This window comes from Pelophylax lessonae (genome assembly GCF_965119305.1).
Source record: "Pelophylax lessonae genome assembly, chromosome: 13".
Lineage (NCBI taxonomy): Eukaryota > Metazoa > Chordata > Amphibia > Anura > Ranidae > Pelophylax > Pelophylax lessonae.
This window is the reverse complement of record NC_138780.1, coordinates 39,137,191-39,281,369: the sequence shown is the minus strand read 5'-3', so window position 1 is coordinate 39,281,369 and position 144,179 is coordinate 39,137,191.

Sequence of the window (144,179 nt, the reverse complement as noted above, 5' to 3'; positions counted from 1 at the left end):
GAATATAAGAGTCCCTGTTATATGAGGCAAATGCAAGCAGCCATGACACAGGAAATACAGCAAGAGCAGGGGGTGGAGTTTACATACAAGGAAATGATGTATCATGCTCACAGGAGGAACAAGAGCATTACCAAAAAAGGCCAGAAGGTGGCAGCAAATACCTACCCATAGAAAAATACATGGTAAATAAATCACAGAATATACTATGTAAATTGCATCTACAATAATGAGAATATTAACTGTGTAACAGCACACTCCCCGTCTGACATTGTAAATGTCACTATTTTATACCATAACGGTAGTTATACAAGTGCAAATAAACAACAGTGCAATTTGCTTGATGTCTTGAGAACCTGAAAGACATAAAGAAAAAACATGCAAAAAATGCAACAACTTCAAGTTAACATTAACGTCCAAGACTCTTCCTTCTTGAAGTCAAAGGTAAGAACAAGCAACATACGCAAGTAAGTTCATTCTCCAAAGGGCAAGAGCAGAATAAGTTCAGTGATAGGTCTGATGAAGGTCTTTACAGTCCCTTGTCTTGCAACCTTCACCTCCACCTTGCGTACCTTGCCATCATCACTAGGAACACTCTTTATAATAAGTCCCATAGGCCACTCGAGTCTCCCAGCTTGTTGATCCTTGAGCAGAACAAGATCTCCAACTTTAATGTTAGGATTTGGGTGTTGCCATTTCCTGCGTCCTTGCAGAGTAGAAAGATACTCCATCTTCCAACGATTCCAGAAGCAGTTGGCGAGGTGTTGCACTCGCTTCCACTGGTCATAGCGCAGGTTTCCTGAGTTAAAGTTTCCGGGTGGGACAGGAATGGACCCAAGCTTTTGGGTAAGCAGAGTAGTTGGGGTTAGGATAGTTGGATTCTCTGGATCTGTTGACACTGGAACCAGTGGTCTGGAATTAATTATAGCAGATGCCTCTGCCATAAAGGTGGTTAGAACCTCGTGGGTAAGTCTTGTGCAATTTGAGTCCATAAGCATAGAGTCCAGTATTCTACGTGTAATGCCAATCATTCTCTCCCATGAGCCACCCATGTGCGAAGAATGAGGAGGATTGAATATCCATGTACAGCCCTTTTGAGCTAAGAAGTCTTGGATCGGTCTAGAGTTGAGCTCTAACTCTCGACAGGCTCCAACGAAATTAGTACCGCAATCAGACCTAAGTGTCTTGACTGGTCCTCTGATGGCGAGAAATCGTCTCAAAGCATTGATGAAGCTTGAAGCATCCATAGTTTCTATTACTTCAATGTGTACTGCACGCACACTCATGCAAGTAAACAACACTGCCCATCGTTTGCTGTTTGCTTGACTACCTCGAGTTCTGCGGGCTGTTACCATCCATGGTCCAAAAACATCCAGACCAACATGAGTAAATGGTGGGTCAGTACTTAACCTGTCAGTTGGCAGATCTGACATTTGCTGTTGCGGATGTTTACCTCTTAGTTTGCGGCAGTGAACACAGCTGTGCAGTATAGCTGTAATTTGTCTTTTTGCTCCTATGATCCAGAGGCCTGCAGCTCTTATGGCGCCTTCAGTGAAGTGTCTACCTTGGTGCTTAACCCCTTCGTGGTAGTGCCGTATGAGCAGGGTGGTAATGTGATGGCGAGCGGGCATAATGAGAGGATTCTGTTCTTTCTCTCCCAACTCGGCCTTGTTTAAACGTCCACCAACTCTTAACATACCATCATTGTCAATGAATGGGTTTAGATTAGCAATTGCACTGGTTTTTGGAATATCCCTCTTGTCACAGATACATTTAATGTCTGAGCCAAAGACTTCCTGCTGTACAATGCGTATTATGACCATTTCACCTTCAGCAATGTCCTTTGCAGAAAGAAACCGTTGACATATGTGCCAACCTTGACATTGAGGATCAGTGGGCTTTGTGTGAAAGCAGCGTGCAATGTGGACTAACCTTGCTATGGTGCGTACAAGCTTTATCCACTTGGAAAATCGTTCAAATCGCTGACCATCCAAGATGAGTCTTTGTTTAGTTTGAGTGACGAGGGTTTTCACTTCTGGACGAATCTCTGGATCTTTGTCAGGTTCTAGGATACTGAAGACATCAGCTGTGGTTTCTTCTGGCTGATCCAGCAGGAATTCAGGACCTGTTATCCAAGAAGAATTAGCAAAAGCACTTGCAGACACTGGCCTCGTGGCATGATCTGCAGGATTAATTTCAGATGGGACATAATGCCATTGTTCAGATTTAGATGATTTCCTGATTCTTTCAACACGGTTGCTGACATACACATAGAAACGTTTAGTTTGGTTGTATATGTGAACCCAGAACAACTTTACTGTCTGTGTAGAATTTGATGTCGTCTATCACAATGTCCAGCTCACGTAGTATGAAATCTGCAATTTCTACAGCTAGAACAGTCCCACAAAGTTCAAGCCTAGGGATTGTGTGCTCTGGCTTAGGTGCTAACTTAGCTTTCCCAAACAGAAACCCTATGTGGACTTGATTAGAAGAGTCTCTTACCTTGAGGTAGGCAACAGCTGCTATAGCCTGAGTTGATGCATCTGAGAAGATGTGAAGTTCTTTTCTCTGACTTGCAGTAAGGGAAGCTGAATTGTAGCAGCGTGGTATACGGATTCCATCTAAGGCACGTAGAGATTGTTTCCAGGACTCCCACTTAGGAAGCTTGTCTGATGGCAGTGGAGCATCCCAATCTTTAATAGTCTCTGAGAATTGCCTAAGCAAGGATTTGCCTTGTATGGTAATGGGGGCAACAAATCCCATTGGATCATATAGGCTATTTACTACTGACAGAACACCACGCTTGTTAAACGGCTTGTCTGTAGAGCTGACTTGAAAGCCGAAGGTATCCTTTGACAAGTCCCACCGTAGGCCCAGACTTCTCTGTTCAGGCGGCATGTCCATTCCAAGATTAAGGTCTTTAAACCCTGTGGCATGATCATCAGGTTGAAAGGCTTTCATGACGGCAACACTATTTGAGGCAATCTTGTGTAGTCTGAGGTTAGCCTCAGAGAGCATATCTTGTGTCCTTTTGAGAAGATCTATGGCTTCTTCATCTGTAGGTAAAGACTTAAGCCCATCGTCAACATAAAAGTCTCTCTCAACAAAGTGTCGAGCGTCACTGCCATACTCCTTTTCTCCTTGAAGGGCAGTCCTTCGTAAACCATATGTTGCAACAGCGGGTGAGGGACTATTCCCGAAGACATGAACTTTCATGCGGTATTCTATGATCTCATTGTCCATGTAGTTGTTACGATGCCACAGAAACCAACTGGCTCTCTTCTAAACCTCATGAGTACACCTACAAGGTTGTTGGTTAGATTCGGGCCTGTGAGTAGAACATCGTTCAGGGATACGCCTTGATGCTTGGCACTGGAGTCAAATACTACCCTGATACACTCCGAAGAAAGGCAGGTACCAGCACTCATCATGGCTTTGAAGTGGTGGCACTGGTTCGGCATGATCATTGTCGAAGATCCTTTTCATGAAAGCGATGAAATTATCCTTCATTTCAGGTCTGTTCTTTAGCGTTCGTTGAAGTGAATTCAATCTGGATACAGCCTGTTCACGATTGGTAGGGAGTTTGGCTCTTGCTGCTCGAAGAGGTAATGGCGCAACCCAGCTGTTAGACCCATCCTGGAAGAATTCTTTGTCCATTATTTTGATGAATTCTTTGTCTTCAATCGACAAGGCTAATTTGTTGTCATCATTTGTAGTACTAAACACTGCAGCACCTAGGTTGTCATAAGAAAGAATAGAAGCAGTGTGCCGTACTAAACACTGCAGCACCTAGGTTGTCATAAGAAAGAATAGAAGCAGTGTGCCGTACTTGGATGACCTCAAGAGGTTTTTCCTTTACTTCATAATGGCGAGGGCATCGTTTGAAGTGGGAGGCACGTCCATTCCCCAATATGTAAGTTTTGAAAGTATGCAAAAGAAATGGTCTCACATGGTTCCATGTAAATACCTCCATCCCGATTCATACAAGAAAAAAGAGAGGGGTGCCCTTGGGGTGGGACTTTGAATGAGGTATATACATTTAGTGACCATAGTACAAAGATGGTAGAAAAATATGACAAATTTTATTGATGTAGTTGCATATGAATAATGACAACAATAAAACAACAATACAATGGGCATGCGGCATAATAGCATCAACAATGCACATGAATAACAATATCGATAAAAATATGGGTTGCACTCATATATTGTAGTAACTCGACGCGTTTCGTGAGTCTTCAATAAGCTCACTCATCAGGAGTATATATGAGATAAATTGTCTAAAAATGAATGAGACAGTAAACAACATGTTACTATATATGGTTGAGGAGTGTGATATTGTAACATCTGTACATGAACAGAAATCAAAAAGATCACACTCACACATGACCCAAAGATGGATGGTGGATGCGTGCTCTCACGATGCGGGGGCTGCCATGGTCTAACCCGGGAGCTGACAGGACTTGAACCATTGGCGAACACGTTGGGGAGACAGGAGAGGAAACAAGATTGTGGAAAGTGAAGCTTCTGCTTGATAGCGAAGTATGGGCTGAAAATAAATGAATATGCATCTCAATGGAGTATATAATTAAATTGTTTGTATCACTAAGTGATATCCAAAGGATCAAGATAAGTATAATTGTATAATGAACTGCATAAAGAGTCAGTCCAAGCAAATATTGTATGAAGCAGGGACCAGTTGCCTCTAGAAATATAGAAGGATCAAGATAAGTATAATTGTATAATAAACTGCATAATGAGTCAGTCCAAACAAATATTGTATGAAGCAGGTACCAGTTGCCTCTAGAAATATAGATTATATTGTATGTAGTTCAAAATTAGATTTAAAAGGTTAGGTACTATATCCACTTAGTGATACATAAAAAGTGAATAGGGTGTGGTAAAAAAAGTGAAAAGAATTGAATGATATATGAGAAGCAGAATGGAACACAAAATAAATGGTGATGAGTGATAATAAAAAACATGTGGTGATTAGTGAATCCACTTGGGAATGGGTGAGAAAGACAAGGAAGGATGAGCCTCAGAAAGGGTGAAAAAACTAAAGGGATGCAGGGGAGGTGAAAGATCATGAAAGAACCCAAAGAAGGAAGGAAAAGAAATGGCAGCAAAAGAGATTGTGAAAGGAGACCTCACCTGAAAACACAACGCATAGGCACCTGGCTCTAGTCCTAGAACGCCATGTGGAGGATGGTGGAGGCAGGGGTGCAACCAGTGCATCCATGCTGTCCAGCGGTAGAAGTCAGCTTATGCTGGCAACCGCAGCCTCAGATTGATTTCACCCACCAAACCATACGTGCACCTGAGATGGTGCTCGTACGTTGGGGGGGGAAGGACATGGTGCTGATATACAGGTGGCCCCGCCCCCGAAGGGGAGGGGGCAGCCAGGGAGACTAAACTTCCTGTTCGTATATCACAGCTCCCGGGAGAGATACACAGCCACCACCAGAGGGCGCACAACCAACCCATGGGTTGTATAAATAAAATAGGGTAAAAATTGTAAATTATATGCAGCCATAGGCCTGTGTGTGTCACAATGGGACTGTGTGGGACCAAAAGCGGGCATGGGTGTCTTCCACCCGGGTACTATTAAAAGTAAGCAAAAGAAATGGTCTCACATGGTTCCATGTAAATACCTCCATCCCGATTCATACTAGAAAAAAGAGAGGGGTGCCCTTGGGGTGGGACTTTGAATGAGGTATATACATTTAGTATATACCTCATGTGTATTGTTGATGCTATTATGCCGCATGTCCATTGTATTGTTGTTTTATTGTTGTCATTATTCATATGCAACTACATCAATAAAATTTGTCATATTTTTCTACCATCTTTGTACTATGGTCACTAAATGTATATACCTCATTCAAAGTCCCACCCCAAGGGCACCCCTCTCTTTTTTCTAGTATGTAAGTTTTGAAGGAGCGGATCTCAGATGACGTACGATTCCTGTCTAAGTATACATCGCCCACTATTACCCAGCCTAGGTAAAGTCTTTGTGCATTAGGGGCGTCGTCAGGTCCATCACACTGGTCGCGCACTTTATGTACTCTGAGGATGTCTCTTCCTAGGAGAACCAAAATTTCAGCATTCATGTCCATTGCAGGAATCTCATCAACAAGGTGCCTTAAGTGAGGATGGTGATATGCGGCTTCTGGAGTGGGAATCTCTTGCCTTTCATCTGGTATCTGGTCACACTCAACTAATGTTGGTAGGGGTATACCCTGTCCCCCTTTGATGTGAGAAACCATGAACCCATCCACTCTTCTGCCAAAGGCCTCTACACGACCAGAACAGGTTCTAAGAGTATACGGTGTGGGATGACCCTCTATGCCAAAGATCTCAAAGAATTTAGGCTTAACCAGGGATCTATTGCTCTGTTCATCTATTATGGCATACATCTTAGTAGCTTTCTCAGGATGGTCCTTTGGGTATATCTTGACTAGGCACACCTTGGCGCAGCACTTGCGATCCAAGCCTTCTCCACAGACTTCTGTGCATTAAGAGAGAACATTGTCCTTGGCTGGAGCATGACTTTGTTGCTCCCCGCCATAACTTGAGGCAGGTGAGGAGGTAGGTGGCTGCTGTAACTTGTCTGGAAGTGGAGTAGGATGCATAGCTGTAACATGTTTGTCGCTGCTGCATTCTGTGCACTTGATGAGGGCTTCACAGTCTTTAGCAAGATGGCTATAAGAAGCACAGCACTTGAAGCATATTCCAAGTTTCTGGAGAATCTCCCTGCGCTCTTGTAGAGTCTTTGCCCTAAGTCCACGGCATTTCTTGAGAGGGTGAGGATTCTTGTGAATAGGACACTGGCGATTAGGGTCTTTATCTTTGTCAACCACGCACTCATCACTAGGTGAGGTGACGGAGGGTGAGATGTCTGTCCTCTTGACAGATATTGCTTTATTGAAGTCTCTACGTTTAGGTGCTGTGTTATCGTACCTTGATGATGATGAGGATGAAGCAGGCATGTTGGGTTCACTGAAGCTGAAGCTGGGGTCATTTCTCATCCAAGCTTGATCACTAATGAACCTGCAAAAGTATGAGAATGGAGGAAAAGATACATTATAGTCCCTTTTATACTTTGATCCTTGTTGTGCCCATTTCTCTTGTAGGCTGTATGGCAGTTTAGACACCACTGGGTTGACACCATGAGCAGTGTCCAGGAAACTTAGTCCAGGTAGACGTGGATCTCTCTTTGCCAACTCCAACTCCATGAGGAGGTCACTTAGATCTTGCAGCTTGCAATGGTCTTTGTTTGATATTTTTGGAAAGTTTTGCAGTCTCTTGAATAGAGCACTTTCTATAGCTTCAGAACTACCATAAGTTTACTCAAGTCTTGCCCATGCAGCAGAAAGACCTGCATCTGGGTGGTCAACATGTACTGTTCTCAGTCTTTTAACACGATCGGAAGATTCTGGTCCCAACCATTTTATGATCAAATCAAGTTCTTCCTTAGCAGTAAAGTTGAGATCAGCAATAGCAGCCTTGAATGTTGCTCTCCAGGCCCTGTAGCTCTCTGCACTATCGTCAAACCTTGAGAGGCTTGTGTTAATGAGCTCACGTCGCACCATATATCTGACAAAGTCATTCAAATCTGATTTCTCACTCTTTGGTACCAAAGTAACTTGTGGAACCCCTTGGTTGTGAAAGTTCTCTGGTGATGTAGGGTGAGGTTCACCAGGGTAGAATGATGTAGCATGAGCGTTTAACTTTGGCTTAGTCTCTAAGGCTTGTGCTGGCGGTGGCTTCAGATGCAGCTTGTCACCGAAAGTCACATTCTTGTTTGCAGGAGAAGATGTGGTTGGCTGCATAGATGTACCTGTATTATAGACTTGAAGAGGCTCAGGCATATTGTGTTGAGAGGTCTCCGTGTTGAGAGTCAGAACAGTGTTGCTTGTAGGAAGTACAGGAGATGACTTTGTATCCTTGCAAATGTTATGCTTTAGTATATATTCACTGGTGCGTTCAACTGGATCTTCCAGTTCTGCTGGGATAAGACAGTCCAGATTAGTGCTTTGTCCCATTGCTTGTTCGATGACTTTTAGCCTTGCCATGGAAGCTGCTTTCTCACCTTCCATTTGCAGAATCTTTATTTGTGCTTCTTCCTCTGCTTGGTTTCTGATAAAAGAGCTTTGCGCCTTTTTTGCTTCAGCATCAGCGCGGGCCTCAATAAGCTTATCACTTAATGTTGAATTTCTGGAGCGAGAGGATCGAGAAGAAGGTGCAGTGCGCTTGGTTGAGGTGGATCTGTGAGATCTGGTCTCCAGTAGATGAGCTATGCGGAGTTCTGCCTTAAGCTTAGCATTTTGCACTTCAAGATCCCTTTGTTGGTTTAGTGCATTGGTCCTGGTCAGTTCTGCTGAAAAATCCTCTATATTAGAGTCCTGCAAGAAGGCTGAGTATTTTACAGACAACCGCTTATAGCATTCATATGCGGCACATAGGCGATTTACAGAGTCTCTTAATTCAGCCGGTTGATCAGTAAAATTTGCCAAAACTGACATGCAGTGTGAGGTTCTGTCCCAGAGGTCTGACAGATTACTGGAGAACTCTCTCTAGTTGCTTCATAGTTTTCTCTGAGTTTCTGTGTCGGTTTTATTATACGTTTGGCTTTTACACTTTGTTCTGCAATATCTGCTGGATCTGTTCCCTGTGCACCTTCTGGTTCAGAGGCATGATGTATCTGTATTGTTTCTGCCTTAAAAGAGTGTTCAGAGCCTTGGCTAGACATTTTATATTGTTTTGCAAAAAATGGTACTGTCTCTTTAAGAAACCACACAGCAGCTTAGACGATAGCTTAGACAGGTAACACAGTTCAGTGTAGAGAAGCAGCTTCAATGTTCACATGAAGTGCAGTTAGAATGCAGTAAGAACAGATCATATGCAGTGCAGTGAGCTTCAGCCACCATGTGCTTCACAAGATGGGGGATGGGACTGAGCTAGATTGTAAATTATGCTCTCACATATACACAGCAGCTGCAGGAATTCTATGCATCTTTTGACTATTCTGACTCGGATTGTTGTGATAGTGATCTAACCCTTGTGAGACCTCTGTGCCTGGCCTGTATAAGCAGATACGGTCACTGCGGACAATCCTCCTCAGATAGCTGAACTCACCAATACTGGTTTCATCCAAAAGCTGGTTTATTCCGAACATCACACAACAGGAATACAGCAGAATGAATGGATTTCAGTATTATGTGGTCAAAAGATGATGCTTTCCTTAGCTTAGCATGTGGAATACAAGAGTCCCTGTTACATGAGGCAAATGCAAGCAGCCATGACACAGGAAATACAGCAAGAGCAGGGGTGGAGTTTACATACAAGGAAATGATGTATCATGCTCACAGGAGGAACAAGAGCATTACCAAAAAAGGCCAGAAGGTGGCAGCAAATACCTACCCATATAAAAATACATGGTAAATAAATCACAGAATATACTATGTAAATTGCATCTACAATAATGAGAATATTAACTGTGTAACAGCACAACACCGATCAATGTGTCCTCACTAAGACTACCTGAAAAAATGAATTAGATTGGGTTGCTGCTGATCTATGTAAGCCAAGATAATTGTAAAAAAAACTCAATCATCTTCACATCCAAATATGCATTGTCAAAGTACTGTTCCGTAACACCACTTGCAACTTTCAGGTTTCCTATGTCACCCTTGAAGATGCATGAAAAAAGGCCCTCGTCTGGCTGTATGGTATTTTTAAAAGTTTTGTTGGGCTTTTATACATGTACCCCCCAAAGCAGAATTTTGAAAAAGAAACGACGCTATCAACTATATTTGTGCAATAACCGAGTCGAATTAGAGGAGTAACTCCACCGTAAGATGCTATACAAAGCCAAACGTCTATTAGATATTCCTAAACATGTGATAAACCTCCATCACGGTGTCATGGCAACCCAACAGGTGATAGATATAGTCAGGTGTGCAGCATCATCACTATGCACCGCCCAGGCAGCAGGTAGTGATGATGCAATCAGAGTCTATAAGAGGCAGCAGTCTGCAGGTGTCCAAGATGGCTGCCAGCAGGAGAGCAAGGTAAGACCTTGGCAGGAATATTTTAACACAGAAGAGGAGGAATTTTCTTTCACACATTGGACTTCATTCGTATATATTTTTCACATGAAATGTTTTATTTTTTTTTCCCTTTGGTTCTCATATATATCTTTTATCACTTGTAAGCGCAACTCTTTTTGATATAATAGATATTTTTGACAATAGTTTGCCTAATGGACAGAATTTACCAACAGGATTCATTCTTTACAGACTTCCATGGGACTTTGAATGCTATTCTGTTTGGAATGATTGACTCTCAAGCAGGATTCGATAAACCCTTTTCGAACCAAACCAAGGCAGATTTGTTCATCCATACTCAACATTGTTATCTCTAAACAACATAACAGGCACCAGTAACCTCTGCATAAATTATTTATTGTGAGTACAGTTTTTTTATAGTAACAGTAGGATTAGGGCATTTTCAAAGATCTTGGTTTATTTAATAGTGTTGACAAAAAGGGGAATTTGTTAAAGCTAATCTTCTTATATACTTACCGAATCCCATGACTTTTAGCCCATAGCATTTTCCTGCCCGTGCCTTCATGTTTGCTCGAGAAAAAAATTTCCATCCTGCTCCTTTTAAAGAGGAAGTAAACCCTCCCCAAAAAAGAAAAAAAAACCCCTGTAAGGCAAAGGCATAATGAGCTAGTAAGCATCGCATACTAGCTCATTATGAAATACTTACCTTAGAACGAAGCCCCCGCAGTGCCGCCCGCTCTGTCCTGCTTCTTGGTTCGTGTCCTCCAGGCCATCTGATTGGCCAGAGGCGCAATTACATCACTCCCGCGCATGCGCACGGGAGCCACCGTTCACGGCGCAGGGCTCTAAAGGAACGGCGCGGGTGACCGTTCCTTCAGAGCGCATGCACCAATGACGTCATCAGCTGCATTAAAAGTAAATATCTCCTAAAAGTTTAGGAGATATTTACAGTACCTATAGGTAAGCCTTGTTAAAGACTTACCTATAGGTACAAGTTCCAAGAGAGGGTTTACAACCACTTAAAATTTTCTCACCACTGTGGTCAAGAAAGTGAACATTTTTGAACAAGAGTCAGTTGTTGTATGGGAAGCTTTAGATTACAGGCTGTTATCAATAATCAATGTTGGTGCCGGAGATCTCAGATGCGACCCAGACCTATCCAGAGGGCCATACAATAGCTATGTTTTTTTTATGTTATATTATTTATTAGGATTCCATTATTATTAAATTGCTGAAGTTTTACCTTTCTTGTGAAAGTTCTCCCCAGCTCTTTCCTTGAGTGGCTATGTGACATCTTTAAACTTTTAATTTAGGAAGGCTTTTTCCCCCTTATGATAATTGTGATGCACACAAGAAAATGCAATCAGTTTGTGTAATATAATGTATTATATAGTATGAGTATTAAGCCATGATCAAGTCAGGTTTACACATAGAGGGATTAGTACTATGGGAAAATGCAGATTGACATTTCTTTTGCTTTCGTGAGTGTTTGGCACTCATGCAGTAAAAGAAAATGTCACCCAAATCATCTGACATACTTGGAACTGAGAAATAAATTTGAGAGTGGATTTGTAATTTTTTTTTTTTTCCAAAAAGCTTTATTGAACAAAGTACACATTAGAGAAGAGTACAACAGTTGGATCATTCCGATCAACATTCTCGGTGATCCAATACTAACTAATTGGTAACAAACCAAGAATACATAATATCATAGAGGAAATAACAGGAGAGGGGTTCAGAAGATTTGTAAATTTTAATAATTTTATTCAGTTATTATACATTTTTTTAAGCGTGGTTTAATTATTTATTTATTTATTTATTTTTTACATTTGTCAGCTTCAGCCTTTCCATGAACCTCTGAAACAACATATTGTAGTTGTCTACAAGCAGTAGATCACTGTTAAATGTGACCGAATCTGCGATGTGATAGGAAATTTTAAATTGTAAAGATAAGGCTGCTAACTCCCAAATCAAAAATATAAAATAATAGTGCAGCGCCAATATATAACATGAAAACATAAAATGCAATCTTATGAAATCATAAAACGGAACACATATGAGATAAAATAGTGCAAAGTTTATAAATGTGAAAGAAAAAAGTGTATAATAAAAGAATTTGTTCCATTAATGCTGATAATCTTGAAAATCTTGTACAAATTGTGCTCAAAGTATCCAGTTACTGACATCCAGTGAATTAAAGGCTTACCAGAGCGAATGGCTACCATTACAGTAGCATAAACGCCTAAGTGAGAAAGCAATCAGGATGGCGCTCAAGTGACCAAACATCAATGACAAGTGGATTCAAAACTCACCAGGACAGGCTGCCCGTACAGCAGCAAATACGCCTGGGTATGTATGGAGTCCATCGGGGATTAATGTAGTAGCTCGCCTACAATAGTACCTCCTAGTATATTCCAGCTAGGAATAAATAAAGCTCACCAGGAGCCCAAAAAGCTCCTCCTAGTGTAGTAGGTCTATTTATCTAAGCAAATAAAATCACATAAAAAAACAGAGCAGAAAAAATCCAGCCAGAATCTCCATCCCAACACATTTCGTCCAATAGGATATTATCAGGAGGTCATCTGGTCTTGACGCATATTAATATTTATAAGGTGTACTGTACCCATTTGCAGGTGCATGCAATTTCGACTGGAAACATCTTCAGGCCTAATATTTATATGGCCGTAGACTGACTCTTTGATTTAACCAGAGCCATCGAGTCATTTCCGGACCTTCAGCAAGATAGCCACCACATGACTTCTGGCGATGGCGTTTTCAGTGGAGATTGCACCTGGAACTGAAGTGCCCTGGACTGATAAAGCCATGCTGCCCCACCGGTGCAGGTGGCACCAGCGCTGGATCTAGCCTGTCTGAACTAAGGGGAGCAGTAAAAAAAAGTCAGGGGGCATAATGTGAACACGCTATCCTCTCCTCTCTTAGTTCCCTACATCTCTAAGTGGCTGCAATTAAAAGCACATCTATTAGGCCAGTGTTTCTCAATCTTTTGTTTTAGTAATGGCACTCTTTAATAGGGTTGAGCGGACACCTAGATGTCCGTGTTCGACGGGTTCGGCCAAACTTTAAAAAAAAGTCCGGGTCCGTGTCCCGGACTTTTACTGAACTTTTCCCGGACACCGAACCCCATTGAAGTCAATGGGGACCCGAACTTTAAGGCACTAAAATGGCTCTAAAACACCAATGGAAAGGGCTAGAGTGCTGCAAATGGCAGCAAAACGTAGTTAAGAGCATGGCAAGTGCTCTGCAAACAAATGTGGATAGGGAAATAACTTAAAACAACAAAAAAAAACAGAAAAATAAAACAATGTTCTTCATCTCTGAAGGACGAGGCCCATAAGGAGTAGGAGGGAGGTTGAGGTGGTGGTGGATGTGGCGGTGTCATAGGCGTGCGCACAGGGTGTGCCTGGTGTACCTGGGCACACCCTAATCACCTAGGGCACATAGCATTATCGCTCTGTTTGCCAGTGAGGAGATGGGAAAGATCTCCCTCGCACCTGCTCTGCTCTATTTCTCTTTGCCAGCAGGGAGAGTAATGTATCGGGGCCATGTACATGTAGGCAAACACATGCATGTGTATTTCAACTTTGGGGTGCACACCCTAATGCAATAGGCTGCGCACACCTATGGGCGGTGTAGGTGGAAGCGGCGGTGGAGGAGGACCAGGGCCGGATTAAGAGCATCATGGTCTTGGTGCTGAGGATTTTGAAGGGCCTTAAGGGCCGTGCCTTGGCATGCACCCAGAGGAGGAAGGGTGCAGCCATGCATGCCTAATTCAACATGGGATGCTGTCTCTGAAGCCCATAAACACATCCATGCATCGGCAACTGTCCCTCCTTGTCCGGCCTTCGTGCTGTGTGGGGAGGTTCTGAGGGTGCTGCCTGGGGAAGCGAGCATAGAAGCCAGACTTCTGTGTTTACAAGTGACAGAAGAGCGGTCACAGTGAATATGGCCAACCCGGGGCCTATATAAAAGGTAGGGGCCTGGAGCTGCAGCTCCAATAGCCCCTACGTTAATCTGGCCCTGAGGAGGAGGACGAGGTAGCCAACACTGCTTTTCACAAATTTTAAATGAGGGTACACCCCAAAAGAGTGAGAAAGAGCAAAAATGGAACAATGGCTGGGTAAGGTCGGTATCCATTGCTATTCTGCACAAGGTACGGAAAAGTCCCGTGGGATCCATGCCTGGTTCATTTTAATGAACGTGAGCTTGTCCACATTGTCTCTGGACAGGCGGCTGCGCTTGTCTGTTATAACACCCCCAGCCGTGCTAAATACCCGTTCAGATAATACACTGGCTGCAGGGCACGCCAGCACCTCCAAGGCGTAAAGGGCAAGCTCAGGCCATGTGCCCAATTTGGAGACCCAGAAGTTGAAGGGGGCAGACCCCTCATTCACTACATGTAGGCGTGTGCACACATACTGATCCACCATGTTGGTAAAATGCTGCCTCCTGCTAAGACGTTCCATCTGAGCTGCTGGTGCTGCTGTTTGTTGTGGCGTGCTGACAAAGCTTTTCCACATTTCGGCCATGCTAACCCTGCCTTCTGAGGTGCTGGCGGTGCCCTGGTTGAGTTGGCGACCTCCTCCTCCTCCTCCTCCTCTGCCTTGTGCTTCCACTGTGGCCCCGCTGTCAGATGGGAATGCCAGCAGCATCGCGTCTACCAGCGTGCGCTTGTACTCGCGCATCTTGCGAACGCGCTCCAGTGAGTGAATTAAGGACGGTACGTTGTCCTTGTAACGGGGATCCAGCAGCGTGGCCACCTAGTAATCAGCACAAGTTAGAATGTGGGCAACTCGGCGGTCGTTGTGGAGACACTGCAGCATGTAATCGCTCATGTGTGCCAGGCTGCCCAGAGGCAACGAAAGGCTGTCCTCTGTGGGAGGTGTATCGTCCGTGTCCTCTGTATCCCCCCAGCCACGCACCAGTGATGGCCATGAGCTGGCCTGGGTGCCACCCTGCTGTGAACATGGTTCCATCTCCTCCTCCAGCTCCTCCTCCTCCTCATCCTCCTCATCCTCCAGAACTGTGCCCCTGCTGGACAATTGTGTCCCTGGCGTTTGTGTGTGCAGGAACCCACCCTCGGAGCCCCTTGCGAATGACTGCCCTGAAAGCCTTTGAAATGTTACCTCTTCATCCTCCTCCTCCTCCTCCTCATCCTGTGCCACATCCTCTTCCATCATCGCCCGAATTGTTTTTTCAAGGAGGCATAGAAGTGGGATAGTTAAGCTGAGAACGGCGTCATTGCCACTGGCCATGTTGGTGGAGTACTCAAAACAGCGCAACAAGGCACACAGGTCTCGCATGGAGGCCCAGTTATTGGTGGTGAAGTGGTGCTGTTCCGCAGAGCGACTCACGCGTGCGTGCTGCAGCTGAAACTCCACTATGGCCTGCTGCTGCTCGCACAGTCTTTCCAGCATGTGCAAGGTGGAGTTCCACCTTGTGGGCACGTCACATATGAGGCGGTGAGCGGGAAGGCCGAAGTTACGCTGCAGCGCTGCCAGGCGAGCAGCAGCAGGGTGAGAACGCCGAAAGTGCGCACAAACGGCCCGCACTTTCTGCAGCAGCTCTGACATATCGGGGTAGTTTTTAAGGAACCTCTGCACCACCAAATTCAGCACATGCGCCAGGCAAGGGATGTGCGTCAAACCGGCTAGGCCCAGAGCTGCTATGAGATTTCTCCCGTTATCGCACACCACCAGGCCGGGCTTGAGGCTCGCTGGCAGCAACCACTCATTTGTTTGCTGTTCCATGCTCCTCCACAACTCCTGCGCGGTGTGTGGTTTGTCCCCCAAACAGGCAAGTTGTAAAACTGCCCGCTGTCGTTTACCCCTGGCCGTGCTGAAGTTGGTGGTGAAGGTGTTACGCTGTCCGGATGAGGAGGCGGTAGAGGATGAGGAAGCGGAGTAGGAGGAGTTAGGAACAGGAGGCAAACTGAAGCGCCCTGCAATCCTCGGTGGTGGAAGGACATGCGCCAAATTGCTATCCGCCTCAGGCCCATCCGCCACTGCATTTACCCAGTGTGCCGTTAGGGAGATATAACGCCCCTGACCGTGCTTACTGGTCCACGTATCGGTAGTTAGGTGGACCTTGGCACAGATGGCGTTGCGCAGTGCACACCTGATTTTTTCCCCCACTTGGTTGTGTAGGGAAGGGATGGCTTGCCTGGAAAAGTAGTGGCGGCTGGGCACGACGTACTGTGGGACAGCCACCGACATAAGGTTTTTAAAACTGTGCGTCTCCACCAGACGGAATGACAGCATTTCAAAGGCCAATAATTTTGAAATGCTGGCATTCAGGGCCAGGGATCGCGGGTGGGTAGGGGGGTACTTCCTCTTCCTCTCAAGTGTTTGGGAGATGGAAATCTGAACGCTTCCACGGGACATTGTGGAGATGGTTGTTGGTGACCCAGGTGGTGGTGTTGCTGACAGATCGTCTGTTTGCGGGGTGGCAGGTGCCGGTATCACTACAGATGTGGCTGGAGCGGCCGAGACTGCAGCAGAAGAGGAAGCAGGATGAGCCAGAGACGTTTCTTGGTTTTGAAGGTGTGTACTCCACTGCAGCTCGTGCTTTGCACTTAGATGCCTGATCATGCAGGTTGTGCTCAGGTTGAGAAGGTTTATGCCTCGCTTCAAGCTCTGATTGCACAGGGTGCAAACCACTCGTGTCCTGTCATCAGCACATTTTCTAAAGAACTTCCACGCTAGAGAACTCCTTTGAGCTGACTTTGGTGCGCTCGTTCCCTTGCTGCGTTGGGCAGTAGCGGGCGTAGTGTCTAGGGCACGGCCGCTCCGCTTCTGCACCCTGCTCCCTCTTCTGCTGTGCTGGTGGCTCTGTGCGACCACCGCCTCTTCCTCCAAACTACTCAGGTCACCTGCATGACGTTCATTCCATGTGGGGTCGAGGACCTCATCGTCCTCCACATCATCTTCCACCCAGTCTTCACCCCTGCCCTCCTTGTCGGTCTCCACAATGCTGAACGCCGCAGCAGTTGGCACCTGCGTTTCGTCATCATCGGAGACGTGCTGCGATGATCCTTGCATGTACTCATCTTGAGAAATAAGTGGTTGGGCATCGCTGCACTCAATCTCTTCCACTTCTGGGGCAGGGCTAGGTGGATGGCCCTGGGAAACCCTGCTGACAGAGTCATCAAAAAGAAGAAGAGACTGCTGTATGGCTTGGGGCTCAGACTGCTTGCCTGATTTGCAAGGGGGTGAGGTGAAAGATGGTTGGACATCGGCTGCAGGTGCCAACTGTGACCTTTCTGCAGTAGACTGGGTGGGAGACAATGTGAGGGAACTGGAGGCACTGTCAGCAGCAAACCAATCTACTATCGCCTCCACTTGTTCTGGCCTCATCACTTCTAGGGGCGTATGATGCCCTACCAAATACTGATGCAGGTTATGTCGCCTACTCACACTTGAGGAAGGTGTTTCACTTGTGCGTGTAGCTGGCACAGATCGACCACGTCCTCTCCTTGCAACAGGAGCTCTAGCAGCAGCACCACCACGACCCAGGCCACGGCCCCTATTTGACGCTCTCCTCATATTTCTGAAATTTAAGATCTTGCCCTAGAAAGGTCTTTATTGAATAGCGGAACAAAAGAACAACAGTATCGCACGGGTGTATCTCACAGTCAAATATGCAAACTATGCCGCAATTTAATGTTTTTTACACCAAAAGGGTGTGTATTGAATAGCGGAATAGGATAAAAAACTGTGTATCTCACACGTACAAACACAGACTAGGCCCGATTAAATTTTTTCCTACCCTAAAGGGAGGATGAGGAAGAGGAGTATGGAACAGGCAGCACCCTCAAATCTTCAGAAGTATGAGATGAACCCCAAAAACTTGGAAAGGTGGATCTCACACGTACCGACACAGACTATTCCGCAATTTAATTGAGCCCCAAAGGTTTTTATTGAATAGCGGAATAGGAAATATGATCAAAAAAAAGTGTATGTTTTTCACACGTACAGAAGCACACTAGGCCCCAATTACTATTGTTTGTACACCTAAAAGGATGGATGAGGAAGAGGAGGAGGAGGAGTATAGAACAGGCAGCACCCTCAAAGCTTCAGAAGTATGAGATGAACCCCAAAAACTTGGAAAGGTGGATCTCACACGTACCGACACAGACTATTCCGCAATTTAATTGAGCCCCAAAGGTTTTTATTGAATAGCGGAATAGGAAATATGATCAAAAAAAAGTGTATGTTTTTCACACGTACAGAAGCACACTAGGCCCCAATTACTATTGTTTGTACACCTAAAAGGATGGATGAGGAGGAGGAGGAGGAGGAGTATAGAACAGGCAGCACCCTCAAAGCTTCAGAAGTATGAGATGAACCCCAAAAACTTGGAAAGGTGGATCTCACACGTACAGACACAGACTATTCCGCAATTTAATTGAGCCCCAAAGGTTTTTATTGAATAGCGGAATAGGAAATATGATCAAAAAAAAGTGTATGTTTTTCACACGTACAGAAGCACACTAGGCCCCAATTACTATTGTTTGTACACCTAAAAGGATGGATGAGGAGGAGGAGGAGGAGGAGTATAGAACAGGCAGCACCCTCAAAGCTTCAGAAGTATGAGATGAACCCCAAAAACTTGGAAAGGTGGATCTCACACGTACCGACACAGACTATTCCGCAATTTAATTGAGCCCCAAAGGTTTTTATTGAATAGCGGAATAGGAAATATGATCAAAAAAAAGTGTATGTGTTTCACACGTACAGAAGCACACTAGGCCCCAATTACTATTGTTTGTACACCTAAAAGGATGGATGAGGAGGAGGAGGAGGAGGAGTATAGAACAGGCAGCACCCTCAAAGCTTCAGAAGTATGAGATGAACCCCAAAAACTTGGAAAGGTGGATCTCACACGTACCGACACAGACTATTCCGCAATTTAATTGAGCCCCAAAGGTTTTTATTGAATAGCGGAATAGGAAATATGATCAAAAAAAAGTGTATGTTTTTCACACGTACAGAAGCACACTAGGCCCCAATTACTATTGTTTGTACACCTAAAAGGATGGATGAGGAGGAGGAGGAGTATAGAACAGGCAGCACCCTCAAAGCTTCAGAAGTATGAGATGAACCCCAAAAACTTGGAAAGGTGGATCTCACACGTACCGACACAGACTATTCCGCAATTTAATTGAGCCCCAAAGGTTTTTATTGAATAGCGGAATAGGAAATATGATCAAAAAAAAGTGTATGTTTTTCACACGTACAGAAGCACACTAGGCCCCAATTACTATTGTTTGTACACCTAAAAGGATGGATGAGGAGGAGGAGGAGGAGGAGTATAGAACAGGCAGCACCCTCAAAGCTTCAGAAGTATGAGATTGTGTTCACTGTACCCCACAAAGATTGTGTTCACTGTACCCCACAAAGGTTTTGTTCACTGCACCCCACAAAGATTGTGTTCACTGCACTCCAAAAGGATTGTCTTCACTGCACCCCACAAAGATTGTGTTCACTGTACCCCACAAAGGTTTTGTTCACTGCACCCCACAAAGATTACGTTCACTGTACCCCACAAAGGTTTTGTTCACTGCACCCCACAAAGATTGTGTTCACTGTACCCCCCAAAGATTTTGTTCATTGCACCCCACAAGGATTGTCTTCACTGCACCCCACAAGGATTGTCTTCACTGCACCCCACAAAGATTGTGTTCACTGTACCCCACAAAGATTTTGTTCACTGCACTCCAAAAGGATTGTCTTCACTGCACCCCACAAAGATTGTGTTCACTGTACCCCACAAAGGTTTTGTTCACTGCACCCCACAAAGATTGTGTTCACTGTACCCCACAAAGGTTTTGTTCACTGCACCCCACAAAAATTGTGTTCACTGTACCCCCCAAAGATTTTGTTTACTGCACCCCACAAGGACTGTCTTCACTGCACCCCACAAGGATTGTCTTCACTGCACCCCACAAGGATTGTCTTCACTGCACCCCACAAGGATTGTGTTCACTGTACCCCACAAAGGTTTTGTTCACTGCACCCCACAAAGATTGTGTTCACTGCACCCCACAAAGGTTTTGTTCACTGCACCCCACAAAGATTGTGTTCACTGTACCCCCCAAAGATTTTGTTCACTGCACCCCACAAGGATTGTCTTCACTGCACCCCACAAGGATTGTCTTCACTGCACCCCACAAGGATTGTCTTCACTGCACCCCACAAAGATTGTGTTCACTGTACCCCACAAAGATTTTGTTCACTGCACTCCAAAAGGATTGTCTTCACTGCACCCCACAAAGATTGTGTTCACTGTACCCCACAAAGGTTTTGTTCACTGCACCCCACAAAGATTGTGTTCACTGTACCCCACAAAGGTTTTGTTCACTGCACCCCACAAAAATTGTGTTCACTGTACCCCCCAAAGATTTTGTTCACTGCACCCCACAAGGATTGTCTTCACTGCACCCCACAAGGATTGTCTTCACTGCACCCCACAAGGATTGTCTTCACTGCACCTCACAAAGATTGTGTTCACTGTACCCCACAAAGGTTTTGTTCACTGCACCCCACAAAGATTGTGTTCACTGTACCCCACAAAGGTTTTGTTCACTGCACCCCACAAAGATTGTGTTCACTGTACCCCCCAAAGATTTTGTTCACTGCACCCCACAAGGATTGTCTTCACTGCACCCCACAAGGATTGTCTTCACTGCACCCCACAAGGATTGTCTTCACTGCACCCCACAAAGATTGTGTTCACTGTACCCCACAAAGATTTTGTTCACTGCACTCCAAAAGGATTGTCTTCACTGCACCCCACAAAGATTGTGTTCACTGTACCCCACAAAGGTTTTGTTCACTGCACCCCACAAAGATTGTGTTCACTGTACCCCACAAAGGTTTTGTTCACTGCACCCCACAAAAATTGTGTTCACTGTACCCCCCAAAGATTTTGTTCACTGCACCCCACAATGATTGTCTTCACTGCACCCCACAAGGATTGTCTTCACTGCACCCCACAAGGATTGTCTTCACTGCACCTCACAAAGATTGTGTTCACTGTACCCCACAAAGGTTGTGTTCACTGCACCCCACAAAGGTTTTGTTCACTGCACCCCACAAAGGTTTTGTTCCCTGTACCCCACAAAGGTTTTGTTCACTGCACCCCACAAAGATTGTGTTCACTGTACCCCACAAAGGTTTTGTTCACTGCACCCCACAAAGATTGTGTTCACTGTACCCCCCAAAGATTTTGTTCACTGCACCCCACAAGGATTGTCTTCACTGCACCCCACAAGAATTGTCTTCACTGCACCCCACAAAGATTGTGTTCACTGTACCCCACAAAGATTTTGTTCACTGCACCCCACAAAGATTGTGTTCACTGTACCCCACAAAGATTTTGTTCACTGCACTCCAAAAGGATTGTCTTCACTGCACCCCACAAAGATTGTCTTCACTGTACCCCATAAAGGTTTTGTTCACTGCACCCCACAAAGATTGTGTTCACTGTACCCCACAAAGGTTTTGTTCACTGCACCCCACAAAGATTGTGTTCACTGCACCCCACAAAGATTGTGTTCACTGTACCCCACAAAGATTGTGTTCACTGTACCCCACAAAGATTTTGTTCACTGCACCCCACAAAGATTGTGTTCACTGTACCCCACAAAGATTTTGTTCACTGCACTCCAAAAGGATTGTCTTCACTGCACCCCACAAAGATTGTGTTCACTGTACCCCACAAAGGTTTTGTTCACTGCACCCCACAAAGATTGTGTTCACTGTACCCCACAAAGGTTTTGTTCACTGCACCCCACAAAGATTGTGTTCACTGTACCCCACAAAGGTTTTGTTCACTGCACCCCACAAAGATTGTGTTCACTGTACCCCACAAAGGTTGTGTTCACTGCACCCCACAAAGGTTTTGTTCACTGCACCCCACAAAGATTGTGTTCACTGCACCCCACAAAGATTGTGTTCACTGTACCCCACAAAGGTTTTGTTCACTGCACCCCACAAAGATTGTGTTCACTGTACCCCACAAAGATTGTGTTCACTGCACTCCAAAAGGATTGTCTTCACTGCACCCCACAAAGATTGTGTTCACTGTACCCCACAAAGGTTTTGTTCACTGCACCCCACAAAGATTGTGTTCACTGTACCCCACAAAGGTTTTGTTCACTGCACCCCACAAAGATTGTGTTCACTGTACCCCCCAAAGATTTTGTTCACTGCACCCCACAAGGATTGTCTTCACTGCACCCCACAAGGATTGTCTTCACTGCACCCCACAAAGATTGTGTTCACTGCACCCCACAAAGGTTTTGTTCACTGCACCCCACAAAGATTGTGTTCACTGTACCCCCCCAAAGATTTTGTTCATTGCACCCCACAAGGATTGTCTTCTCTGCACCCCACAAAGATTGTGTTCACTGTACCCCCCAAAGATTTTGTTCACTGCACCCCACAAGGATTGTCTTCACTGCACCCCACAAGGATTGTCTTCACTGCACCCCACAAAGATTGTGTTCACTGTACCCCCACAAAGGTTTTGTTCACTGCACCCCACAAAGATTGTGTTCACTGTACCCCACAAAGATTTTGTTCACTGCACTCCAAAAGGATTGTCTTCACTGCACCCCACAAAGATTGTGTTCACTGTACCCCACAAAGGTTTTGTTCACTGCACCCCACAAAGATTGTGTTCACTGTACCCCACAAAGGTTTTGTTCACTGCACCCCACAAAGATTGTGTTCACTGTACCCCACAAAGGTTTTGTTCACTGCACCCCACAAAGATTGTGTTCACTGTACCCCACAAAGGTTGTGTTCACTGCACCCCACAAAGGTTTTGTTCACTGCACCCCACAAAGATTGTGTTCACTGCACCCCACAAAGATTGTGTTCACTGTACCCCACAAAGGTTTTGTTCACTGCACCCCACAAAGATTGTGTTCACTGTACCCCACAAAGATTGTGTTCACTGCACTCCAAAAGGATTGTCTTCACTGCACCCCACAAAGATTGTGTTCACTGTACCCCACAAAGGTTTTGTTCACTGCACCCCACAAAGATTGTGTTCACTGTACCCCACAAAGGTTTTGTTCACTGCACCCCACAAAGATTGTGTTCACTGTACCCCCCAAAGATTTTGTTCACTGCACCCCACAAGGATTGTCTTCACTGCACCCCACAAGGATTGTCTTCACTGCACCCCACAAAGATTGTGTTCACTGCACCCCACAAAGGTTTTGTTCACTGCACCCCACAAAGATTGTGTTCACTGTACCCCCCCAAAGATTTTGTTCACTGCACCCCACAAGGATTGTCTTCTCTGCACCCCACAAAGATTGTGTTCACTGTACCCCCCAAAGATTTTGTTCACTGCACCCCACAAGGATTGTCTTCACTGCACCCCACAAGGATTGTCTTCACTGCACCCCACAAAGATTGTGTTCACTGTACCCCCACAAAGGTTTTGTTCACTGCACCCCACAAAGATTTTGTTCACTGCACTCCAAAAGGATTGTGTTCACTGCACCCCAAAAAGATTGTGTTCACTGCAGCCCACACACAGAAAATGGATGTGGATCACTGACACCTGCCTATCTCCTATCCCACACCACACAGCAATATCGATTGTAGTTTGTAGAACACAGTTTCCCTAAAATTCAGCAGACTCTGTCCCTAACAGGATTGAGAAGAGATCGTAGATCAGGAGAACTAAGTGCAGACCCCACCCCACACAGCAATATCGATTGTAGTTTGTAGAACACTCTGACCCTAAAATTCAGCAGCAGCCTCTCCCTAACAGGATTGAGAAGAGATCGTAGATCAGGATTGAGTGCAGACCCCACCCCCCACACAGCAATATCGATTGTAGTTTGCAGAAGACACTGACCCTATAATTCAGCAGACTCTATCCCTAAAATGCCTACAACTCGCCCTGCCTAAACACTCCGACCTGTCCCTCAATTCTATCCGGACACAAATGGTTTTTTCCTGCCTATCTTTCCCTAATCAGCAGCCAGCACGTTGATGTGTGCTCTGTCCCTGATCTAAGCAGCATAATGACGCCGCTGCGGCTGCCTCGAACTTATAAAGACTTGGTCACATGCTTCAGATGGCCAATCACAGCTACTGAGACATTTGTAGGCATGGCTGGGATGGCTTAAGGCACACCAGTTAAACGATTGTTGATTGGCTGTTGAAAGCCCGCCATGAAAAGAGCGCCAAAGCATGCAAAACCCAGAAATAAAACGACCGAACACGGATTTTTACCCGAATATACAGTAAAGTGTCCGTGTTCGTGTTCGGGTAACAAAAATCCAATTATTCGGTACGAACACGAATAATACAGTCCGTGTTCGCTCAACACTACTCTTTAAAAGTATGCAAAATACCGAAAAACACCCTAGTCCTGATTGTATTTATTGGGCTGAAGGACATCTGCACATGATGTCACCCACTCCTTGGCACCACATCGGGGTACTCCCACTTCATATAAGATTCTACCGATCACTTCAGAGGCAGCCCCATTGCATCATAGACACCCCATTACAACGCCTCCTTCAACTTAGAGTTGCCCCATCTTTTCAGACTCCCACCCGTCCCACTGGAGTCCTCCATTACAAAAGAATCCTGCCCCACCATACCAGAGTCTCCTTTTCACAGCAGAGTATCTACCCAATCAAAATAGAGTCCCATTATCATAACAGAGGATGAGGATGCTAGAGGATTATCGCTCACTGACTGGTTGCTAGAGGTTACAGCACACATTACAACTCACTGATTAGTTGCTATAGGGAACGGCACATCTTGGTGGGGATGGGGAAATCAAGCAAATTTCTTTCCTGCGACCACAGTTGCAGGAAAGGAAAAAAAAAAAATAGTCTATGGCTAATTTATGCCTTTCACAACAGCGCACCTGTTTGCCCCACGATCACCTCCAAGGCCACACCCCTCACCAAATCCCACCCAATTACTGTGAGTCTTACAGCAGGGGAAGCCACCTGATTGCTGCTAGGGGAGGGATCTGTCCTTGGCTTGTTCTGCAGCGGGCCTCTTTCCTATTATCTGGGGTCCCCCACAGTGGCGGAATGCCAGGGTCCGGTTGCAAGTCTGACCGTGAAAGTTCAACCACTGGTACTATAGCTATAAGGTAGCTGGTTAGGTAGTTCCCAATGGCTCCTTCTCTAGTGGTGGTAGCAAGTAGTAATTGCAAGGCTCCCTCACCAGATCCAGCGACACAGCAGCAGTGCTCCCTTCAACCAAGAGTCTGTATCCTGGCAGTGCCTCCTTAACACAGTCCTCTCACTCTTGCAGTCCCCCCCACACGGTAATTGCTTGGTGGTTTTTCAGCAGCTCAGTCTCTCTCTGGAAAATGTACCACCTGTTCCTCTCACTAACTCCCCCTAGAACATTACACTGTCCTGGGGAATTTATGCCTGGGAAAATCTTGCTCCCTTCTCCTTTAAAAGCAAGGTGTAGTTCAGTGAACAGTTCATGCCTTGAAACTACATGTCCCATCATGCCCCTAAAGTCTCTTCTGATTGACTACTTGCCCTGCTTAGCTGGAGGGAGGGGGATTAGACCGAGTCTGCTGCTGACAGGTGGAGGAGGCGAGTGGGTTGTGAGCACACAGACAACCTGCAGTTTGGCCTCTCCCCTGTCATAGAATAAATTAACAGAAACCTGTAGTGGCCTTTGCAGCGGTGGGAGGGGAGAGAGCTCAGCTACACTCATATGACAGGGAGGCCACACAGGCCCCTGTAGCTAGGAGCGACCCATGATATTACCTCTATGAGCAGGCTCAAGGGGCAGCTACTTTGGGCCCCACAAAAATTACTGGGCCCCGGGCAGCTTCCCCTTTTGACCCACCTTAAAGACGGCCCTGGTCTTTGGACACCTCCAGTTGCATGTTTGCAGCTTTATATTTACTAAATATTATTTGAGGTCCTTTTGGTGATATCAAGGGTGCGACTAAGGCTCCCAATTTCAAGTATGCTAACTACGGCAGTATTAAAGTGCCCCCCCCCACCCCCTTCCCAGGATTTCTGCAAGAGGAAAGGGGGGGGGGGGAGACATTAAGAGCAGATCACTGCATACAAGGTCCACTTTAAAAATAGATTTTGGCTTTACACACTTTAACTGAACAAGTAAAATTCAGTTGAACAAGCAAAATAATCTCGAATCTTCACAGTACTGAACAAAGGCATATCATTTAGAAGTGTAAGTTGGTGACAGGGTCTCTTTATAGACTATGTAAAGCATTGTGTTGCACTGAGCTCTTTATCAGTTCTACTCCAGAGCTTAGCACCAAGACCTAAATGAAAGTCTAGAGCACAGCGGGGCAGCACACAGAGCACTGGCAGGTTGCAATAATTTATGTACTATGAAATTTGTTAGCTCTAAATAAATTAATATAATAAATAGGTCTCAGTAAATGTAAAATAATTTGCACATTTTTGCATCTTTCCTGTTCTCAAGCTTTCAGCATACCAGTGTATGAATACATTTAAAGTTAGAAGTTTGCAGTTGTATTTCTTTCCTGCTGCTTAAGCTACATGGCCAACTTCCAGGAACCAAGAAACTTAGGAGGATGCTAATTCTTTGATCTTCATCCATGATGAGTTAGTGTATTTCAATAAATCAATGATCTGTCTTTGACAATCTGACAATGGGAGCCCACAGGAGATGGATTATAATTGGCAGTCTGGTCAGTAGCCTGGGGCTGAAGGCTCCACAAGGTTCAGACCCATCCTAAAACCTGTTCATATGCTCCTTTATGGACTTAAAGTGGTAGTAAACCGTGACATGGGAAAAAAAAAAAAGATCTGATGCAAGGTGCTAGTATGCATTGCATAGTAGAACATTATGAAATACTTCCCTAAGAACTAAGCCCTCCAGCGGTGTGCTGTCACCGCTGACAGGGCTTCCATCTTCACTGGGTCTTCCTTCCAACTTGAATGACCGAGCCACGATGACATTCCCCCCACGCATGTGTGCAAAAGTCATGGCCGTGGCACAGCGATCTGACGGAATGGCAGGGGTATGCCGCTCCTTCAGAGCGTGTGCGCCAGTGATGTCACCTACTGTTTCTTGCTAAAATATCTCCTAAACAGTGCAATTTTAGGAGATATTCATTATACCTACAGGTAAGCTTATAATAAATCAAAATTAGGGTTTACTACCACTCTGAAGCTTAACTCCAGACAAACAACTAAATCCATTACATACAGTGCCTTGCGAAAGTATTCGGCCCCCTTGAACTTTTCGACCTTTTGCCACATTTCAGGCTTCAAACATAAAGATATAAAACTGTAATTTTTTTGTGAAGAATCAACAACAAGTAGGACACAATCATGAAGTGGAACAAAATTTATTGGATATTTCAAACTTTTTTAACAAATAAAAAACTGAAAAATTGGGCATGCAAAATTATTCATCCCCCTTAAGTTAATACTTTGTAGCGCCATCTTTTGCTGCGATTACAGCTGTAAGTCGCTTGGGGTATGTCTCTATCAGTTTTGCACATCGAGAGACTGAAATTTTTGCCCATTCCTCCTTGCAAAACAGCTCGAGCTCAGTGAGGTTGGATGGAGAGCGTTTGTGAACAGCAGTTTTCAGTTCTTTCCACAGATTCTCGATTGGATTCAGGTCTGGACTTTGACTTGGCCATTCTAACACCTGGTTATGTTTATTTGTGGACCATTCCATTGTAGATTTTGCTTTATGTTTTGGATCATTGTCTTGTTAGAAGACAAATCTCCGTCCCAGTATCAGGTCTTTTGCAGGCTCCATCAGGTTTTCTTCCAGAATGGTCCTGTATTTGGCTCCATCCATCTTCCCATCAATTTTAACCATCTTCCCTGTCCCAGCTGAAGAAAAGCAGGCCCAAACCATGATGCTGCCACCACCATGTTTGACAGTGGGGATGGTGTGTTCAGGGTGATGAGCTGTGTTGCTTTTACGCCAAACATAACTTTTTGCATTGTTGCCAAAAAGTTAGATTTTGGTTTCATCTGACCCGAGCACCTTCTTCCACATGTTTGGTGTGTCTCCCAGGTGGCTTGTGGCAAACTTTAAACAACACTTTTTATGGATATCTTTAAGAAATGGCTTTCTTCTTGCCACTCTTCCATAAAGGCCAGATTTGTGCAGTATACGACTGATTGTTGTCCTATGGACAGAGTCTCCCACCTCAGCTGTAGATCTCTGCAGTTCATCCAGAGTGATCATGGGCCTCTTGGCTGCATCTCTGATCAGTCTTCTCCTTGTATGAGCTGAAAGTTTAGAGGGATGGCCAGGTCTTTGTAGATTTGCAGTGGTCTGATACTCCTTCCATTTCATTATTATCGCTTGCACAGTGCTCCTTGGGATGTTTAAAGCTTGGGAAATCTTTTTGTATCCAAATCCGGCTTTAAACTTCTCCACAACAGTATCTTGGACCTGCCTGGTGTGTTCCTTGTTCTTCATGATGCTCTCTGCGCTTTAAACGGACCTCTGAGACTATCACAGTGCAGGTGCATTTATACGGAGACTTGATTACACACAGATGGATTCTATTTATCATCATTAGTCATTTAGGTCAACATTGGATCATTCAGAGATCCTCACTGAACTTCTGGAGAGAGTTTGCTGCACTGAAAGTAAAGGGGCTGAATAATTTTGCACGCCCAATTTTTCAGTTTTTTATGTGTTAAGAAAGTTTGAAATATCCAATAAATTTCATTCCACTTCATGATTGTGTCCCACTTGTTGTTGATTCTTCACAAAAAGATTACAGTTTTATATCTTTATGTTTGAAGCCTGAAATGTGGCAAAAGGTCGAAAAGTTCAAGGGGGGCGAATACTTTCGCAAGGCACTGTACATGCAAGATGTTTTACGTGTAAAATGATTTGCATTTCTCATCTACTTCTCTGATTTACCTAGCTGTGCCAGAAAGCAGAGCCAGGCTGGTGATCTGTACTATATGGAAATTCAACAATACAACTTGGTCACCTCCCTGTATCCAGCCTGTGAATGGACAGTGTGTTGTATAATTACTTTCACCAAGTGTTAGCATGATGGAAATGCTCTCTTTTGTGAGTTAGCGCCTCCTACGGCTGGAGGCCGAAATACTGTACTGGGCCCCACGCTAGAAGGATAATGACTTTTTCACCTGGCAGTGACACGTGTTTCGGCAGTGACCACAAAGCTTTTTTTGAAAGAAGTAATGCGAAACACTGATTTGTCAGCACCAGGTTTTTTTTTTTTTTTTTAACCACTTCCGCACTGCTCACTAGAGCTCTACTGCGGCAAAGTGGCTCGATAACGTCTGGCGACGTAGACCTACGTCACCAGACATTCCCCTCTCTCGGCAGTGCAGCGCGAGTCAGGCAAGGGGAAGAGCGGCGGCGATCGCCGCTGCTCTTCCCCGATCGTCGGGGAATTGAGTGTGGAGATCCACCTGCTTGTGTAAACAGAGCGGGCGGATCTCCTAAGTGACAGGCAGGGTCAGATTGCAGGGTTCAGCATAGCTGAACCTGCGATCTGTCCCTGTGTCACATAGTCCCCTCCCCCCACACATGTCAGTAAGCACCAGGCATACATTAACCCCTTGATCTCCAATAAAAATTAACCCCTTCCCTGCCAGTGTCATTTTTACAGTAACAGTGCATATTTATAGCACTGATTACTGTAGTAATGTCACTGGTACCCCCAAAAGTGTCAAAATGTCAGTCAAGGGTCCGATCTGTTCGCCACAATGTCGCAGTCCCGCAAAAAAAAACGCAGATCGCCGCCATTACTCGTTAAAAAAAAAAACCACCAAAAATGACAGAAATCTTTCCCTTAGTTAGTAAACGCAATAACTTTTGCGCAAACCAATCAAAATACGCTTATTGCGATTTTTTTTTTTTTTTACCAAAAATATGTAGCAGAAAACAAATTGGCCAAAAATTAAAAAAATATTTGATTTTTACATTTTTTGGGGGGGGGGGGGGGAATTTCATATAAAAAAAATGTGAAAAATATTGTTATTTTTTCAAAATTTATGCTCTTTTTTTGTTTATAATGCAAAAAGTAAAAATCGCACAGGTGATCAAATACCACCAAAAGAAAGCTCTGTTTGTGGGGAAAAAAGGACGTAAATTTTGTTTGGATACAGCGTCGCACGACCGCGCAATTGTCACTTCAAAGTGCCGAATCGCAAAAAGTGGCCCAGACGTAAGACAGCAAAATCCTCTGGTGGTAAAGTGGTTAATATATATTTATTGAAGCCAAGAAAGACATGTACAATGGAAACAATCCGTGACATAACCAGCAAACATAGTGCGTGACATCTCAGGAAAACTGGAATATGTATACAACAAGCCAATGTCATCTACCCAGGTGGGGAACAGTGAATCACGACCACCAATATACAGAAATAACAACTATGAGGTCAGTGAATGGGTAGACCACAAAAGTAGAAAGAACAAGTCAGACTTGGCACTTTTTTTGTTTAGTGTGAGAAAAGATTAAGAGAGAAAAGTATAGAAAGACACAAAATAGAGAGAAAGAGATAAAAGAAGGAAAGGAGAAGAAAGGAAAGCTCAGGAGGAAAAAAAAGGGGGGGGGGGGAAAGGGAAAGAGGGAGGGGGGAGCAGGCCAGGGGGTATATGGTAACACCAAGCTGAAAGGTGTATAACCCCTCGTAGTGGAGAGGCAGAGACACAGCACCAGGTTTTTACACTTGACTTGCTTCAACCCGAAGGCATGGAGGAAAGCTGCCTTACACTTCGTGAGCTCTCACCCACTTATGGCTCAGGGTAGTCCATTGGAGATATCTGCTACGCAGTGGGCCATAACCTGTGGTCTTCACTGCCTCTTAGGCAGGTAGACCATACAGCCACCAATCCACCTATCCAACAGAACCTCCATCACTAGCTACCACTGTCTCCTCTCCTGAACTGGCTGATTCACCTTCCTTTTACTTGCTACTCCCCAATACCTATGAGGTCAACATAGAGGTCCCTTGCCCATACATTGTAGTATTTCACTCTCACAATTCTTTACTGAATAAGGGTAGCAACTCGTCTTCAGCAACAACTCCTCTTCATCATCAACTTCTCTTCATCAACAACTCCTCTTCAGCAACAACTCCTCTTCATCAACAACTCCTCTTCATCAACAACTCCTCTTCATCAACAACTCCTCTTCAGCAACAACTCGTCTTCAGCAACAACCCCTCTTCAGCAACAACTCCTCTTCATCAACAACTCCTCTTCATCAACAACTCCTCTTCATCAACAACTCCTCTTCAGCAACAACTCGTCTTCAGCAACAACCCCTCTTCAGCAACAACTCGTCTTCAGCAACAACTCGTCTTCAGCAACAACTCGTCTTCAGCAACAACTCGTCTTCAGCAACAACTCGTCTTCAGCAACAACTCGTCTTCATCAACAACTCGTCTTCAGCAACAACTCGTCTTCAGCAACAACTCGTCTTCAGCAACAACTCCTCTTCAACAACAACTCGTCTTCAACAATGTTCCATTACTTATGTAGCGCATCCCCTAAGGAGCCGCAAGTTAACTGGTAAACCCCACCTTGCACAGCCAGGCACACAGAATTTTCACAGGCACTCAGAGTCAGAGAATAGCCTGTGACTTTGCTTTTGTTTTTTATTGAGAGATAATAACTTGGATAGGGATTTGAGATTATGGAATACACACTTGACTCCCGAACAACTTCACGGACAACTCTTCCTATATACAGTCTCTATATACACTCCACTTCTTCCTTCAGCTCTCACCTGCTTGCAGAAACCCAGTTGGCACAGTGTAAAGATCTGACAAATCACTCAGTCATATTAGAGCAATAGCCTGTTATAGGCAGGAACCGAAGGTCCTTTGGATTTGTAGCAACAGTTCAGTGTCTAGCCTACATTCCTCCTATGGCTACTGATCCCAGCACCACCTCTTCAGGCACTGCCAACCTGCCTGGCCGCAGCTGCCCCTTTTACTAGACCTCCAGGCTAACTTCTCCCCACAGTTCTTCAGACACTCACCAGCCCACACTGACTGATCTCCCAGACATGCTGACCTGCTCCTGCTGCCTCCAGGAATGGTTTCCTCTCCGTGTTTTAGGGGGGAATCTCCAAGCACCCAAGTCCCAGGTCTAAAGTCCCCCCCCTAGACTAGGAGGCACCCTCAAGGGCCACCAACAGTCTCCTCAGCACTCCATCTTCACTCAAATGCCCTTGCTGGCATGACTCATGTCTATTAATGAGGTGGCCTGCCCCCTTCCAACACATTTTTGCTGGGGATTGGTTGAGGACCTCATAAATATGTATAACAGCCCCTGTTTACTCCCACCCTCCAGCTCTAGAAGTTTCTACCAGGTTCCAGACCAGAGGGAAGTGCAGGGAGAGCTGCCTGATGAGCCATTCGGACGGTGAGTCACTGAACCCTGACCCAGATTCACAGCCCAGGCCTGGCTCTCAGCTCTCTTTGGTACTATCACTTGGCTCACTCTCCTTTCTGACTGAACACCACAAATATCAGCTCTTTGACATGCTTTGACCATTGTGTAGCATTTCTGAGCCAATGCTGCTTCGCTGGCGTTGGTCTCTGCCAACCCAGCACCTGTCACCCATCCCCATAACCCTATTATCTATATTCATCTCTTTGCTCCACTCTCTTCCCTCTCCTAGACCAAAGCTGCCCGTAAATAAGTCAAAATTCTGCTAAGTTGGCCGTTGAGGTTGCTGGCAATCAGAATACAATAACTGGCACTACAGATTCATCCATACAAGCTGCATAGTTTGCATCTAGGGGAGTATGTCTGTACCTGTATGCAGTGCTGGGACAAGTTCATCTAGAGCCCAGGGCGAACATGCCAAATTCTGCCCCCCCCCCCAATATGTATGAGCATTACGTGTCACCAAAAATCCCCTCTCCCCTCAAAAATCAAGCACTAATCTGCATGCTTACCCTCTAAGCATTAATTCCCCATCCACCAAATACAAATCTGCCTCCTACTGAAATTCCCCCTCCCAGCTTAAATCTTTGCCCCCCCCCCCAAATCCTCTCATTCTCAATATGCCCCCAGCACAAATCCACCCCCCCCCCAAAAAAAAAAAAACATTCCCCCATCCTAGTACTAATCCTCTACCCCTCAAATTTTGTTCCTGAGCACATATACTCCCTCCCCACCCCAGCACAGATACCCCCCAATCCCCCATCCTAACAATTCCCCCAAATATCCCCGCCTAGCACAGATACCAATCATCCCTGCTAGCACAACCCCCCCCCCCCCCCAAAGAGCCCCCTCCTAGCACAAACCCCCCACCATATTACCTTTAATAGTACAAACCTCCAAAATTCCCCCTCCTAGCACAAATCATAATCCCACATTGCCCCCTTCCAACACAAATCCCCCCAAATCACCACTCATACCTCATGCCGCCCCCTAAACAAATTCCCCCTCCCAACACAAATCCCCTCCCCCCAAACCTCCTTGTGGTGCCCCCCACCTCACATGATACCACAGTGCCCAGGTCAGACAGCCCTCCTGCCCACCCCTTGTCCCAGCCCTGCCTGCCCACATGGAAGAAAAATATATTTAAAATATATTTTAAAAAAACATTTTTTATTTGTCCCAAATATATTGGAAATATATTTGAAATGCTACAATTTTGGCCATATTCAATATATTTCTAAAAAAAAATTCCCAAATATATTAGAAATATATTTGGAATGCTACAATTTTGGCCATATTCAATATATATCTAAAATTTTTTTCCCTAAATATATTGGAAATATATTTTTCTTCCATATGGGTGTATGCATGCATACACTTATTCGCATCCGGTCATTGATTTTTACAGGCGGCTGTAAGCAAACACCTATCATTCCCAGGTGCAGAGATGCAGTTGTTTTTTATGTTATACGGCTTTTTGTGCCTGTGTAAATGAGACCTTAGACACATGGAATGGTAATTGGCTAGACTGTTTTTTTAGCCGAATGTTTTTTTTCACTGAAAAGTAGCTATAAGTGGGCTCTTCTGAGGCTTCCCTTTGTTGCTGAATCGACCGGGTTCCTCCCTCAAGTAATTATGAGCGTCACACAATTCTACATGTTTCTTTTCATTCTTAAAGTGATGCTAAATGATACTCTGATTCTCCCAAAATATTCCATATACATCCACTACTGATGGCCCTGTAATCTATTTTTTATTAAATTGTTTCTTCCAGTCTTAGCCAGGTGCTGTGATACAGCAATATGGAGATGGAGACATTGCCTTTTATTCTTCTCTCCCTCTACTGAGATACTGAAAGTTATACTGCACCATCTTTCATTTGGCAGCAAGAGGAGAACTAAGGCCAAGCAAGCCCATAGACTTCTATGGAGAGCACTGAGAATGCTGGGAGTAGTAGTTTGAGAAGGTAGCCATCTAATGGCTACATTATATTGGTTACAATACAAAACCCAATATGCAGTGTGCAGTAGGAGGAGTGGAGAGATTATTTTTATTCAAATGCCCCCTCCCCGGTAAGGTTCTTTCTCTTCACAACAGGAGTTAGAGAGTGCACCTAAGTCTGGATATTCGCCTGCCAGCTAGACACCATACCAGCAGAGTTTCCAGCCTGAGACTGGAAGTGAGGACACCCCAGGACAGCATAGCACTCCCCACATTACAGCACCTGTGCCTCTGCCCCCAGACTGGAGTGTCCACTCACCCTCTGCATCCCACTGCTGATCACCAGAGACTTCCTACTACAGTCAGAGGTCACCGTAGCATCCCAGGGACAAGTGAGAGGGCTATTCGCACACTGTTGTTTCTACTAGCAGGGACTGAGTCACTCAGAGCAGGACACCAAGGGTCCCTAATCCATACTGCACCCATACTGCATCCTATACCGCATTTATTCCAAGCCTAGACTGCACCTATACCAACCCTATACTGCATTATACTGAACTTTTACTGCTTCTGAGCCACATCTACTTTGCAACTGTGCCTAGACTATACCATATCTCTACTGCATTCAGGTGAAGGGCCCTTTCCCACCGATGTGCTTTTGCAGCGCTGGAACACATTTTTCCAGCGGGACAAATGCACATCAAAAATGATTTGTCTTTATAGCCTATGAGACTGTTTACATCACTGCGATGTGTTTGCACTGCAGTTTGAAAAGTCCTTCATGCTGCATCTTTGGTGTGCTTTTAAAAAGCGCACCAAAGATGCATCTTCCATTAAAGTCAATAGGAACCTCAACAAAATGCAACAAAAATGCACTCCGGGGTTGTTTAAGGTGCATTGTTGCTGGTTGTTAAGAAGCAATGTCCTTAACATCCATTGAATAGCTGATTGTTCCTTAACAACCAGCTATTTATCGCTTATGCGCTACATGCAAAGCATTTAAAATGCAAAGTGTGTTTTAAAAGTGCTGCAATGTGAAAATACATGCACTGCAGTGTGAAAGGGCCCTAAGTGGAACTGTTTTTAGGTGCACCGATGCTCTTAAAGGGTCTCAACAACAGCCGGCAGAAGAACATCTTAAAGGGCTGCCCCTCCCGTAATAATTATTCTGTAAGGCTGGCCACACATTACACAATTTTCTTATTCAACTTCCTTTAGATTTAACTTCAATTATGTAGTTCAAGGGCCTGCCTGACTACATACAAATTGAAAGTGTTTAATTAAGACCACAAATTATACGGTTTTGGTAAATCTAAAGAAGAGTTGTACAAGAAAATGATATAATGTGTGGCCAGCCTAAGCCCATTTGTTTCCATCCTTCTTTTCCTTTGGGCAGTGCATACCCAGTCAATCTTTGACTAGCAGTGCCATCATAAATGTGCTCTAGCCATAAAGTTCCAGAACTCAGAAGCTTAAAGTTTACTACTGCTCACTGCTACACTTGAGGTGGCATCCCTACTGTTTATGCTGATCTGGATGCCTAATGTCATCCTTTGCCTAGTCCTTACTGTTAACTACTTTGTATGCTACATTGAGTTATTACCATTGTTAATCCATTTTATGGTTGTTTAGTTACCAACAAAATTGGGTGACAATATATTACGTTTTCCTTTACTACTGGGTTTGGTGCCTGTTTTCTTTGATATAGCGCTACAATTGGGTAATAAGTGTTACCTTCAGTGACTTCCTGTGATATTGTATTCTTTGTACACTCAACCTGGTGTGTAAGAGGGGCTGAAGTTTTTTTGGAAAAGGACGAAGCAAAAAACATCAGTGGCTCCTACTGGGGTTACACTTTTTTTCTACCTCCTTGTTACATCCTCCATGAGCTGAAACCGCTTATTTTCCCTCTCATTTACATTTGTTTGGAGCAAACAATTAACCTTTTGTTTTGGTCATGTGCAGTGCTTTAAGTGGCCCAAAAGAGGTGCCGGTATTCTATTATAGCCTATAATTTTTTTTTTTTTTTTATGACTCCTACCTATGACCAAATACATATGGCTACCTCTATGATCAAATACATATGGCTATCTTAGACTCACCTAGAAGGGAGGAGGTGGAGGGAGTGGGGGATGGAGCACTGGAGCCAGCCCCAACACTGTTTAGGTGCGGAGGAATAAGTTCCTCCTCTGCTGTGAATGCTGGGGCGGCGGGCTGGGCTTATGATGTCACTGGTTGCTAGACGCCAAGCGGTAGGCGATCTAGCAACCAGTGATACAGGAAGGAAGCACAGGCACAGCGGAGGCAGAACGGTCAGCGGTGCGGCCGGCATTGATGTGGGAATTGGGATTTACTTCTGTCTGCAGAGCGGCGCCCCCCCCCCCCTTTTCAACAGTGGATCGGCCCTGCGCTGCGTAAAGGTACGCTAAAATCATGTTCTGGGCCCAGGGAGAGGTGGCGGTACTCTCAAGAGCTTTTTCGGAAGTGGCGGTACTGAGTACCGGTGTGTACCGGCCCACTTAAAGCACTGGTCATGTGAATTGCTCTATGCACATTACAAATCCCATAGTCCCTAGTCCAGTGATGGCGAACCTTGGCACCCCAGATGTTTTGGAACTACATTTCCCATGATACTCAACTACACTGCAGAGTGAATGAGCTAACAGAGGATAGACTTAGAGCTAAACTAGAGAAACTTAACATAAATAAATCCCCGGGACCGGATGGCTTGCACCCGAGGGTTCTTAATGAGCTCAGCCAGGTGATTGCCAGACCATTATTCTTGATCTTTAAGGATAGTTTACAGACGGGTATGGTGCCAGCTGATTGGAAAAAAGCCAACGTGGTACCAATATTTAAAAAGGGGCCGAGATATATCCCGGGTAACTATAGGCCGGTCAGCCTAACATCAGTAGTCTGCAAAATTTTGGAGGGGATGATAAGGGACCACATACAAGACTTTAGTAATGAAAATGGTATTATAAGTAGAAATCAGCATGGATTCATGAAAAATCGTTCGTGCCAAACCAATCTGTTAACCTTCTACGATGAAGTGAGCTGCCACCTAGATAAAGGTAAGCCTGTGGATGTGGTGTATCTGGACTTCGCAAAGGCCTTTGACACCGTTCCTCACAAACGCTTACTGTACAAACTAAGGAAGGTAGGTATGGATCATAAGGTGAGTACCTGGATAGAGACCTGGCTCCAGGGGAGAGTCCAGAGGGTGGTGATTAATGGGGAGTACTCGGATTGGGCGGGTGTGGAAAGTGGGGTCCCCCAGGGTTCTGTCCTGGGACCAATCCTGTTTAATTTATTCATAAATGATCTAGAGGAGGGGATATCTAGTACAATCTCAGTATTTGCAGATGATACTAAATTAGGCATGCCAATATCTTCTATGCAGGATGTGGAAATCTTGCAAGCAGACCTGAACAAAATAACGGGGTGGGCAACCACATGGCAGATGAGGTTTAATGTAGAAAAATGTAAAGTAATGCACTTGGGTGCCAGAAACCAGAAAGCAAGCTATTCACTAGGGGGTGAACCTCTGGGTGAGTCTAGGATGGAAAAGGACTTGGGGGTACTGGTAGACAACAGGCTTGGCAGTGGCATGCAATGCCAAGCCGCCGCAAGCAAAGCCAACAGAATACTGGGATGTATAAAAAGGGGGATTCACTCCAGAAATAAAGAGATTATTCTCCCGCTCTACAAGACTCTGGTCCGGCCACATCTGGAGTATGCTGTCCAGTTCTGGGCACCGGTCCGCAGGAAGGATGTGCTGGAACTGGAGAAAGTCCAGAGGAGGGCAACAAAAATAATTAGGGGAATGGAGGACATCGGCTATGAGGAAAGACTACAAGCACTGAACCTATTCTCTCTGGAGAAGAGACGATTGAGGGGGGATATGATATCAATGTACAAATACTGTACTGGCGACCCTAGCATAAGGAACAAACTATTCAGAGAAAGGGAATACAATAAGACACGTGGCCACTCACTAAAACTTGAGGAAAGGCGGTTTAACCTTAAAGTGCGTAAGGGGTTCTTCACTGTAAGAGCGGTAAGGATGTGGAATTCTCTTCCACAAGCAGTCGTATCAGCGGGGAGCATAGATAGTTTCAAAAAACTATTAGATGTACACCTTAAAGACCACAACATACAGGGGTACACAATGTACGGTTAAAAGCAAACACACACGCATCATGGGTTGAACTGGATGGACTTGTGTCTTTTTTCAACCTCACTAACTATGTAACTATGTAACTATGTAATCTGGGGTGCCAAGGTCTGCCATCACTGCCCTAATCTATCTCAGAGGTGAACAAGATTGGTGGCTATGTTCCTACATCATACAGTGGGACCATGGAATATAAAAGTAGCCACCCTCTCAGAGAAGGTCAGATCAAGGCAGAAAAAACATTGAAATTTGGAGACTCGGGGGAGGGGGAGAGCAATAGAAGGTACTATTTTTAGTTAAAGGAACTTAAGCCCTCTTTTTAGCAGCTCTACTCACCCCTATCTGGCGTTGCTAGTATGGCACATGCGCTGAAGTGTTCTGCCTCGCCTTTGAGTTTTGGCAGAGCCCTTCCCGCCTGCGCAAAAACTGCAACGTTTTTGAGCCTTCCATAATAGCCGTCTTTGCGCATGTGTGTCTGGGGGGATGTGCGATGTGCTGGGAAAATTCACACATGCTCAGATGTGCCGCAGGGCTCAGCGGGAATCAAGGCCCTGCAGCACATCTGTGCACATGCAGAGTCTTGAGGGGGTCTGAGCAACACAAAAAAAAACTCTTACAGGAAAAAATTATATGATATCCAATTTTGGGGGGTCTGGGCGGTGGGGGCTGGGCAGTATGAGACATATGGTGCCCATACACTAAAACGGTTTTGAGGCAAAAAAAAAATCAAGAAAAAGTTAAAAGGAAAGGAAATTTTCAACCGAACGGACGATAAATTGAAAAATGAATGTGTTTCTCGTCTGAACAGTTTGTACCAGGCATATGTGACAAAACTAAGGAAAATTTTATTATTTATGTCCATTGAATCATTGATTTATCGATCAAAATTCGGTCATTACATGATGAGAAAATCTTTCTCAGTTTTTCGAAAACGTGCTAGAACGATCTTTCGACAGGTGTATGGCTAGCATTAGTTTAGAGTGAAGGTTCACTTTAGGAATACATACTTTTTTTTTGGTGTCACTCTAAACATTACCTGCACTGATGGCATAACTGAAAAAAACGTAATTTATTTATTTTTTTTTAATTTTTTATTTGGAGGGCAAATGTCATTCTTCCTGTTACATCCACCCATACATAGAAAGATTTTATCGAACAATCTCTTATAATCCTCTTCCTCACACAGGTGCAATGCAGCCTCAGGTAAGACATTGATCCAATGAATAATCCAATAAGTGTACTCGGATCTTATCTTATTGCATATTTACAGTTAAGCAGTCATCCAAAAACTACCATAAATGACTAATCCTTGGTGTCTTCAAATCATTTATTTACAAAGAAAAGATGACAAAAAAAATGGAGCTTCAGCCTAAGTTTTTTTTTTTTTCTCCTAGTTTTAATAGGATGGGTAAAGTTTAGAACCTCTATCAGGATTTCATAACTGTTTGTTGGCTTACTAAGGGAATTTCCCCTCGCTATCTGGCCTGGAGACACAACAGGAAATGAAAGCAAATCTCTACCAAAGAAACAGGAAATCCCACGTTGGACCATGGGTGTGCGCAGAACTTTTTTCAGGGGGGGGGGGGGGGGGGGCATCATTTTAAGGTCACCCATGCTACGCCCCTTTTCAACAATGGCATGAAGGGGAGGGGCTTAGTCATTATGCTTATTATGAGTATTTATTTTTGAAGAGCAAACAGCAGCATTTATTTTTAAAGCATTTGTTAACCTAAAAAAAAAAAAATATATATTGATCATGTTCCCTTAAAGCATGTGATACAGCACAGTGTTTTGCTGTGTAATTTGGCCCCTTCTATCACCTAAAATACCTGGCTGACCCTGCCTGGCTATGTCCTCCCTTCTGTAAACTGACCACGGTATACCATGGCTGCTGAGCCCTGACACTGTGGTCAGTTTACGTGCCTCCGTCATCCGCAGCCCTCCTGTCCTCCTCTGTCCTATCTCATAATTTTAGGGCAATTTGTATTCTGCTACATATTTTTGGTAAAAAAAATCCCAATAAGCGTATTTTGATTGGTTTGCTCAAAAGTTATTACGTCTACAAACTAGGGGAAAGATTTCTGTCATTTTTATTCATTTATATTTTTTTTTACTAGTAATGGCAGTGATCAGCGATTTTTAGCAGGACTTCGACATTGCGGTGGACAGATCGGACCTCTAACTGACATTTTTGACACTTTTGGGAGGACCAGTGACATTACTACAGTAATCAGTGCAAAAAATATGCACTGTTACTGTAATAATGACACTGGCAGGGAGGGGGTTAACCCAGGGGCGTTCAAAGAGTTAAATATGAGCCTAGGGGGTGTTTCCTAACAGTGGCGGAGGGGAGTGGGCTTGTGAAATCAACACAGAGACCTGTGTTTCTAAATAGGAGGCACACAGGAGCTCTGCATTGATTACAGAGAGAACAACGGTCTGCTGTGTTTTGAACAGCAGACCAACGTTCTCTCTTCATGGGGAGCGGCAATCGTGGCCACTGGCCCTGTGGATCAGCTTCTCCACTGGAAAGTGGGCGTGCACTCCCAGGATCGCTCCTGCAAACTGCCGTACAGGTACGGCGATTCGCGGGAACCTGCTGACCTGCCGCCGTATAAATGCGGCGGCTGGTCGCCAAGTGGTTAAATAAACCACGCTTAAAGAAGAACTTCACAAGTCTTCACAAAAGAAGCACTGTAGCTGCTGACTTTCAAGAAAGACATGCTTACCAGACCTTGAGGTCCAGCACTGTCCTCCTAACAGGGCTTTATTTTCAGTGGGGGGATGCATGTCTCAGCACCCCCAGCCTGGAATGTACAGATATGTATCGGCAAAAGGGTGCTGGGGTGTATTGGAAGGTCTATTGTTGCTGGGGGATATATTATCACTGGGGGAAGATCTTTTGCTGCAGGAATCTATTGTGGCTGCAGGGGTCTGTTGTTGCTGTGGAGGTCTATTGTTGCTGGTGTGGGATTTATTGTTACTCGGGAGGTCTTAGGTTGGCGTGGGGGGTCATTTGTTGATGGAAGGGGTCTGCTGGAGTGTCTATTGATGCTGGCTGCTGAGAGATCTATTGTTTCTGGTGGGGACTTATGTTGATGTTGCTGTGGTGGATATACTATTCCTGAGGGGGAGGGATTTTCCTGCAAGGGGATCAATTCTTGCTGGGAGATCTATTTTTGCTGATTGCAGGGGATTTATTTTACTGCTTTTCTTGTTATCATTCACATTTTCCAATTTCCACCACAAAATGATACTTAGTTCTGTATTCTTTAAAATGGCCTGTACTTGGAGGTGGGTAGGGAGTGGAACCAGGGGATGGTGCTCAGAGGTGGGTAGGGAGTGGAACCAGGGGATGGTGCTCAGAGGTGGGTAGGGAGTGGAACCAGGGGATGGTGCTCAGAGGTGGGTAGGGAATGGAACCAGGGGATGGTGATCAGAGGTGGGTAGAGAGTGGAACCAGGGGATAGTGATCAGAGGTGGATAGGGAGTGGAGCCAGGGGATGGTGCTCAGAGGTGGGTAGGGAGTGGAACCAGAGGATGGTGCTCAGAGGTGGGTAAGGAGTGGAACCAGGGGATGGTGCTCAGAGGTGGGTAGGGAGTGGAACCAGGGGATGGTGCTCAGAGGTGGGTAGGGAGTGGAACCAGGGAATAGTGATCAGAGGTGGGTAGGGAGTGGAACCAGGTGATAGTGATCAGAGGTGGGTAGGGAGTGGAACCAGGGGATGGTGATCAGAGGTGGGTAGAGAGTGGAACCAGGGGATAGTGATCAGAGGTGGGTAGGGAGTGGAGCCAGGGGATGGTGATCAGAGGTGGGTAGGGAATGGAACCAGGGGATGGTGATCAGAGGTGGGTAGAGAGTGGAACCAGGGGATGGTGCTCAGAGGTGTGTAGGGAGTGGAACCAGGTGATAGTGATCAGAGGTTGGTAGGGAGTGGAACCAGAGGATGGTGCTCAGAGGTGGGTAAGGAGTGGAACCAGGGGATGGTGCTCAGAGGTGGGTAGGGAGTGGAACCAGGGGATGGTGCTCAGAGGTGGGTAGGGAGTGAAACCAGTGGATGGTGCTCAGAGGTGGGTAGGGAGTGGAACCAGGGGATGGTGCTCAAAGGTGGGTAGGGAGTGGAACCAGGGGATGGTGATCAGAGGTGGGTAGGGAGTGGAACCAGGGGATGGTGCTTAGAGGTGGGTAGGGAGTGGAACCAGGGGATGGTGCTCAGAGGTGGGTAGGGGCAGGGACAAGGGGTGACTTTAAAGTGGGGAATATCTGCATCTATCCCTTGAAAAAAATCCCTGCTTCCTAACACCCAAAGTCCTCAGAGACCAGGTTCCTGCAGCACCATCTTGGATTCGGAAGTTGGAAGTTGTTGATGACTAACATCTGGCTCCCCAGTGCGCACGCGCAAGATCAGCTATCCAGTAGCCTAGGATACACAGGAGGATGCATGTAACAGGGAGGTGTAGCATTAGAAGAAGGCTATGGAGAAATTGTGAATCCAGGAATGCTTTAAGACCTTGGTCTCCTTGGTTTACTTAAAGGTCTGCTTTAAGTAAACCTGTCAAGCAGGGCCAGGACAAGGGGTGGGTAGGAGGAGCGCCTGCCCTGGGCACTGTGTTATCGTGTGAGATTCGGGGGCACCACAAGGAGAATGGGGGAGGGGATCTGTGTTTGGATGGATAATATGGGAGGGGGGGAGCTAGGAGTGTGTAACGCTCCTGCGTTTTTGTAGTAGGCTGGATTTGCAGCTGCAGAATCTCCACTCAGTAGTCATGTAGAGATGTGTTGAATAACCAGATCCAACTCTCCAGACTCATCACTGTGGGCTTGTCAGCTTCAGCATACAGATATACACACTCAATAAGATATTCCTGGAGTGATAGGATGTATATAACAGTATGAAGATGATGTGCTGAAGGGACAGGTGTGAACAGTGACAGAGATGGCAAGCACTTGATAGAAATGTTCAGGAGAGTATTAGATGGTATTAGGTAGAATGCAGATAGGTTAGTAATCAAGTATGGTAACAGGTGGTAAGGACAGCAGATGACAAATACAGGATAGACTAACCCAGTGCAAGGATAGATGGTAGTAGACTCAAGAGCTAGCAATCTATGTAACAGTGCAGATGATAGAATTAGTATGCATAGATAGTAACAGTCCTTATGTGCAGAGGCAGATAGTGTAAGTAAGGTTATGGAGGATTCCCCTGTGGGGTACTTATCACTAGTAAAGTTAGTAGTAGCAGGGTCCAGTAGTAAGGGAGTGATCCAGTAGCGAGATACAGGGATCGGTAGCGAGGTTCCGGTCTGTTTCCAAGTAAAAGGGAATAGCTGGAGGTTCCGGTAGCAAGGTAAGCTTGTGGACACACGGCAGGTTGAACGAACGATGTGAGAGAGAACGCTGGCAGTTGAAATAGCCGCTCTGCGGCGCTCGGCGATGACGTCATCCGTCTTAAAGGTGTATGCGTACCACCTAATTAGAAAGGTGGGACGCATATTTGAAAGAAAAGTGGAAAATAAGGGTACCAGAGGTACCAGAATCTTACAGAGTGGTGTGTGCTAGGAGTGGTGATACAAATATGCTCTTGGCAGGGTTTCTAAAAAATGTGCCACATCCCGGAGTCATAGGACAAACTGTGTGGGGGTTCCCCTGGGGTAGGATTTTTAAGGCACGGAAAAAAGGTTCAAAAAGTTGAAAAAGCAATACATTTTATTAATAAACGTAGTAAACATTAAAAACAGAAGCAAGCAGAGAACATTTCATCATATCAGAAACCAACCACACAATGCAAAGTTGATGCCCGACGCGTTTCGAAGTGACTGGGCAGCTTCTTCATCAGGGGTGACTTTGGGTGGTTTTTTGTTAATATTAGATATAATGATAAGAGCACTCATATAAATATTTAACAAATCATCAAAAAACAATACAATGGAATATAATTGTATGTTATAGTCCAGAAAAAACATAAAGATAAACTTACATGGTTTACTGCACATGAATATTGAGTGCTTGCTGAGATTAAAATCAAAAACAGGATTAGTTGGAGCCTGACTGGTGTTGTATGGCCTGGGAGAAACTGGATGTATGTAGATGTTCATCAGATGGTTGCCCCGATGTGTGTCCCCTAATTGTGGGCAGCTGGAGTCCAAGGTGGCTGAAGAACTCACTGAAAAAGGGCCATAAAAGACTAAGGTGAATAGAAGAGAAAAGGACATGGTTTTCACTTACTGAGGACTGGATGTGGTGGAAGCTAAGGTGTGGTGATTTGGGGGGGGGGGGGGGTGATTTGTTTTGAGAAGGGAGATGGGAAGAGGATTTGTGCTAAGATGAGGATTTGCGGGTGTTTGGGCTAGAAAAGGTAATATGATGGTGGGAAGGGGGGATTTGTGCTAGGAGGGGAAGTTTTGTTTGGGAAGAGGGGGCTGAGGATTATGCTGGGAGCATATGTGGAATGAGAGGATTTGAGCTAAGTATGCAGATTAGCACTCAATTTCTTTTTTTTGAGGAGGGGGGATTTTTGCTGACACATAATGCTCCTACATCTTGGGGGGGGGGGGTCTAGATGGAGCTGATGATCACAGGAAATAAACATTTACTTACTATGGTTGCCAGCCCCATCTAGGGGTGATATTGAGGTGTTTTCCCATTTCATGCTATTCATATGAAGAACATCTGTCCTGGAGAGAAATTAAACCTATTCATTTTTGCCAGCATTGGCACAGATTGGACATACATACAGTTACGTAGGATGAAAATCACTGCAAATGTTTTATTAATGCACTGATTTGTATCTCCAGCAGTACAGTGGTTCCTACTTCAAACTAGTGGTGGGATTCAGCCGGTTCGCACTGGTTCTATGGAACCGGTTGCAAACTTTCTGCAAGTTCACAGAACCGGCTGATCCCTCTAAGCTGGCTTGGGGAGCAGCAGAGCAGTGCGCCCCGAGGCCGAGCCCGCCCATTCTGTGACAATAGCGAATTAAAATTTGCTATTGTCACAAGGATCCTCCTCCTGGCCAATCAGAGAGCGGCTGAGGAGACGTGGGGAGCCGGGACTGAAGAGAAGCTGCCGTGATGACCGTCCGTGAGGTAAGTAAACGTGTCTCACGGGGGGAACGCTAGCACTCTGCAATGATTCCGGGCAATGCTGTGGGTGCTCTGCAATGATCATTGGGGGCAATGCTGTGGCGCTCTGCAATGATCATTGGGGGCATTGTTGTGGCACTCTGCAATGATTGGGAGCAATGCTGTGGCACTCTGCAATGATTGGGGCAATGCTGTGGCGCTCTGCAATGATCATTGAGGGCAATGCTGTGGCGCTCTGCAATGATCATTGGGGGCATTGTTGTGGCGCTCTGCAATGATTGGGGGCAATGCTGTGGTGCTCTGCAATGATCATTGGGGGCAATGCTGTGGCGCTCTGCAATGATCATTGGGGGCATTGCTGTTGCACTCTGCAATGATTGGGGCCAATGCTGTGGAGCTCTGCAATGATTGGGGGCAATGCTGTGGCGCTCTGCAATGATCATTGAGGGCAATGCTGTGGTGCTCTGCAATGATCATTGGGGGCATTGTTGTGGCACTCTGCAATGATTGGGGGCAATGATGTGGCGCTCTGCAATGATTGGGGGCAATGCTGTGGCGCTCTGCAATGATCATTGGGGGCATTGCTGTTGCACTCTGCAATGATCATTGGGGGCATTGCTGTTGCACTCTGCAATGATTGGGGGCAATGCTGTGGCACTCTGCAATGATTGGGGGCAATGCTGTGGTCACTGTGCATTGAAAGGGGGGCAGGCTGGTCTCTCTGCATTGAAAGGGGGGGGCACGCTGGTCACTGTGCATTGAAAGGGGGGCACGCAGCGCTGGTCACTGTGCATTGAAAAGGGGCACGCTGGTCTCTCTGCATTGAAAGGGGGGCACGCTGGTCTCTCTGCATTGAAAGGGGGGCACGCTGGTCACTGTGCATTGAAAGGGGGGCACGCTGGTCACTGTACATTGAAAGGGGGCACGCTGGTCTCTCTGCATTGAAAGGGGGGCACGCTGGTCACTGTGCATTGAAAGGGGGCACACTGGTCACTGTACATTGAAAGTGGGGCACGCTGGTCACTGTACATTGAAAGGGGGCACGCTGGTCTCTCTGCATTGAAAGGGGGGCACGCTGGTCACTGTGCATTGAAAGGGGGCACGCTGGTCATTCTGCATTAAAAGGGGGCACGCTGGTCATTCTGCATTAAAAGGGGGCACACTGGTCACTGTGCAATGAAAGGGGGCACGCTGGTCACTGTGCATTGAAAGAGGGCACGCTGATCATTCTGCTGGGAAAGTTGGAACTGGTTACTAAAATTTTTGAATCACACCACTGCTTCAAACCCCTATATCACTAAAGGATTCTGCAATGCTATAGGGGCCTAAGGAAGAGCAACAGCTCCCAGTGGGGGCCACAAGCACCGGGGACACTTCCTGAAGCGTTGAAAGAGACTTCTTGAGGCTGTAGTGCAACAGCAGAGGAGAGGTAGGAGTATAATCTATCTTCTATTGCAGGGAAGTGCTGGTTTTGTAATCTTTAGAGATCTGGAAGGGTCTCTTTAACTAGCAATATCCAGACATTTTACTGCATCTGTAATTTAGATAGAAATTCCCATATGTACTGTGATTGCTTTGTGAGGTCTCCAAGCCCTTTTTTGGGGTGTTTCCAAGGTTTATGGCACATTAAAGTTGCCATAAGCCCCTTCTTCACAGATTCCAAAAAGTGAATGAAGAAATGTCTCCAAAGAGTTAATCAGTTCGGATCCAAGGCTCGCTGGTCTCTCCATCAGACAAGGGGATTAACATTGAATATTCCAGCCGAGGCCACTTATGAATGTAACCTGCTCTTAAAATCCTTCAAACGGAGAGGTGAATTTCAGATAATTGGGCCAGATAAAAGTAGCAGGATGGTTCACAGGGCAGGCGGAAAGATTTATGTGTTGAGAGTGGAAAATGTAGCCACGTAGAAGAAGGTGAAGAAAAAGAGGAATGATCCCAGGGAAATGTATATGGGGTAGGAAATGCGGAATACATTATAATGGCATGAAGGGCAGGTAAGGAGGCCGAAGGAGCCTGATGAGTTGTAAGAGAGAGGAAAATGAAACAGATATGCAAAACAAGGCTGAGGGAGGAAGAGAAGTGTAGGACCACTTAGAGGTCAACTAAGTAGAGGGTGTTCTTTGCAACACTTATCTGAGACTTGAGAATTTGATATGTGAAAAACCCCGCTATGCCGGATTCTCTAAAACAGATTTGATTACCGGGATATAGGCTTCATGTGCTCCTCCTAATATTAAAACATTCACGGGGCTTTTTTTTTTTTTGTTATAAGTGGGAAGTTATGTTGTAAAAAATGTGTGTATGTATATATATATATATATATATATATATATATATATATATATAGTGGGTACGGAAAGTATTCAGACCCCCTTAAATTTTTCACTCTGTTATATTGCAGCCATTTGCTAAAATCATTTAGGTTCATTCTTCTTCCTCATGAATGTACACATAGCACCCCATACTGACAGAAAAACACAGAATTGTTGCAGATTTATTAAAAAAGAAAAACTGAAATATCACATGGTCCTAAGTATTCAGACCCTTTGCTCAGTATTTAGTAGCAGCCCTCTTTGTATCTAATACAGCCAGGAGTCTTTTTGGGAAAGATGCTACAAGTCTTTCACACCTGGATTTGGGGATCCTCTGCCATTCCTCCTTGCAGATCCTCTCCAGTTCTGTCAGGTTGGATGGTAAACGTTGGTGGACAGCCATTTTTAGGTCTCTCCAGAGATGCTCAATTGGGTTTAAGTCAGGGCTCTGGCTGGGCCATTCAAGAACAGTCACGGAGTTGTTGTGAAGCCACTCCTTCGTTATTTTAGCTGTGTGCTTAGGGTCATTGTCTTGTTGGAAGGTAAACCTTCGGCCCAGTCTGAGGTCCAGAGCACTCTGGAGAAGGTTTTTGTCCAGGATATCCCTGTACTTGGCCGCATTCATCTTTCCCTCGATTGCAACCAGTCGTCCTGTCCCTGCAGCTGAAAAACACCCCCACAGCATGATGCTGCCACCACCATGCTTCACTGTTGGGACTGTATTGGACAGGTGATGAGCAGTGCCTGGTTTTCTCCACACATACCGCTTAGAATTAAGGCCAAAAAGTTCTATTTTGGTCTCAACAGACCCGACTGGTGGAGGGCTGCAGTGATGGTTGACTTTCTACAACTTTCTCCCATCTCCTGACTGCATCTCTGGAGCTCAGCCACAGTGATCTTTGGGTTCTTCTTTACCTCTCTCACCAAGGCTCTTCTCCCCCGATAGCTCAGTTTGGCCGGACGGCCAGCTCTAGGAAGGGTTCTGGTCGTCCCAAACGTCTTCCATTTAAGGATTATGGAGGCCACTGTGCTCTTAGGAACCTTAAGTGCAGCAGAAATCTTTTTGTAACCTTGGCCAGATCTGTGCCTTGCCACAATTCTGTCCCTGAGCTCTTCAGGCAGTTCCTTTTGACCTCATGATTCTCATTTGCTCTGACATGCATTGTGATCTGGAAGGTCTTATATAGACAGGTGTGTGGCTTTCCTAATCAAGTCCAATCAGTATAATCAAACACAGCTGGACTCAAATGAAGGTGTAGAACCATCTCAAGGATGATCAGAAGAAATGGAAAGCACCTGAGTTAAATATATGAGTGTCACAGCAAAGGGTCTGAATACTTGGGACCATGTGATATTTCAGTTTTTCTTTTTTAATAAATCTGCAACAATGTCAACAATTCTGTGTTTTTCTGTCAGTATGGGGTGCTATGTGTACATTCATGAGGAAGAAGAATGAACTTAAATGATTTTAACAAATGGCTGCAATATAACAAAGAGTGAAAAATTTAAGGGGGTCTGAATACTTTCCGTACCCACTGTATATACACACAGTACTGTGCAATTTTTTTTTTTTAAATACATTTTATTGAAAGGATTGCACTGTACAGAATATATAACTTCGACAACAGTCGAGATGTACAATTTTTTTAACAAGAAAAAACAACATTGATAAGAACAAAGTATCAAGCATCTCGATAAGCTGAATGAAAGAATCGGCATGGTGGGATACAAAGTTATAGTAATGGCAGCTATACCGATAACAAACGTTAATGCCATAGATTTATGGGAAAGAGAAGAGAGAAAGGAGGGAGAGAGATGAAAACAAAGTGGAGGAGAAGCAATAGGGAGTGTAACTGAATATAGAAGCCCCGTCTAAGGGACAGTGATACATAAACATCGACCTTGTATAGATGGATCAGCTGGATGTTTCTAAAAACTTAGTATTAAAGCATTTGGCAAAAACTGAAGGACTTTTCAGAGAAGAAAGGAGAAGAAGGGATACATGTGAGCTCGGTCAACAATTTCAAAGCACGGGAGGGGGGGAACCAGAACCAGTGTGAGACAGGCGTGGACTGTCAGGAGGGTAGTGGGTCCTCTGCTGAGAATTGTAGCAGGTATCCATCATGGTAAGCCGGACATTTGTGGAGGTCAGCTTGCTCCTTAAGGAAAAGCGTTGAAGGTATGAAGGCATCCCATCGAGCCTAAAAACATTTAGAGGAGTTTATTTGTGCATTATCCACGTTGAGTTTGTCATATAAAAGCAGTAGAAATTGACTGTTTGACATGAGATGTCCTAGGGTGCAGGGAAAAAGTCCATTTGTTGAGAATTATTTTTCTTGCCGTGAGGACTCTGAGACAAAGAAAGATCTATTCCTTATGTTGAGTTGCAGTATTGGGGGATCTAATGTGGAGTTGTGGGTCCCAATGGCTGAAAATTAAGAGAAAGGGATCTTTGGCAAGGTGTACTAATGTGACTCAGAATATGAAAGAGATGACCTGGTCCCAGAAGGCAGAGATGAACTTGCAGTGCTAAAAACGGTGAGCCAGGGGTGGACGTGTGGTCAGGCAGTATGGGCAGATTGCGGCTTGAGGGTTGTGTTTATCCATAGAGAAAGGTAAATTATGCACGGCGGAGAATGCGCATTTGTGTTTCCCTCCAGGACTCGTTTGGGATCAAACGAAGAGTTGAGTTATACCCCGCCAATAACTTGTCCAATAGGTTAGGGTTCGGGATGTCCTTTACCCAGTTAAGAGCAGAAAATTTCGAAAATGGGGGGGGGGGGGGGTGTTAGCTTCAAAATGAGTGGTTTATATATTTTGGAAATAGTATTTGAGTCTTGGGTGAGGAAAGTAGTGTCTAGCACTGATGGACGAAACCGGTGAGAGCTTTCTCTGCAGGATGTACGTATGAAGCTTATGCATTGCCAGTAAAAGAAGACATGAGATCGGGGTAGAGAATATGTGCTAGCTATAGTTGGAAGTCCAGAGGCAGTCCAGAGTCTACATTACAAAGATCAGAGAACTTTGTGAGGCCTTGTTGTTTCCATAATGTATAGATCATATGCTCCATACCTGGTGGGAACATAGGATTCCCTTGTATAGGAAGGTGACTTGATATAGGAATGGGGAGATACAAAAGTTTCCTTAGCTCCCTCCAGGCAATTGCCATATCTCTCAGTAAGATGGTGTGTTGTAGGTCTTGACGCAGAGCTTTCCATTTGTAGTGAAGTAGCACAGTTAGTGAAACAGGATATACTGTACCTCCAGAAAACATTGTCGGTGAACACAATCCTCAGTGCCATTTGCCGTTGCCGGCTAAAACTCTATAGACCAAAAAATAAGCCATATCTAAACATGATCCAGAAGCGCAGGTGTTTTCTCTGTACCAAGGCTAATTTATAATGGACTGTGGCAAAGTGGAAAACTGTTCTATGGTCAGACGAATCAAAATTTGCAAAAAACTTGGAAAACTAGGACGCCATGTCATCCGGACTAAAGAGGACAAGGACAACCCAAGTTGTTATCAACGCTCAGTTCAGAAGCCTGCATCTCTGATGGTATGGGGTTGCATGAGTGCGTGTGGCATGGGCAACTTACACATCTGGAAAGGCGGCATCAATGCTGAAAGGTATATCCAAGTTCTAGAACAACATATGCTCCCATCCAGACGTCGTCTCTTTCAGGGAAGACCTTGCATTTTCCATCATAACAATGCCAGACCACATACTGCATCAGTTACAACATCATGGCTGTGTAGAAGAAGGATCCGGGTACTGAAATGGCCAGCCTGCAGTCCAGATCTTTCACCCATAGAAAACATTTGACGCATCATAAAGAGGAAGATGAGTCAAAGAAGACCTAAGACAGTTGAGCAACTGGAAGCCTGTATTAGACAAGAATGGGACAACATTCCTATTCCTAAACTTGAGCAACTTGTCTCCTCAGTCCCCAGACGTTTGCAGACTGTTATAAAAATAAGAGGGGATGCTACACAGCGATAAACATGGCCTTGTCCCAACTTTTTTGAGATGTGTTGATGCCATGAAATTTAAAATCAACTTATTTTTCCCTTAAAATGATACATTTTCTCAGTTTAAACATTTGATATGTCATCTATGTTGTATTCTGAATAAAATATTGAAATTTGAAACCTCCACATCATTGCATTCTGTTTTTATTCACAATTTGTACAGTGTCCCAACTTTTTTGGAATCGGGTTTGTGTATATATATATATATATATATATACACAAACAGATAGACAGATGGTTGTTGTACAGAAGAAGGTGAGAATAGAAATAGAAACAGTGTTCATTAGTGATGGACGAACATCGGCCGGGGCGGTTCGCGAACGTCAGCTGCAAATTTTCTCAAAAAACCGCAAACCGCGAGTTCGCGGCGGGCCCCATTGACTTTAATGGGAGGCGAACTTTAAAAACCTTTAGGTCATATTTGCAGCCACAAAAGACGTACTAGCTGTACACAAATAGTCCCAGCACATGGACAATGTCATAACAGAAGTATTATATACATATAAAACCCGCGCCCTTATAGCAGCGAACTCATACAGCTGGATGTATATAAAAATTGATGAGAAAGGAGTCGCGCTTAGTAGAACAGTCAATAAATCCCATGGAAGAAAAGCAGCAATGGCTGGGAATCACATCACGGCCACATTCAGCCTTGATGGGTATACAGTTCATGAGAATGCAAGGTAATATCACCCAGGTGTATGTTGCAGACAGACGCTTGTGAAAACCTTCACCACATATAGCCTCTTACCAGAGAGAGACGGGGCATACACGGTAAGTAGTTAGAGGACTACTTCGCCTGTATCCAGCAAGTCAGCTCCGGTACGAATCCAATCATCCGGTGTTCACCAATGTAAAGGATGTGCTGACACTTTATGGACCCGCTCTCAGAGTGTAATGTGGAAAAAGACAAAAGCAGCCCATAGCGTGATACTGTCTAGATATTTTATTTGGTAGAAAAAGGTATTGCACTCACCCAAATACAATAGCATCAAGCCTCTAGCCACATCATGGGCAGTAGAACGGTGCAGGGTACTTCCGGGTTCCGGGTATGACGGAGTGACGCTCGTTCCGCTCCTCCCCGAAGCTTTTCGTCGGATGGACGTTCTCAAGGGGGCGTGAGCGAGCGTCGGTGTCATACTACATATAAAGACACCTAATGAGGCCAATAGCATACAGCTGTCAAAACGGGTGGGACAGGAAGCACCGGAAGTGACCTCAGCGCTTCAAACCTGGAGCGCAAACAACTAAAGATACCCGGAAGTGATAAGTGCAGGGGCGCAAATGAACACACCAACTGCAAAATATAAAGTTCATATGGCTGCAAAACGTAGCCAGGGAAGCAAAATTGAATAAAATCACCCCTTTAACCCGAAACACCGGAAAGACCCCCTCAATCCAAGCAACATAATGGGCTGAGGCATAATGGTTAAAAAAGAATAAAATTGATAAAAGATAGAAATTACATAACTTTTAAACAACCATATAACATGTAATAATAAAAATACAATCATCAAAACATTTAACTCAATTATTACAAAGATATAATAAGAAAGTATAAAAATAAAAATAAAATTGAAAATAAAAAATCCAGCCATGAAACACACCCTTAAGAGGAAAAGGTAATGGATGTAAACAAAATTGGATACTCAAGGACACTAGCTATTATTCAAAAACGCATTGACGTCCCATTCGATATTCAGGCCAAAGGGCCTGTATACCTTGAGACGGTATATCCATTTTGTTTCAAGTCGTGACACCTCTCTCCTGATATGACACCCTCTCCAATGGGGCTGTAATACGTCAATGATCATGAAGGAGGTGCCTTTGGGATCCTTGGCATGTTTTAGAGCAAAATGTTTAGAAAGGGAATGTTTAGGGAATCCCTTTCTAATATTGGCCACGTGTTCATTCATCCGCACCTGAAAAGGTCGAATGGTGCGGCCAACATAGTGGAGTCCACATGAGCACGTAATTAGATACACCACATTTTTGGTGGTGCAAGTGGCAAAATGTTCCATCTGATAGGTGTTCCCAGTGACATTAGATGAAAAGTTGGTATATTTTCTAGATTTCAACTCATTTATTTTACAGGTGGAACAACGCCTGCAAGGGTAAAAACCCTTCATCTGAAAGAAAGGGACTGGTCTTTTAGGGGGATCCACAATGTTGGGAGCAATAGATAGTCGCAACGGGGGTAAACCTCTGTATGTGATAGCTGGAACCTCAGGTAGTAACGGTCCCAAGACTCTGTCGCTCCTCAGAACACTCCAGTGTTTCCTTAGGAGTTTCTTTACCAGATAATGCTGGGACGAATAGCTTGTAAAGAAAGTAAATTTAGGGGGGGCCCTAAAAGGTACAGAGGAGTCCACCGGAACCAATGGTCTGGATGCCGGATCCAGAATATGCTCACGTTGCATGGACCCAATTTCCTTAGCAATGGAATCGAGTTCATCAGGGTTATACCCCTTAGAGACAAAACGTTCCTTCAAGACACCGACCTCGTCCCAATAGTCACATAGCCTGGAACAGTTCCGCCTGATGCGTCGAAACTGACTTTTCGGCACCCCTTTAAGCCATGGGCGGTGATGACAGCTGTCCAAGCTAATGTAGCCATTGCGGTCGGTGTCTTTGAAGTGTGTCGAGGTAATCAAATGCCTCCCCTCAACTCTGATACGAAGATCCAAAAAATTGATCTCACACTCACTGGCCTCATATTTGAGCTCTATGCCCCTGGTATTGGTATTCAGAGTACACATGAACCGATCCAAAGAGGGGTGATCACCCCTCCAAAGGAGGATGATGTCGTCTATGTAGCGCCTCCATAGGAGGAGCTCCGGGAACACCCCCGAATAGACGACATCATCCTCCCACTTGGCCATGAATAAGTTAGTCATAGAAGGAGCGAATTTGGCTCCCATGGCAACTCCTCTTTGTTGGAGGTAGTACTGTCCCCCGTACCAAAAGTAATTGTGCTTCATAGCAAAATTAAGTAAACAAAGGATAAAATCCTGCTGTCTTTTAGGTATTGGTGAATCTCTAGACAAGAAAAATTCAACCGCTTCCATACCATCAGAGTGGGAGATGATTGTGTAAAGGGAGGTGACGTCCGCTGTCACCAGCAGACATCCCTCCTCCCACACAATTTCCTTCAAGGTATTAATCACCTGTGTCGTATCCTTCAAATATGAAGGCATGCACGACACAAGTGGCTAAAGAAAATGGTCCACATACCTCCCTACTCTGGAAGTTACGGAGTCCAGGCCACTGATGATAGGCCTACCCGGAGGCCGGACTGGATCCTTATGGATCTTCGGTAGGATGTACATAATTGGAACCCTGGGGGCCACAGGGACCAAAAACAGAAGTATTGCAATTGAAAAAGTTGCCCTCATTTTTTTTTTTTTTACAGCAAAAAATATATATTTTTCTTTTTTCGTAAATCAGCCAGAACTGACAGCTGCCGGTAAATACATGTCTAATGCATATATACGGTCCATTCACACATCTGTAAAATGGGTTTGCATCCATTCCACAATTTGGCGGAACCATTACAGACCCATTGCTTTTAATTTCCAGTCTGAAAAATTAGACATTCACAGGATAAAGAAGTAAGTGTCGGCCATTCCAGGCCCCAAAAATTAGCCCACATGCGTTTACCTGACAGCTAAGAATGTAGTATTCTGTGGCTGAAGGTACATTAGGCATTCACAGGTAACAGAAGTAAGTGTCGGCCAGTATTGGCCCCAAAAATTAGCCCACATGGGTTTAACCGCTTCCATACAGAGCAGTTAGACACCCTTCCTGCCCAGACCAATTTTCAGCTTTCAGCACTCTCACACTTTGAATGACAATTGCTCAGTCATGCTACACTATAACCAAACAAAATTTTTATCATTTTTTTCACACAAATAGAGCTTTCTTTTGGTGGTATTTGATCACAACTGGGGTTTTTTTTTTTCGTGATATATGCAAAAAAAGAGCAAAAATTTTGAAAAAAAAACACTTTTTTTTAGTTTCAATTATGAAATTTTGCAAAAAATAAATTTTTCTTCATACATTTGGGCCAAAATGTATACTGCTACATGTCTCTGGTAAAATTAACCCAAATTAGTGTATATTATTTAGTCTGTGTGAAAGTTATTGAGTCTAGAAGCTATGGTACCAATTACTGAAAATTGATCACACCAGATGTACTGACTGCCTATCTCCTTTCTTGAGGCCCTGAAATGTCAGGACAGTACAAATACCGACCAAATGACCCCTTTTTGTAAAGTAGACAGTCCAAGGTATTTAGTAAGAGGCATGGTGAGTTTTTTGAAGTTGTAATTTTTTCCCACAATTCTTGGGAAAATGAAGAAAAAAATTTTTTTTTCTTTTTTTTCCCACAAAGTTGTCAATTTATAAGCTATTTCTAACACATAGCATGTACACAGCAAAAAATACACCCAAAAATACATTCTGCTACTCCTTCCGAGTATGGCGATACCACATGTGTGAGACTTTTACACAGCCTGGCCACAAAAAGAGACTCCACGTCCAAGAAGCACATTCAGGCGTTCTAGGAGCATAAATACACATAAAACTTTCTTACTACCTATCACACTTTTCAAGGCCCTAGAGCACCAATACAATGGAAAAGTCCACAAAATGACCCCATTTTGGAAAGCAAACACTCCAACGTATATTCTATGAGGCATTATGGGTCGTTTGAACATATCATTTTTTTCCACAGGTTTTTGGAAAATGTGGGAAAAAAATGAAAACTTTTTTTTTTTACACAAAGTTGTCAATTTATAGGATATTCCTAACACATAGCATGTACACAGCAAAAATGACACCCCAAAATACATTCTGCCACTCCTCCTGAGTATGGCAATACCACATGTGTGAGACTTTTTCACAGCCTAGCCATATAGAGGGGCCGAACATCCAAGGAGCATCATCATGCATCCTAGCCACTTGCCTAGGCCTATTTTTGACATTTGGTGTTTACAAGCTAAAATCAGTTGTTTTGCTAGAAAACTGCTTAGAACCCCCAAACATTATATATTTTTTTTTAGCAGAGACCCTAGAGAATAAAATGGAGATTATTGCAATATTTTTTATCACACCGTATTTGCGTAGCGGTCTTCCAAACGCAATTTTTTTGGAAAAAATTCACTTTTTTTAATTAAAAAATAAGAAACCAGTAAAGTTAGCCCAATTTTTTTGCATAATGTGAAAGATAATAATACGCCGAGTAAATAGATACCCAACATGTCATGTTTCAAAATTGCGCACGCTCACGGAATGGTGACAAACTTTGGTACTTAAAAATCCCCATAGGCGACAATTTAAAAATTTCTACAGGTTGCCATCTTTGAGTTACAGAGGAGGTCTAGGGCTCAAATTATTCCCCTTGCTCTAACGATCGCGGCGATACCTCACATGTGTGGTTTGAACACCGTTTACATATGTGGGCGGGGTTTCTGTATGCATTCGCTTCTGCGCGCGAGCTAACGGGGACAGGGCGCTTTAATTTTTTTTTTTTTTTTACTATTTATTTTATTTATTATTTTTTATTTTTACACCGTTTAAAAAAAAAAAAAAATTGATCATTTTTATTTCTATTAAAAGAAATGTAAATATTCCTCGTAATAGAAATAGGCACGACAGGACCTCTTTTTTGTGAGATCTGGGGTCAAAAAGTCCTCAGATCTCACAAGTACACTAAAAGATAGAAAAAAAAAAAAAAAAATAATTATAATATAAAATGAAAAAAAAAAAAAAAGGACCTTTAAACCGGTTGCTAGGCAACAACATTTTCCGTAGCTCCGGTCCTCCAAGACCATAGAGTCAAGTGAGGGCAAGCTTGCCCTCACTCGACATCCTGTCTGTGAGGATTCGGGACCGGATCGTTTTCCCCGCTGCCGGCGGGTCCGGTAAGCGGGGAAAAGGACCGGAACGCGTCGGGAGGGGGGCGCCTCTTCCGCCATCCCGGAAGGGTGATCCCACGGCGAATCCGCCGCTGGGACCACCCTTATCGGAAGCCAACCGTCCACCGTTTAAAAAAATACCAGGGTTATGGCAGCTATCTGCTGCCATAACACCGGTATTTAGGTTTAAACGGACGACGTATATAAACCTTTTTGGACTTGGACATGGTGGCTGTATGAAGGGTGACAGGTACTCGGGTACTTTGTTGGGCAGGTGACAGGTACTCTGGTACTGATGAGCAGGTGGCAGGTACTCGGGTACTCCGATAGGCAGGTGACAGGTACTCGGGTACTCTGATGGGCAGGTGACAGGCAGGTGATAGGTACTGATGAGTAGTACTCACTGACTGATAGGTGATAGGTGATACTGTACTGATGGGTACTGATGATCAGTACTGATACGTGATAGGTACTGATGAGTACTGATGAGTAGTGATGGGTACTGATGAGCAGGCGGCAAGTACTTGGGTACTTCAGGCATCAGGTACTCTGATGAGCAGGTGGAAGGTACTCGGGTACTCTGATGGGTAGGTGACAGGTACTCAGGTACTCTGATGACGGGTACTCCGTTGACAGGTACTCAAAGTACCCGAGTACCTGTCATCAGAGTACCCGAGTACCTGTCATCAGAGTACCCGAGTACCCGTCATCAGAGTACCCGAGTACCCGTCATCAGAGTACCCGAGTACCCGTCAGAGTACCCGAGTACCCGTCATCAGAGTACCCGAGTACCCGTCATCAGAGTACTCGAGTACCCGTCATCAGAGTACTCGAGTACCCGTCATCAGAGTACCCGAGTACCCGTCATCAGAGTACCCGAGTACCCGTCATCAGAGTACCCGAGTACCTGTCATCAGAGTACCCGAGTACCCATCATCAGAGTACCCGAGTACCTGTCATCAGAGTATCCGTCATCAGAGTACCTGAGATCAGAGTACCCGAATACCTGTCACCAGCCCATCAGAGTACCCGAGTACCTGTCATCTGAGTACCTGATGACAGGTACTCGGGTACTTTGATGGGCTAGTGACAGGTGCTCTTTATTGGGGGGGGGGCAATCAGTGTGTTTAGGGTGCACTGTATTTGGTAACTAGCTGTTACCACAATCTCCTCCTCACACAGGATCAGTGTGTGAGGAGGAGAACACGGTGACAGCTAGTTACCGTGTTCTCTGTTGACATTTGTGACCGGCTGTGATTGGACACAGCCGGTCACGTGGTAAAGAGCCAATTTCATTGGCTCTTTACCTAGATCGGGGATCGACTCTGTCCGAGGGACGAGCCTCGTCCCCGATCGCTGCTCTGCGCGCCCCCGGGGGCGCGCATTGCAGAGAGAACGAGCGGCTCGTGCTGGAGCCGCTCATGTGATCGGCTGTGATTGACACAGCCGATCACTTGGTAAACAGCCAATTTCTATTGGCTGTTTACCTTGATCAGTGATGGGCTATGTCCGAGGGACGAGCCTCATCCCTGATCGCGCCGCTGCGCGCCGCCGGGGGCGCGCAGTAGCAGCTAGAACGGGCCGACGTCATATGACGGCGGCCCGGATCTAGACAACCACTTTGCCGACGTCATTTTACATGACTCGGTATGGAAGTGGTTAACTGACAGCTACGAACGTAGTATTCTGTGGGTGAAAGTACATTAGGCATTCACATGAAACAGAAGTAAGTGTCGGCCATAAAAGACCCCAAAAATTAGCCCACATGGGTTTAACTGACAGCAAAGAACTTAGTATTTGATAGCTAGAGGTACATTAGGCATTCACACAGTATACAGAAGTAAGTGTCGGACTGTATAGGCTGCAAAAATTAGCTCACATGGGTTGAACTGACAGCAAAGAACTTAGTATTTGATGGCTAGAGGTACAGCAGGCATTCACAGTATACAGAAGTAAGTGTCGGCCTGTATAGGCCCCAAAAATTAGCTCACATGGGTTTAACTGACAGCAAAGAACATAGTATATGATGGCTAGAGGTACAGTAGGCATTCACAGTATACAGAAGTAAGTGTCGGCCTGAATAGGCTCCAAAAATGATCTTGCATGGTTTGAACTGACAGCAAAGAACTTCGTTTTTGATGGCTAGAGGTACAGTAGGCGTTCACAGTATACAGAAGTAGAGATGTCGCAAACATAAAATTTTATGTTGGCGAACGCGAACTTCCACAAATGTTCGCGAACGGGCGAATCGCCATAGACTTCAATAAGCAGGCAAATTTTAAAACCCACAGGGACTCTTTCTGGCCACAATAGTGATGGAAAAGTTGTTTCAAGGGGACTAACACCTGGACTGTGGCATGCCGGAGTAGGGTTCCATGGCAAAACTCCCATGGAAAATTACGTAGTTGACGCACAGTCGGGTTTTAATCCATAAAGGGCATAAATCACCTAACATTCCTAAATTGTTTGGAATAATGTGCTTTAAAACATCCAGTGTGTGAATACGATCAGGTATGATGTTGTATCGATCAGGTAGTGTAAGGGTTACGCCTGCTTCACAGTGACAGACCAAACTCTGACAGACCAAACTCTCCGTTTAACGCACCGAAAACAACCGCAAACAGTCCATTTGCAGTGGGCACAGTACAGTCTGTGGACCTGACACTCACTGGCAGGCAACTGCAATTATATTACAGAGGAAAAATTTAATTTCTTTATTATCTGCAAGGTGCTGTGCCACCCTATATGCGTGGTGGGCAGTGGGCACAGTACAGTCTGTGGACCTGACACTCACTGGCAGGCAACTGCAATTATAATACAGAGGAAAAATTAAATGAATTTTTTATCTGCAAGGTGCTGTGCCACCCTATATGAGTGGTGGGCACTGGCAGTGGGCACAGTTCAGTCAGTAGGCCTGACACACACTGGCAGGCAACTGCAATTATATTAAGGGTAAAAATTAAATGACTTTATTATCTGCAAGGTACTATGCCACCCGATATGAGTGGTGTGCACACAGTACAGTCTGTATATATATATATATATATATATATATATATATATATATATATATATATATAAAAAAATAAATAAAAGCAGACTGATATACCAGCCCTAAAAAGGGCTTTTTGGGGTGCTGTCAGGACGCTGTCCTTACAGCAGGAGTGGACACAGAACACTGGCTAATGATTTCCCTATTAATTTAGCAGCAGCAGCAGCAGCCCTCTCCCTGCTCTAACTAACACTGCAGCTTCAGAATGAATCTAAGATGGATGCTGTCCTTGCTTTTTTATAGGAGGTGGGAGGGAGGGTATGCTGATTGGCTGGAATGTGTCTGCTGACTGTGAGGTACAGGGTCAAAGTTTGTTCAATGATGATGTATAAGGGGCGGACCGAACATCGCATATGTTCGCGCGGCGAACGCGAACAAACGATGTTCGCCGGCGAATAGTTCGTGACATCTCTATACAGAAGTAAGTGTCGGACTATATAGGCTCCAAAAATTAGCTCACATGGGTTTAACTGACAGCAAAGAATGTAGTATATGAAGGCTAGAGGTACATTAGGCATTCACACAGTATACAGAAGTAAGTGTCGGCCTGTATAGGCTCCAAAAATTAGCTCAAATGGTTTGAACTGACAGCAAAGAACTTCATTTTTGATGGCTAGAAGTACAGTAGGCATTCACAGTACACAGAACAGTAAGTGTCAGCCTGTATAGGCCCCAAAAATTAGCCATTCAATGGACATGAAATGCCTTTTTTGCTGCAGTATTTAGCGAAGACAAGGACCAGGAATTGTTGTGGGTGGATGGCGGTCTGGCAGATATTCGTGGCCTGTGATGAGGAATTTCAATGAAACATGGTCTAATGGTGGTCACATGTGTTGAATTCCTCACAGATCAATGCCTCATTAATTTTTATAAATGTGAGGTAGTCTACACTGTCATGAGCTAGGCGAGTGCGCTTATCGGTCATGATCCCCCCTGCTGCGCTGAACGTCCTTTCGGACAGGACACTGGACGGGGGGCAAGCCAACAGTTCCATTGCAAATTGTGCAAGCTCTGGCCAGAGGTCAAGCCTGCCCACCCAGTAGCCCAGGGGTTCATCACTCCTCATAGCGTCCACATCAGCCATTAACCCAATGTAGTCGGACACCTGTCGGACACCTTTTTTTACGCTTCAACATTTGAGCCACAGAAGCCTGCCTTTTTCCAGAACAACGTGACAACGGCATCATGAAAGGTGGAGTGTTGGACAACTGTGAGGAGACGAGGCTGGACAGTGAGAGCTTGGAGTGTGGCTTTTTGGGTTCTGATGGTGTTGCTCCCACTGGGCTTGGTGATGGGATTTCAGGTGCCTTCTTAAGGCTGTTTTCCCTAGTTGAGTGTTGGGCTTACTGTGACTTATGCGTTGACTGCAAAGGCTGCAGATGGAAACACTGGTGTCAGCAACGGACACATTAAAAAAAGCCCAACTGCGGAGCCATGTGCCGGCATCTTGGGAGCGCCAGATGTGACTGTACATGGTTGATGGCTCACTCCTGATACATTTGCAGTCTGCTTTCTACCTCTTGTGCAATGCAAGTTCTGCCTGCCTCTCCTCCCTATCTACCGGTCCGTCCGTTCGCCAGTTCTACAAATAATTGGCCAGTAACTGTTGTCACTGTGTGTAGCACAGTTAACACAGCAAAAGAGGCCAAATTTTTGCAGGACTAAAATACAATCTTAGAAAATTATACTGTTAAATAACACCCCACTTCAATATGTGCTATTGGGGGGCCACTGGTCTATCACACCAGTTCAAAAAATTGGCCAGGGAGTTTGGCGCTGTGTGTACCAGACTTCACTCCGCAAACGAGGCAATATTGTTGCATGACACAAATACACTTGTAAAAGTTCACTCAGATAACACCCCACTTCAATATGTGGTATTGGGGGGCCATGTGTATCACACCAGTTCAAAAAATTGGCCAGTGAGTTTGGCACAGTGTGTACCAGACTTCACTCAGCAAACGAGGCAATATTGTTGCATTACACAAATAAACATGTAAAAGTATACTCAGATAACACCCCACTTCAATATGTGGTATTTGGGGGGGGGGGGAAATTGGTCTATCACACCAGTTATAATACTTTATGCTTGCATTATAAGTGCTTTTGTCACTGTGTGTAGTGTTGCTGCAGAAACGCTCAGCCTCACCACCACACCTGTCACAATGCTGCACAGTGCACAATAATACTACTAATCCACTATAATATGCTTTCTACCAAGTATATTATACTATGGATTTCCCCCCTCCCCCACTCCCCCATTTTAGTGCACTGCACAGCAATATCAAAAAATTGGCAGCCCTTTAAATGACTTTTGTGGACATTAACAGAGCGATTTGTGTCACTGTTGATGACCTCTAACAGCCCTTACAGCACAGACTGGATACCTGCCCCTATACTAAAAAGACTGTAATAGACTTATGCCGACATTGCAGCACTTTAAATGACTTTTGTGGACATTAACAGAGCAATTTGGTTCACTGCAGATGACGATCTCTAACTGCCCCTACAGCACAGACTGGATAACCTGTCCCTATACTGAAGAGAGACTGGACCTATACCGAAATACCAGCCCTGAAAAGGACTTTTGTGGACATTAACATAGCGATTTGTGTCACTGCAGCCGATCTCTAACTGCCCCTAAAGCAACCACTGGATACCTCTCCCTAAACTCCAAAGATACTAGTAGACCTATACCGAAATACCAGCCCTGAAAAGGACTTTTGTGGATCTTCACAGCTCTAAATGTGTCTAGCAAACTCTCCCTCATGAGCACAGCAGACCTCTCCCTACACTGGCAGAAAGCGGAATGTGAAATGGCCGCCAGGTCAGGTCTATTTATAGGGTAGGGGGGCTGTCCATGTGTTGGAATGTTTCAATTGGCTGTCCCGTTCCACCTGACGGCTGTGTCATTGGTCAAAGTTCTCCCCAATGTAAACTAATATGGCCGCCCGCGAACGACGCCATGTGTTCGCAAATTTGGCCGGTAGCGAACAAGCAAAATTCGCCGCGAACCGACCGCCGGGCGAACCGTAAGGCCATCTCTAGTGTTCATCCATACTGGTCTCTGAGGGTAAAAAGCTTAAATGATATGTAGTGCCCTACAGGTAGGTGCTAAGTAAATGCATAGTGGGCCTTGTCTGCCTAACAGCAGGGCCATGATTTATTTTTGGTCAGGGTGTCATGGCTCTCAGGTGTGTCTGCTGAGGGGGGAGTCTACTCCACTGGCCATGTGAGAGGTTTCTCATAGGGCAGTGGAGGAAACCCAATCAGGGACACATTCAGGCTTGTAACTACCCCAGAAGGCAGATTCAACCGCAGAGGATTCTGGGAGTGGGTATAAGTTTGAGGGGAGTGTAAGACTCAGCGTCTTTGGCGGGAAGCAGAGTCCCAGGAGGGAGAGTACGGCTGTCTCTCCTCCTGTCAGAGGAAGTGGATGTCTCTGGGTGCTGCCTGAGAATCCAGAGTGTGCTGAGTTGAACTGAAGGGGATTCGGTGTGCCGAAAACCAGCAGAGAGAGAGAGGGGTCCAGTCCCAGGAAAGCCTACAAAGGTCGTGAGTACTGGGGGTCTGCCTAGTGTCAGAGTGGACCACTCCGGAGAAGGTTCTGGGATCAAAGAGTCAGCTAGCTGTAAAGGGGGTGCCTGGTCGGAGGACCCTGAAGTAGTAGAGGGGGTACCTAGGTTGAGGACCCTGAAGTATAGAGGGGGTACATGCAGTTTGGGCCCTGAAGAGTCATTGTACAGTGTGGAGTGTACCAGTTGAGAGTTGCAGCAGCACAGGAATTTACATAGAGCTACCTCAAGCCAGCGCAGGGCTGGAGGGAGCTATTCAGTGACTTTTGAGCAAAGCAGTGTCAGGAGTCAAGTGTTCTACAGTCCTGGATCTTCTGGATGAAGGTCGAGTTTCCAGCACAGTTTTCAGTGTTACAGTTTATCCAAGCGTCAGGAAGCATTGGCCAGCATCGGCTGGCGTCAAGACAGCGCTGACAGGCATTTTTCTCTAGAAGAGTCCCGAAATTGTACCTAGTTGAGCCAGAGGAGCATCCCACTCGTTCCCTTCTCCCATCCCCAAAACATAAAAAATATGGACACATATTTTTGATTGGACACTCCTGTGTCAGGCAAATGGCATGTGCTGATATAGGTTTCTTTGATAATCTTATAAGTCACTAGATCTACCAAAATTGCAAATTGGATACTGAAGAAGCCTTTTCTTCTAGTGTGGGCGAAACACGTTGATCCATGATCCATTAATTCTTTCTCACACATTGTTTGTTCAGAATGGCCGTATACTGTTCAAGGCATTGCAATTTTAATATCAAATTATTTGTATGAATAGAATTTAGAGAAATCATTTTCAATCTATGCTATAGTAGTTGATATCATTTTTGAAACTTTAAAATCCCCTTTGCTTTCCCACAATCTCCCTTACAAGGGAATATGGGGATTTCCTCTTCATAATATTAAACAAATTGTGTTGGGATTGCTGAATGTCAATTTGAGCATGTCCAATGTAGGTAAGAAGTGCTGCTGGACCCTCCACCACATTGGTAGAGATTCACATATCTGATTTACAGTCCTAAAAGAGAACCACACAAAATAAATAAAAAAGGTATAAAAAAATCAGGTAGAAACAAGTCCGAAGGCATCATGTTTCAGGAATAAGATGCCCCTTCCATTCAAGTGAGAGTGAGTAAATAATAGTATATGGATTACATTTGTTAAACATTGTTAGCATTAAATACAAAGTAAATATTCCCTTGAATTCATAAAGACTGGTGCAGACCGATTTAGCAAAAGTGTATCACAGCTTGCGCCAAATTCATGTACCTGTCTAGAACATGTACTTGAATTTGGCTCGAGTCGCTGTTGGAACCAAAACTGTCATGGATTTTTTTTTTAATTGAGCGCAACACATTAACAAGAGTAATTAATACCACAAAAGTGGTGCAGCAGCTTCAATAAATTCCCCAGAGTGTCTATAAGGCGCCTGAAAAGCATTAACTAAACTAATCGATGAGCATTAATTAGGGTCAAATAATTTGTAAACATTTAAACCTGCTTCTTTTGAAATTTGGCATAATAATATCTAATATATGTTGTTAAAATGAATTCATAAAAGAAAAAAAATGTTAAAGTATAAAAAACATAGATAAATGGAGCATAATTCATATGTTCATTTAGTGGGTTATAATTTAATACTTTGATATTTAACATATACAAAGACTATAAAAATAGCCTCACAGGCCTGGGGGTATATTTATCCACTTTACCACCGGAGGATTTTGCTGTCTTACGTCTGGGCCACTTTTTGCGATTCGGCACTGCACGACTTTAACTGACAATTGCGCGGTCATGCAACGCCGTACCCAAACTAAATTTACGTCCTTTTTTTCCCACAAACAGAGCTTTCTTTTGGTGGTATTCGATCACCTGTGCGATTTTTACTTTTTGCGCTATAAAACAAAAAAATAGCGACAATTTTGAAAAAATAACAACATTTTTCAAATTTTTTTTTTATGAAATTCCCCCCAAAAAATGTAAAAATCAAAATGTTTTATCATTTTAGACCAATTTGTTTTCTGCTACATATTTTTGGTAAAAAAAATCGCAATAAGCGTATTTTGGTTGGTTTGCGCAAAAGTTATTGCGTTTACTAACTAAGGGAAAGATTTCTGTCATTTTTGGTGTTTTTTTTTTTTTTAAGAGTAATGGCGGCGATCTGTGATTTTTTTTTTTTGTGGGACTGCGACATTGCGGCGGACAGATTGGACCCTTGACTGACATTTTTGACACTTTTGGCAGTGACCACTATCAGTAATCAGTGCTATAAATATGCACTGTTACTGTAAAAATGACACTGCCAGGGAAGGGGTTAATTTTATTGGAGAGGGAGGGGTTAATGTATGCCTGGTGCTTACTGACGTGTGTGGGGGGAGGTGACTGAGTGACACAAGAACAGATCGCAGGTTCAGCTATGCTGAACCCTGCAATCTGACCCTGCCTGTCACTTAGGAGATCCGCCCGCTTTGTTTACTCCTCACCTGGTTCCTGCCACACATGCTTGACATCTTAACCAAATACGTTTATCTTGGTCTCATCAGACCACAGGACATGGTTCCAGTAATCCATGTCCTTAGTCTGCTTGTCTTCAGCAAACTGTTTGCAGGCTTAGAATAGGCTTTCTTCTAGGACGACAGCTATGCAAACCAATTTGATGCAGTGTGCGGCGTATGGTCTGAGCACTGACAGGCTGACCCCCCACCCCTTCAACCTCTGCAGCAATGCTGGCAGCACTCCTACATCTATTTCGCAAAGACAACCTCTGGATATGACGCTGAGCACGTGCACTCAACTTCTTTGGTCGACGATGGCGAGGCCTGTTCTGAGTGGAACCTGTCCTGTTAAACCACTGTATGGTCTTGGCCAACATGCTGCAGTTCAATTTCAGGGTCTTGGCAATCTTCTTATAGCCTAGGCTATCTTTATATAGAGCAACAATTCTTTTTTTCATATCCTCAGAGGGTTCTTTGCGATGAGGTGCCATGTTGAACTTCCAGTGACCAGTATGAGAGAGTGAGAGCGATAACACCAAATTTAACACACCTGCTCCCCATTCACGCCTGAGACCTTGTAACACCAACGAGTCACATGACACCGAGGAGGAAAAATGGCTAATTGGGCCCAATTTGGACATTTTCAGTTAGGGTGTACTCACTTTTGTTGCCAGCGGTTTAGACATTCATGGCTGTGTGTTGAGTTATTTTGAGGGGACAGCAAATTTACACTGTTATACAAGCTGTACACTCACTACTTTACATTGTAGCAAAGTGCCATTTCTTCAGTGTTGTCACATGAAAAGATATAATAAAATATTACTCAAAAAAAAAATGAGTACACCCTAAAAGTATTAGGGTGTACTCATTTTTGTTAGATACTGCATATGACCAGAAAATAATTTCTATATTGTATAGTCTTTGGTACAAATATATCAATAAAGTTGAACATACAGTACACAAAGTGGTGAATGCTAACAATGAGCTGTGCTACAATAACCTTGTGTAATAAACCATTTGTTTGAAAAAGTTGTGAGAAATGTAACGGACATTATGTAAAGTCAATATTAAATGAATTGCATAAAGAATGTTTCAAACATCTTAGGTAACATGAACTTAGCTAGCATTCTTCTTACAATCTCTTTAATGGTTGTTGGTACATTTCTTACAGCCTTCTCAAGAAAATGTACATTTGTTCAGCACAAGACTATTATAGCACAACCCTTTATGACTCTGTGTATTGGAATAACAATGATGCAAGCTAAAGCTGGTATCTAAATCCTTAAAGGATACTTGTACTTTTGCAATGTTATCTTTTACTTTAGGGGAGTATAAGACCACCAAGACGACTCTGGAGAACCTGGCAGATTCATGTTGTGTGGCCTACGCAGTAAAGCCACCACTGGAAACTCTTATTAACCAGCCCTGAAGTTTTCTGTCCCTTTCCAAAGGAATGGATGGGATTTTGTCCACATATATGCAGAAGACTTTAGGACCAACTGTGGGAGTTTTCAGTGATGGCTCTATGGTTCCCTTTGGATCTGCCAGTAGCATGTATAAGTGAATAAACGACCATGGGGGTGAGGACGGGATGGGAAGTTGGGAAGTCATTTAACCACTTTACCACCGGAGGATTTTCCTGCTAAAAGACCAGGGTTTTTTTTGCGATTTTTTTACCGCGTGACTTTAACGGACAATTGCGCGGTCGTGCGACGCTGTACCTAAACGAATTTCACGTCCTTTTTTTCCCACAAACAGAGCTTTCTTTTGGTGGTATTTGATCACCTGTGCGATTTTTTGATCACGTGCTATAAACAAAAAAAGAGCGTAATTTTTTCAAAAACAACAATATTTTTCACTTTTTTTTATATGAAATTCCCCCCCAAAAAAATGTAAAAATCAAAATTTTTTAACATTTTCGGCCAATTTGTTTTACGCTACCTATGTTTGGTAAAAAAAAATCGCAAAAAGCGTATTTTGATTGGTTTGCGCAAAAGTTATCGCGTTTACTAACAAAGGGAAAGATTTTTGTCATTTTTGGTGTTTTTTTTTTTAACGAGTAATGGCGGCGATCTGCGATTTTTTTTGCGGTACTGCGACATTGCGGCGGACAGATCGGACCCTTGACTGACATTTTTGACACTTTTGGGGGTACCAGTGACATTACTGCAGTAATCAGTGCTATATATATGCACTGTTACTGCAAAAATGACACTGGCAGGGAAGGGGTTAACAGTATTGGACAGGGAGGGGTTAAGTGTGTCCTAGGGGCGTGATTCTAACTGTGCAGGGACAGGTCTACTAGTGTAAAAACAAAGATCAACAGTTCTACATAGTAGAACTGTCTGATCTTCACTTTTACACAGGGGAGAATGACAGGCGGCTTGTTTACATAAGCCGCTCTGTCTTTCTCCCGCTGTACCGGCGATCGTAGTGTGACCAGCGGACATCGGGTCCGCTAGTCACACTCCCGCACTCCTCCGTGAACGAGCCGAGACGGGCGCGCGCCTCAGCGGGCGCGCGCCCGCCCGCTATTGGCTCTAGAAGGAGTGACAGGCGAGCGACGTAGACCTACGTCACTCTGCCTGGCCGGGGCCGACTGCCGCAGTAAATATACTGTGCGCAGTCGGCAACCGGTTAAAGGATAACTGTATGGAAGCACAGTTAAGCTGGGTACACACTAACAATTCTTTTTTCGAGCAACCAGGCACGTTGTAATAGAGCCAAGAGAGAGTGCATTGTTGGATATGTCAATTTTAATCAGGAGATCTCCAATCCTTGATAATTATAGATAAAAGTTAAATCAGAGGGTACAGGTTCAGACCCCAAAGGTAGCAAAACACTGGTTCCCCCGAGATAAAAGGGGATGGATTGTTGAGGAGGGCTCCTGATAGGTGAGCACAATTTCAAATAATAAACAACATGTGGAAAAAATATATATAAGTCTATTAAAGGAAAAAAAAGAATTGATTAAAAGAGAGTGATTCTCATAATACAGTATACAAAGCATCCATGTATAGTAACCATAGTAGTCTCAACCAAGAGGGGAACGGGGTCTGATGCGTTTCGCCCAGAGGCTTTTTCAAAGACCACGTAGTGTCCCAGGTAGACTATTACAAGAGAAAAAATATATCATTAAGTACAACATTAAATAACAATGTACTAATCATCATTTTAATATTTTTTATAGATGACTATTCAATCATATTTACACACGAAAAACCTTATATTGTGCTCACCAGGTTACAAAAAATGATGGATGATGGTATTGGACCGCCATGAGTTCCGGTCGCTGACCATGTATGTGACACCACCTGCGGCCACAGGGAGCCAAGCAGAAGAGGCTCACAGCCCACGGAATTTGCCGTGGCTGATCCCAAAGAGAGGGTGTCGAGCCTGATATCCCACGGGTTCACAGAGAGCCTATCGGTGATTTAGAGCATGGGGGCATCCGGTTTCTCACCCAAGATGTATCAAGACACAGGTAGGGGTCTGGAAAAAGAAAGGGGGCAATAATAAGCCAACTGCCAGTACTTAAATGGTACTCCCCCCATATCCAAGGATCATTTCACTGGTACCTAAAACCTCACCATCACCGCAAAACCAGGCAGGTTGCATAAAAAAAAAAAAAAACTGACAGCTTTGGTCGGAGCCACTGTACTAACCATGCAAGCTTAGTTCAGAGATCTCCCCCACTGAGCTGTTGTGTTTTGACAGGGGGATGGCCCCCCACCAGAACATTCAGAGTGCTGATCGGGAGTCGGTTGGATGCTGGTTTTCCAGCATACATGTCCGACAGAAGCTGGCCAGTCAGCTGGCCGAATGTCAGCCATTTTTTTTTTTAAATGCCCATTGTCTCCCGACATTTGGCCCGTGTGTACCCAACCTTATCCGTTAAGTGTATCTGCAGCCAGAGTGTAAAGGATTAGAACCCCTGTCAACATTTACAGCTCTTTGAACCCCATTGGGCAGACTTCTCCTCACATTCCATGGGTGGAAATCTCCAACAGGGACTTGTTAAAGACTTTGAATGTACTAAGTATGTCCTGCAAGACTTTAAGGCATAGCTAGTGCTCCCTGCAATATCTCCTCCCTGACCTGCTGTTAGTTTAATGACTGAGATTCCAATGTGTTCCAATTTGTGCAAATTTCACGTACAGATTGAGCAACATTCCTAGCCTGATGGGCAAGCTCTTTAAGTTATCTGTCAGGCTGCCAATTTGATAAACCTGATTGGCAGCCCAATGGCCAACTGAAGGAGCTCACATGGCAAGCTGACAACACTGCTGCTAATAGAGAAACAGTATGTCACGTAGCTGAGAGGAGACTGAAATGACAAGGTCGGCCTCTCTTGTAACTTCAGCCCAGGCCCCACTGGAAGTTAAACAAAGGGCACTGAGGGACAGGAGGAACGCGGGTGCCTGTAGATGTAGATTAAGGAACTTGCAGCAGCAGATGCAGTTACAAGAGAACAGGAGAACCATCAGGTCAGGGACAGTAGCCATGCACAGTAGTCCAGCCGAGGTTAAAGAAGCACTCCATTGTGCTGCAGGGCTGGGATGTATGACTGGTCAGAGCTCTCAGCAGACTTGCAGCAGGAACACTCAACGGAGTGCAGAACTTCAACAGCAGACAGCCAGACAGACACTCGAATGGGCCAAGAAGCCATGATCAGAGACAGAAGCATGGGTACAGGATTAGCCAGGGTCATCAACTTGCGGGCAGTAGGTACAAAATCATGAGCAGAGCAGAAGTCAGGAACAAGCCAGGTGAGGAACAAGCGACAAGACAAAAACAAGATCCAAGATCAGGTCAGCAACAAAGGGAACAAACTGGAAGTCCGGGGGACACAGGGAACAGCTAAAGATCAGCCAGAACTTGAGCACAGGCAGGAGCATTCTTAAATAGTCTGTCTGGTGCCCACATGCACTGTTTGCATGCCTGTGTGCACTTTCCCATGCGCACTCCTGTGCACATGCACCTGCCTGATTGCCATTGCCAGACGTCTCCCAGGAATTCCCTAACACAGTAGCATAGTAATATTGGCCTGCTACAGGAAGTGCTGTTACTGACTGGAACTCCAAGCAAGAAACTTTGCAACAGAGTCAAGGAAACATGATTTGCTGTATACAGGGAGACTTCAAACAATCATGCTGAAAAATAGATTAATGAATCAAATACACTTTGCATGTATTTTTTTTACATTAAAATACATGTGAAAACCAGCTCTCCTCCTGCTGGTAGGTTCCATTTGGATTATGTCCATATTCAGTACACCAATGTAAACACTGAGGACATAGGATGTGATCCAGAATATGAATTTCACACTGTTTTCTTAACATTAAAAAAAAAAAGCTGCTTCTGAAAGAAGATGAGGAGTGTAGGCTCTTCCTTTGAATGCCATATGTTCACTAAAGTCCCAGTTCACACTACCGCGGCTTGTCAGGTGACTGGTCAGCCTGACAAGTCGCGGTCCATTCTGTGCTACGGGAACCGTTCTAATAGGAGCGACTCAAGTCGTTCCGACTTAGAAAATAGTTCTTGTACTACTTTGGGGCCACATAGGAGCGACTTGCATTGACTTCCATTATGTGAAGTCTGTGCAAGTCGCGCCAAAGTCGCGGTGCACGCGACTTCACAGGTCGCCCCCGAAGTCGGATCGCCATAGTGTGAACCGACACTTAGGCATTTGTTTTTAAAGAAAATTTGTGCTTAGATACATATGGAGACTTTCATTGCTGACTGTGTTCTGAAAATAGTAGTTGCCCTAAAAATGTATCTAACGTCTATTTTTTTTACGTCCGTAGGGAGAGATATCTTGAAATCCTACGCGTTTCGGCGTTATGCCTTTGTCAAGGAAATTTTCCACCATATCTGTAGATATAGTAGGTGGATAGTTAGTAAGTATTGTGCTGCCAATGGAAAATATTCATTGGCCGCCTAATAATGTATATACTTGTTAAAAGAGATCTGCTCTTGGGATATCTCTCCCTACGGACTCCACGCCACCAGAAGCGTGGACAGATAGAGAGACATACCATTATCACCATATCACTATGTCACTATTCCTCCTCTGATTCACCATCACCTATGGGTCTATAACCCACACACTCTATGTTCATCATTGTATATTTATGCTACCAATCTTTTTTCAATAAAATTGCAAAATCAAAATCTGTTGTACTAGCCCATAAAGTCCCAACTTACCTGGCTTGAGGCACCAACCCCCCTTTCCAAACTCTTCTCGGGATGAAGAATACCTTACTACAAAGGTCTTGGGAATCGCACCCACACAGTATTTTCTTGAAGCTAAACTCCAGCTCTCCATTAAGACTCACACAGTTGTACAGGCATTTCTCTATACTCAGGTTGTGGCCATATGTACCAATGTCTACACTGAGGAAATAGGATATGATGCTGACTCTGAATGACACTGTTTGGAATTGAAAAATCCAGTTGCAACTGAAAGTGAATTTCGTAAAAGGGGAATCTTATCCTATTCTTTTTTTTTTTTTCCACAATTTTTTTTTTATTGAGATAAAACATCATAGAGCATTACAAGACATCGACTTTAGTCCAGTACAATAGTCTATTACAGAGTAAGGCATCTATGGTCATAGGCTAAGATATCAACTATGAATGTAAATATGGTGAAAAATTCAAAAGAATAAACTTTGAAGTGACTTGAAACGAATTGTGATTCCTGTAACTCGATAAATTGTGTATGACCACCACGTGAAACGATCCCCACCACCGACAAGCTGTTCTTCTTACCAGATAGACAGATATATACGTGAGTTGATTGATAATACAGCTACTCACTCCCCATGCAGCTTCACCCAAGGTGTGTGTGTAAGCCGCTTACCAGATATCAATATGGTTGAGCATGGGAATACAATCTCATCTCTTCAGAATCGAGGCTGTCTGTTGGTGTGGCGATCCCAATACAAAGTATAGTGTCTCCTTGTGACTCCGCAACGGATATGTAAAGAATGCAAGAGGACCAAATAGTGCATTACCCCCGATTTATTTAAGAAATAAAAGCAATTGCACTTACATGTCTCTAAGTATTCACAGGCATAAACGTTGGAACGTTGAATGGATACAGGAACGCTCCCGTGTCCGGCTGCAGCAACGGACGATCGGGATGACGTGAGTGACGGCGCGACACGCCTCCTCTCTGACGCGTTTCCTCTTACGAGACTTCCACCGAGATAGGAGGGACGTGCGCGCCGTCACGCTCGTCAATATATACCTCCTAGATTGAATGACCACTTCCGGTGTCCGCAAATAGCACACAGGAAGTGTTTACATCCGACATAACTATCGGTAGGAATTTAGAATTAAAACTGAGGGAGTGTTGAATAAAACTCTTTATTAATGTGTTTAAAATCACTAGAGGTTAATTCTTATCCACCCATTTTGCTGATTAGTGTAATAATGAACCGTGCTGTTATTTACTTCCGGTCCCATCTATTTAGTGCATACCAAGCTCCGGACACCGGAAATAACATTCCTAGGCGCTATTCCGTGGGGACATATCAATATACCACACATATATGTTATATCGATTACAATTACATATCCAGCTGGGTCCGCATACACCAACAATACATTATGGGTGTATTTAAGTAAAAACTTATTTTAAAAATATAAAAATATTTAAAATTATAAAATTTCTAAAAACTTTAAAAAGAAAATTTAAAAAAATTATTTTTCAAAATGGTTGTTGAGATGACATTTTGGAATTAAGGAAAGAAAAAATACTTTAGCTGTTGTTTATATGAGCATTGATGTCCCACTCTACATTTAACCCCAAAGGTCGATAACATCTAAGCTCATATATCCAGAAGGTTTCCCTTCTGGATATTGACCTCTTGAGGTTACTTCCCCTCCAATGGGGTACATATTTCTCAATCACTGTGATCTGCAGATTTTTGGGATTCTTTTTATGACATTTGCTAAAATGTAGAGAAACACTGTGTCCTATAAAACCCGTCTTTATATTTGACAAATGCTCCCCAATGCGAATGCTGGCTGTTCGAATAGTGCGTCCCACATACTGGAAACCACACCCGCATTGTAGGAGGTATATTACCCCTTTGGTGTGACATGAAATAAATTCCTTGATTTGGTATTCCTTCCCTGTGTTGCTGGAACTGAACTTAGAAGTTCTTTTTGTTTTTGCTCCTTTGCAAATCTTGCAGTTTCTACAGGGAAAATACCCTTTCATGTCAGGAAAAATTCTTGGGGCGACAGGTTTTTGTACTGGATTAGGGGCTATGATGTCTTTGAGGTTTCTTGTTTTTCTATAAATCATGTTGGGTCTTTCAGGGAGATGGGGACCCAGAACTTTATCTCCCTGAAGTATACCCCAGTGTTTCCGAAACGTGTGATTGAGCCACCTATAGTTGTTTGAAAATTGTGTGACAAAGGCGAACTCAAATTTGGATCCACTACTAGTAGGTATATTATGATCTTTAGGAGTTATCAATTTTCCTTGTGAAAGAATACCTACTTCTTTTATCTCTTTATCCAGGATTGCGGCATCATAGCCTTTTTCAAGAAACCTTTCTTTAAGTATTAAAGCCTGTTCCTGAAAGTCCGAATCCTGTGTACAGTTTCGTCTTATTCTTTTAAACTGGCTCTTAGGTACTGATTTCAACCAGTTCGGGTGGTGGCAGCTATCCATCATGATGAAACCGTTACGATCTGTGGGTTTGAAATAAGATCTAGTGATGAAACCAGACCCTTTTCTGGAAATGACCAAATCCAAGAAATTGACTGATACTGGGCTTGACTCATAAGTGAGTCTAATTCCCCAGTCATGCAATGACTGGGGAATTAGACTCACTTATGAATCAAGCCCAGTATCAGTCAATTTCTTGGATTTGGTCATTTCCAGAAAAGGGTCTGGTTTCATCACTAGATCCTATTTCAAACCCACAGATCGTAACGGTTTCATCATGATGGATAGCTGCCACCACCCGAACTGGTTGAAATCAGTACCTAAGAGCCAGTTTAAAAGAATAAGACGAAACTGTACACAGGATTCGGACTTTCAGGAACAGGCTTTAATACTTAAAGAAAGGTTTCTTGAAAAAGGCTATGATGCCGCAATCCTGGATAAAGAGATAAAAGAAGTAGGTATTCTTTCACAAGGAAAATTGATAACTCCTAAAGATCATAATATACCTACTAGTAGTGGATCCAAATTTGAGTTCGCCTTTGTCACACAATTTTCAAACAACTATAGGTGGCTCAATCACACGTTTCGGAAACACTGGGGTATACTTCAGGGAGATAAAGTTCTGGGTCCCCATCTCCCTGAAACACCCAACATGATTTATAGAAAAACAAGAAACCTCAAAGACATCATAGCCCCTAATCCAGTACAAAAACCTGTCGCCCCAAGAATTTTTCCTGACATGAAAGGGTATTTTCCCTGTAGAAACTGCAAGATTTGCAAAGGAGCAAAAACAAAAAGAACTTCTAAGTTCAGTTCCAGCAACACAGGGAAGGAATACCAAATCAAGGAATTTATTTCATGTCACACCAAAGGGGTAATATACCTCCTACAATGCGGGTGTGGTTTCCAGTATGTGGGACGCACTATTCGAACAGCCAGCATTCGCATTGGGGAGCATTTGTCAAATATAAAGACGGGTTTTATAGGACACAGTGTTTCTCTACATTTTAGCAAATGTCATAAAAAGAATCCCAAAAATCTGCAGATCACAGTGATTGAGAAATATGTACCCCATTGGAGGGGAAGTAACCTCAAGAGGTCAATATCCAGAAGGGAAACCTTCTGGATATATGAGCTTAGATGTTATCGACCTTTGGGGTTAAATGTAGAGTGGGACATCAATGCTCATATAAACAACAGCTAAAGTATTTTTTCTTTCCTTAATTCCAAAATGTCATCTCAACAACCATTTTGAAAAATAATTTTTTTAAATTTTCTTTTTAAAGTTTTTAGAAATTTTATAATTTTAAATATTTTTATATTTTTAAAATAAGTTTTTACTTAAATATACCCATAATGTATTGTTGGTGTATGCGGACCCAGCTGGATATGTAATTGTAATCGATATAACATATATGTGTGGTATATTGATATGTCCCCACGGAATAGCGCCTAGGAATGTTATTTCCGGTGTCCGGAGCTTGGTATGCACTAAATAGATGGGACCGGAAGTAAATAACAGCACGGTTCATTATTACACTAATCAGCAAAATGGGTGGATAAGAATTAACCTCTAGTGATTTTAAACACATTAATAAAGAGTTTTATTCAACACTCCCTCAGTTTTAATTCTAAATTCCTACCGATAGTTATGTCGGATGTAAACACTTCCTGTGTGCTATTTGCGGACACCGGAAGTGGTCATTCAATCTAGGAGGTATATATTGACGAGCGTGACGGCGCGCACGTCCCTCCTATCTCGGTGGAAGTCTCGTAAGAGGAAACGCGTCAGAGAGGAGGCGTGTCGCGCCGTCACTCACGTCATCCCGATCGTCCGTTGCTGCAGCCGGACACGGGAGCGTTCCTGTATCCATTCAACGTTCCAACGTTTATGCCTGTGAATACTTAGAGACATGTAAGTGCAATTGCTTTTATTTCTTAAATAAATCGGGGGTAATGCACTATTTGGTCCTCTTGCATTCTTTACATATCCGTTGCGGAGTCACAAGGAGACACTATACTTTGTATTGGGATCGCCACACCAACAGACAGCCTCGATTCTGAAGAGATGAGATTGTATTCCCATGCTCAACCATATTGATATCTGGTAAGCGGCTTACACACACACCTTGGGTGAAGCTGCATGGGGAGTGAGTAGCTGTATTATCAATCAACTCACGTATATATCTGTCTATCTGGTAAGAAGAACAGCTTGTCGGTGGTGGGGATCGTTTCACGTGGTGGTCATACACAATTTATCGAGTTACAGGAATCACAATTCGTTTCAAGTCACTTCAAAGTTTATTCATTTGCACGTTGTCACAAGAGAATGGACTTTTGAATTTTTCACCATATTTACATTTGTATGCATTGTTTATATATTTGTGGAATTTAAGTTTAGCGCACCAACCTTTCTTTACATTTATATCACATATATATCTTGGTAGCAGCTTTACGCACGTTTATCAGCGCACCTTTATTTTTTCATAAGATATCAACTACAAGAACGAAACAGTAGTGAAATGCATACAAACATGTGGTAACAGATTTTTTTAAAGATAGCATAAAACTTGGGGCAGAATTAAGCGCAAGTAGTAGAAAGTAGAAGTAGTAGAAAGAATAGGCGTGGCTATATAGTTTTAAGGTGGCTACCTGTATACGGGGTTTGCAAGCTCGTTGTAGAGACCAAGTGTGCTTATAGAAAGTTAGGAGAGTTTGTGTAATAGGTGCAGATGATATGGTCAGACGGGACCAAAGTAAGGTGAATTAATAGTTCCGTAGGGCTCTATATTTAGATCTATTTTAATAGCTAAAGCAAAAAAAAAATTGGGAGATGGAAAAGGGGATGTGGTAGGTAGAGGGGGAGACTAAGAAAGAAGTTGGGCAGGGGATGGAAGGGCGGTGACCAGGGGAGAGAGAGAAGGAGAAAGAGAGGGGAGGAAGGGAGAAAAAAAAGGGGGGGTGGGGGGGGATACAAGGAAATTCTCTTGGTTTAAAGTCTTGTTTTATCCTCCCAGATCTTTCCTGAACGCGAAAAGTGGTCAACTTTGCAGTGATTTATGAAGGGGAAACATGGTGTGTATGGTTGGATTTCAGTCGTTCTCTTAAAAATGCATCTTTGCATAATGAGGCTAGTCCTGGTGTGGTGACCTCCCGCCATCAGCCCATGTGTCTTATCCTATTCTGCCCCTAGAAATTACTGTGTAAAACAAGATTCTTACCTTGGTTCAATCAAAAAAAAAAGTTGTTGATAGTCAGGCTCCAGTTTTTTAACGGAGAGAGTTGTTCTTAGATAAATATAGAGGTTTCCATTGCTGACTTTGGTCTAGCTTCCTTTAATTCATGCTGGTCCGGCAATCTCCCACTTAAACCAGCTGCTGACAGCTATATGTTCAATAACTGATAGGGATGAGCTGGTTATGATCTGAATTTGGTTAAAACCCAGTTTGGCAGAACCCGTGGGAAGCTGTCACATAAATGCATCCCCACAATCAGCTGTAGCAGGGGCATTCCCTAGGACAGGGGTGCTTGTGATGTCATTGATCTAATGTGGCCATATTAAGTCAATAATATTAACCAAATTTGTCCATAAGGCCGTATTAGGTCAATGATGTCATGGAGGCTCTTTGAAACATATAGCCATGCCCACTGCTCCACCCGCATGTGACGTCATCCAGGAGATCCCCTGCAACCCATTGTGCTTGTGTATAGAGCTCTGGTCTTTTCTCTGGCTGCAGCTATTCCTCCATCTGACAGAACTGCTATCCAGAACTACAAGTGTGAAGACGGAGAGGCACCTATGCTGGAAATGTTGAGTACATGCTTTTTATATTTTATTTTGTAAGTGGCCAATTTGCATTTGATTTTAACAATGAAGCTTTTAGCTCTACTGCACTTATGGCTCGTTTCCACTGAGCGGTACGGTACAGTTCGGTACGGTACGCTATTTTTGCCATTTCCATTGTGAATGGTACCCTAATTCCGAACCGTACCGTACCACTTTTTTGGGACCCTTTAGTTGGGGTACCAAGCACATTAGTACCGTACCAACAGGGTGGAGCTACACTCTGCAGAACTTTGATTGGTTGACAGAGAATCGTCTATCACAGCTTTCCTGCTACACCACGCCTATCATGAAAGGGTACTATTGGCAGTGGAAACGCAAGGTGTACCGTTCCGAACCGTACCGTACTGAACCGAACCGTACCACTCAGTGGAAATGAGGCATTAGTATGTGCCCTTCTTGTTTTTTTGTTGCTCATGTCAGTGATGTCCTCTTTGTATTTGTGCAACTGTGGGAAATTTCCCAACTGCATCTCATTGACCTAGCAATGACAGCTAGCTTCCTTATTTGGGCCCAAGCTTATCCTTAGCCAATAATATCATCAGATATGGCCCCAGGCTGCATCTGATACTTTTAAAACAATACATGCTTTAAAAAGACTTTAAGTGATACAATCTTTTCTACCAGGCACCCCTCCATTATATATCTAAGTGCTAAAGGAAGTAGTCGTATTGGGTCAATGATATCAGGAGCATCCCACCCCTCTTTGTATGCTCAGCTGCTGGGTAGGGATTGCCCTAGCTACAGCTGATGGGGCTGGATAACATGCGATTATGTGACAGCTTCCTATGGGCTTTGCCGAACTGAGTTCAGACCGAACCAAGGTCATCCCTTGGTCTCAATCCTGGTAAAACCCTGATGAAGGGGGTAATGTTTGGCCCCTGAAATGTGTTGGCTCCGTGCATTTTTATTCGATTTTTTGGAAGTAATTGGTCTCTGGATGTTGAAATTTCCTGAATAGCGCTTCACTCTTAATTTCCCAGATCAGTGGTTCTAAACTCCTGTCCTCAAGACACACTAACAGGCCAGATTTTAAGTATTACCTTGGGGAGATGCAGATTAAAATACTGCAATCAATGAGCAGCAAATTATGTCACCTGTGATGTATTTCAGTTATCTTGCAAACCTGGCCTGTTAGTGGGTTCTGAGGACAGGAGTTGAGAACCAATGTCCTAGATAAATATGAAGGTTTCAATTGATGACCTCATTTTGGAAATGCCAGTTGCCTGCCAGTTAAATTTTGTCCTATAAAACTAATTGAAAAGGATTAAGAGAGGTGTATGGAAGCCAGCCAGCCCCCAGTCTGATGAACTCACCCTCCAGTCTGCCCCCAACCAAGTAGACCTGTCTCATGATATAAATAAAGAACAGGGGTTTAGTTGACACGCATTTGCAAACGCATGTGTAAGCTGCAGAGCCACGACACGGCACCCTCTTTTATCTGCAGTCCTAACACTTTTAAATTTGAGTGTCTCCACTCTGGGAGCACATGGCTGCCAATGGATGGATAGGAGGCAGGTGGAAGGGAGCAGCCCAAACTTCCCCCAACCCACCTCCATCCATGACTGGTCTGGTTTCTTAAACTCTAATAGCAATGTTCTTAAGATGGTATAAACTGAAAACGACCAGCTGAGAAGCTTACGCCTCCAACCCCTTGGTGGATGCAGTGTAAAACACAGATTGGGACTTTATATGAGGCAAATTGCCTGTATAGCACAGTGCCTCCATCCCTAATTTCATAACATATTTGGGACTTTACATGAGACAAGCAGGTCATGCTATGGTCTCCATCCCTGTATATGAAAAAACTGGGGTCAAATTAGACTGCATCCACCAAAGTGGGGGCCCATTGTCTATATTTTGTCCTATAGCCTCAGAATTTGGTCAGGGACCTGGAAACTCCATGCAGCCAGTAATGTACAGTAATAACTCCTTAACTGCATTCTTGTTTTAGGTCGACTGAGGAAACATTGAATTGAATTCCTTTGGTCATCAGGACATCCACTAAATCAACATTTTTAGAGAGGTTAGCTAAAGGCAGATTCCATATTTTCTAGAAGCTACAAATTTTCATTCAAACTGAAATAGAACCAATTTAAGAGATATCTCCAAAGAGCCGGCACAGTAAAACATAACACATCTGTCTTCGTCTGCACCTCATTCCTCAACTCAAATCCAGCATCAGCCTGCAAAGAAATTACTTCCTTTTACATGTAAAACATATCAGCCGAGGTAGAAAGGACAGGTCACTGGTGTCCTCTGTTCTCACACGATGCAGATGGATACTTCAATTAAACAGTTCTTGATGGATCAGTCTGAGGAAAGTATGAGGAATTTGCGTAAACGAGTCAGAAATAAAATATGCCAGAGACACGTAATATAAGGACAGAAGGATGCATCCACCCTACGAGGCTGTGTGACATGCATTTGAATGGCTCTTCCCAGACGGTCATGAATCTTCTCTCTCTCTGAACATGGACGAGAAAAGCACTCAGAACAGACAATCAGGACGAAGAGGATGCTGGGATGGAGACAGACACTCTGGTTTATTAATCAATAGGATTAGTGAAATTTTGTTTGTGCTATACAAATTGAGGAGGGAAAAATAATCCAATGTGTCAAAAACCTATGGTGGTTTGTATGAAGCTATTTATACGTTCTCTTTTATACCATGCACGGTATTGACAAGGAATGACTGACAAAATGGCCCATATTTTTATCAGCTGCAGATAAAAGCTGCAATGAAAGTCAAGGTTATTTAATAACATCTGAGGATTCTTCACTATGTATTGCAGCAGCTATAGGACTAATAGAAAGTATGTTCTTGCGAATGTATTTTTGTAAACCACTAAATATATTCAGTTATAAAACATTGTTATTCTTCAATTCCAAAGAATCTGAGATAAGTTAGAGCACATAGTCCATACAACCAAACATCACCTCCTAAAGGCCGCCTGGCAAAAACAAGTCTTATGGTTTAGGTGGAGCCAGGGCTAAAGAATATTCTGTGTGTGTATACTGTATATGTACTGCACTGTGTGTGTGTAGCCTGGTCATAAGTTCCAGCTGAAGTTGTTTAGACGGTTTATTCTGTTATTAAAGTTTCTACAAAGCAGTGAATCGTTGAATTATGGGAGATATAGTTCTGGGAGGAGTGAAGACTATGGATCGTGTGTGTGACTGAACTATTGCAGCGTTCCACTCAGGACACATGGGAACTGCAAATGTATTACTTCTTTGTCATTGCTATATTGCATGTCATTTTGCATTGCTACAGCTGTTGAATCCCTGTTCATAGGCTGGTCAAGTGTGTTTCATACTTCCCACCACTAGATGGGGATAGCACCACTCTGGGATATCTATCCCAGCTCAGGTCTATCTGTGGTCAGTTGTTCAGTTCAGGAAGTCAGTGTACAGAGTAAGCTCAATGTGAAGGTGAAGAGAAGGTCAGTCCAGAGAGGGACAAATTGGAACTGCTCAAATCAAAGGGTAAAAGCCACCAACCGGCAGCAAAGACCTCTGAGAATAAAGGTGAAGGATTTCTTAGCCCCCGGCAACCTCACCAATGTCACTGGATTCAAAAGGGACCAGAAACAAGTAAGCATTATACTGAACCACAGCCTGAGTCCAGGATTACTAAAGCCTATTAACAGTGGATCTGCAGAATTCCTCTACCCAGAGACTGTATTCTAACTGGATGTTTATGCTGCAACCAAAACCAGTCACAGTAAAAGTTGTGAGTTGTATCCTACCACTGTCTACCTCATTCTTCAACATTGCTACTAAAACTGGTTGTACCACCATTAACGGTACTGGCGTCACGACAAATACCATCAAGGGACCCAGCCGCCACAAGCACTCTAAACACCCCTGTCATCACGGGCACCTCAACCACCATCTTGGCTGGCGTTTCCCTATCACAGAGCGTGCCCCGGAGGATTTCGTGCTGTCTTCCTCTTCACTGTGCGACCGACCCAGGGAGGCTTTCTGCTAACCGTGAGTAAACTGATGAACTGTATTATTGCTGTCTCTCATCGGCCCACCGTGCACCTCATGTGTCACCCCTGCGGTTCTGGCATGTCGCACTATTCTCCCAGGGAGCCTTGGGACTCGCAGGGGCAGTTGGGAGTGTCTTTATAAAGGGGGCGGGACCAAGATTCACTCTCTTGCCTTGAGGACAGCACGCTGTGAGGAAGGGCTGCTGCGGAACGCAGAGAAGGATAGGCCGGAGGCCTCGTGGACAGACACCGGAGAGAGATATAGAGAGAGCGGTGTGTGATAAAGTGCAGGTGCTTCAAAGCCTTCTTCCCGTGCAGTAATTTATACGATGGGTAACTTACCAGATAGAGTGGGTCTCACATATCTTATAATATTGAGACCAAACACGCTTAGTGGTAAGTCCCCTTTAGGCTCCTCCTGTGCCGTGGTCTCTCTCCTCAGCGTTTTTATGATGCAGCTCCGGTGAAAATTAGGAAGAAGAAAAACTCCAGATGGTGTAATATTGTTTAAGATTCAGGTTTAATCCAAAGAAATCAAACGGTTTTACAACGTCTTATAGCAGGCTCCGGCAAGGAGCTAAAGTGCTGGTGTCCGTGACATTCAAATGCAAAGTATGCAGAGTGGCGAGCGGAGGTGAATCCGGCTTGCGTTCTAATAGTCACGTGACTTACGTTGTGCGGTCCACGTCGTGACGCGTTTCGTCACATCCGGTGACGTTCTCAAAGGCTGTGGGCCGGAGCCTGCTATAAGACGTTGTAAAACAGTGTGATTTCTTTGGATTAAACCTGAATCTTAAACAATATTACACCATCTGGAGTTTTTCTTCTTCCTAATTTTCACCGGAGCTGCCTCATAAAAACGCTGAGGAGAGAGACCATGGCACAGGAGGAGCCTAAAGGGGACTTACCACTAAGCGTGTTTGGTTTCAATATTATAAGATATGTGAGACCCACTCCATCTGGTAAGTTACCCATCGTATAAATTACTGCACGGGAAGAAGGCTTTGAAGCACCTGCACTTTATCAGTCACCATATTATAAGCATAATTAAGAGCACGCTGCACATTAATTCAAGGAAACGTTATTTGCACAAACGTTTTTTCTTATGAAATAATTTTTTTGGACTTTTTCTGAATTTTCTTATATATATTTTATTGCACATAAGTGATTCATGCATGGACTTGAAATATTGGGTAATTGATTTGTATGCTTATTTGCACATTGGCACTTTTATTATACCTATATATTATTCACACAAATTTAGTTTGTCACACTTTTATATATATATTCTTAGCAAGCGCTGTAGATAGCCCTAACATTAGGACTATTTGTCTCAAATTTCTCCATTTTATACTACTGCTGCTGCTATTTCTTACAATTTTATATTTTTATATATTTTCACACATTTTTCGCATATTTAAAGGTAATTTATACATTTTAACACACATCAACACCTAGGCGCGGGGAGTATAACTTTTTTTTAGAAAAAGGATACTTATTTTTCACTTTTTAAATTAACTTTATAATTTTCTTTACTTTAAAGTGATTCTTGGCCTTGTTTGAAAAAAATAAAAAATAAAAGTCAGCAGCTACAAACACTGTAGCAGCTGACTTCTAATAAAAGGACACTCCCTGTCCAGGGGTCCAGCACTGACCTCACCCAAACTGGTTGTTTGCCGGTCTTTAGGTCCCTGGCGCCGACATGTTTACTGTGGGCAGCTGGCTGTGGTCACTTTCAGCTTCACAGCTGGCTGTCCATTGCATATGCGCTGTGCTTGTGAATGGTTCCACAGCCTTTTGAGACCTGTGACATGTCCCAGAAGGTTGCAGATAGGGAGAGGGAAGAGAAGAGCGTCCTGTGGTGATCCGACTGGAAATTGAAAGTGGATACCTATAAAACCAGGTACCCAGCTCCCCCCCCCCCCCAAAAAAGGGGGGGGGGAGGCAATGTTTTCAGGCACTGAAGCTGGTAAGAGAGAGGTTAGACTGCTTAGTCTTAGCAGTGTGTTCATCAATTTTAAAGAGGTAGCAATCTTCCTTCGTTGTCTTGTACCTACAGGTAAGCCTATAATAAGGCTTACCTGTAGGTACAGTAAACAACTCCTAAACTAGCACCGTTTCAGAGATATTTACATGTGTAGCAGTTGGTGATATCACCGTCCCATGCGCACTGTACTCTCAATGGACGGCATGTTGTCTATTGAAAGAGATGTGTCACAGCCGGGAATGTCACAGGCACAAGCACACTGCACTTTCACTGCAAATGGCTATAGCCCCGAACCCCGAAGGAAGACTGGCTGAAGATGGATTCCCTGACAGTGGTGAAAGGAGGCAACAGTTTTTTAGGTAAGTCTGTCATGATGGCTTGAGCTTGCTGGGGACTGGTTTGTTTTTCCTTTTTTCGATGTGGTTTACTACCGCTTTAAAGTCTCACGAGTAGAAAGTATGAGCGAATTGGCCCAAGTTGGGTTTGTAGAGAGTGTTGTGAATTTTGCTTGAATTTCAAGGTTAATGCAGTGAACCTCACTGAACCATATAGGGGCAAATCTTGTTTTTTAAATCTGGTCATTTGGGCTGATACAAAAACTATTGCAAATCAAAGGCATTGGAAGCCAGTAACTGCCACTGAGGACATGCCAGAAGTAAAATTATAGTATAGCATGGTATCTCTCCCAATATAGAATTGTCAATTTGTTTCTAACTATACACACTGACAATATCGCTGCTGTAATCCCACCCTTTTATACTGAGTGGGCTGGGTTATCCATTGTTTCAGATTGTTGGCTTTTGTGACTCAGATGAACAAGGACCAAGGTCATACACTGCATTTTGAGTTATTCCCAATATATGGTGGTGAACCTTCAACATTTTCCGCCAGTTCGTGAACCCCAGGGATTCATCAAAAACCCATGGTACCACCAAATCTAAACCTTATCCCTAAAGAGCAGTTAGGTAGTGCAGAGGGAGCTGCAGGTTTTAACATTGGTGTGGCCAAACCTAGCTTTGCAGTGAGGCTTAAAAGTGTAAATTACAAGAGTGGCTGAGCAGAATAACAAATATTTTGAAAGGTAAAAGAGTTCACATACTGTATTTATTTCAAATATGTATTTAGCTGTTCGGCAGAAGTTGTACTGCAAAAGGTCAGTCCACCCAAAACCTTAGTTAGACTTACGGGTAACGGTATTTCTAGGAGTCTTTCAGGACAGCACCTGGAGAGAGCATAGCTCCACCCAATTTCCCAGGAAACACAGCAGTTACCACTTTAAAGCCCAGCCCCTTCCACCATGGCCTCAGTTGTTATTGAGTGCTGTCCTGAAAGACTCCTAGAAATACCGTTACCAGTAAGTCTAACTAAGGTTTTCCCATATCGTCTTTGAGGACAGCACCTGGAGATGATAAGCGAGTACTTACTCTAGGGTGGGACCACCGCCTGCAGGACCTTCCTACCAAATGATTGCTCCATTGCTGACAGCAAATCCATCCTGTAATGACGGGGGAACATAGAAAAACTCCTCCAAGTTGCTCTGGAGAAGCACCTGCTCGTTCCACCCAGGAAGTTGCTATCGCCCTGGTTGAATGGGCCACAACACCTATCAGGGGATCCACTCCAGAGGCTATATAAGATTCTCTAATGGTCAACTGAAGCCACCTGACTATAGTATTTTTGGAAGCCCCTAAGCCTTTACGCGACCCTGAAAACAGTACAAAGAGTCTGATTTTCTAAACTCTCTTGTGATTTCTAAATAATGTAACACCCCTCTTCTACGTCTAAACTGTGAAAAGCTCTTTCCTTAGAACCCGATGGTGACAGACAGAATTTAGGCAGAATGATCTCCTGGGATCTATGAAAAAACGAGGAGACCTTTGGCAAGAAACTTGGGTCTGTCCTCAGAACCACCCGGTCTGGGAACACCGTCAAGAAAGGCTCAATGATAGACAGCCTGCAGCTCACTGACCCTCCTAGCCGAAGTCACTGCCACCAAAAAGCTTACTTTTACCGTCCAATCTCTATTCGTAGCCACCAATAATTGTAGTGGTTCAAAAGGCTTCTTAATCAGTGTTTGTAGAACCACAGACAGATTCCACTTGGGAAAAAATTTAAATGATATGGGTCTGGCCCTGGCCAAAGCCCTGAAAAATCTAACAATTAAAGGTTCCTGAGAGAAATGTCTCCCCAGGAACACAGATAAAGCAGCTACCTGGACCTTCAAGGTACTGGCGGCTAACCTCTTCTCCATTCCCTCATGGAGAAATTTAAGGACAGAAACACCTTCCCCGGGACCCAAATTTTTTGAGGTGCACCAGGAGTTGAAGCACTACTATACCTTGAAATAAATGTCTCTAGTGACCTTTTTCCTGCTCTGTAGCAGAGTAGAAACTAAACTGTCTGATAAACCCTTCCTTTTCAAGATCTGCTCCTCAGTAGCCAGGCTGAGAGAAGAAAAACCGGTCCACCTGCGGCTTTTCCCCTCTGTCCACTAACATCTAGAAGATCTCCGCATTCAGACATCTCTCTGATTCTATCACTCTCCTCCTGCTTAGGACGTCTGCTACTCGATTTAAGCTTCCCTTGAGATGTAGAGCTGTCAAAGAAGCCAAATTGACCTCTGCCTATGACAGGATCTGTAGCGCTAAGGTCAGAAGAATCCTGCTCCTTGTGCCCCCCAGTTTTGAAATGTAGGCAACTGCCATGGAATTGTCAGATAATATCTGAATGTGATGCCCCTGGACCATCTTTCTGAAAGCAAAAAGCCCAAAGAGGATAGCCCTCAGCTCCCTCCAATTGGAGGATCTCTTGGCTTCCCTGATTGTCCATGACCCCTGAGCAAACTGGCCTTTGAAATGAGCCCCCCAACCCCAGGAGCTTGCATCTGTTGTCAATCTCTTTGCGGCCGGAAAAGTCCAGAACAGACCCCTGCTCAGATTTGTTGCTTCTCACCACCACTATAACTTTCTCTTGACCGCCGGAGGGGATTAAGATCTGTTTTTCTAGTGACTCCCCTTAGTACCAACTGTGCAGAATTGACTGCTAGAGACACCTTGAATGAAGGCGGGCCCATTGGACATCAGGGATGGAGGCCGTGAGAAGGCCTACGGTTGACATTGCCGCCCGAATCAAAACTAGCGAGTTTGTCTGGACCTTCTTCACCGCATTCTGGATCTTTATTATCTTCTCGTCTGGGAGAAAAAAAAATTCCCAAACCGGGTCAATGATGTAACCCAAAAATCTGATCACCTGGGAAGGGACCAGGTTTGACTTTTCTCTGTTTAAGAGACAGCCCAGACTTTCCAGGTGGATCTCTGTCCTCTTTAGATCCCTCCAAAAAAGCTCTTTTGTATTGGCAAATAACAGGAGATCGTCCAGATATGGCACGATCGACACTCCCTCCAACCTGAGAGGTGCCAAAGCTTCTGTCATAATTTATGTGAAGATCCTTGGGGAAGAAAATAGCCTGAATGGCAGGGCGAAACCCCACACCCATTCTGATCGCCAAGCTCAAAAACATTTGCGAAGCTGGCGCTATGGGGACATGTAGGTAAGCATTCCTCAGGTCTATGGACGCTAGGAAGCACCCTGCGGACAGAAGTCTTCTCACTGAAAAAATGGTATCCATTTGGAACTTCTTCAACCGAATGGACCTGTTTAATATCTTTAAAATTTAAAAACAACCAAAATTTCCAGAAGGTTTCCTGACTAAGAATACGTGCGAATAGAAGTGCAGTCCTAACTCTTCCTGAGGAACTGGAATGAGAACCACCTGCTGCTGAAGCTCTTGCAGGAAGGCAGTCATTGCCAGAGATTTCTCCTGATCTCTGGGAACCTGAGTAACATAAAAACGACTTGGCGGAATTTCTGAGATTTCCAGTCTGTAGCGCTGTAAGATTACCGGGAGGACAAACTGACTGGACGTCGCTGTTTTCCACTGTGGAAAAAAGGCTTGAAGTCTTCCTCCCACGGTTGGAAAACTGTCATTGACTCTTGAGGGGTTAATAGGGAGGCCGGAACAGAACCCCTGTTCTACCTCTTTGAGACCTCCATGGTCTCTATGGTCTCTTGTATCCTGCTTCCTAAGAATCCTGGGCCTGATAAAAAGGATGAAAATTATTTTTAACCTGTGGCGTTACCTACTTTTTGGCTGGAAAGGCCATCTTCTTGTCCACCGTCCTGTCTAAAACACACCAGACACAAAATCCCCCTCAAAAGGAAGACCACACAGCTTCTCCTTAGCCGCTGAATCCCCTGACCAAGTCTTAACCCACAACGCCCTATGTGCTGACCTTGATGTCTAGGGTAGTATGAATGGTCTTTAAAAGGTCGTCCGCCTCTTCCAGGGACAGTCTGTAACGTGAGGAGGGTACCTCTTTCTCCTCACCCTCCGAATCGTCTGATCTTGGGGAAACACTTCCCCCCCTGCTCCTCTGAATCACTGTCTCTAGGGGCAGAAGTGGAGAGACGCAGACTAGCTGGTGGATTACCACTCGCTTGTGCTACCGGACGCTTATCCAAAAAGGACATGAACGTTTGAAATGTATCCGCCAATTCTTTCTTAAAAGAAGTGAGAAGCTTACTAGGCGGGGCAGAAGAAGTTGCAGAGGACGTCCAATCTTTAACTAAATCTACTATAATATCTACTTACATAAAAGGCTTGGTCAAAGTGTCTCTAAGCGTGCTTTTAGAGGAGGGACATTTCTTTTTGGAGGGAGGGGGGAAGAATGTCTAGTCTTTTCTTTGGCTTTAGCCTAAAAGACATCAAACGACCATGAACACAAAATAACAACCCTCAGAAGGTCTCCACCCAACCAGACCCCCAAAAACAAGATAGTGAAAACAAAACAAACCATACCACCAAATCACTATACTAATCACACTCCCTAGCCAGTACTCTGGAGTGTGATGCAGGCTCCCCACCTCCCCCCTAAGGGAAGGAAAAAGAGAGGGATCCAACATAGACCCAGTGTAATCATTCAGGCCTCTGCCTTGCCTACATGGGTCTGGCTGGTGTTCATGGCTCCAACTCCTGCCACCGCCGCTGGTTCCCCTTGATCCATCATTGCAGAGGGCTCAGCGGGCATCCAGCAGCTTCTCTTTCAAAATTCCTGGTCCTTTTGCCACTGCAAGGACCAGAAATACACCAGCAGGGGCCGCCTTCTCCCCCTGCATTCCAACGGCCGGAAGCCGCCGCGCATCATCGGAAGTCCTGCATAGCCAGAAATTATGTCGCCCGCCATCCAGAACAAGTGAGAAGCCCGGGAAACGAGAACTGCACCTGTCGCAGCCTGCACCCCCAAGCTCCACACCCCCCATCCTTTGGAGCGGAACCTCTGGCGGCCTCTTCCCCTTACCAGGCCCGAAGGAGAGGAGACACCGGAACACCCCCCTCCCGTCAGGGCGGGTGCTTGGATGGCCCTAGAACAAAATAAAGCATACAAGTATGCCCTTCACTCTTCCCCACCTGGAGAGAGCGTAGCACACCCTTGGTTCCCTGCAGCGCTTCCACCATGGTGGAGGAAACACTACACACTGAGGCCATGGTGGAAAAGGCCGGGCTTCAAAATGGTGACTGCAGTGTTTCCTGGTGCTGTCCTGAAAGACGATTTGGGAAAGTAATTTTACAGTTATAGCCAAAACCTTGTAGAATAAGCCATCCCCGTAAGTCTTCTGTGTCTTTGATATTGTAACTGGGCGGCACAGTGGTGTAGTGGTTAGCACTTTCACCTAGCAGCAAGAGGGTCGCTGGTTTGAATCCCAAGCACAACACTACCTGCCTGGAGTTTGAATGTTCTCCCTGTGCCTGCGTGGGTTTCCTCCGGGAACTCCAGTTTCCTCCCACACTCCAAAGACATGCTGGTAGGTTAATTGGATCCTGTATAAAAAAATTGGCCCTACTGTGTATGTATGCGAGTTAGGGACCTTAGATTGTAAGCTCCTTGAGGGCAGGGACTGATGTGAATGTACAATATATATGTAAAGCGCTGTGTAAATTGACGGCACTATATAAGTACCTGAAATAAATAACAGAAAGAGCTTCCTGACATAATTCTCACTTCTGTTCCTGTCTACCTAGGTGTTTTGGGTGTTGCAGCCCATCTGTGCAAGTTCTGGCTGCACTTAGTAGAAAGGTGCCCACTGGTATAGGACAGCCTTTTTCAAACAGGGTGCCATTCTAGGAGCAAGTGAGGGATATTTCTCAATGATTTACTGATTATCCCCAGAGATCCTTCCTTTTTCCTCCTTCCCAACAACACTATTCCCAGTAAAATGTATTGAAAAATCAATCTTGAAACACCATCTGAACTCTGCGAAAGCCTGCATCCTGACTTGTTGGAGGACATTGTCCCCTCTGTTCATTCAGATGTAGAGACCATTAGGAAATTAGAAGAACTGACTCTCAAAAGACCTTTCATAATACATGGAGACATTAGCATATCTTTCTATTTTCTGATGTAGGCACACATCTAATGGTCGGAGTGGGCTGAGAGTGGTGTGGACTTTTATTCCCAGATTATACCTTTCTAGATATGATGGGCGCTCTCGGAGCACTGGTGACTTTTCCGGAATCCCTTTCATTTTATCCTTTCTCCGTACTATTATATATTTTTTTTTATATAGTTTTTATATAGGGAATTGTGACCCTAGACCCCCACCCCGTGTTTTACTCTCTTTCACACCTACCTAGGTTATTTGTTTCTTGTTCATATCGTTTAATTCAAAATTGGATTCTACAAGATGTTTTATGATGATCAGCTATTCTTTTGTGGCTTCAGGATGGACTGACTAATACCTTAACCTTCTAGTCATAGTTCTTACTGTCAGGATGAGACAGTTTGACTAAGCTCCAATGATTTGTTCATGCAATGAGCCTACATAAACTAAACTTTTCTTGTTGGATAAAATGCAACTATTTCCTTTTTGTATTCTCACTGAATTCTTTAACCACTTCTGGACCGGAAGGTTTTCCCCCTTAATGACCAGGCCATGTTTTGTAATTTGGCACTGCGCTAATTTAACTGACAATTGCGCGGTCGTGTGACGCTGTAACCAAATGAAATTGATGTCTTTTTTTCCCCCACAAATAGAGCTTTATTTTGGTGGTATTTGATCACCTCTGCGATTTTTATTTTTGCGCTATAAACAAAAAAAGTGTGACAATTCTGAGAAAAAACCCAATATTTTTCACTTTCTGCTATATACCATTCCCAATAAAAATATTTAAAAATCAATTTTTTTTTCATTATTTTAGGCCTATATGTATTCTGCTACATATCCTTGGTAAAAAAAATACCCAATTAGAGTATATTGATTGGTTTGCACAAAAGTTATCGCGTCTACAAACTAGGGGAAAGATTTGTCATTTTTTTTTTACTAGTAATCAGTGGCGGCCCATCCATTGAGGGCTCAGGGGCGCCGCCCCCCCCCCCCCCTCAATCCATGCGTCCGGCCCCCTAATCCACATGCAGGGCATGGATTCTAATAGGGGATTTTTTTTTTTTTTTGAAGCACGTGATTAGAGCCAGAGGCTCTGATAGGCTTCAAAAAAGGGTGGACTCAGGGTGCAGAGCACTGCGCCCTGAGCCCACCCAGTTGTATGGCAATAGCGAATGAATATTCATTATTGTCACATTGTCACACGGACTCTCCTTCCAGCCAATCAGGAAGAGGGTTGTGGGACCCTTTTCCCGATTGGCCAAAAGGAGAAGCGATCTTACTGGCCAGTGGCCAGGAAGAGGCAGAAGACACACGGCTGGAGGAGAAGCACAGCGGCTCAGCCATCCAGCAGCTCCCAGAAGCAACCCCGGCTCGGACAGGAGGAAGGAGGAGGTAAGGTGGCAGACTGTTAGGGGGGGGGGATGTGTTGCCTGCCGACCGACCGGGGGGAGAGATGCATTGGTTTGCCACCCCCGGAATTACCAAGCACCAGCCGCCACTGCTAGTAGTGGTGACGATCAGCAATTTTTAGTGGGTCTATGACATTTCGGCGGACACCAGGGGTGATCAAAGGGTTAAATATGTCGCTAGGGGATGCTTTCTAACTGTGTGGGGGATTACTTATGGAATGAACACAGGGACCTGAGTTCCTAAATAGGAGATCTGTGTTCATTGCTGACAGAACAGCGGTCTGCTGCGTTTACAACGGCAGACCGCTGTTCTGTCTCCATGGGGAGCGATCGCAGATCAGCTTCCTCTGTGGTGATTGGGTGCGCATGCCTCTAGCGAGCCACAGGCGCTCCCACTTGCGGTCCTGTGAAGCTATGTACAGTTACGTCATTTTGCGGGACGGAGCCAACCTGCCGCAGTATATGTACTGCTAGCGGTCGGCAAGTGGTGAAAAAACGCATTAGTTTCACTTTTTTTTTTTTTTTACATTTTAGACTGGGATGCCTCAAAATTTTACATAATAAAGGGTGCTTTGGCTAAAAAAGGGTTGAGAAACACGATTATAGGAGTTCAAAATTAACACCACCAATTTTAAACCAATCAATTGGAAGAATAATCTCTAGTCTGGCAAATCTAGATTTTACTGCCATGCGCTTTCTGTGGTGCACAGACTCAGCATATCACTAATTTCCAATAATAGAAACATGGAAGAGTGACAGCAGAAAAAGACCAAGTTGTCTATCAAGTCTTCCCCTTTTTGAGTATAGATCTAGATTTGTAAATTCCTGTTTTGTTTTTTGTTTTTTTCAAATTTCTATAGCACCTTAAGTCTTAAGTCGAAACAAGTACATTTTTTAAGTGTAGCCCCAGCCAAAAGAATAATTTTTAAGTTTTTTGGATAGCATAGGGAAGGGTTAACACCCCTGTACCATTTGTTTTGCTGTTTGTGCCCCTGTTCAGAAGATTTCACCTCCACTTTCTGTCCCTGTGACAACTGGATTTTGAAAATTTTGGGTTGTTGTGGAAACAAGAATTAGTGCTAAAGCTTCAATGGAGACACCTTTTTCCATGAGAACTCTTCCAAGAGTGAATTTCCCTTCCTATGGGTAGATTTCTCCTCCCTTCCGGTTGTCTCTCTCCATTTGTAAGTAGGAGTCGTGTGTAAAGTGGGGTACACACTATAAGAAAATCGGGCCAACGATTTTCTCGTTGTTTTACAGCAAATCGGAACTGTTAAACGAAAATTCTTACGAAAATTTTCGTACGACAAAGGCTTTTTTTTTGTTGTTTATTTTTTTCTGATCATGCGTAGTCACCGTACCAAAATGGTACACGTTAAACGAAAATCATTTTTTTTTTCCCGTACAAGAAACATTTTGGAGTTTGTCCCTTCCAGAATTTTCGTACGAAAATTCAGAATCGGCTGTAGAAAGTTGTGTACACACTATACAAAAATCGTACGAAAATTCTTTGGATGAAAATATTTGCCCGATTTTCTTATAGTGTGTACGAGCCTTAAGTCTGATGTTTGTAACCCGGGGACTGCCTGTATTAGCTATTCAAAATGAACACTTTGACTTCATCTTACTCACACTTTGACTTTATATTACTCACACTTTGACTTTATATTACTCATTTTGAAAATCAAACACTTTGACTTTACTTTTGTAGTAAGTCAAACATTAACCCTAGGTACAGGTGGGGATTGAACCCATCAGGGCTTTTTTTCAGCTGGAACTTGGTGGAACTCAGTTCCACCACCTTTGGCTCAGGCTCTCTGCTCCCGGCTCACCACTATCACTCATAAACACAGAGGGTCTGACTTCCTGTGTTTTCCAAGGGCAATATTGGGACAAAGGAGATGGCAGTGCCTGGGGTGCAGTGCGAATGCTGACACCCCCACTGGATGATTCCCCTGCAAGTGAGAGAGGCGAAGCCTTCTACAGTGTGAGGGGAGGTACTAGAGAAGAAGAGGGGTAAAAGTGAGATGTGCATGGGGGATGTAGAAGTAAGCAGCTGTGGAAGAAGGCTGAAATCTGTACTCTGTGTGTAGTGCACCCCTGAACCCTGCACTGTATATATAGCACACTCCCGAATTTTGCACGTAGCACAACCCTGAACTCTGCACTATATATGTAGATCACCCCTGAACTCTGCACTGTATACGTAGCACACCCCTGAACTCTGCACTGTATACGTAGCAAACTCCCGAACTCTGCACATAGCACAACCCTGAACTCTACACTCTTGTGTGTAAACCCACTGAACCACTCCACTGTTAGTGAAATTTTTACCAGTTTTGGGTGGGGGTTTTGGGGGGGGGGGGTCGTGGTTGAGTTCCTGCACCTTTTTTCTGAGAAAAAAAGCCCTGGAACCCATGATCTTAATATACAACACCGATTCCTTACCACTAGGCCACTGTGCCCTCCACAACGATGAGGCAACACATTATTCTTTGTGTCTGTTTTTGGATTTGATTTTCACACTAGCAGCTCTCCCAGATTTAGTAAACGGTACAGCATTTAGAGATCAAAACTATCATTTTTGGAAAGGGATTGAAGCTATTCTCAATCATGTCTTTGATTCCACACTAACAACCCCCGCACATGTATCTTAGGTCTATTTGACTCTTTTTCAATGGATAGTCACATCACCTGGCCCACTCTAGGGCACTCTCTGGCACGCTGAATTGCTATGCATAAGTGGATTTCCAGCCATTCTCCAACCCTGGACTCATGGCTGATGGAACTAGATAGGATCATCGCTTTAAAAAAAAAATTACATATCGATCTTGGGGATCCACCCAGGGATATACACAGTTATGTTCTTTGCGGTTGGCCTTTCAATAATTCTCCTTGAGCATTTCAATGTCTTGTGGCCCATCACTCTGTTCCTGCTTAAATGTAGACCGAGAAAAAAATACATTGTTGTAACGTATATACTGCGTCTAGCTCTCTTATCACAGGTTCTTGAAAAGGATGATGTACTTGCTATGTAAATCTACTTAAACTTTCTCTCTTTTGTAACTGATGTTACTATCAGTACTTTACAATGTGTACTGTCCTATACTGTGCTGCATCTGGTTTTCACTATAAGTTTTATAAGTTTTTTATCCTTTGAGTATTAGAGTGCTGCAGTCCCTGTTTTTTTATTTGACACAAAGCGCAGGTGGTTGGGCAATACTTATTCAAAGTACCTCGACCAGAAATGCAGCAGATTTTTCCTGCACCAGCTGTTACATAGTAGTTGAGGTTGAATAAGAGCCGGTTCACATATGAGCGATCCGACTTGCCGGAGCGGCCGGCACGGACTTCATATCATTGAAGTCAATGCAGGTCGCTCCGGGTCGCCCCAAAGAAGCTCCGGACCCTTTTTCTAAGTCGGAGCGACTTGTGTCGCTCCTATTAGAACGGGTCCAAAGCTTCTCTATGGCAGGCGACCTGTCAGGCGACCCAGTGTGAACGGGGTCTTAAGACAACAGATTTTCAAAGTAAGAACAAAATACAAACAAGATCAGGTATAAAAATCAAGACAAAGAGACAAAATAGTACACATCCAGCACCCCCTTGTGGCAAAGCAGAGCAATATAAACTCAAGGGCAGTACAGAAAAATAAATGAATATCATAAAAAAATAATAAAGGAATAAACCTAGGGAGCCTGTGAACAAAGCGAGTGTCCAAAGGCTCCCCTACATCAATCAAAAACAGATCAGCAACCATGCGTGGAAATACATCATTGCCAGCTACGAACAAACTAGGGAGGTGTCCCGAGTTCCAGCAATAACAGATTCGTTTGGGCACCCAAGGGCTGGGCAATGGTGATACCTGAGAAAGAGACAGATAAAACGAACCAAATGAGAAACAAAAAGGAGGAAAATAGAAGAGGAAAAAAAGAGAGAAGAAGGATATGAAGATTTCAAGAAAAGAGAAAGAGTAGGGAGATGCCGGAGTGGGGGTGGAGAAGAGGAGAGGGGAAGGGGGGGACCCCAATAAGACGAGGTGTAAAACTCGTAAGACTGGAAGGGGTCCCCCCCCCCCCCCCCCGTGGAAAGCAGCTAAGGTGAAGGAGGGGTGATAAACAGACACCAGGGCTCCCATATTGCATCAAATTTAGCCTGCTTATCCCGGAAGATACTAACTATCTTCTCCTGGGTCATGATCCAGGAGATCTTTCTCTTGGCTGCCATCACAGAGACCGAGGGTGACTTCCACGCTTGTGCCAGGGTAAGTTTTGCTCCCAACAACATAAAGTGTAGCAGTTTCAAACTGGATTTTGGGCCCTTCACTAGGGCGCCATTAAGCAGTGCCACTTCTGGAGCCTTGGAAATCAACAGCCCAGTAACTTTGCGTACCATGCTAAAAATTTTATTCCAAAAGCTGCGGATACGAGGACACTCCCATCAAATATGAAGTATGGAGCCCTGATGTTCGCAATCCCGGAAACATAGGGAATCAGTTCCCAGGAACATTTTAGCTAAACGAGTGGGTACAAGATACCAACGAGTGACAATCTTAACGTTTGCTTCTATTAGAGACATGTTCAAAATACCTTTAAATGCCCTCCTGAAGATGGAGTTCCAGACATCCGGCTCCCACGTCAGCTCGAGATCCCGTTCCCAAGATAGGGCATATTGGGGCTTCTCAGGCGAGTCGATCAGTGCCCCATAGATCAGCGATATACCACCTCCCTGGACATGAGCTTGTGAGCACCAGCCTTCATCTTTTATTGTGTTTTTTTTGTAGAAAAACATAATTTATCAATAAAAACTATCTGATTTAAGAATAAAAAAAGATTAAAATGGTAAAGTTGTTTGTTTCAGATTAACTATAGTTCTTGAATAGAGTCAACCTGTAAACACTGAGCATGACAGATAAATGACGCTCATCTTCTTTTTCCTGTCCCTCCCAACTTCTGTGGTGTATATTTTGTGTACCGAAGAAACTTCTATAGGCCTTGTAGATATTGCTGTTTCCCATCCTAAAAGTACTTGGTTGGTCAGAAGACTACAGGCACAGCATAGAATTACGTCTTCTGCTGACTGCTGGAGCTGAGCAGAGTAGCCTCACTTACTTGTTAATAATTATGTAATGCCATGTTAAATGGTATAATATATACATTAACTAAGGCCTTTATGTTACTTACACATTACTACAGCCCATCTAAAGCACTTTCTTTGATCCATCTCTTTTATTAAGCAAGCACATGGTCCATTAACTTTCGGCCTCCTGGTCAGCCACTGATTTACTAAGAGTGGATCTATATCCATATAATCCTCCACTACTGTGAGCATGTTATGCTATCTTGCAACCTCAATAAACCAGGCAGTGGAAGCCTCCAAGAGCTATAGAATATCAAAGATTAAATGAATTGTGACTGAAGTACGCAGTATTAATGTGCTGCATGCAGTTTGCTGCTGGGGGATGAGAAGGCCTAATTACATATTGCTCTATAGAATAAAATGGTTGTGTTCAGCACATAGAGCAGAGATAAGCATTATCACATTATCAGTGAAATACTAGTGCTTTTGCCAGAAAGGTTGAGTGCATGCTGTGGTCAAATATCCTACCGTGTACATATTCCAATGTCAGCGTCACCTGCGGGACCAAGTGACGGGGAGTGCACCGAAGAGGTTGTGAACCCAAAGGCTGACTGCTGAGGGTTGATAACTCAAGGAAGCAGCTATACAGGGTCGCAGCCATGATCCTGGACAGGGAGCTAGAGCATAAGATTCCCCAGAGTGTGGAGCCTAATGCCTCGTACACACGCAACGATTATCGGCCGACCGATCGTCCGACTTTTGTCCAGAGTGGTGTTTTGTTGGTTGGAATGTGCCTAGACTGCGCACAATTTTTCTTGGCCAACAAAAATCTACTTCAGAAGTGATGTCATGTGATGGTTTACTTTCTGTGTGTTTTTTCTTCTCTGAGCATGCCCAGTCTTGCTCATCCGATTTTTGTCTGCCGAAATCTGTACTGATTGACGGAAAATCGGCCGTTGTGTTGACGGCCAACAAAAATTTTATAGCCTGCACACCAGATTTTTTTCGGCCGAAAAGTCGGAGTCGGTTGTCGAAAGCATCATACTAACAAGCCGAAAATCGGCCGGTCGGACGTTGGCCGAAAATTCCCGGCCAATAATCGATGCGTGTGTACGAGGCATTAGTCCCGGTTCACACTTGTGCGATACGGGAAGGCTGCAAATTCGCAGCCTGTTCCCGCATCGCAAACACACCTCTGGCAGTTCACACTGCCATATGCGATACGCAGGGGGTGTCAATTAAATGTTAACGACACCCCCAGTTTGATTGCATATCGCAGTGCAATCTGACAGTTCACACAGGATCGGATCGCACAAGTGTGAACCACTGTGCGATCCGATTCTGATGCGGCTGGAAAAAAGGGTCATGTGCATGTTTGGTGAGGATACAGTGCAAATTCAGCCATACAAAGTGTATGGCTGAATTCGCATCCGCACATCCGATCGCATGTAATGAAGGAGCAGTGCGCTCCGAATTACATGCGATCGCCGCACTCGCACAAATGTGAACCGTCTCTAAGAGCCAGCGGGTTTTCATTATGGTGAAGATGGACTTAGCTGCAGCTGATTCCAGGTCTTGGTCCCCAGGGTCTCCCAGCTCACGCTCATGGCTGGCTCTGATGGATGCCCACATGGAAGAAAAATATATTTAAAATATATTTTTTACTTTCAATAAGTTTTTATTGATTTTAGAGCATATAAATGAACAATACAATCATGAAGTGAATGTAATCATAATCATTAAACAAAAAAGCAAAAAAAAGGGTAGGCAGAAACGCAATGGAACATGAACAGGTATCGCATAAATGTGGTCAAAAGCATATGTTGTAACTTTAACAATATTGCATAACGGTTAATCAGAATACTGTCTTAGTAAGGCAATTGCTAACAAGCAGCAAACAAACCATTCGTCAACCTTATGTGGTAGGAGTATAGTACCGGCTATGGGTCCATATGTGCCAGTCCTTATGGAACTTAGCTCCCCGTGAAACTGAGTAGGCGTAGGCTTTTTCCAGAGAATATTGGAGTAAAATATATTTTCTAAAAAATTCATTTTATCCCCTCAAATATATTAGAAATATGTTTGAAATGCTACAATTTTGGCCATATTCAATATTTTTCCAAAAATTGTTCCCTAAATATATTTTTCTTCCATATGGGTGGAGAGGAAGCAGCAGCACAGAACCACAAGGGATAGTCAGGAGAACAAGCCAAAGGTCAGGGCAACAATAAGAGAGTAAAAGGGTATATTGCTGCGCTAAGCTGAAAATGACTGCAGGTCCGTGACACCACCACCAAACACCCTGTTCACACTGTCTCTTACCAGATGGAGGTGATCCCCATGACAGAGATCCCAAACGCCAAAAAACTCTGATAAAGCCCAAGGCGATCCTCCTCATGTCCAGCAATAATCAGGCAAATGATCATGGGTAGATATAAAATAAAGAACAGGGCACCATCATAGCGCAGACCGTTTAGGTTATTCACCACACAAAAAGGGATTAAAAGCACTTACAAAAGCAGGATAAAACGAGCATCTCAGTCATAGGATGATTCAATCCAGCATGTTCCGCTTAACTTCCGCAGTACACCACCCAAAAGATGGCCACCGCGTCTCCTCCGTGTGGGCGAGCGTGACCGCAAGCACCGCCCGACGTACGTTTCGTCGTAAACAGACGTCTTCTAGGGGTGCAGTCTCACGGTACTCTTCGCTAAGACAATAAGACAGGGATGGTCTGGTGAACAAGTCAAAGTTGGTACACAGAGATCAGACGTAGAGCACATGGCAAGAAACACTCAGGGAAGTCTTCACACAATTGTTGCTCAGACAAAGCTGGCTTGCAGTGTGCAGGTTAATATAGTGTTTCCTGTTTAACCACTTGCCAACCGCCGCACGACTATCTACGTCGGCGGTCAGCCCCTCACAGGCAAAGTGACGTAGGGCTACGTCACTAGCTTGTGAGGGTCTAGGGAGCGAGCGCGCACCGCCGGAGGCGCGCTCCCGCGTGGTCACGGACCCCCCCCGCGCGTGTGACCGGCGGACCCGATGTCCGCCGGCCACTCTGCGATCGGCGGGGGAGAGGGAGAATGTCAGGCAGCTTGTGTAAACAAGCTGCCTGTCATTCTCCCCTCTGTATGAGAGATGATCATATGGATCTACTATGTAGATCCGTTGATCACTCTGCATACAGCTGAAGCCACAGCCAATCACAGTTAGAATCACGCCCCTAGGGACACACACAGCCCCTCCCTCTCAAATAAAGTTAAACCCTTCACTGCCAGTGTATTTTTACAGTAACAGTGCATATGTATAGCACTGATTACTGTAGAAATGTCACTGGTAACCCCAAAAGTGTCAAAAATGTCAGTCAAGGGTCCGATCTGTCCGCCGCAATGTCGCAGTACCGCAAAAAAAATCGCAGATCGCCGCCATTACGCGTTAAAAAAAAAACAACAAAAATTACAAAAATCTTTCCCTTAGTTAGTAAACGCAATAACTTTTGCGCAAACCAATCAAAATACGCTTTTTGCGATTTTTTTTTTACCAAACATAGGTAGCATAAAACAAATTGGCCGAAAATGTTAAAAAATTTTGATTTTTACATTTTTTTGGGGGGGAATTTCATATAAAAAAAAGGGAAAAATATTGCTATTTTTGCAAAATTCACGCTCTTTTTTTGTTTATAGCGCGTGATCAAAAAATCGCACAGGTGATCAAATACCGCCAAAAGAAAGCTCTGTTTGTGGGAAAAAAAGGACGCCAAATTCGTTTAGGTACAGCGTCGCACGACCACGCAATTGTCCGTTAAAGTCACGCAGTGCCGAATACCCCCTGGTCGTTTAGCAGCCAAATCCTCCGGGGCTTAAGTGGTTAAACAGGTGGAGCCATGCAGAGAGAAGATTATTTAAACACACAGGTGTGAGAGCATAGTTCCTAAAGCTGATACACTGACCAGAGAGGTAAGCAGACAGTCAAGGCATGAAACATTACTGCAGATTCATGACATCCAGTTTATGGCCCGCTGAATAGGGTCATGACTGTGCACACATCCACATGTGTTGGTTTGCATGTTTATACACGTGATTGAGCCTACATGTCCAGCACTAGTCTTGGCACCATAAACCCTATTTAAAGCATAGCACAACTGAGAAGAATTGCTGGGTGGCAGTCAGCTCCTGTGACCTGTGACCCGACTAGCATTCTGCTATACTGTGTTTGACCAAGCTTGTCTCCTGAATCAGATCAGCTGCATCCAAAACACCTGTATCTGGCTTTGACTTGTATCCTGACTACACCTTCTGCCTGCGCTCTTGGTACCTCTGTTGACTTTTATTGACTTTGATCTGGACTTTGACCTTGCTCCTGCTTCTAAATTGGTACCTCTGCTGGCCAGCTGTTGCTGGCTCTACTTGTCCTGACTTTGACTCTTCCCTTGCATCTGCAAGTTTCTGTACTTGACCTGTGTACCAACTTGCCTATGCAGACCTGATCCAAGCATGCACAGCAGCTTTCAGACTGCCTTCTAATCTTCTGCTGTGTCTAGATCAACAGCAGGCACCTGTGCCACTCTTCACCCTGCTATACGCTGTCTTCATCTCCAAGGTGTATTGGCTAGAAGGTGTGAGGGAAGCCCTCATTTCAACTTGGCCTCTACCAGGTCCATGACAGCTGTCTAACAAACTTTCATTGTCAGAGGTAAGGCTCAGAGACCAGTAGGTATAGCAGTAGAGAGGCTCCTATTGACTAGCTGGAGAAGTATAGATGCAGGTCACCCTGGCGGTTGACACAGGCTTACCCGAGGTGTAGAGTCTAAGCACTAACCAGTGTTCACCAAAGCTCCTGATGGTAGAGAGGGGTTTTGCTGTGTGTTAGTACCAGGTCGCTTTTTTTTTGGATCGCCTCACCAGGAAATGAGCAAGCCGGGGTTCAGTAGCAAATCTAAAAAAAAAAATTACTGCGCTTGTATCAACACTAAATAATAATTAAGGTGCGGTGATACTTGTCTATGTCATCGCGTTACCCAGAAGGGAAGGCGGATGCCATTTTACCTGCCTGGATGTACTATGGTATATGTGCATATCCCATCTAACTATGTGAGTGTATTTCTTTTACAACAAATATTAGCTTTGAAAGTTTTCTACTATATAGCATTTTATTTATCCTCATTATCCACCTCTGCTGTTTCTGCAATCCCTGCTGGAGCATGTGTGATAGGGGTATTAACCTATAGTGTGTTTGACCTTGCTAATAGGAGGCCCTGGCTGTCTGGTTTGAGCATATCTCTTCTGTTTGGTGGTGATCGACCCCTGCGGTGGAGGGATTTTGATTAGTTTAATCTCTGATCCTTGATACAAGACTACTACTCCTACTTCTTTTCATCACCATTTATGGGACTGATTAAAATTTTGTAACTTGATTCACGTTTGAGCACTTTGCTCATTTGGTGTTTGTTCGTTCTTATTTTAGCGCATCACTTTATTTTTATTTCCAGTGGCAGGTATAGAAGGTAGGGATCTAGAATAATGGTAGCCAGTAAACAAGCCAAAGGTTGGTAAAACATGGATGCAGGTTGGGATTAAGCAGAAGCATAGTCGAGGAACAAGCCAAAGATCAGTAACGAGTGATAGCTGAGATACGGACGGCAGCAGGAGTGACAAGAGCGAGATATTGGCATATTGGCTAGAGATAGCACAAAAATCTGGCAAAAGTGCAGACACCTGGCTTGAATCCGGAAGTTCATGGGAGGAGCAAAGAGTTTAAGATTCCCTAAAAACAAGAAACAAGGCAAGAAGATCCAAATAATTAGACAGGGAGCTGGCCAGCATCTCAGATGGCTTAGCAAGAAGAGATATTACCAGACACAGCAGAGGTCGCAGGTTTAGACCGGGATCCTGACACTTAGGGTCCTTTCACACGGCCGCTCCGCTGCTTAAGTCCGCTGCGGGACTTTTTTTTTTCACGGAGCGGATGACATTTGTGTCATCCACTCCTTGTGCCCGCCTATCATCCCATCTGTTTGCGGATGACATGCGGACATAATGTAAGTCTATGGCATTGCGGATGTCAGCGGATGACACCGCTGACATCCGATTTTCCTTCCTTTCCGGTTTTTACACGGATGAAAAAATAGGGTTCTGTTCCATTCGAAAAAACGGAACAGAACTGAAAGGAGGAAAAAGTAGGAAAAGTATATGGAGGAAAGGAAAGGAGAAGAATATGGAGGAAACAGAACTGAAAGGAGGAAAAGTATATGGCAATGCCATATACTTACATTATGTCCGCAAATCATCCGCAAACGGATGGGATGATTTGCGGACACACGGAGCGGCCGTGTGAAAGGACCCTAACACTTCTGGGCTTAAGTCAGAATTCTCAACTCATTCTTATGTAAATGATATATTCTGTGCAGCCACTATATATTATAGTAGTATTTCGGCTGCCTTACCACCTAAACAAACATTTACAATGATTTTCCAACTAAGAGACCTTTTTCATGAACTCTTATACCCTCCGGAACTACCTACATGCTATTGTAAAGCCCCGTACACACGTACCGATCGTCGGCCGAACGATCGGCCGTCTTTTGTCCGCGGGCTGTCTTGTCTGTTGAAAAGTGCAAAAGACTGCACACGAATTTTGTCGGCCAACAACAGCCGACTGCAGAAGTGATGTCATGTGATGGTTAACTTTCCGTGTGTTTTTTCTTTTCTGAGCATGCCCAATCTTGCAAATCTGCTGTCTGTCGGCCGAAATCTGTACTGACTGGCGAACAATCGGCCATTCTGATGTTGGCCAACAAAAATTTTAATGCTTGCACGACAGATTCTTTTCGGCCGAAAGTGCGCTGTCGGCTGTCGGAAGCATCATACTAACAAGCCTACAATCGGCCGATCGGTCGTCGGCCGAATCTTTACGGCCGACAATCGGTACGTGTGTACGGGCCTTAAAAGTTTACATATTATTCTAGCCAGGCAGTTGTAGCACTGAATATCACACACAATCTGTGTGTTCTTACTGTTATTGTGTTAAGACAACCAACGCGTTTTGGAGGTCAAAGGAACTCCCCCCTTCATCAGGGCTACAATAAAACATATAATAATGTAAATACAATTGTGACTGATAAGTTTATGAGCTTATGAATGATAAAACATCATGGATAGCATACATATACATGTTTGAAAACATACGAGTATCCAAAAATACCCGCACTGTAATGCAGACTGTAATGCTCCCCTCTGGCTGCACTGCACTCTACTGGTTGACTTTTATAACTCCTGGCTGTCTTGCACAACGCTTGGTTGTATGGAACACCTTTCAGCAGTATTGCATGCTCCTGGCTGTCTTGAACAACTCCTGGCTGCACTGCACTTGCTTGTGAGATTAAGCTACCCCTCAGCCATTTTTTCACTGAATAGCAGGATCAATTACTCACTCAGTCCCAGAATGGGTGGGTTTCTGCCCACCAACTCTCTTTGGGCTTTGCTAAGCCTAGCTGGGACCTAGATGTCTTAACCTTGGCTCCTCTAGTTTCCTCTCTCTGCCTCAGTGGCAGAGGCCCCTCTACAGGGGTCTCCTCCTGAAGGACTGGATCCACAAACTATGCATCCTGGCGATCAGGCCTTTAGAATATTTATGGGCTCTTCCTCCACCTTCTGGGCACAAGTCCAGAGTCCCATAAATATTCAGGCTACCTGTCCTGCTCTCCCTCCCACTATACTTCAGGAAGTCTCTAGAAGACAGAGGGGAGTAGCAGAACAGCAGCCTGTGAGACAATGAATAACCCTAAGTAATCAACCCCTGCTCAACTGTTTACAAGGGAACTATCTAAATTTACCTAGCAGTATAAATTGGAACTAGCAGATTGCTGTATACAAAAAGGGCAGGTTTACTTATTGTGACATCATTTACCTAATGGTCATGTGCCCATATTAGGTCAATGATATTACAAGCATCCCCACCCTTTGTGTACATCAGCTGTAGGGTGGTAGATCTCCCACCCACAGATTATTGGCTCATATTAAAAGCCAACATCTTAGTACACAAAGGGCAGGGGTGCTTATGTCAATGCCAAGTGAAAGTTTGCTTTAAAGTGGTTCTAAAGCCTAAATGTTGTTTATCTTAATGCATTCCTTGCATTAAGGTTAAAAATATTTAGTCATCAGTATCACCCCCCCCCCTCTTTAACTTACCTGAGCCCTCATTCGAACCAGCGCTGTGCATGTTTGCAGCTCCTCTCTCTCCTACCTTCTGGGTCTTGCTGGCTTTGCTGGGGCACCAAGAGCCATTGACTCCTACTACTGTCATTCAAAGCCAGTGATGAGGGAGCAAGGGCGGGGGCGAGTCCCGCTGTTCTTGTCAATGGACATAGCAGCGGAGTTCGGGAGCGAGCATGCACAGGTGCCTCTATGTCCAGTGCGGCCATGGAAAGCCGCTTCCCATGGGGGCATTGGAAATAGATGAGGAGCCAGGAGCGCCGGCGGGGAACCTGAGAAGAAGAGGTTCGCGGCGCTCTATTCAATTCCATTGCACAGAGCAGGTAAGTATAGACACAGGTTTGTTATTTAAAAAAAAAAAAGTTCTTTAAAACATTTTTAAGTTCTGCTTTAGGAATACATACTTGAATAGACTTTTTTAAAAATAAATGATAAAGTGTACATCTGCTGCATTTACCAGAAACTAGAGTAAACCGTAAAGCCTTTGTGAAGCTTAACGACAACCAGGACATGTTCATAAAGGTACATAGTATATTATTTATACTGCTTTACATTTAGTACCTTTATTTAAATGCTTACAAAACACATTGTTAAATCACATCCGTACAGCCTGTCCTGCCACCTTGTAAAAAGACAGCGGCAAAGGGGGCGAGGGAAGAGTCTTTGTCAGGAGCAATAAATGCATATGAAAGGAAAGAACAGGCACATCAGGAAAGCAACCAAAAAACAAATACTGTACATAAACAGATGCATACATGCAGGAGTAAACTAGAAATCACATTTTTGGAGATGAAGAATGTAAATAACGAGGAAGACGGCAAAAAAAAATCCTGCATCTCCATAATGAAAACGCGTACAGTCATGGAGCACAGACAGATGTAGGAGAAAAGATCCAGCAGGACTGACATATTGTTCTATACATTATCTTTCATTTCCCAGACTCCCTATAGAAATGAGAGCAGCATAGTAGTACGGACAGATGGCAGCAGTCCCACATGGATCTGTAAAAAGGCATTTGCCCTGCAATAATAGTCTCTCTCCTGATAACCCCACATATCCCTGCTCTGTGCATGTCCTCCAGCTGGTCCAAGATGTTACAATCTCTCTGCAAGAGTCCAGATGTGATTTTCAGAAAAAGTACAGATGTTTTACTGCTGGTGGGCAATGGCATAAAAAAAACCAGCTGAGCAAATTTTGTTTATTATAGCGGACCCTCAGTCTTCCTTATACAGTAATCCCCCGCTCCATCGCGGTTCAGTTTTTGCGGTCCCGGTAATTCACGTTTTTTTTTGTAATGTTATTTTACTATATAAATCATTAAAAATGAAATATTTTTGTGTTTTCCATAGCTCTTGCTATGTCTCTTAGTATCTTTTATGTGTTTAAATGAGTTTCTATTGTTTTAAAAGTGTGTTTAAAGACCTTAAAATGCTTTTACACGTACAGTGACAGTAAAATAAACATGCCTACAATGCATTTTAATAGGGTTTTTCTATTTTGCGGAATTTCACTTTTCGCGGCTGAGTCCGGAACGTAACCCCCGCAATGGAGGGGGGTTTACTGTACTATATTTAGCCTCTTTTGTCCTGAGAAATTTTTGAATTTTTTCTTATATTAAATTACTTTAATCACTTCTGGACCGGAAGATTTTCCCCCTTAATGACCAGGCCAAATTTTGTGATTCGGCACTGCGTTATTTTAACAGACAATTGCGCGGTCGTGCGACACTGTACCCAAAAAAAAATAATGTCCTTTTTTCCCCACAAATAGAGCTTTCTTTTGGTGATATTTGATCACCTGTGCGATTTTTATTTTTTGCGCTATAAACAAAAAAAGAACGACAATTCTGAAAAAAAAAACAATATTTTTCACATTCTGCTATATAACATTCCCAAAAAAATGTAAAAATCCAAATGTTTTAACATTTTAGGCCAATTTGTTTTCTGCTACATATTTTTGGTAAAAAAAAATCGCAATAAGCGTATTTTGATTGGTTTGGTTTGGTTATCACGTCTACTAACTACGGAAAAGATTTATGTCATTTTTATTGTTTTTTTTTTTTTTACTAGTAAATTTGCGATTTGTAGCGGGACTGTGACATTGAGGCGGACAGATCGGACCCCTAACTGACATATTTAACACTTTTGGGGGCACCAGTGACATTACTACAGTAATCAGTGCTAAAAATATGCAGGGTTACTGTAATAATGACACTGGCAGGGACAGGGTTAACACTATGGGTGATCAAGGGGTCAAATCACTCCTAGGGGAGTGATTCTAACTGTGGGGGGGGCGTGGCTTGTGAAATGATGACAGAGACTTGTGATCCTGCATAGAAGGATCACAGGAGCTCTGTGATCATTCCAGAGAGAAGAACGGTCAGCTGTGTTTACAACAGCTGACCGTTCTTCTCTCTCAGCGGGGAGCGATCTCGGATGTCAGGCGGCAATCAGAGCCACCGACCCTATGCATCGGCTTCCCCGCTGCCGAGTGGGGGTGAGAGCGCACCGCCGGTGGCCGTGCGCTCACCCCCTAGCTGCAGGCGTGCGACCGACGTAGGTTTATGTAATTTCCCGCAGGAGGCCCGCCCTGCTGCCGTAAAACTGCAGCAGGCAGCCCGGAAGCGGTTAAACACTTAAACATTATACACTCACCTGCCAATTTATTAGTTTTTGTACTGTCCCCGTAGGGCTTGCTGTGTGATGACTTCTTGGATTTCCTCTGTTTACCTGCAGACAGTCACTTAGGGACAGTCCACACATCCATCCTTACTCCCAGTGGCTCGTTACCCAATAAACAGTCCAGGGGTTGTGGTTTTATATTTATTGTGAAACTTGGATGGGAGAAGGGAATAGTGGGATACTCCTACTGGAGCTATTTACAGTTGATAAAGACAACTTTCACTTGGCCTCATCAGGTTATTTGTGGAAGCAGACACACTGCTTTAACCATACTGCTACTTGCATGGAGGAATTAAGTCTTCCTGCTCTCTCTAGCAGCAGACTTGGTGCAACTACATTATCTTCAGGACACTCTCTAGTATCCCCTTGACTGACACCCATCCACTGACTCTTCTAGCTGAAGGAATGGTCCTCTCAGGACAGGCCCCATGACACAGATCTGTACTCGCTGTAGGCAGAATCAGATAATTTCCATTGTCTCCCTTCCAGTCAGCTCTGCAGGACCTCCGGGTTCAGCTCCTCTCTGACTCTCAGGCCCTTAGGTCGACCACCTGAGGCCGCATGGCAACTTCTACAGAGGAGAGACAGCTGTCTCCTCACTCCTGGACCCTGCTCTCCAGCTGAAAGACCCCAAGCACATGTGCCCTTGGCATTTATACAGTATCTCAGCATGCACCGAGGCATATTCCTCTGCCAATCACCAGGGCTGTACTAAATGCCTGTGCACTCATTTGCCATGTTTCCTCTCACTGTCCAATATGCCTATCCCTTTTGGACCAGTGTGAAACACTCTGCAGACAGACTGAGCTGCACACTAATAGATACTGCTCCTCTGGTAGGCAGAGAGCAATATAAATTTACCTGGCAATCTCTATGGTATGGGGGGGGGGGTCCCCTGGTACGGTTGAATATCATCTTTGTATTTGGATGCACACCTATCATCACTACCTGGGAGTCGGGACTCTCTTTATGAACTTTTTTCAGTGGCTTCACTTGATCACTTCATATTTCATTCGATTATATATCATTTATTTGATTTGTGTATTCATGTATTCACTTATGGTCACATGATGTTTGTTATCTTGGTTTAGCGCTGCAATTTTCCATTTTTTCAATCTCTATGGTAAGCAGATAAGATCCAAAAACTATTTTCTCTCTTCTAGCACCTACCTAGGAGGGTGCTGCATCCACCCCCTGCCAGATTGAGCCAAGTCCTCACTGGCTCTGGGCATCCACCCCTACAAAAATACCCATACGAAATTTACATGGAGTATCCCACAAACTTGGAAGGGGGGAAATAACATGTAGAGGGCCATGGGGTATACCTCATATGTAGCCAGTGGATACAATAAATTAGGTGAAAAAATATAGACATCTGCAAATTTACACAAAGTTTCACCAAGTGCATTATGTTAATGCACCCCCGCCAAACAAAAATCTGTCTGACAGGAACATCCTGACTAACTATGCTACAAATAACATTTGTACATATATACATAAAATATACAATAGGTAACCTTTCAAAGGCATGAAGATCCCCCTACAAGCCTGTAAAGGAATAAGGGTGAGCATGTAATGACTCTACATCCTATATACTCACAGTGAGATTAACCTTTCTGCAGTGGCGACCTTTTCCCCTGCAGAATCTAACACTAACATTCTCGTAGAGACTTCTGATGCATCTAAGGGCACGCTTGTCTCGTCGTTCTGTTGTGTTCCTGTAATAGGCAAACAGAACAACCTGCCAATCTAACTAACTCGACATTTCTGTACTTATTCCATCTGGGAACCATATGACTAGCAATAGGCACAGTCCCTCTCAATTACCAGGGCACTGTCTCTTTTCTATCCTAGTCAGACCCACAAGTTAGGATGAAGAAGTGCGGAGGCCACCCGACAGGTGTTCACAGTGTTCTTCTCTCTGTAAAACCGAGGCAACTCATCATCTTCTGGCGGCAGGCTATTATTGCTGGAGCCTTAGCAAAGCTTGCCTACTTGTGAGTGTTAGCGGTCCAAAATAGCGGGACAAGTCACACTAGTGTGAATGGGGCCTTACTGTGATTGGCTGTGGCTTGAGGTGTATGAACAGTGATCAACGGTCCTACATAGTAGAACCGTATGATCACCATTCATACACAGGGGAGAATGACAGGCGGATTGTTTACATTAGCCGCCTGCCTTTCTCCCTCTGCACCGACGATCGCCGAGTGACCGGCGGACATCGGGTCCGCCAGTCACACGCGCGGGGGGGGATCCGCGACCGCGCGGGAGCGCGCCTCCGGGGGCCCGCGCTCGCTCCCTAGACCCTCACAGGCTAGCGACGTAGTACTACGTCGCTCTGCCTGTGAGGGGCTGACCGCCGCAGTAAATAGTCGTGCGGCGGTCGGCAAGCGATTAATTATTTTGACACATTTTTGTTTGTCTCACTATATTTCCATTTGCATAATATTTAGTGTTTTTGTGATTGACTATTTCTGGACACTTTTTTTTTTTTTTACACGTGATTCATACCAATAGATATATGTTTGATTGTAGAGGTTTTTTGAGCACTGCTAGTGCAGAATTATATTATGAATTGAGTAATTCTAGCACAGATTAGGGTATGTGACCATTGTCAGTGGCTCAGCTCACTTTTTTAGGGAAATAAGCAGCTTGAATGATTACTACTGTATATTTTGATTTTCCAGTCCATATATCTAACGGGATCCGTCAGGGTTGCCCTCTTTCGCCACTTTTGTATATTTTAGCAATGGAGCATTTGGCGACAGCTCTGCATGGTAATAATTCAATACATGGTGTTGATATTGTTGGTAAACATTAGATATGTTTATTTGCAGACGATCTCATGCTCCATTTGACCAACCCATTAATAGCTTTCCCTGTACTTCTAAAGGAACTAGAACTTTTTGGTTCCTTAAGTAATTTCAAAATCAATGCAGCATCCCAATGCAAATCACAATGTTTAAACATCTCTCTTCCTGAAGGTTTCCAAGACTCCCTTGTTGACAAATTTTCTTTTCAATGGGCCCAACATGCTATCAACTACCTGGGGGTCCAGATACCCGGCCAACGTAATAAATTATATGACCTAAATTATTATCCGCTTTTGAACTTGATACACAACGCCTTAGGAGATGGTCACCAAAGCGACATTCATGTTTGGGACAGATGTCCATTTTTAAGATGGACATACACCCTAGATTTCTTTATATTTTTCAAGCAATACCGATTCGGGTTCCACAATCTTTTTTTAGATTTGCTCGATCTATGCTACTAAATATATTTTGCCTAGATCCTCGGCTAGACTAAGGTATGATATCCTGGGAAGAAGCGAGACGCTGGTGGACCAGGTCTGCCCCATTTGGAACTATACTATGCAGCAGCATTACTTAGTAGGGTACTAGATTGTTTCCATCACAAATCTATTAAGCAATGGGTAACCCTTGAGTATGATTTACTGCCTATCCCACTGACTTCTCTTCCATTGCTTTGTCCTATGGACCGACCACCTTCAACACAGTTAACGCTTTTGACTTCTTTTATATATGTTTGGGACAAGGTCATCATGAAGCACAATGTATCTTCACATCCTGGGCCAATATTCCATCAACTCCAATATTGGGCAATCCAGGATTCCCACCCTGAATGTTAGACAAGGGTCTTCTTTGTTGGCAACCACCACATCCGTCACCTATTTGGCACTCATTCGGGGGGTTGAAACCGATGGAAGAGCTTAGCTCCCATCCTGACCCTAAGGGAGGAGAATGGCTCAAAATACTTTCAACTATGTAATTTCTATAATGCAAAATAAATAAAAAGTGCACCGCCTAATAACGATGGTGAAAACTGATATGTAAATGCACATAGGTAATATAAAGGATAAAAGTCAATAATCCAATACAAAATCACGGAAGATCATGACTTGTGTGCATATAAATGGTAAACACAAACAGTCCTAATAATGAACAGTCTCTGTAGTTGGTGACAGGAGAAGTGATGATAGGAAGCCGCTCCCACTGAAGAGTAATAATCCACCACCATGATGCAAATAACCGGGGTACTCTTACCAGATAAGATGGACCTTCAAATTAATGAAAGGTCAATCGGGCATAAATGGAATATCAGGGGTAAACTTAGCAGATAACCGGTCATCAGCCTCCTAAAACTCTTAAGCCGGAATGGATATATACTTATCAGATGCAAACATCCCCATCTCCTCCACAAGTACCTCATAAATAAATGAAGGGGATCCGATAGTGTAATACGTCCAAAATCCAGTTTTATTGATAAAAAATAGACAGATACTCACATAATGTTTGTATGAAAACAGCATGGAATTACCAAAATGGCCGCGGCGGAAGCGTGCTTACGTGCGTCATATGTGCCTATTTCTATAAAGAGCTGATTAAAGTGAGTTCCTGCAGGGATTTGACCCGATTTAAGGAGTTGTGCCTCTCTGATTTAAAATGCCCCCATGCTATCTCTAAAGTTTATGGCATTCTACTGGCACATGCATTTCCCGACCGCCCCTTTTATATTCAAGACTGGGAGCGAGAACTAGGCAAAAATGTGATTTCTGAGGAATGCAACAAAGTGTTCTCACTCACTTTCAAAATCTCCCCATCTTCTCATTCTCAAGAAAGCAACTATAAGATTCTGAAAAGGTGGTATCGTTGTCCGGTCTTATTAAACAAAATAAATCCAGCAATCTCTGACCAATGCTGGAGAGGAACACTACTAAATTTATGGTGGTCTTGCCCGATTATAAAACCATTTTGGTCGACTATATTTAAAGTCAATTGGTCACTGGCAAAATAGGGCCTGAGACTCCAGAGACAGCACCTCTTTCCTTGATCCCGGGATCTATAAAATCTATCAAGAAGGGTATATTTAGATTTTTGGTGATGGCAGGTTGAGCCCTAATCCCAAGATATTGGAAATCTTCAACAATACCAACAATATGGGAATAGATAGTGGAGATGAACCACACAATGCAGATGAAAGAGCTGACATCCATAGAAAACAAAAATTACCTTAGGTTTAAGGAAGCTTGGACTCCATGGGTGGAGTTTTTTGAATCTCCTCAGCTTCTATCTTTCTTAAGGTAGCCAGGACTTTATCTGTCGGATACTATTTGTTATTTTTTTTCCTTTTTTTTTTTCTTCTCTTCTCTTTTTCTTTCATCTTTGTTTTACTTTAAATCATTAGAAAGGTTGGCATTGATAGTAAATGTAATGTAGAAATATATTTATGTAGTCCCTAGCCTCCCCAAAAGGTGAAGGTCATGACGGTGTATTGTAATATTAGGGGTCACCATTGAGTACTTAGGTCGAGGCTAATAAGCAATGTTGTTTCTGTTTTTTTTCCTTTTTGTACAATGCCATATCTTTCTTTCTTTTTCAATAAAAAAATATATTAACCACTTGCCGACCAGCCGCCGTAGTTTTATGGTGGCAGGTTGGTTCTGTCCTGCGAAACTACGTACCTGTACGTTGCTTCGCAAGACCACTAGTGTGTAGAACAGGATAACATCCTCTGTGTTTTCTATCAAAAGTCCCTGTAAAACAGGATAGTAACCCTTGGTGGTTTCTATTAAAAGTCTCTATAGAACACTGTAACAAGCTTGGTAGTTTTTATCAAAAGTCTCCATAGAACAGCGTAGTACGCTTGTTGGTTTCTATCAAAAGACTCTGTAGAACAGGGTAACATGCTTGGTGGCTTCTTTTAAAAGTCTCTATAGGAAAGGGTAACACGCCTAATGGTTTCTATCAAAAGTCTCTGTAGAGCAGGGTAGTAATGCTTGGTGGTTTCTATTAAAAGTCTCTGTAGAGCAGGGTAATACGCTTTGTACTTTTTATCAAAAGTCTCCATGGAACAGGGTAACATGCTTAATGGTTTCTATCAAAAGTCTCTGTAGAACAGGGTAATACACTTGTTGGTTTCTATCAAAAGCCTCTGTAGAACAGAGTAATATGCTCAGTGGTTTCAAAATTCTCTGTAGAACAGGTTACATAGTTACATAGTAGGTGAGGTTGAATAAAGACAATAGTCCATCCAGTTCAACCTGTGTAGGTGTGTGTGGCTGTAATCATCTCACATAGCCCTTAATGTCCTGATCCTTGAGATGTAAGTCTTTTGAAAGCCACCATACTTCCCGCAGAAACCACCTCTTGTGGTAGAGAATTCCACAATCTTGTAGCTCTAACAGTAAAGAACCCCCCTCGTTGTCTGAGGTTAAAACGCTTCTCCTCTGATCGCATTGTATGTCCTCGAGTCCTCATGCAATCCCTTCGAATGAACAGCTTTTTTTCTAAGCTGAGATCCCCATTAAGATATTTATAAATTGCTATCATGTCCCCCCTCAGACGTCTCTTCTTCATGAAGCAAATTTTATATCATCAATTTTGTTTCATTATGCATTTTACTGTATTGTTATTTTACTTGTATTTATTGTTGACATTCATGTTGTTTAACAACATGCATGTACTGATGTTACCATTGCTTTGCCATTGTTGCACATCCATGTAATATCCATACCCTTCAATGCTGTTCTTCACATGTTTTGCCAGTACTATCATCCATCACCTTGGATACGAGTATAATAAAATGTGATTTACCATGATCTGTTTTGTTCATTATGGTTGCACAATTATCACATAGGGCCACACATCTCATATAAAGTCCCAAACTTCAATATGTTTTTTATCGTGCGATAATAGGGATGGAGGCACATCCCTTTGTGTTGCCTCATATAAAGTCCCAACCCCCTATTTTTTCTTTGCCACTTCTCCAGGGAGAATACATCAAGCGATTGCAGATGCTCTTCATAATTAAGGTCCTCCAACCCCCTAATCAGTTTAGTTGCCCTTCTCTGTACTCTCTCCAGCTCCAACACATCCCTCCTGAGGACTGGCGACCAGAACTGGACAGAATACTCCAGATGCGGTCGGACCAGAGTTTTATAAAGTGGAAGGATTATAGTCTTATCTCTGGAATACATCCCTTTTTTATGCATCTGTTGGCTTTGGCAGCTGCCGCTTGACATTGCATGCTGTTGCCTAATCTATCATCATCCAAGACTCCCAGATCTTTCTCCATTTTTGATTCCCCCAAGGGTTCCCCTCCTAACGTGTATTGTGTTTATATGTCTTTAGTCCCCAAGTGCAAAACCTTACACTTCTCCACGTTAAACCTCATTTGCCATGTCGTTGCCCACTCCGTTATTTTGTCCAGGTCATTCTGTAGGATATCTGCTTCATGCTGTGCAGTTATTGCCCTGGCCAATTTTGTGTCATCTGCAAAAACTGATAACGAACTACTGATCCCGTCCTCAATGCTGATAATGAATAAATTGAACAAGGTTGGTCCCAGGACTGAGCCTTGGGGGACCCCGCTTACTACCTCAGACCAGTCTGAGTATGCGCTCTTTATTACCACCCTTTGGACACGGCCTTTTAGGTTAATACACTTAATGGCTTCTATCAAAAGTCTCTGTAGAACAGGGTATAAACCCTAAGTGGTTTCTATCAAAAGTATCTGTAGAACAGGGTAGTAATGCTTGGTGATTTCTATTAAAAGTCTCTAAAGAACAGGGTAATACGCTTGGTGGTTTCCATCAAACGTCTCCATAGAACAGGGTTATACTCTTGTTGGTTTCTTTTAAAATTCTCTGTAGAACAGGGTAGTAATGCTTGATAGTTTCTAATAAAAGTCTCTATAGAACAGGGTAACACACTTTGTGGTTTTTCTCAAAATTCTCTGTAGAACAGGGTAATATGCTTGGAGGTTTCTATTAAAAAATTTCCATAGAACAGGGTAATACTATTGTTGGTTTCTATTAAAATTCTCAGTAGAACAGGGTAATACACTTGTTGGTTTCTATCAAAAGTCCCTGTAGAACAGGGTAACATGCTTGGTGGCTTCTATCAAAAGTCTCTGTAGAACAGGGTAATGCGCTTTGTAGTTTTTATCAAAAGTCTCTGTAGAACAGGGTAATACGCTTTGTAGTTTTTATCAAAAGTCTCCATAGAACAGGGTAACACACTTAATGGTTTCTATCAAAAATCTCTGTAGAACAGGGTAGTAATGATTGATAGTTTCTATTAAAAGTCTCTATAGAACAGGGTAACACGCTTTGTGGTTTTTCTCAAAATTCTCTGTAGAACAGGGTAATACGCTTGTTGGTTTCTATCAAAAGTCTCTGTAGAACAGGGTAACATGCTTGGTGGTTTCTATCTATAGTCTCTATAGAACAGGGTAACACGCCTAATGGTTTCTATCAAAATTCTCTGTAGAACAGGGTAATATGCTTAATGGTTTCTATCAAAAGTTTCTGTAGAACAGGGTAATACGCTTGGTGCTCTCTATCAAAAGTCTCTGTAAAACAGGGTAATATGCTTGGTGGTTTCTATTCAAATTTTCTGTAGAACAGGGTACCGTAAACTTGATGGTTTCTATCAAAATTCTCTGTAGAACAGGGTACAATATGCTTGGTGGTTTCTATCAAAAGTCCAAACAGAACAGGGTAATACGCTTGGTTGTTTCTGTCTTCAATCTCTGTAGAACAGGGTACAAAACTTGGATGCCCCTATGGAGGCAAGGAATGAAGGCATCTGCTGGGATGTCCTGGTGTGCCTGCAAAATATATATTTTTTTAAATTGTAAAATAGGGTGTTACTGTGTATGCTGGCATGCTTTTTTAATTTGTGCTGCAATGGATTTTTTACAGGTGTTCAGTGCATTTTGTAACCCTTTTTCTTTTTTGCAATGTATGCTATTACTATACAGTGAAGAAAAAATGTACAGTATCTCACAAAAGTGAGTACACCCCTCACATTTTTGTAAATATTTTATTCTAAGTTTTCATGTGACAACACTGAAGAAATTACATTTTGCTACAATGTAAAGTAGTGAGTGTACAGCTTGTATAACAGTGTATATTTGCTGTCCCCTCAAAATAACTCAACACACAGTCATTAATGTCTAAACTGCTGGCAACAAAAGTGAGTACACCCCTAAGTAAAAATGTCCAAATTGTGCCCAATTAGCCATTTTCCCTCCCTGGTTTCATGTGACTCGTTACAGTTACAAGGTCTCAGGTATGAATGGGGAGCAGGTATGTTAAATTTGGTGTTATCGCTCTCACTCTCTCATACTGATCACTGGAAGTTCAACATTGCACCTCATGGCAAAGAAAACTCTGAAGATCTGAAATAAAAAGATTGCCAAGACCCTGAAACTGAGCTGCAGCACAGTGGCCAAGACCATACAGTGGTTTAACAGGACAGATTCCACTCAGAACAGGCCTTGCCCAAAACAGTTGGGTGCACATGTTCAGCATCATATCCAGAGGTTGTCTTTGGCAAATAGACATGTGAGTGCTGCCAGCATTGCTGCAGAGGTTGAAGGGGTGGGGGGTCAACCGGTAAGTGCTCAGACCATACGCCGCACACTGCATCACATTGGTCTGCATGGCTGTCGTCCCAGGAGGAAGCCTCTTCTAAAGATGATGCACAAGAAAGCCCACAAAACAGTTTGCTTAAGACAAGCAGACTAAGGACATGGATTACTGGAACCAAGTCCTCTGGTCTGATGAGACCAAGCTAAACTTATTTGCTTCAGATGGTGTCAAGCGACCCCAAACACACCTCCAAGACGACAACTGCCTTGCTAAAGAAGCTGAGGGTAAAGGTGATGGATGGCCAAGCATGTCTCCAGACCTAAACCCTATTGAGCACCTGTGAGGCATCCTCAAATGGAAGGTGGAGGAGCGCAAGGTCTCCAACATCCACCAGCTGCATGATGTCATCATGGAGGAGTGGAAGAGGACTCCAGTGGCAACCTGGGAAGCTGTGATGAACTCCACTCCCAAGAGGGTTAAGGCAGTGAAAAGCTATAATAAAACATTTGCAAACATGTGAGGGGTGTACTCACTTTTGTGAGATACTTTAACGTCTTATTTTTTTTCAGTGCAAACCAATGGACGGCATTCACGTGAACTGAAACAATAGGAAACAAGGCTATTTTCCTTCTGCTTGCATTTAAAGTGTCGGTCAATGCTGCTTGTGTGAACAAACCGTTACTGGGTGATAAACTATTCAGGAAGAAATCAAATCTGGTTCTACTTGAATACTCTTACCTTCATATACACAATCCCACATAAGTGCCATCCTTCCTGAGTTTCTAGTGGTAGTCGGTTAAAGGCGGGCCCAAATTCAGCAATAAGAATCCCTATTGGATCAAAAGATCGTCGCTTTATTGGTAGCAGAATATGTTAAAGCCAACGTGTTTCGGGAGAACAGAGACTCCCCCTTCTTCAGGGCGTAAATGTTGCTATTCAGATCTGGAACCTGACAGCATTTGGTTATGCTACCAATAAAACGACAATCTTTTGATCCAAGTGGGATTCTTATTGCTGATTTTGGGTGCTCCTTTAATCGACTACCACTAGAAACCTTGGAAACAGCCACTAGGCCGTATCTTAAGGATAGCAGCCCAGACCCCTCAACAAGGGTCCACTGCCTTTTTTCGTTCAGTCGGGCCAGATTGATTGGGAGTTAATTTCCCCTAGTGGCCCTCTATCAGCCACCACCCATGCACAGACCCTCTATCGAGCAGGTCAGTCCAGGAATGGTTTGTACAGTACAAAAAGAACATGGAAAATCAGATTCCTGAGGACTTCTTCTATAAGTCTATTATTTTCTATCTGCAAAACATCAAAATGAAATCTGATTAAAAGAAAAAGAAAATGAATAGCAAGCTATTGCGGGAGGAAGTAAATTTAGGGGCTAGGAGAGCAGATGTCGCTAGCTCATATTTTACAGTCACCGTAGCCCATATTTTACAGCCAATTCACAATGTGGGGGCAGCGATGTATATCCTGTGGTAGTTCATAGAGCTGCTCTATGATTGGAGGAGAGCTGGCCATGTGTGTTTGACAGGTCAAATAACCAAGTAGTAATGTCACTGGTACCCCCAAAGGTGTCAAAAATGTCAGTTAGGGGTCCGATCTGTCCGCCACATTGTCGCAGTCCCGCAAAGAAAAAATCGCAGGTCGCCGCCATTACTAGTTTAAAAAAAAACATAAAAAATTACATAAATTTCCCGTAGTTAGTAGCTGCGATAACTTTTGCGCAAACCAATCAAAATACGCTTACTGCGATTTTTTTTTTACCAAAAATATGTAGTAGAAAACAAATTGGCCTAAAATGTTTAAAAAGTTTGATTTTTACATTTTTATGGGGGGAATTTCATATTAAAAAATGAGAAAAATATTGTTATTTTTTCAAAATTGTCGCTCTTTTTAGCGCAAAAAGTAAAAATCGCACAGGTGATCAAATACCACCAAAAGAAAGCTCTATTTATGGGGAAAAAAAAGGACATACATTTAATTTGGGTACAGCGTTGCACAACGCGCAATTGTTCGTTAAAGTAACGCAGTGCCGAATCGCAAAATATGGCCTGGTCAGGAATGGGGTAAAATCTTCCGGTCTTAAAGCGGTTAAAAATACACTCATTGAGAATTTTTTTGTCAAAGACATGTAGCTAAATACATTTTGGCCTAAATATATGACAAAAATTGAATATATTGGATATTTTGTAACTGTCAAAGTAGAAAATGTCAATTTTTTCGCAAAATTTTCGCTTTTTTTTTATTAATATCGCAAAAAATGAAAAGCGCAGAGGTGATCAAATACCACCAAAAGAAAGCTCTGTTTGTTGAAAAAAAATGACTTAAATTTTGTTTGGGTACGGCGTTGCATGACCGCGCAATTGTCAGTTAAATGCGCACAGTGCCAAGTTGCAAAAAGTGGCCTGGACGTAAAGCAGGAAAATCCTCCGGTGGTAAAGTGGTTATAAATGCCCCCCTTAGTTAAACACTGATACTCAACCCTTCATGTTTTAAAGATGGCCTCTGCGTCCTGCCAACTCCACTTCATATCAGCAAGGCACCTGAAAAGGAAAGTGTCAGTGAGATTAGTAACAAACAATAGAATGATAGGACATACTTATAAAGTTGATACACGAAACTCAACATTTTATTTCCAAGCAGCATGTATACAGTGGGGAAAATAATTATGTGATCCCCTTCAGATTTTGTAAGTTTGTCCACCTACAAAGAAATGAAGGGTCTATCATTTTTTACCATAGGTGTATTTTAAATGATAGAGACAGAATATCATCCAAAAAATTCAGAAAAAAAAGCACATTATACAAATGTTATAAATTTAGTTGCAGTTCAGTGAGTAAAATAAATATTTGATCCTCAGCCAACCAACAATAATTCTAGCCCCCACAGACAGTATGTACTCATGTGGTACAGAGATCAGTCAATTTAACCACTTTACCACCGGAGGATTTTGCTGTCTTCCGTCCAGGCCACTTTTTGCGATTCGGCGCTGTGCGACTTTAACTGACAATTGCGCGGTCGTGCAACGCCGTACCAAAACGAAATTTACGTCCTTTTTTTCCCACAAACAGAGCTTTCTTTTGGTGGTATTTGTACACCTGTGCGATTTTTACTTTTTGCGCTATAAACAAAAAAAGAGCGTTTATTTTGAAAAAATAACAATATTTTTAACATTTTTTTATATGAAATTCCCCCCAAAAAAGATGTAAAAACCAATTTTTTAAAAAATTTTTGGCCAATTTGTTTTCTGCTACCTATGTTTGGTAAAAAAAAATCGCAATAAGCGTATTTTGATTGGTTTGCGCAAAAGTTATTGCGTTTACTAACAAAGGGAAAGATTTCTGTCATTTTTGGTGTTTTTTTTTTTAACGCGTAATGGCGGCGATCTGCGATTTTCTTTGTGGGACTGCGACATTGCGGCGGACAGATCGGACCCTTGACTGACATTTTTGACACTTTTGGGGGTACCAGTGACATTACTGCAGTAATCAGTGCTATATATATGCACTGTTACTGTAAAAATGACACTGGCAGGGAAGGGGTTAATTTTATTGGAGAGGGAGGGGTTAATGTATGCCTGGCGTGTAGGGGGGGAGGTGACTGTGTGAGTCATGGACAGATCGGATGTCCAGCTATGCTGAACAGTCCGATCTGTCACTCCCTGTCACTATGGAGATGCGCCCGCTTGTGTTTACACAGGCGGGCGGATCTCCACACTAGATCCCCGGCGATCGGGGCAGAGCAGCGGCGATCGCCGCTGCTCCTCCCCTGGCCCGACTCCCGCTGTGAATGAAAACAGCGGGAGCGAGCCTCCGGCGCCGCGCAAGCGCCGCCCAGAAGGGGGAGTGTCTGACGACGTTAATACTACGTCGTCAGACGATAACGAACCACTTTGCCGCAGTAGTACTACCGTACTCGGTCGGCAAGTGGTTAAGAAGGTGCTCCTAACGACAACTCGTGTATAAAAGACACATGTCCACACAATCTTTCTTCCATTCAAACCTCACAATCATGGGCAAGACCAAAGAACCGTCAAAGGATGTCAAGGACAAGATATTGCCCCATGGGTTAGGATCATGAGAAACGTGAGAGATCGGCCCAAAACTACACATGAGGAGCTTATGACTGTGTTCTCAAGGCAGTTTTCTCCAAGGCCAGGTTTCCTCCACCGTCCAACAAGATCCCTCATTGAATACAGTGGGGAGACTCCCCAGACTCAACAGACCACACCTGAAGCACATGACAGCCTAACTAAATGATCAGCCCCCCCCTCCCCCCTGATAAGCAGACAGGGCCACGTATATACTTTTCCTAGCACCTACCTAGGAGGGTACTACACTGGTAACGAAGAAAATATTTTTTAGTATGAACTATTTAAAGCTTTAGGTCATGTATTTTTTTTCTCTTTCAATAATGTTGGTTTGGGCCTTGGTTTTCGCACTGGTGCACAGTCATGTTGGAACAGGAAGGGGCCATCCCCAAATTGTTTGCACAAATTTGGGAGCATGAAATTGTCCAAAATGTCTTGGCATGCTGTTGCCTTAAAAGGTCCCTTCACTGGAACTAAGGGGCTATCCCCAAAAAACAACCCCATACCATAATCCCCCCTCCACCAAATGATTTGGACCAGTGCAAAAACCAAGGTCCATAAAGACATGGGTGAGTGAGTTTGGGTGAGTGAGTTTGGGATAGAGGAACTTGACTGGTCTGTATAGAGTCCTAACCTCAACCCGATAGAACCCCTTTGGGATGAATTAGAGAGTAGAGACTGCAAGAAAAACAAGAGAACATTTCCCCAGGGGTTTTTTTTTAGCAGCAATTCATTCCAAAGGACAGGTATTTATAAAAGTACAAACGATTCTTTTATTTTACAATTCTGTTATAAAATAGGGTTTCCTTATTGGAATAAGAAAAAAATATTGGAAAAAGGGATAGGTTTTCCAAGAATAAAAGTATGTGCTCTGGTTTACAAAAAAATATTGATAAAATAATATCCAACAGCGAAGAAAAAAACATGCATAGTTACAAATGGATACTACAGCATATTGACCCCGACACGTTTCGACCATAAAGCAGGGCTAGTGGTCTTCTTCAGGGTTTTTTTTTACATCGCTAGTGGATAAAAAGAAGAGTTTGTAACCAGAGATCTTGATCAGGTATATTCACCAGAAAGTCCACTGGACTCGTAAGGCGTAATTACCAACTACAGCACCTCAGGGAGCATCTCTTCCCAGCGTGGCCCAGGCGAATAGAGCGGAGACTGCGAGCCAGGCCTTCTCGTTCACATCAGTGCCAGACCTCACGATTGCGCTTCTGGAAGAATGGTCAAACATTCCCATAGACATGTTCCCAAACTTGTGGACAGCCTTCCCAGAAGAGTTGAAGCTGTTATAGCTGCAAAGGTTGGGCCAACTCAATATTGAACCCTACTGACTAAGACTGGGGCGCCATTAAATGTATGTGCGTGTAAAGGCAGGAGTCCCAATACTTTTGACAATATAGTGTATATAAAATAAACATATGGGTATGTTTTATGATTATTCTTATATCGCCGATAAAGGGGAGGGGGGGGGGGGCTTGTGTTGATTTTGAAGCACGTTGGCTATTTTTATATGCCCTTTTTTTTTTACCAACAATTAAAATGGTAAACTCTTACATCTGGATTCGGACTAGTGCTCCTTTATATGGTTCTATATCCTTTTATCTGGGCTGGAGTTCTCCTCTGATAATTATAAAAATGTATAACAGGCTACTTTGGAAAAGTTGATAACCACGTATTAGTCTGTTAGGCATCTGCTGATCTCATAACAATTTACCACCGTCTCTGTCAGATGCTAATAAAACACCTTTTTGTCTGGAACCCGGTAGAAAAAAAAAACATAGCTGATATCTAGCAATTCAGTATTTCAAGACTAGAGTGTAAAAACATCCGTACTTGTGACAAATAATTTGAATCGGGACCCTACAGTGATGGAAACCTGTTTACTGTAATTTGTACAAACAAATCAGTCTCTGCATACGTCCAATTATTTTCTATAAACCCATTGATATTACCAAGCACTTGTGAAGACATCATATATATTGCATGCTATTACTTTTCAATATCGAAAAAAAATATCAAAATAAATGTCACACTTTTCTAAGCAATAAAAACATGTCTAAAAAAGAATGTAACATGTCATTACCTTCAGGGATGTTTTCCTTGGCATCGGCAGATGACAGAAAGGTGCTAATTTTGTATTTACACTCAGATAGAGCAGCCATGGATAGAGATCCAGATATCTTATGGACCATACATATGAAAAAGCAAGCTATCCTTCCTTGTGTGCCCAAGGGACTCTGATTAAAAACATCAATTTATGTTTTTTTTACAGGAAAAAAAGCACTTTATTTTGTGGATTTCTGGATTGTATACTAAATTAATACTTAATGTTTGTATAAAGCTACTGGCTTGGATTATGCCAAAGCCAAAAATAGAATTTTCAGAGCAAACCACCTTATTATAGAGAAACAAAAATTAAGCAAACGCGGTTCTGACAATGTTCAGTTATGTTGAATTGAGTTGTTGATCTTGTTGGAGATACAACATTTTTAAAGCTTAGCCTATTACAGATTAAAGCGGAGTTCCGGGCACAAAATCTGTATTTTTTTTTTGTGCCCCTCCGCTAGCTACACATAACCTGAAAAGGAATTGGATAGTTATTTTTTTTTTTTTGTACACTCACCTTGTAATCGAAGATCGTAAATACTCACCTCAGGGTACTTCCTCCTCCAGCGCCGAGGCTCACCCCGTCACTTCCTGCCTCGCGATGATTCCTGGGAGCTAAACGTCATCGCTCCCAGGAATCAATGCGACGGCACCGGCCCCGCACGTCACTTCTGGGCAACGCCGCATTCCCCTGCTAAACAGCTTCTGGGCATGCCCAGAAGCTGTTTAGGAATGCGGCGCCGCACCGGAAGTGACGAGAGGGGCCGGTGCGGCGCATTCTGGGAGAAGAAGACGCGGAAGAAGACACCGAAGAGGACCGCGCCGGCTTCAGCTGCCCACAAGAGAGATGGAAACGCTGTGGAAGAAATTTTCAAAGTAAGTATTTCTTCTTGCAGGTAAGTGCGAACCGGGACAGATCAGAGGCTAGCCATTGTGGAATGTGCTAGCCCTGACTGTCCCGGGGGTATGTTCATCAAAAAATGAGATCTGTGCCCGGAACTCCGCTTTAACTGCAGTTCACAAATAGGACACTAGATGTCGCTAATGCTCAGTGATATGCTATGCATTTTTATCATGTGTTGTCATTTCCTGTACACTGTACTGAACTTGTTGGTTATGTCTTCCTGTCTGTTGTTCTTATTACAATGAGGTGACATCTTTGCTTTCTGTGTTATGTTCCAATAAAGAAGCCATTTCCTGTTTACTCCACAATGTCTGATCTGAATAGACTCCGCTGCACCCAGTGATCACACTCTGCAACAGATCTGAGTAGCATAAATGAGCAGGTCACACCATTTTTAATGGTTACTAACACGTGTTGGGTGGGACTGGGATGTGTGACGTTATTGCGCTTTGGAACGCAGCGGCCATCTTTGTGGTTGGTAAACCGGACATGTACAAGCGCTTGTGACACTCTGCTTCCATGTGAATGTAAATCATCTCTTTTTACCATTAAAATTCATATGCCTTGAACTAGTGATCACAAAATAAAAATACGAAATTTTCTGCGCTATAACCAATGAGTGAAAATGATGAAAATTCTAGTGATATAGTGTATAAAGCAGCTGGCACCAAATCCACAAACAATGATCAGCAAACAATATAATCCAAAAAGTGCAGCGCTAAAATAATTAGTGACATGAAAAATGATAAACTTAAAAGTTCATATAAAGAGAACAATAAAGCGGGAGTGACTGAAGAACCAAGAAAAAAAGTCCCATATTTGAAAGTGAATCCAGAAATATGAATCAATTCTTCCTCCTTATGACACCCAGGAATTCTGTGAGTAGGGGACACCTCTGTGCACAAGTGTGAGAAGCAGCTTACCAGATAGCCATGGCTACTCAAATGAATGAGACAGCCTCACCAGATATAGCATGGATCTCAGGAACTCCAAGGGGTCATGGATAACATCAGGAGATAATATATTCCTCAAGAAAGCTCCATAAAGGTCAGATGAGGGTGTAAGAAAAAAAATGGTACAAAAAGACCATAGTGTAATCCCGTAAGATATAAAATAGTATATTTATTAAAAAACTACTCACATATAAGTAGATAAGAACAGGCACATAGATCTAGTAGCTGGGGATCCAAACAGCGGCGTCCCGCGTGTATCCAATCAGCATAGAAATGATGGTAACCGGCTCATGGAAGGGGCGTGTGGACAATTGCGTCTGGAGTCGCCAACGTTTCGTCATAAAAGAGACTTCATCTGGCGACTCCAGACGCAATTGTCCACACGCCCCTTCCATGAGCCGGTTACCATCATTTCTATGCTGATTGGATACATGGGGACGCCGCTGTTTGGATCCCCAGCTACTAGATCTATGTGCCTGTTCTTATCTACTTATATGTGAGTAGTTTTTTTTAATAAATATACTATTTTATATCTTACGGGATTACACTATGGTCTTTTTGTACCATTTTTTTTCTTACACCCTCATCTGACCTTTATGGAGCTTTCTTGAGGAATATATTATCTCCTGATGTTATCCATGACCCCTTGGAGTTCCTGAGATCCATGCTATATCTGGTGAGGCTGTCTCATTCATTTGAGTAGCCATGGCTATCTGGTAAGCTGCTTCTCACACTTGTGCACAGAGGTGTCCCCTACTCACAGAATTCCTGGGTGTCATAAGGAGGAAGAATTGATTCATTTTTCTGGATTCACTTTCAAATATGGGACTTTTTTTCTTGGTTCTTCAGTCACTCCCGCTTTATTGTTCTCTTTATATGAACTTTTAGGTTTATCATTTTTCATGTCACTAATTATTTTAGCGCTGCACTTTTTGGATTATATTGAACTAGTGATCGACTGATATCGCATTTTCGTTGCCGATACCGATATTTTGTCCATTGAATATCGGTATCGGCCAATATTGGCCGATATTTTTGTACATTTTTTTAAAAAAAATTATTTTTTATTTTTACACTTGACAGGTACTGTTGTGGAGGGATCTGGGACCCCAAACCCCTCCTCTGCACTTAAAAGCATTGAAAACAGCCAAGTGGTGGTCAGTGGGAAGAATGCTCCTTACATTTGTGATCATTGGAAGCAATGCCCCCCTCTTAGAGATAGCTAAAAAGAACAATAGTGCCAGTGGGAACGTATCTGCTCATTGCTTAAGGAGTCCCTAGCAACCTCTGGAGGAACCCTGGCTGAGAAAGGCTGGTCTGATGTTTGTTGTGCACTTTTCCCTTTTTAAGAGTGCCAGGACAGCAGATTAAGACTTGGGCTGCCAAGTGAAGATAGTCAATAGCACACCAATGGGTACAGACTTTTAATAAACGGTACCTGTGGTTTATGGCTATCACAAAGTTGACACTAATTTGGAAGTGATAGGTCACAACCCTGTATGGAACACTGCTCTAATCTCTCGTCCTGCTGTGCTGCCTTAATGCAAAACCTTTGCTCTGTTGTTCTAGCTCCATGTGCCAATCTTTCTTTTATACCACTCTCCTGCTTGCACTTGCATCCAAGGGCTACTCTGTCTCTCTATCTCAGATAGATGCCAGTGAAAAGCGGCATAACTAGTACCTTCAGGGCCCCGGTGCAAGAAACCATAAAGGGCTCCCCTGACACCTGGGGTCCTTCCTTCCGAGGCGAGACAAAGTTGCATGGCAAGCCAAAACTCATTAATTTTAATAGGTGCCGTCTTTATCAATGCGACTCAAGTAGCAGCAACAAAAATAAAAGGTTCCTGTACTACTTCTCTGGGACTTTGGTGCGATTTGAGTGCCATAGACTGCAATGTTAAATCACAAAAGTTGCAAGGAAGTCACAAGGAAATTACAAACAAGTCTCAAGACTTTGGGGTTGCAGCAGTGTGAACCAAGCCTTAAGCCCCGTACACACGCACCGATTGTTGGCCGTAAATTTTCGGCCAAGTCCGATCGGCCGATTGTCGGCTTGTTAGTATGATGCTTCCGACAACCAACTGCGACTTTTCGGCCGAACAAAATCTGTTGTGCATGATATGAAATTTTTGTTGGCCGTCACCAGAACGGCCGATTGTTTGTCAGTCAGTACAGATTTCGGCAGACAAAAATCAGATGAGCAAGACTGGGCATGCTCAGAGAAGAAAAAAACACACGGAAAGTCAACCATCACATGACATCACTTCTGAAGGTGGTTTCTGTCGGCCAACAAAAGTCCAGTGCAAGTCTAGAGCACATTTCAACCAACAAACAACACTGGACAAAAGACGGCCGATCGTTCGGCCGACAATCGGTGCATGTGTACGAGGCTTTACGGTCCCGCAGCAGGACCTTTTCACATGTTCTGCAGAGGGGCCCCCTTCCAGCCATTTTGGAGCCCCCAACTGTGGTGGAACGCCAGGGTCCAATTGCATGTGCAACCTTTGCGACCCTGGTAGTAGGACCACAAGAAATATGCACTGAAGTTGTGGAGATCAGAAGAGTGCTATTAGGTTAGTGGGGAGTGAATCATGTATGTGCTGGGCCATGGATCCCAAGGATGCAGTTGAATGTTTTAGAGACTTGATTAAGCCAAGTGTCATATGCACTGTTGCTCTAAAACCGGTTTTGGGAGAAGCGGACGTTGTTCGTAGAGCTGACTGGAGGCTGAATTCCCCTTGAATTAACTAATACAAGTACATAGCCAAAATCTAATTTTATTGTATTATATAAGATGAATAGCATAATATTTTATTGTGCATTTTATAGGATGAACAGCTGGATTTTATTCTTTTTAATATCTGCCTGGAGTTCATATTAAATTAGACCAGCGAGGATGGAATAATGGAAGTTGCTGTTGTTTACTTGCTTATAAAAGTTCAAGGTTTGGGGCTGCAATTTATATCCTTGCTTCACTACTGAAGGGCAGCTACTAAAAATAATTTTAATGCAGCAGCTGTCATGTTTATATACTGATGGGCTACCTTTGAAGAGCCCCGGGCGCCAGACCATTAATTTCAACAACCATTTTCCCATAATAATTTATGTGCATTGTATTGTAGCACCCCTCTGACACTCCAAAGGTAGGATAACACCAGGGTAGGGGTGGGCTAGCATTTCATCCCAGGGCTGAGTCCAAAGCCTAAAAGGGGAGGGGGCAAAAATTATATTGGGCTAGTTATTTTTGTAATTTTAAAAATATGCAAATAGGGACAATTTTTTTTTTTTTGAGGTCCAGCATACAACAAACAATATTTTGTAAAATTATTCAGTTTTAATAGTACAAAAATCTAAAAACAGTAAGACCGTTTTTCAGTTTTTACATGTGTTTCGGCAGTTATTCCAGTTTTATTCAACATGTTTCTCTATAATAATAGCTTCTTCAGGAGATAACTTTTATGGATGCTGTACATGCAAGCCACAAAGAGAAATACAATTGATCACTAACAACAATTATTGAAAAAACCTTATGTAGCACTACTTCCTTGGGAGCTGCTGATTACGGATTCCCCTGGGTTACCATTAGCAACAACTTGACAATAAAGCATGTTCAAAGTACTTGGCTCAGTCAGAAAACAGTCTAGGGGGTTTTGTTTTTTTTTGTAGTTTTATTTGAGAACTTGGATAGGAGAAGGGATGAGTGGGATACTCCAACTTGAATGAACTATACACAATTTGCTGGGACGTCTAGAAATAGCTGCGTGCGGCAAGGCCGCTGCTTCATCATGCCACTAGCAGTGAAGAAGAATTTGATGAACTTGTATTGCTCTGTGAATTGCTCTTCAGGGCCCAACTAGGCACCCCCTTTGTCCCTATTCTTCAGTGTTCTACACGGCACCACCTTTAACTCTCTCTCTGTGAGCTAGCTCCTTGAACCCCTGACTTCATTGGAGTGGTCCCTCTTCCTGAGCCGACCCTTTGGCAAGTCCCTTATACTGAAGAAAGGAAAGCGCTGCTCCAGGTGTATAGTGTGTAGTAATTGCCAGGAGATATCCCATAGAGTGCTGGCCCCGGCCCGCCTCTGTGGGAACACTTGTGGAAAAAGAATTAGCCGCACATTCAGGGATTCCAATAAGTTTCAAATACCTTTAATTCCAAAATGTTGCAAGTGATGACACCAAAGACACCAACATGAAGTCTCGTAGATGCGTTTCACACATACATCTTGTGCTTAATTATTACCATTGGCAAGTCCCTTTGTACTCACGGAAGCTGTTTTTCCCGAGAGACTCTGCCAGCGGCTCCAGTGTCAGCTCCACCGGATCCTCTGCCGCTCAGCTCCACACCTGGTTCACTAGGCCGACTGCCTAAGACTACCTTCTACATACACAGCAGGAGGAGAGACAGCCGTCTGCCTCCTCCTGGGACTCTGCTTCCCGCCAAAGACACCCTGTCACATGTCCCCCTGGCTTTTATGAGCAATCCCAGGATGCATTGCAAGAATGCCCTCCCACTGGGATTCCCACAAAAGCCAATGTGTCACTGACTGGGTTTCCTCCACTGTCCAACAAGCTCCCTCATTGGATACAGTGTGGACACTCCCTCAGACCCAGTGAATCACACCTGGAAACATGTGACAGGCAACCTACTAGATCAGGCTCCCCTGATAATCAGAAGGAGCCATAGATGCTTTTGCCTAGCACCTACCTACCTAGGAGGGTGCTACACGTACATTGGTACAAAAACAAATTATATTCACAGTCAGCAGTTGATGTTTACATTGGTAGGTCCCCAGGCGGGATAGATACTCTTGATATACCTATTTGTGGATATATAGAATACCCTGATGGAGACATCTAAGCTTATTATGATGGTGTCTGAAGGAACATATCAGCAACCATAGGAGTGGAAAAAGGACCAAGGATTTAGTATCTGGGGGGGGGCATTATTAAATGATATTATAACAATGATTAGACTTTACTTTTGGTAACATATTTATAAGTAGATATGCCTTAAGACCTGGTTCACACTGCCACAACTTGTCAGTCGACTTGGTCGCCTGACAAGTCGTGCGCCATTCTGTGCAATCTAACCGTTTTAATTAAGTCGCTCCGACTTAGAAAAAGGTTCCTGCACTACTTCGGGGTGACATTGGAGCGGCTTGCATTGACTTCTATTATAGAAGTCATTTGCAAGCCGTGATGAAGTCGTGCTGCACGGGGCGGCTCAAAGTCGGGGAGACTTTGAGTCGCCCCAGTGTGGACCGGCTCTTAACCTCCCTGATTATGTCAGTATTTTTGAATGTCAAAGCGGTACATTGTTTTGCATAGAAATCTGTTGCTTTATATTGTAGTCCTGTAATTCTTAGGAATAACTCACTTACATCTTGTCACAAGTTAGCCTGTATATTCTTACCTCCTTGCAGCAATGCTTCTGTCTTGGCTCCCTTCACATGTGGTGTTTAGGCTTCTATGGGCGTCGCCTGCTCCACTGTGGGTTATATCCTGTTTCTGTCAATTACTTCCTGGGTCACCTCCCTGTTTGCTTCCCTATATATACACAGGCTCAGTGCACTGTTCCTTGCTTGAGCAACAACCCTGTTCTCTGAGCTCCCATCCGTGTATCCCTTGGCTATTGTATCTGATCTCCTGTGTACCGACCCGGCTTTGTTTCTCCGTCTACGTTTGTCTGCTGCCTGTCCTGACCTCGGCTTGTCTCTTGGATCTCCTTATAGTCTCCTGTTTACCCTGCACACGCCAGCGGTCTCCACATTCTCAGCTGGGCCTACCTGGGGGCCGCGACCTGGTTTCAGTCTGCTGCAAGTCCATCCCCACCATCAGGGGCAAGGGTGAAGAAGCAGGCTGGGGCTTAGACTCCGCGCCCCGGGGAATCCTTAGCTGGGGATCTATAAGGGCTCACTACCACAGACCCGTGACAGTTTGCTCAAGCCATGAGCTCGTCGGAGACACCGCAGCCACTTCAGGATCAACTGCAGAGTTTGGAACAGAGAGTTAACGTTCAGCAGGCTTATCAAGAACAGATTATGCAGTGTCTGCAGGCTCTTTCTTCCCGTTTGGATCAGCTGCAGATTGTTCCTACTCCCGCTTCCTCCGTTCCAGCTCCTGTGTCCGCCCCTGTTGCTTGCGCTTCCGCAGTCCCTCCAGCAGAGGTCAGTCCTGCAAAACTCCAGCTGCCTCCGCCATCTCGCTTCTCTGGGGACCCCAAAGCTTGTCGGGGATTCATTAATCAGTGCTCAATCCACTTCGAGCTAGCAGGCCATTACTTTCCTACTGGTCGTTCCAAGGTGGCGTACTTGATTTCACTCCTGTCGGGACCAGCGTTGGCTTGGGCCTCGCCGCTGTGGGAACGTCAAGATCCTACCGTTTCCAGTCTCTCTGCCTTCCTACAAGCTTTCCGTAATACCTTTGATGTGCCTGGCAGGGCCTCATCTGCTTCCGGAGCCCTTCTTCGTCTTCGTCAAGGAAACATGACTGTTGGTCAATATGCAGTTCAGTTTCGCACCCTGGCTTCGGAACTGGCATGGAACAACGAGGCTCTTACTGCAACATTTTGGCAAGGTCTTGCAGATCGTATTAAGGACGAACTAGCTGGCAGAACTGTACCCACCACCTTGGATGGCTTGATTTCCCTTAGCATCCAAATTGATGTCCGCTTCCAGGAGCGAGATCTGGAAAGGACTGTGTCACGTCACCCCCCACTGGGTCACCTTGCTCCTGTTGTCCAGAACATTCTGGAACAACCCATCTCTCCCGCAGTATTGGCTTCTGAAGAACCCATGCAATTAGGCCGGACACGCCTCGCTCCAGAAGAAAGGTCCCGTCGCCTGAGACTCGGCCTGTGTCTTTACTGCGGAGCTGGTGGTCATATGATAAAATCCTGCCCCGTCCGTCCGGGAAACTCTCGGGTCTAGGTCGCTCAGAGGGAAGCGATCTAGACCAGAATCTGAACTCAGCCACCTACCCTCGATTTGTTATTCCCGTCTCTATTCATTGGGCCCTAAATTCTTATCAAGTCTCTGCATATGTAGAATCTGGAGCAGTCGGGAATTTCATTGAGCAGTCTTTGGCCACTGAACTTGGCATTCCTCTAGTTCCCCTGGCTATGCCTCTAGCTGTTTCGGCAGTGGATGGCTCTACCTTGGCCTTTGGACCTCTACGCTTCAGAACAGCCTCCATCACCATGCATGTCGGTGTTCTTCATCGGGAGGAAGTCTCCTTCCTGATACTTCCCAAGTCTTCTAGTCCCATCATTCTTGGACTTCCATGGTTGAAGAAACACTCACCTTATTTGGATTGGAACTCTGGCCAAGTATTATCTTGGGGGTCGCAATGCCATCAGACCTGTCTCCCTAAGGTGTCTCCACCTCTCCGTGTACCTGTGGCTGAGGTCTCTACCTCTCCAATCCTTCCTCAGCAGTATCTGGCCTTCCGAGATGTCTTTTGCAAGAAAGCTGCTGACAGTTTGCCTCCTCATCGTCCCTACGACTGTGCGATTGACCTCCAACCCGAGGTTTCACCACCCCGAGGTAGAGTCTACCCTCTCTCCATCCCGGAGACCCAAGCCATGTCCAAGTACATCCAGGAAAATCTGCAGAAAGGATTTATACGTAAATCCAATTCTCCTGCTGGGGCTGGGTTCTTCTTTGTGGAGAAAAAGGATGGTACACTCCGGCCCTGCATTGATTATAGAGGTCTCAACGCCATCACCATTAAAAATCGGTACCCGTTACCCTTGATTTCCGAACTTTTTGACAGGCTACGAGATGCTCATATTTTCACCAAGTTGGACCTCCGTGGAGCATACAATTTGATTAGGATTCGAGACGGGGATGAATGGAAAACCGCTTTCAACACCAGAGATGGGCACTATGAATATCTCGTAATGCCTTTTGGCTTGTGTAACGCCCCAGCTGTCTTCCAGAACTTTGTTAATGAAATTTTTTCTGATCTCCTATATGTTTGTGTCATCGTGTATCTGGATGACATACTCATCTTTTCTCCAGATTTGAATACTCATCGCCAGCATGTTTGTACGGTTCTTCAACGTCTTCGGGACCACCGCTTATATGTGAAGTTGGAGAAGTGTCTCTTCGAGCAAACCCAAGTTCCTTTCCTAGGCTACATAGTCACAGATAAAGGACTGCTTATGGATCCTGCCAAACTTCAGGCCATCTCCAACTGGCCTCAGCCTTCTGGTCTAAAAGCTACGCAACGGTTCTTGGGATTCACCAATTTCTATCGCCAGTTCATCCCTGATTACTCCTCTCTGGTGGCACCCATTACCTCCTTGACCCGGAAGGGTGCCAATGCCAGAACCTGGCCTCCTGAAGCTGTCAAGGCTTTCCACAAGCTCAAATCGGCCTTCCTATCGGCATCTATTCTCAAACGTCCTGACATTCTTCAGCCTTTCTTCTTGGAAGTAGATGCCTCGTCCTTGGGAGTGGGGCCGTCCTTCTCCAAAGACATGACAGTAAGCTCCGCCCCTGTGCCTTTTTCTCGAAGAAGTTTTCTGATGCAGAGAAAAACTACACCATCGGGGATCGGGAGCTTCTGGCTATCAAGCTGGCACTGCAAGAATGGCGACATCTACTGGAGGGGTCTCCTCATCGTATTCTGATCTATACCGATCATAAGAACCTCCAGTATCTGCAGTCCGCCCGACGTTTAAATCCCAGGCAAGCACGATGGGCTCTCTTTTTTGCCAGGTTTAATTTTGACATCACCTTCCGGCCTGGCTCCAAGAATGCTCGTGCGGATGCCTTGTCAAGATCATTTGACGTTGCTGACTCAGAGTGTCATATTGAACCTGAACATATTATTCCTGCCAATTGTTTCCTGGCCTCCACTCACCTTCAGTCTCCACGTATCCCTCCCCGAAAGACTTTTGTGAGGCCCTCCCTTCGCCCCAAGCTTCTCAAATGGGCACATGATTCCAAACTCTCTGGACATCCTGGTGTGCAACGCACCTGTGCCTTCCTGCTGCGTTACTACTGGTGGCCCTCACTCCGGAAGGATGTTGAGGAATATGTCCAGGCTTGCTCCATTTGCGTGCAGTCTAAGTCTTCTACTTCAGCTCCAGCAGGTCTCCTGTTACCTCTACCTGTTCCAGATGTACCGTGGCGCTGCATTTCTATGGACTTTATATCTGAACTACCCCCATCAGCGGGCTCCACCGTTATCTGGGTGGTGGTGGACAGGTTTTCTAAAATGTGTCACTTAACTCCACTTCCAGGCCTACCCTCTGCTGTCACTTTGGCTTCCATCTTCATTAGGGAAATCTTTCGTCTCCATTGTATGCCCTCACACATTGTCTCAGATAGAGGAGTTCAGTTTACGGCCCGCTTCTGGAGAGCCCTGGCCACGTCATTTGGAATCAAGTTGGATTTCTCCTCAGCTTTTCATCCGCAGTCAAATGGTCAAACGGAAAGGGTTAACCAGAATGTGGAACGGTATCTTCGTGCCTTCATTTCTGCCCATCAGGATGATTGGGTAGACCTTTTACCCTGGGCAGAATTTGCCCTCAATAACCATGCTAATGCCAGCACTGGTGAGTCTCCCTTCTTCACGGTATTTGGCCGCCATCCTTCAGTACCATTTCCTGTTCCGATCTCTGCTGAAGTGCCGGCAGCCGCAGAGGTGCAACGGTCTCTCAATTCTATCTGGGCAGATGTTTCCAAGAATTTACATCTGGCGGCTTCCAGGTACAAGGTAGCTGCAGATCGTCATCGCCGTGCGAGCCCCAAAATTCTCCCTGGTGATAAGGTTTGGCTCTCTACCAAGAATATCCGTCTCAGGGTACCCTCTATGAAGTTTGCTCCCCGTTTCATTGGTCCCTTTACAGTCCTCTGCCAGGTTAACCCTGTCGCTTTTAAGCTCCGTCTCCCGTCAAATCTAAAAATCCCCAATGTTTTCCATGTTTCTCTCCTGAGACCATACATCATCAATAGGTTTTCTCGTCCTATTCGTCGTCCTTCTCCAATAGCCAGTACTTCGGATCAGTACGAAATCAAGCAAATCTTGGATTCCAAATTCTCCAGGGGGAGGCTCTTGTATCTAGTGGACTGGAAAGGATATGGTCCTGAGGAGAGATGTTGGATTCCTTCCACTGATGTTTCTGCACCTCGTTTGGTGAAACTTTTTCATCAGAAGTTTCCTCTCAAGGCTGGGCCCAAACGAGTGGGGAGGCCCCGTAAGAGGGGGGGGTACTGTCACAAGTTAGCCTGTATATTCTTACCTCCTTGCAGCAATGCTTCTGTCTTGGCTCCCTTCACATGTGGTGTTTGGGCTTCTATGGGCGTCGCCTGCTCCACTGTGGGTTATATCCTGTTTCTGTCAATTACTTCCTGGGTCACCTCCCTGTTTGCTTCCCTATATATACACAGGCTCAGTGCACTGTTCCTTGCTTGAGCAACAACCCTGTTCTCTGAGCTCCCATCCGTGTATCCCTTGGCTATTGTATCTGATCTCCTGTGTACCGACCCGGCTTTGTTTCTCCGTCTACGTTTGTCTGCTGCCTGTCCTGACCTCGGCTTGTCTCTTGGATCTCCTTATAGTCTCCTGTTTACCCTGCACACGCCAGCGGTCTCCACATTCTCAGCTGGGCCTACCTGGGGGCCGCGACCTGGTTTCAGTCTGCTGCAAGTCCATCCCCACCATCAGGGGCAAGGGTGAAGAAGCAGGCTGGGGCTTAGACTCCGCGCCCCGGGGAATCCTTAGCTGGGGATCTATAAGGGCTCACTACCACAGACCCGTGACACATCTGTCCACACAAGAGTCTAGTAGACATCCAGGGTATGATAAAGTTTGAAACACTAAATCATAAATTATAATATAATAATAATAAGCTCAATTCAATAATGTAATCAAACCAAAAACACAGCAATTTGTCCAAACAAGGGTACAAAATTACTAGACACTGCATAGTGGTTTAGTAAACATCCCGGTTTAGGAACATTTTGAAACATGGGACTGCACAAAGTCCGACGTCACAGTTGGGACAATGGAACCTGGTTTCCTTTCAGATTTTCTTTCCACTGTCATCTCGCTTCGAGCAACAAACCACGCATATCCTTGTAGGTGTTGACTTTTTCTCGGTTTTGGGGATGTACTCCATGAAGTGATGACCATTCAGGCGTTCCAGCAGGGGCGTAACTACAGGGGTTGCAGGGGTTGCAATCGCTACCGGGCCCCATGCTCCAGGGGGCCCAGTAGCAAACCAGTGGGTGGACTTCCAGGATCGCAAAGGTCACACTTGCGACCAGACCCTGGCATTGCACCACTGTGGGGAGGCCCCAAGATTGCAGGAAGGGGGCCCACAAGATTGCAGGAAGGGGGCCCACTGCAGAACCTGCTGCGGGACCGTAATAAAAGGCCATGCAACGAGTGTAAAGAGCCCCAGGATTAGTGGGAAGAGCCCTGGGCTTGAAGGTAAGGGCCCCGGCCAGGGGCCTGGGGGGCCCTTCATGGTTTCTTGCATCAGGGCCCTGAAGGTTCTAGTTACGCCTCTGCGTTCCAGGTTGACAACGCCAACAGCACGACTTCCAGCTCTATTCACAGCCATTGATGGTGTTTGGTGGTTCACAAAGATACGTTCAGCAACTTTCCAAATGAAGTCAGAATGAATCACAGGCTTGTCACTTTTTTTTTTTTGAGCAAAATGTAGGCATTCCACAAGCATTGCTCAAGAAGTGGTCTAAAGATCTTCTTGTAGTACTTCTTTTGCTGTTTCCTCATTGCTGGGTAGAATGTCCTTGCTTGGTCGGCTCTGTTGACACCTCCTAAGGTGTTATTGTAGTTTATCACTACTTGTGGCTTCATTAATTCTTTCCCTACTTTCATGCGTACCATAACAGTGGAGGAATTATGAACTGTACTCATTAGGCACACATCTTTCTTGTCACGCCATCGCAGTGCCGTCATTTTGCCTTTCTGCCAGGCAACCATTTCTCCAGTCTTCAGCTTCTTATTGCCAAACATTGGTGACATATCGCGTTGGTTAGACGGTTCCATAGGAATCTGTTTTGTTTTGCAGGAGAATCTCATAAAGTTCAGGAGATTTATAAAAGTTGTCGGTGGTTACTAGAGTTGAGCGGACACCTGGATGTCCGTGTTCGGCGGGTTCGGCCGAACTTGAAAAAAAAGTCCGGTGCCCTGTGGTGCGAGTCTTCTGGTCCGAAGTATACAATACCCTATCTACCATGTTTGGAACCTCTCTTGCCCCCGACCCGGCATCTGCTCTCCTGAATCGCAAGCCACCTAATCTTACCCACCGTCAATTCAAACTTTACCTATATGTCACGACTGCTGCAAAGCAAACCATCGCGAAAGCATGGAAAACCCCCACGCTTTGTCATCTGACTATGCTACACCGGGTTACCCAAGCTATGCTACATGCTAAAACGGAAGCAATTTTGTTGGACAAATTGACCCCCTATGAACGGCTATGGTGGCCTTGGATTGACCATTGCTTACCACCTGGCCTTGACGACAGCCTTGTACTCACCTGATTGGGTGTCCCCATTACCGGCTCTCTTTTCCCACCTGGGCCCCCAGAGGGGTTCGAGGCTCCCTCTGGGCACCTACTGTTACCCCCCCCCCCCATGACCCTCTCCCACTTACCCAGCTTTCTTTCCACCCCTGCCAACCCAGCCCCCCCCTCCCCTCTCGGCCCCCGGTGTACCCAATTTAGAACTATACCTTGGTTTTTGGTTGAGACCCCTTCTGTGTGGGGGTCCGGCCACACCTACAGTTTGAGCATACCCTCCTTGCATCCCCATCGGGACGCTGGGTTGATCCCATATATGTATCGCATTGTTACATGTTATTTGAATGTTATATGCTGCAGTTTTGTATTTCAAAGCGCCTTGTTTTATCACGGCATGTACCTATTATTTTCTCTGCATGTTGCTGTACCAAGTTTCTTTTGCCTTCAATAAAAACCGTTTAAAAAGAAAAAAAAAAAAAAAAGAAAAAAAAGTCCGGGTCCGTGTCCCGGACTTTTTCCGAACTTTACCCGGACGCCGAACCCCATTGAAATCAATGGGTACCCGAACATTCAGGCACTAAAATGGCTCTAAAACACCAATGGAAAGGGCTAGAGTGCTGCAAATGGCAGCAAAATGCAGTTAAGAGCATGGCAAGTGCTCTTAAAAAAATTCCCCTTTAAATTAATTTTTTAATAGCAGATTAGAACAGCAATCTGTAGTGTAATATAGCTGAACGCTGCACACAACAGACTGATAAAAATAGATTTTTTTCTCCCTCCTCCTCAGTGGGCTCAAGTGAGGGCAAAAAGATTGTTCACTGCACCACCCCCCACACAGCAAAATCAATGTATACTGTCCCTGCCTAATCTCCAGCCTGTCCCTAATATGCTCAATAAGATCGTTCACTGCACCACCCCCCACACAGCAAAATCGATGTAGAAGACTGACCCTGCCTAATCTCCAGCCTCGCCCTAAAATGCTCTAATAACTTTCCCTGCCTGCACTCCGACCTGTCCCTGCATTCTTTTCGGACACAATTTTTCACAGAATCACTGTCTGTCCCTAATCAGCAGCCAGCACGTATGATGTGTGCTCTGTCCCTAAACTACAGCAGAATGACGCGGCGCGCTGGGGCTCTCGAACTTATAAAGACATGGTCACATGCTTCAGATGGCCAATCACAGCTACTAATACATTAGTAGGCATGGCTGGGATGGCTTAAGGCACACCAGTTAAACGCTTGTTGATTGGCTGTTGAAAGCCCGCCATTAAAAGCGCGCCATTACATACAAAACAGGAAATAAAATGACCGAACACGGGATGTTCGGGGTAACAAAAATCCAATTATTCGGTACGAACACGAATAATACAGTCTGTGTTCGCTCAACACTAGTGGTTACGCAATAGCCCTGCTTTAGCAATGGCTCGATGAGTAAAAGAACTGAAGATGTTGCCATTCCATAGTTACTGTATTTTGGATTGAATTTTGTTCCTTTTCCAGTATATATGACTGAATTCCAAATGTAGCCAGTTTACGATTCGCATAGCATGTAGAATTTTACACCAAATCGTGCTCTCTTTGACGCAATGTATTGTACCCAGCTGAGTCTTCCTTTGTAGGCCATTAGACTTTCATCTATGCTGATATCTCTTTCTGGCACATAGCTCCATTGGAAATTCTTTAGAATCATTTGAGATACTTCCCAAATTTTTTTTAGTTTTTGTGCAGGATGAGTAATTTTATCAAATTCTTCGTTGTTTTAAAAATGTAAATATTTCATGATCAGGGAAAATCTATACACTGACATGACAATGCCAAAGAATGGAGTGGCAAGTAATGTATTAGTTGTCCAATACCACTTCTGCAGGGGTTTCCCCACCGCTCCCTGAAGTATTATTAGGCCCAGAAATTTCTAAATGTCCTCTTTGGTCACTGGGAATATTGGGGGCGCTGCCCTATCTGTATTGCAGTCAAGAGAGCACCAAGTTCACACGTCACTGAGCTCAGTCACAGAATTGTCGCTGTCGTAACTTTCAGTGTCTGATGACGAATTTCCCTGCGAATCGCTATCGCTCATTTCTGCAAGTGATTCTAATTCACGATCGCTGTTTTCCAAAGAATTACCTGGAGTTCAGCTACAATTTGTTAGTGTATTTAAATCTGCTAGTACATCTAACACTCCCCTCCCCCCAGAAAAATTAAATACAAACACCAAACATTCCCCAGTCCCTTTTTTTCTGCAGCTAAGCAGCAGGGAAAATATGCCCAGCACAGGGTGATTAGGGTGCGCCCAGGCCCTGTGCGCACACCTATGCCTCTAATGATTGGTAAGCTGCAATATATTACATTTTCAGTTTACAGTAATGCCGCTTTAACCACTTTAAAACCGGAAGGATTTGCCCCCTTAATGACCAGGCCCTATTTTGCATTACTTTAATGGACAATTACGCGGTTGGTATTTCATCACCTGTGCGATTTTTTTTATTTTTTGCGCTATAAACAAAAAATAGCGACAATTCTGAAAAAAAAAACAATATTTTTCACATTCTGCTATACGACATTCTCAAAAAAAAAAAAATGTAAAAATCTAAATTTTTTTAACATTTTAGGCCAATTTGTTTTCTGCTACAAATTTTTGATAAAAAAAAATCGCAATAAGCGTATTTTGATTGGTTTAAAAGTTATTGCATCTACCAACTACGGGAAAGATTTGTCAATTTTATTTATTTTTTTCTTTTCTTTTACTAGTAATGGTGGCGATCTGCGATTTTTTGCAGGACTGCGACATTGTGGCAGACAGATCGGACCCCTGACTGACATTTTTGACACTTTGGGGGGGGGGGGGCAGTGACATTACTACAGTAATCAGTGCTACAAATATGCACTGCTACTGTAATAATGACACTGGCAGGGAAGGGGTTAACAGTATAGGCGATCAAGGGAATAATGTGAGCCTAGGGGAGTGATTCTAACTGTGGGGGGCGTGGCTTCTGAGATGACCATAGAGACTGGTGATCCTATATAGCAGGATCACAGGGGCTCCATGATCATACCAGGGAGAAGGACGGTCCGCTGTGTTTTTATTACAGCCGGCCATCCTTCTCTCTCAGCGGGGAACGATTGTGGGTGTCAGGCGGCAATCGGAGCCGCTTGCCCCGCGCATTGGCTTCTCCGCTGCCAAGTGGCGGCGGGAGCGCGCCGGCGGCGGTGAGCGCACTCATCCCCTAGCTTCCCGCACGTGACCAACGTAGATCTACGTCGGTTTGCGCAGGAGAGCCACCCTGCCGCAGTAAAAAGGCGGCAGGTGGTTGGGAAGTGCTTAAATGATTTTCTGCAACTTCCCCATTGAAGTCTTTTGTCCCAAAAAAGCTCAGTTTTGCCCTTAAAAAAAGCCACCCTGCCACAGTAAAAAGCGGTTAAGGATTCAGATTTGCTATCAAATTCAAAACACTTTATTGAAAGAAAAACTCTGTATTTAACCACTTGCCGACCGCTCACTGGAGCTCTACTGCGGCAAAGTGGTTAGTTCCCGTCCAGCGACGTAGATCTACGTCTCTGGACTCCTCCCCTTGTGGGCGGCGCACGCGCGCCGCCGGAGGCTCGCTCCTGCTGTATTCAGTCACAGCGGGAGTCGGGCCAGGGGAGGAGTGGCGGCGATTGCCGCTGCTCTTCCCCGATCGTCGGGGAATCGAGTTTGGAGTGACAGACAGTGACAGATTGCAGGGTTCAGCATAGCTGAACCTGCGATCTGTCCCTGTGTCACTCAGTCACCTCCCCCCACACACGTCAGTAAGCACCAGGCATACATTAACCCCTCCCTCTCCAATAAAATTAACCCCTTCCCTGCCAGTGTCATTTTTACAGTAACAGTACATATGTATAGCACTGATTACTGTAGTAATGTCACTGGTACCCCCAAAAGTGTCAAAAATGTCAGTCAGGGGTCCGATCTGTCCGCCGCAATGTCGCAGTCCCACAAAAAAAAAAAATCGCAGATCGCCGCCATTACTCGTTAGAAAAAAAAAACACCAGAAATCTTTCCCTTAGTTAGTAAACGCAATAACTTTTGCGCAAACCAATCAAAATACGCTTGTTTTGATTTTTTTTTACCAAACATAGGTAGCAGAAAACAAATTGGCCAAAAAATTTTAAAAAATTTTGATTTTTTACATTTTTTTGGGGGGGGGGGGGGGGGGGATTTCATATAAAAAAATAATTTTTTCAAAATTGTCGCTCTTTTTTTGTTTATAGCGCAAAAAGTAAAAATCCCACAGGTGATCAAATACCACCAAAAGAAAGCTCTGTTTGTGGGGAAAAAAAAGGACGTAAATTTCGTTTGGGAACATCATCGCACGACCGCGCAATTGTCAGTTAAAGTCGCACAGTGCCGAATTCGCAAAAAGTGGCCTGGACGTAAGACAGCAAAATCCTCCGGTGGTAAAGTGGTTAAAATACTTGATTTTTCTGTAATATTTTATTTAAAGTTGGTGACAGGGTCTCTTTAATTCTATGTCCTTATCATGTAAATTTGTATTGATTATTTGTCAGGGGAAAGCCTGCTACAAAGAGAGTGGTGGCCTGAGTCCAATTTAATGAATGGTTCTATTTCACTGGCACCTTACAGCCACAACTTTCACATTTCTTTGATTTTCTAAAAGTCGGCGCTGAATGCGCTGCACTCCTCTAGAGAGTTTATTAATTCCATACTTTCAGAACTGGGCCCAGGATCGTGAATAAATGAAAAATCTGTGTCAGGGAACTCTTCAGAA